This window comes from Pipistrellus kuhlii, unplaced genomic scaffold (genome assembly GCF_014108245.1).
Source record: "Pipistrellus kuhlii isolate mPipKuh1 unplaced genomic scaffold, mPipKuh1.p scaffold_m20_p_22, whole genome shotgun sequence".
In the NCBI taxonomy this organism is placed as follows: domain Eukaryota; kingdom Metazoa; phylum Chordata; class Mammalia; order Chiroptera; family Vespertilionidae; genus Pipistrellus; species Pipistrellus kuhlii.
In genome coordinates, this window is record NW_023425521.1 from 2184068 (window position 1) to 2305685 (window position 121618).

The 121618-nt window shown below is 39.7% G+C and overlaps 1 protein-coding gene and 1 pseudogene across 18 annotated transcripts; one reads left to right on the plus strand and one right to left on the minus strand.

Annotated features, from left to right (window-relative positions):
• Positions 1 to 5197: 5197 nt before the first annotated feature.
• Positions 5198 to 98475, minus strand: SPAG9 (sperm associated antigen 9). Of its 17 annotated transcripts, XM_045586124.1 has the most exons (33): positions 97994 to 98435; positions 77445 to 77565; positions 63695 to 63765; positions 56672 to 56766; positions 51048 to 51198; positions 42771 to 42972; positions 41983 to 42082; positions 40299 to 40420; positions 36177 to 36188; positions 34927 to 34941; positions 34417 to 34474; positions 33463 to 33615; positions 32916 to 32967; positions 31745 to 31875; positions 30920 to 30976; positions 30723 to 30734; positions 29702 to 29875; positions 27869 to 27998; positions 27186 to 27275; positions 26776 to 26943; positions 26180 to 26351; positions 24487 to 24705; positions 24017 to 24212; positions 22280 to 22405; positions 21044 to 21124; positions 20304 to 20371; positions 17867 to 18015; positions 16507 to 16678; positions 14563 to 14676; positions 12725 to 12763; positions 11637 to 11813; positions 8841 to 8990; positions 5198 to 8229 (listed from the first exon to the last, which is right to left on the minus strand). In XM_045586124.1, exons 1-33 carry the CDS (start codon positions 98294 to 98296, stop codon positions 8114 to 8116), a joined length of 3996 nt encoding a protein of 1331 aa, XP_045442080.1. In that variant the 5' UTR covers positions 98297 to 98435; the 3' UTR covers positions 5198 to 8113. The 17 variants fall into 17 exon arrangements, with proteins under 17 accessions (XP_045442080.1, XP_045442081.1, XP_045442082.1 ...); XM_045586125.1 differs by lacking the exon at positions 36177 to 36188; XM_045586126.1 differs by lacking the exon at positions 34927 to 34941.
• Positions 94482 to 95116, plus strand: LOC118726284 (annotated as a pseudogene). The gene has a single exon (XR_004990263.2). The product of XR_004990263.2 is annotated as a 60S ribosomal protein L13a-like (transcript).
• Positions 98476 to 121618: the final 23143 nt, after the last annotated feature.

Sequence of the window (121618 nt, forward strand, 5' to 3'; positions counted from 1 at the left end):
CCAACTAACTCTGGTGGGGGGTGAGGCAACAAGCCGCCATCCCCACTCTTTTGCTCCTAATGTTTAAGGGGACCCTAGAACTCTTCGTCCAACCTGTCATTTTACAGAACAGAAAAGTGAGGGCCAGCAAGAAAGCAGCCTGAAGCCGGAGGCTGCTCGGAGCCGCTGGGCCTCGGCAGCCCCCAGGATAAGCTGTGGGCCCGGAGACTGGGGTGGACGGATTTATTCCAGTCACATCGCTCTCTCCCTCTAATCCTCACCCCCTCCTTTTCCCCTTTCCAGCAGCAGTTATAAAATCCTGGAAATAAATGTGGATTGATGGCCTATAAAGGGCTTAGTTAGAGCTGTGACCTGCTGCGTTATGTAACTCATTTATTATCGGCCGTGGGTGACGTTTCCATTGAAGCCACTCACTAAGCCGATTCCGTGACATTTCCTCTCTCCTTGTTCAGAGGTGGGAGCCGCAGACACCCCTCCTCCACTGTAATCCCCCGGCTGACGGCGCCCTCACCCCCACCAGCCCCACCTCACAGAGGCCCGGCTCTGACCACCCGCCTTCCTTTCGGGCCCTGGGCTTCAGCAGCTTGGCGGGGAGGCTGAGCGCCATTCTCCCTGCTCCTGGGGAGTGGAAGGAGGACTCAGGGCGACGAGAACCGGGGGTGGCCTAGGAGAGCAAGCACAACCAAGAGGCACAAGTTCTAGTCCCACCGCAGCTGTTGAGCAGCTGCTCTGGGCCTCAGCCTGCTTGTTAGTCGAGTGAACTAGTTCACCCTGCAGTCAGGTCCCGGGGCCGCCTCCGATCTGGCCTGGCCTGTGCTGGGGTGACGGCCAGTGAGAATGAAGGGGAGGCTGAGGAGCTGGCCGACAAGGTGCTAACACCAGCACAGCATTCCCCCCCCCCGCCCCCACACACACACAGCACCACCTGTGTCCCAAGGGAGCCGGCCCCGCTTCTCAGCGAGGCATCTCCTGGTCCCCAGCCTTCTTTTCGCTCCGGGGAGGGGTGGTCTTGGGAGGCCTCGGAGCTCCCTGATGAGTGTCACCTCTCAGCTCCGCTCTCTTCCTCCCAAGGGATGTCACAGGGGCTCCGGGGAGAAGCTCTTAGCCTCCGCTGCCGTCCTAGATCTGCCTTTAGACGTTGGGACTTCTTCCCGGGTTCGAGAAGGAAAAGCTGGGCCCCCCAGGGAACTGCAGGGCGGAACTCCACAGCCCATCTCCTCATTAGGACATATTCCTTCCACTCACAGGAGGGGGCGCCAGGTGCCTCAGGGGCAAACTGGGCCATCGGACAAAGCAGCCGGTTTGTACCAAGTGGTTCGGGCTGCATGGATCTCCTCCCTGAAGGACCTGGCTGGGCAGGAGGTCACCAGTTCATACAACCCCCAGCCTATACCACGGGCCACCCCTAAAGAATGCGGCCCTAGAAGTGCCTGGGGCGCAGCTGAGCCCCGCCCACTTCCACCGATAAGGAAAGCTGGGGTCCTGGAGAGGACCGGATGTGGCAGGAGGGGCTAGAACCCACTTCTTTATCAAGACTGGGCATTTGAAATGCCGACTTCGGGCTCATCACAGGGTCTTTGGGAGAAAGGACAGTCCCGCGGAGGCCCTGGAAACAACCTTGCCGTGGGGCTCAGGAGGCGTGATAAACACCAGCTAAGACATCGCGCGGGGTCGCTCCTCCCAGCCAGGCTCCTCCAGGAAGGACAAGGCTTGAGATGCCTCCCAGGGTCAACACTGGAATCTTTCTGGGGAAGAACAAGCCCTACATTTGCTCCTCGTTTCTTACTTGCAGCTCCAGGTAAGCTCTCCAAGACAGGCTGCCTGCAAAGGCCTGTTCCCACAGCAGCCTAACAGGCTAGAATGCAAACAGCTGAAACTCACTCCAGGAGCCGTCACTTGGCTGGGCTGGCTGAAGGCAAGGGAAAGCAAGCTGGATGAAAAAGGGCAATAAGAGAAGAAATTGAGGCCCTAGCTGGTGTGGCTCAGTGGATAGAGTGAAGCCTGGGGACTGACGGGTCCTGGGTTCGATTCTGATCAAGGGACACATACCGGGTTGCAGGCTTGGTCTCCAGTAGGGGCGTTCAGGAGGCAGCCGATCAGTGATTCTCATCATTGATGTTTCTCTCTCTCTTCTGCTCCCTTCCTCTCTGAAATCAATAAAATAAAAAGAAAAGAAAAGAGAGGCCTCACTGGGGGAGGAAACAAACCTCTGTTGCTGTGAATAAGATGACGTTATCACAAATCTCCGAGGAACCGTTTCTGAGACACGGCTGCCCTCCGGGTGTCGGCACCTGGGCGGCCCTGCTCCATCTAACGGGGGGTGCACTCCTGCGTGGGCAGAGCAATGCCCAGTTTCTTAATCTTGTAGGAAGCCCATAACCTCTTTGCTACCATGCCACACCTTGCTGTGCATCTATGTTAATATTTTATTTAGTTCTGCATGTCTGTCCTGTTTGTAAGCAGTGACTAGGAGGGTATTTGTCATACATTTAGCAGTATGAGCCACAGATACTGAATGAATGTTTTGATGGCACCTAAACATGTTGACTTCATATTTTCATGCTTCGGTACATCCCTCTCTGTGCCTGCGGTCTTGTTCTTAAGTTAGGCTGTGGGGCAACAGAGAAAGGTATTCCCTGAGAGGTCTGAGGGGCGCGGCACCCCTGCTTCCTACGCAGACTTTTTCTGCTTTCACCCCGTTACAAAACAGCCAAAGCAGACGCCGTCCCACTCTCAGGGGTTCGGCTGCTGCTTCCGTGCACAGCTGTGCACCTGACTGCAGCTCACACTCCCGGGTCGCCTTCCCTGTCCCACTGAGGGTCTTACTCATCCTCACACCGGGCTCCTGGGAGCCTCTGCTCCAGCGGAGCGCCTACGAGGGGCAGGCGGCGTGCTGGCTACTCTCACACCACGGCCTCGCTCAGCCACCACAGGAACCAGGCTAGGGGCTCACTCCTTTCACAGCGAGGGAACAACCGTCTAAGGGACCGGTGAAGGGCCACAAAATCAGACAACAGCAGACCCAGGATTCAAACCAGGTCTCCTGACGTGAGATCTAATAGTAACTGGTTCTTCTCCCCAGTGAGGACCTTGGGCCTTGACTCATCTCAGCTGGACCTGTTTGCCCATGGGCGGGGCCCTCCTGTGCCCAGGCCTCCGGATCCCTGAGGATGGGCACACACTCCAAAGGGCAGCTCTGCAAATCACCTTTGAGTTTATGGAGTAAATACTTTGAGAAAAATTATTAGATGTTATGTAAATGCAAGCTAGTCATGATAACTGAAGGGTTATGGCTTTCTTGTATGAATGGGAGAGGGAATATTCTCTTTTAAGCTTTTAATGCAGCAATAAGTTCAAAGTACCATAAGCTTCAATTATCCAGGAATCAAAAAGGAAAGGACACTGGCTGAGGTGGGGAGAGCCTGCTGGCAGGTCACCATGGGCTGGCCATGGCAGCAGCTAAGAATGAATGAGGACCGTCTCCTGCAGAAACAGATGTGTGTGAATCCATTTGGGCTGCTCTTCAGTCCCCAGTGCAAGAATCAGAATTACCTGGGTAATTTATTCCAAATACACATCTGACAGTCCTCCGAGGGGAGAAAGGAGGAAATAATTTCATTCTGGAACTAGCTCCAGGTGCTGCACGCCATACCCCCCTCTCCTGGCCAGGCTGAGAACCGAGGCAGCCTCTCCCCTCCCCCTCTGCCTGGGACCTGGGGCTGGTTGGTCCACCTCTCCTTTGAAGCCTCAAATAAAATCGTAATTACTTCCCCCCTCCCCCACTGTGGGTGGGAGCCAATGTTCCGCTTGGCCATAAAAGAAAGGAGCTAACCGCCTGGCTCCTTTGCACAGTCATCCTGATAAATTGGAAATTCTAAGTAATCAAATCCCACCCACCCGATACCTGGGCCTCCTAGGGGACTGGGCAACCTGAATCTGCAAGCAGGTGTGGGTGGCAACTGAGCACACAACACCCGAGGCAAATCAGAGCCAGAGAGGACTAGAGCTAGGATGAATTAGATCATCTGGACGAGCCACACACTTCCCTCTGACACTCCCGAGAGAATCCCATCAGTAAGCAGGTCTGGGTGGGGTCTGATGACTTTCTGGGTGACCCTGGGGTGCTGTTAGTGACTTGTCTAGGGTCACTGCAGGGGCAGAGCCGGGACAGGCTTGCAGCCTTCTTTGCCTCCATTTCACTGTCTGCTCAGGAACTGACTTTAACACCGAACAGCAGTCATTACCAAATCTGACTGAAAGTTCCCTAACTGCAAAGCCTTTTCTAACTAGCTGGCCACTGCAGAGAGTTATGGTCCATGCCTTCTGTGACGGTCAGGGCTCTCAAGCCGACACGGACCAGGAGGCCTGGGTGGACCAGGAGAGCTTGGGGGCCTGGGCAGCTGCGTGAAAGACAACTGCGCCCCCAGGTGGGACTGCAGGCAGCCGTTCCGGTGGTGAGGACAGCACTGGTCCTGTTACCACCAAACCAGAATGAGCATTTCCTGTCCTGCGATGCCCCCCTAGCTGCTCCCCGGACACTGGCTGGATCAGGACGATGACTGAATGAGGCTGAGAAGAATTCACCTGTCTCCAAACAACTCAGCAGGCCCCAGAGGACTGACGGGCAGGTAGGTAAGGTCAGGAACGAGCCAGGCTATTAATTATATCCTAGAGCATCCAACCTCACTGGACAGATGGCTGTGATTTGTCTAGAGAGCTGTCCTCTTCACATGCCCATCAGGGCTACTTCTACTGTCACGTCAGAAACTCCCATTTCTCATACACAAATGCACTGATTACTCCCAATACCACTGCACGGAACAGGGAGTCACAGTGCGCTACCATGTGATTTGTTTTATAATCATCCTTCCTTCCAGAATAAGCACACTGCTCACTGCACCTGCTCATTACTACTGAGTGATCCGGCAAATGGCATGCCATAGCATCACGTGTGGGGTGTTACTCAGCACACCCACATTTCTAGAAAGCCCTAGTGTCTATTACTCACGTCTCATGTGAACACGTGAGCTAGCAGGCGTGTCCTTCATGTATTCCCCATGGCTCACTCCAGCTAGTGCCAAATGGCGGCAGTCCCCCAGAAAGGACACGTTTAGGGAAGATTATCAGACTTCCAAATAAAAACCGAGTTCAGTCTCCTATGAAAGGCAAAAACCAACAAAATACACTGGACCACATACATGTTTCATATACATATTTATATATTTTTCATGTACAAAGTTACATTCCGAACCCCAGGGATTCCATAATAGAAATAAATACTGAAATAACTACATTGCTAAGCGAGCTTTTTGCTCATAGAAATGAAGCCTCAGCCTCCAGAGACAAAGTAGGACAAACTAGAACCCATTGTTTCAGATGATAGAGGCAAGTAAAATTGTGGATAAAATATCTAGGACAAAAAACAAATTGAGAACATAAAATGGTTAAAATATATCTTCAAATATCGAGAAATGTATGACATTGATAATAACAACTTAATTTTTTAAAGAGAAAGAAAAAGACATTTTGTGTTATAAAACAGCATAACCCTGTTAGAAAAGCATTTATGATTTCCACATTTCATTCTCTCTGCTCTTCCCATGTTACAAACATGATCAATGACGAAGAGCCCTAAATCTGGCTGAGTCCTTTGGTAACGGTCATAATACTCACAAGGAAATAAATTATCAATTCCACAGCATTTGCAAGACACGCGCTCTTTAGTAGAGTTAATATCCTATGACAACTGTTTTGCTTTGTTGTGTTTCTAAGGCAGCCATTGCAGAGGGCCTGTTCTCAATGCAGGAAGACCTTTACAAGACAGGAACCGAGCAACCGAGAGAGACACGTTAGCCTCTTCTATGCAAACGCACGTCACTGGAAAAGTTATGTGCTGCGTGTGTTATGCTCAAAACCTTGTACACTCTCAGTAAGCCGAAGCTATTCAGATATTCATTCCTATTTTAAATTTTAGATCCACAGGAATTTGAGAAAAATGCTCTCAAAACTGAGTTCCTAGAGAATATCCTCCCTTAGCCTCAGGGAGTTGGGCCTGCCTTTGCAGTAACGGAAGTGCCAGGCTGATGGGTGTGATTCGGCCATTCTTGTAGATCAGCAAGGGGCGATGACCGCTGTTCTGCCTCACATATAATCGAAGTTCACGAAGTTCAGCCTCATATATAACCGAAGTGTAATAGCATGAGGAAATTCTCGGAATCCCTTATTTCTTCCAACGGGTAATTTCTCTTTTTTTACACAGAGACCAACCCCAGGTACTCAAGCTTTTCTGCCCTTGACATGCAAGCTACAGGCAGTTCACACCAACTGCTTTGCTGCTTGTAAGAAGCTTACTTGTTAGCATTTTCTCCCCCAGTTACCACCTTGACCAAAGTGAACGCTACAAGAATATAAACCTGTTATTGGGGAGAGGGGGAGTCCTGGAAAAGTGGCCTAAGTCTCGGGGCCCTGAAGAGAAGTATGTAACTTAAGCAAGAACATGATCCTTTTAATACTGTTTTTACCAAGTTTTTTCTAGTCACACACAGTAGCCACAACCACAACCTTACTGTGTACACCAAGTGCTCACAGACACATGTGGCCAGTGGACCCAAAGGCCTCCTCCAGATCACTAGATGTCTGTATTTTACACTCCACCCTAATCATGTAGCAGACACTGGCATACTTTTACAACCGCCTTTACATGTCAGTTCAGAAAACAGTCACTGGTGACGAGACGGGCCTGTGTCCGCTTTCTTCTCTTCGATAGTCCTGGTCAGAGGTCGCTACCAACAGGTTTATGTTTTAGAAATAGCACTTACATTCATATTTAGCTTTGCTTAAAATAATGAGTAAAAAATAGTAAATCACACATTTTTCAAGAAGCTTGAGAGAAAAAAAACTGTAGCATAATTGTTCTTAAAAAAAACATATTTAACAGGGTAGACTCTGCTTTTTAAGTGGGCATCAAGGGTGAAAAGATGTGTGTCAACGTTCACTCCACAGGATCTTGGTTTGTCGTCTTGCCCTTTATCGTTTTCCTCTTCGACGATGGCCTTCTAATCTTGCAAGGGCATACAAGCTCAGATGTGTCATTTACACACAAATATCAAGTGCAAGCGGTTCTGTAGTTTTATACAGAACAGAAAAACGATGTTTCTAATCAAGTGCCTCTCTCAGTCCGTTAGGTCACATTCCATCACAACACAACTTTACTCCTAGTAACTGTCAGGGCAGCCCGAGAACAATCAGTAAACAGGTTCATTTTTTACATGAAAAAAAACTCAACCAGCTACCACCATCCTCTGATACAAGGAATCCAAAACAATTTCCTTTTTAAAACATCCTCTCACTGCTGATGCCTATCTTGTAAGCCTTCTTTCTAAGTACAAACTTTCAGACATATTATTAGTATGAAATGAGTGAAACTAGCCTCAAAAAAATTAGCATATTCAGAGAAGCAGGCCTCATAAACTTTAGAGCTCTAATAAGTCAGAAATAGGAAACATTTATTTAAATAGTGTAGTCTTAATTTCTTTAATATAAAACCCCCCCATCTGATGAAAACAAAGTTTTTATATATCATATAAACAAGATTTTTCAGACTTGAAAGTGAAAGTTAAGTAATGTACAGTTAGCTTTTAGCCCTCGTGGGACTTTTAGATAAATCCTGATAATCCACCCGATATTAATTTGTGTCAGTTTTATAATACATTGCGGGAAAACTTTACCACTGTACTCAATGGTACAGTTTCACTTATCAAGTGTTTCCATTAATTCCATTATTAGTGACAGCTAAAAAGTGACCCCATCAATTAAAGTGAGTGACATTCGCTGTGGCAGAATAAGCCACATCTGGATTGCTTTCTAGAATTCACCAGTTTGTAGAAAGTAAACACTCTTTGATTTGTTCATAACATACTGACACTGCCTATAACACTGGCGCAGTAACACAGCTAGTTCCTGTGTTCTTACAGGAAGAGGTTTATAATGCGAAGTAACGGGGAGATGCTCACACGTCGTGTGGCCAATCTTTCTCACAAAGAGCGCAGGAAGAAAGAGGAGGGAAGAACCATGCAGAGGCGACGGCGTGCCCGTCTCCCCGTGGCCCACGGGCTCACTCGCTGCCATACATCACTTGCCACACTATCAAGTGACTCCTTTCTGCTCTGGCGACAGACGGTTCAAGTGGAAGATCCTCTCCCAGAAGCTCTGATTCTCCACCTTCATCACCTGGTGGGTGGGGGATACGGAGACTGGAGTTAGGCTGAGCATGGCGGTGCAGGCCGCTGTCCATCAGGCATGCTGCAGTGTCAGGTGACCAGATTTTAACATTGGTAAAGCGGACACCATTGACCGGGGGAGGGGAGGTTCCTGATTAAAAATTTGGTCTATATGGAACTGTTCCCTGGCTTGTCGCGCATTCTTTCCAAAAATCGGGACTTTAAAACGCCGCAGGACATGGGACAAATAATTAAAAATTGGGACTGTCCCGCCAAAAGCGGGACGTCTGGTCACCTTATACTAAGTGGCCAGATTATTATGAGTTCAGAGATCATAATAATCTGATCACTTAGTGTATATTAAAAAAACAAAAACGACACAATCCAATTTCTGAATATAATTATCGATAGGTTGTTCAAAGCAAATACACTTTAGTATTAAAAAAAGTACAAAAAGGAAGGAAAGAAGAGTGGATGGAAGGAAAGATATAAGGAAGTGCTTTTCCAAGTAAAAAGTTCAAAGAAAAGCTCTTAGAAACAATTTAAAGTGGTTTCTGGTTTACTATGAAAAGCCAAGTCCCAGAGCCCAGTGGGATGTGAGCGCCCAGAACACGGACTTACCCATTCGAAAGTCGATGTAGCCCTCTCCGCCACTCATGACAAGCATGGACTTCAAGGGCGTCTGGCTGCCAGGCTCCTGTGCAGAGGGCCCTGCTTTGTCACCTGCCAGATCTGTGCCACTACCGCCACTCTGTGGGCCGACAACCTGACCTGTGTATATGGAACAGTGAATATTACTTACCACAGGGTGGAGTGGGGAACATTTTTTCTGAATATTTTCAGAAACTTGAACCAAAAAAGCAAGTATATCGTAATACAACCAAAGTACTGGGGATGCTAGAAGCCTCTGCATGATCAGAAAACATCTGGAGAGGTCTTAAGAGCCCAATAAATGAAGCCATCATGTACCAAACCAGACATAGGCCCAAAATTCAGCATTAAGTCTGTGTATAGCCAGGCTGGTCTTAGCAGCCTGCTTCAGACTTTTACAATCTACATCTCTTGATCTGAGAGACAGTGGAAAGGCCTCTCTCCTGAGAGGGCACATGTGTGCTTGTGTAAAAGACTAAAGAAAGTCTTCACCTTAAGCCTTGTGAGTTTGGGTATTCCTAATTAATATTTACATCTATTTCAAATCCACAGTTTTCCTTTCATGCTTAAGAAAGTATATCTTATATTTTAGATTATGCAAATAAAATTATTGGTAAATGTGTCATTTGCTCTAAAGTTTAAGTTCTAAGGTAGAACCCTGGAGCATGCAATGTATGGAGAGAAACCTTAAAAAATTATTCACACTATAATCTCTCTGACATCCTCTTAGAAAGCTCTGACTGCGGGGCATGTTGTTTTCTTGGAGAATCAGCTGTCCTTTGTTCCAAACTGCACAGACCATGCCTCTAGGACATAGCAGGACACAATCCTATGGAGTAACACACTTTTAAAAAGAAATATATGGTGAAGGTGGATAGGATAGTTTGCTTTATTCCAACAGTGTCTCATTCATGCATTACTCCATGATGCTCTGGAAGAAATCAGGCCTGCTAGAGAAAACTACCACAGAATGGTTAGTTCTGACACAGAAGCAAGAGCACAGAGGTATGATACCAGGGCCAACCTGAAGGTTTAATCCTTAGGGCCAACTGGTCAACAATGTTGCCAATTCTACTTCCAGATTTATACCCAGCAGGAATAGGGGGGAGAGAGGCAGAAAAGATCTAGAGGCCCATCAATAGAAGAATGGAGCACATTTATTCAGATATCAGAACCATAAACATAACAAATCTCAAAATGAGAAGTTGCGAAAAGCATATATTAACATAATATTTAAGTTAATTTCAAAACCACAAAAATACTATATATTGTTTATAGATATGCCAAATATAGTAAAAATCTAAAAACATGGGCGGGATAATGGTTACAGATGAAGAAAAAAGGGAATGGGACTAGAGGAATATAAAAGAGACTCGAAGGGGACTCTAAGGCATATTTTTCTTTCTTTTAGAAAGCAAGAAAACACTATTTCCAGCAGTTCCATTTCTAGGAACTTATCCTAAGGAAATAACTATACAAATACGAGATGCTGCAGGAAGCTCATTACTATGTTGCTAAGGACACTGAGTAACCAGAGTACCATGTGCCAGCCCTGCACTATGTTCGCTAATCACCTAATCGTTGGAACACCTGGGGGGGAAAGTGTGATGGTTAATTTTATGTGCCAACCTGGCTATGCTATGGTGCCAAGATATTTGGTCAAACTCCGGTCTAGATACTGCTGTGAAGGTATAGTTAACATTTAAGACAGTGGCCTCTGAGTAAAGAGATTACTCTCCACAAGGTTGGTGAGCTTCCTCTTAAATTGCTGATCTTGAGAAAAAGATAGTACCCCAAGGAAGAGGGAATTCTGTCTCTAGAATGCTTTGTACTGAAGCTGTAACTTTAACGCTTTTCTGGGTCTCCAATATGCCAGCTGCCCTGCAGATTTCAAATATATCCACCTTCATAACCACGAGCCAATTTCTTAAAATAAATAAAAATATTTACACTTCTCCTCTCTCCCCCCTCTTGCTCTTCTTTCTCTCACACCCCCTGTTGGTTCTGTTTCTTTGAAGAACCCTAGTTAATACACTAAAGCATTATGTCCGATGTGACTCAGTGAGTTGGTGTGGTCAAGTCATATTTAAAATCTGTCTAACTCTTAAACTAGCCTCTGAAGGGGGGAAATTCAAAACATGGACCCTGCTTACAGGTGGCAGAACGCTTTCCACTGGGCATTACATTTTCACCTTTCTTATTCAGGTGCACTTTACCATTCCCAAGCACTTTCATTGGTTTTCACAGTAAATGAGGCCAGCAAGGAGCAGATACTAAAATCATGTCCGTGTAAGATGAGGAAGCTAGTCTCAGAGGGTAAGCAACTTGCTCAAAGTGACAGGTGAGTGGCGAGGCGGAGGGCCCCGATGAGCTCCTAGTCCTCTGCTCTTGGCTGCAGCACTGATAAAGGTGCCGGAGCCCCTCCTCCCCGTCTTCCTGCACCGAGCCTGGTGACAGGGGCCTCTTTCCAGCCATCTCCTTTATTAGGCCAAGCCACTTTTGGTATTCTGTTCTGACAAAATAATACAACTGCTTTAAAGAGTAAGCAGGTTGGTTGCTTAAATAAAAACCAAGCAGTCTTTTTTTGGGGGATGAAGGAGATTCCAAATAGCCCTGCAGTGCTTTCTTCTTACCTCCACTGTAGAACTGTTCATATACATTAGTGAAATGATCTGTGATTCTAGTACTTAGCGTCTGGTCAGGTAGTGGGACGAAGGGACAAAAGAGACACTGACATACGCCCTCTCAGCAGGATGGCGGCCTCACCTGGGACTGCCACGAAGAATTTCACGGCGTCCCGATGCCCATGGAAGCACAGCTGAGCGTGCGCCATGGAGCAGTACGGGATGAACGTCCCTGGGGTCACTTTATCGCTGTTCTCATCACCGTACACGCGGATCACACTTCCAGGGCGATTTCCTGGTGCTCCTGAGGTTTTATTTGCTGCAACAGAAAAGCCAAATACCAACTATTTTCCCTAGAAAACCGTAATGATGCAAAAGGTTACTGGTTAATCCTTGTGACAGATATTATCTAAAAGCTACAGCCAGCTGAGGTAAAACAAAGGCAGCAATGCCAAATCAAGAAAAGCTGGAAGAGGAGAGAGAGCATGCCAGTTATTTTTAAGAACCTCAGTAAATGGAGCAGGGGATTTTGCCAGTCTAGCAATAACTAAGCTCACTTTTTCAACACATCTAGTAATTTTTAAAAAATCATTTTAGTTAACAAAAGAAAACATATTTGAATCTTAGGAATATGTTTTGTTTTGTTTTTATCCCTCATTTTAGAAAACTAACCAGTACATAGTTAAAAGTAAATGGGCATGTTTTAAAATAAAATTTTTGTAGTTTGTCTTCTAATTTTTCTCCTCCGTGGTAAGAACATCTCCCTTGAGGGAGTGGCGAAAAGCTGTGCTTAGAGGACCCACCCACTACCACAGTCACCTTTGCTGACACCAGACCAGTGATCTGCTGGATTGCTTTAGAATGACCAGACTCACAAAACATCCCCATTCCATGGCCAGTCAGTGAATGAAAGAAACGTAACTGGTAACAAGAGTAAACAATGTAGATTAATGACAGATTTAAGAGATGTTTCGTGTTTTTATTGGAAAGGAAAAAGTCTAAAAAGAAAGTTCAGCTGCAACAAAAGATGGTAACAGACTAAGCTGCTGAGCAGTTTGGTGGCCATGTGACAGACGTCAAAAACAAAAACAAAACACCTGCCGCGATGCAGTGACTGCAGTGGGTGACATTGAGAACATTCAGGAGGCATCTAGAGGGTGAGACGGCCTCACAGTGGCTATGGGGAGCCAGGAGGGAGAGTGGGGGGAGGGGGTCAGGATCCGCACTTACCCCTCAGCCCCAGTAAACGTCCCTGGTGGAGGATTACAGCTACAGCGAGAGGAGGAACGGGGACATGGAGAGGTGCATGACAGGGGAGAAGAGTTACTATAAGCCACTACTCTTGGCATCTCCTATCTGGTAACTCGGTGCCCGAATCGCCAACCAAATCCAACTTGGTATTATACCAAGTAACACTCAAAAGTTCTTAACCAAAGCTTCGCTCTACAATTTCTCTGCCCAAAAAATACAATTTGATTCACTGTGATTTTGTTTTTCTAAATCATAAAGCAATTGCAGTGATTCATAAGAACTTATTTAATGGGGAACATTTCCTAAATGCTATTATTTCCCCATTCTCATCAAGAAAGACTGTTCAAAATAACAGTGCTAAAATGGAACTCTCTTTTATAAGAGCTGAAATGAAATATCCTAGGATCTCTTAGGATATACGTGGTCTAAGCATGTAGATTTTATAAGTAACTGATTAAGAACTTAGGTTCTGCCGAAACCGGTTTGGCTCGGTCTGTGGACTGAAAGGTCCCGGGTTCGATTCCGGTCAAGGGCATGCACGTTGGTTGCGGGCACATCCCCGGTGGGGGTTGTGCAGGAGGCAGCTGATGTATGATTCTCTCTCATCGATGTTTCTAGCTCTCTATCCTTCTCCCTTCCTCCCTGTAAAAAATCAATAAAATATATTAAATATATAGAAACGTCAATGATGAGAGAAACATCGACCAGCTGCCTCCTGCACAACCCCCACCGGGGATGTGCCCGCAACCAACGTACATGCCCTTGACCGGAATCGAATCCGGGACCTTTCAGTCCACAGACCGACGCTCTACCGCTGAGCCAAACCAGTTTTGGCTCAATAAAATGTATTTAAAAAAAAGAAAAAAAGAAAAGAACTTAGGTTCTTTAAGGCTACAGATATACCACCTCCCAGCCCTCCTTTCTTTCCCTGAAAAAAAGGTAGGACCATTCTGAAGTGTTTCCTTATTAATTTATCTTATGGACTTATGGCACGTGTTTCCAAACCATTCCCTGCCTGTGAATTTTGCACAAAAAAAACACCACTTATTTAATGAATGATCAATGTAATGGGACATAATGAGAGAAACACACAATGTACATTTTGTTCACAAAAATAATGGAACATAATATAAAAAAACATACAATGTACATTTTGTTCACATTCTTTTCAAATACAGGACAGATGACTGTCTCCAACATAAGGAAGGACTTGCTGACCTCCTGAGAAACTTCCCCCATTACTTTTTCTAAATCAAACAGAATCTCCTAAAGCAACTGCCAGGGAGACATGAAAAACTAGAATGAATACTAGTAGTGTTTCTGGATACTAGTATAAAAAGCAGAAAGAAAAATGGACCCTGTCCTTTATTTAAGAGGAAACAAGCGCTGGCTAGTGTGGTTCAGTGGTTGGAGCGTCAGCTCACACCCCAAAGGGTGGCGGGTTCGATTCCCAGTCAAGGGCATTTACCTGGATTGCAGGTTTGATGCCTGTCCCCAGTCAGGGCTCGTGACGGAGGCAGCTAATTGATGTGTCTCACATCTATGTTTCTGTCTCTCCCCCTTCCTCTGTCTCTCTCTCTAAAGAAACAGGACTGTTTTTCCTGAATTGAGAAAAAGTGCCTCTCAGAATGAATTGTTACTTGCTGCAGTTCATAAGTTTTCATGGATAGAGTGAAGGAACAATAGTTAGATCTTTGCCACCAGCTCGATTTTCTGAATTACCACTGAGCTGCCAATACCAGAGCAATTCCTTCTGCCTGAATTCTGGACAGGACCGACCTGCCCTGTGACAGTGTGGGGAGTGACAATATACTTACTTTCTGTCAGCGGGATGGAGATAATGACACCGTTCCCCGTGCCCACCCACAAGCGATTGCAGGACACCATGAGAGCTGTGATCCTCACAAAGGAGAAGCCCAGTTTTCCGGTACCTGCACAGAGCGGGGACACTTCATTAAGAAGCTGGAGCAGATGATGTCTGAGATGCTGGGTCCCTCAGCATGGTAGGTGAATAGGAGAGAAAACTCTCTTTTGGCTTTACCACCTCTCTCACAGCTCATGCCTAACGGGACAGAAAACTCTAAACGTGGCTGCCATCACGTTGTCATTTAGAAGGAAGATACAGTGGGGCAGGAAATATGACACAGGATTTAATGAGGGAGCTGCAAAACCAAACCAAAACAAAAACCCTCAATAAAAACAGTGTTTACTAAATTGGGAAATTAAATGTCCTTCAAATTTATAAGCCAAAAGAGTTCTGGTTTATAAGCCTTATATTTCTTCGTGTAAATGAAAACAATTTTTGCGAACAAAACCTACACTCTTCTCATTCAATGGCAGTTTAGAAATTTTAGGAAACCATAGGCATATAATTTAGGGAGAATCAATGCACTTTGTTATTTCAAGAGAGTTTTTACAACTGACTTTATTTTCTGGGACTTGAGGGGCAAAATTATTAAACAGATAATGCATTTAAAACAAACAGCATTTAGTCACTCATATTCTACTTGTAAGAACTGAAGAGTATGATTACAGAATCATGTTGGGAATCTTAACTTTACTCAGAAATAGTCTTAGAATCTTCACAATCTAACGCTATTGTCAAAGTCCACCCCTGAAATTAGTCTGTGTCTCTGTGGACATGGGCCTGGTAGCATCAGGCTTTCTGAGGGCAAAGGCCCTAAAAAGGTTAAAAACCACTGGTGCAGCTCAGCCTCTCTCCACGAAGGAATCTTTATGAACGACATCTCTAACAGTCCCCGCTCTGCATTAGGAGCTGAGGTGCAGCAGGAAGCCCGCCAGAGCGGTCCCTGCCCTTCATGGCAGTTAGGGTCTGTGGGAGAGAGAGAGGCAGGGGACAGGAATTACCTAATACCAGTGCAACACAAATAATGAGGAGCCCACGAAGAAAAAGTATAAGATGACCTAAACCCATGGTGGACAAACTGCTGCTCGAGAGCCACATGCGGCTCTTTGGCCCCTTGAGTGTGGCTCTTCCACAAAATACCATGGCCTGGGCGAGTCTATTTTGAAGAAGTGGCGTTAGAAGAAGTTTAAGTTTAAAAAATGTGCTCTCAAAAGAAATTTCAATCGTTGTGCTGTTGATATTTGGCACCGTTGACTAATGAGTTTGCTGACCACTGGCCTAAGCCAAAGTGGGAGACAAGAAAAGGTCTCTTCTGGGTGTGATACCTAAGCAACGGTGTGAAGATCAATAAAAAGGGACCAAGAAGGACTTCTCAGTCAGACAATACAGTGCATGTGAGGCCTTGTTGAGTTTGAGTCATTGTGGTAGAACAGAGTGAGTGAGGAGAGTGGTCCAGCCACTTAAATTCCTCTGCTCATGCACTTCACCTAAAGGCAGTAATATTCTAAAAGTACGTGGGAGTGGGGATAATGCGTCCTGGTTGCTATACAGGGCACAGACTGGAGTGGGAAGAGGGAGCCCAGTGAGGAGGCTCAGGTGATCCAGGCAGGGAAGGATGGCCCTGGCCCACAGGGACAGGAGTAGAGATTCGAAGTAATTGCTTGAAGATATTTTGGAGGCAGACACTCCATCTACCCTGTGGGAGCTGTCAAGTCTGCCCCCAAAATATCTTGACAGCTCCCACAGGGTAGATGGAGTGTCTGCCTGATACCTTCAGTAATAAGAGCTCACTAACCTCAGGCAACTTATTCACTGGTTCTACCCAGCATATGAGAACATTTAAAAATAAAACACTTTATTTAACTGACAGAAATAAAATACTTTGGAGGCTTACCTAACATTTTGCTGACATAAGGTTCAATGTCCACATCCTGTAGATGTTGGTAAGTATGTGCATGGTAGAGACGGAGTGTGGAATCCAAACGGATGGAGACCCACACACCGTCACCTACCCACGCGAGCTGCCGCACCTGGCTCTCCTTCCTGGGGTGAGCATCAAATGATTTCTAGGAAAGATTGTGCAATCACATGTTACTTTTAATATGTAGGAGTGTGTGTTTAAAAACTGTGCTAATTTGCACAAAATTTGGAAGAATATATATTAAAAGAGGAGCCTAAATAGTGTTCATGAAACATGATCTGAGCTTTTATCCCAGACTTCAAAAGAAAAAGAAAAACCAAGAACTAAAGGACGCTGGATTTTAACGCTGTACAGGTCATAGGCTTAGGGAAGTGATACTGGCACATCCACGTTATGTGTCAGTGTTCAACAATAAGACTGAATTTGATCTCAAGATTTTGTTGGATTGCAGAGAAATTACATGAAGATCCTATTTATATAACTAAACATAAAGGAGCCTGCGTTGCTGTGTGTGTGTGTGTGTGTGTGTGTGTGTGTATATATATATATATATATATATGCACACATATACATATATCTGCATGTAAGAAACAGATCTGAAAAATAAAACCAAATAGTTAACTTTAGGACTTTTAGGTAAAGGACAAAGGGAGAAGGACACCTTCCACCTTAAAATTTTCCAGCTTTAAGTTGTCTTAAAAAAAAAAAAAAAAAGTTTAGCCAGCACCGGTTTGGCTCAGTGGATAGAGCGTCAGCCTGCGGACTGACCGGGTTCGATTCCGGTCAAGGGCATGCACCTTGGTTGCGGGCACATCCCCACTAGGGGGTGTGCAAGAGGCAGCTGGTCGATGATTCTCTCTCATCGACGTTTCTAACTCTCTATCCCTCTCCCTTCCTCTCTGTGAAAAATCAATAAAATATATTTTAAAAATAAATAAAAAAATAAAATCTATAAAAATCTTTAAAAAAAAAGTTTATATCTAGTTACAAAACTTTTTTTTTTTTTGGTTGCAAAACTTTTTTAAAGAAAGCAATGCTACAGATCCTCCTTCCCCTCTACCTGTACATAATTAAACAAATCCAGAACCATATATCCAAACACATATGCACTTATGGATACTCAGACACATTATTTCAACATTTGTGTTAATCTTCTTCCTTCAAAAAGAACTCAATACTTGCCATTCTCAGTCAAAAGTGAAAAGATGTCATCAATATATCATCAAAACACACAGATTGAGAAAATAGTTTCTAAAGAAGCTGAAAATAATTAATCTTACGACTCTTTAGGAAATAGAAATTCAGTAAGCAGAGAAAACATAGGTTAACTTGCCTCGATTTTCATGGCCTTTGGCTGAACCACATAGATTTTGTTCCGATAGCCACACCAGACTTTGTCATGTACCACAGTCATGCATCGGATGGAATGGTGAGGCCGTCCAAGATCTAACAAGTGATAGTTTGACAAATCCCACTGCCCATCTTTAAAATAAGAAATAGAGTACTAGTTAATATATACCACCTTTTACTAAATTTTAACACAAGAAACATTCTATCAGGGAGTATAATTAATTTTATTCATGAAGCACCCACAAATACCATGTATTAGTATATCCTTTATTTGCAGAAGCTGGATTCTTTTATTTTATAAACTACAAAGTTGGAAAGAGACCTCAAAGCTCATCTGGTCCAACCTACCACTCAATACCTGGTCCTCCCTCCATGCTCTTAACAATAGTGATGTGATAAATCAGTTATATACCTGTTTATAATAATACCAGAGGCTTGGTGCATGAATTCATGCACGGGTAGGTCTCCTTGGCCTGGCTGCAATCGGGACCAATCAGCCAGCCGGGGAGGACTGGGGAAGGTAGGCTGGCCACAGGAGGTTGGCTGTGGGAGTACACTGACCACCAGGGAGCAACTCCTGCGTTGAGCGTCTGCCCCCTGGTGCTCAGTGCATGCCATAGCAACCAGTTGACTGGTCATAAGGATCACTTATGTTTTTATATACAGTATATAGATTTTAAGAATGAGAAAAGATTAAAATTATTAGGGGACAACATATCTCACTCACTTGCATTCTAATATATTTTCTTGTGTAGAAGTCAAGGGCAACTTTAGGAATCATGTGTCCTATAATTTTAGTGATGACAGAATACAATTGAGAGCCAATGCTGGAAGCTTGCTCTGCTTGAACAATTTCAGTGAAAGAAAACACTGCCTCACAAAGCAGCTGTTCCATTTTCAGAAAGCTGTAACTGTCAGCAAAATACTTCCCATACCTGGCTAAAGTCTGCCTCCTCATATGTAATCTACCATTAGTCTAGTTTTGCCCAATGGAAACAGAATAAATCCAGTGCAGCTTCTGTTACTGATCCATGTCTTCTCCTTTCAAAACCAAGCCTTCTTGGCATATGTCTTTGGACCCTTCAGCCTAATTCCTCTTTATCCATCTCTGTCCATTTCATACTGTCTAGCTACCAGAGTGGAACCCTATTCTAATGTATATGAGATTTATGACGTTAACTAACTCATACTGAATTGGTAGTCAACCTTTAAGGAATTCCCACTCTACAGACAGGCCTCCTCCATCTTATTCTTTTGAACCCAAATGCAGAACTTGTCATTTCTTTCTTTCTTTCTTTTTCATTTATTAAATGTACTTTGCTTGTGATGCTCTGTCAATATAATTTTGGATTCAGTACACTAAAGCATTTAGGTTTTTTCCATAGGCTCTTCCACTTACTGAGTGACAAACACTCTGCCTCAGTTTCATCATCTATAAAATGAGGATGACAACAGAATCTTCCTCATAAGCTCTGGTGACGATTGCACTCAAAATCTGTAAAGAACCCGAACAAGGTAAAATAGAGGCCTTTCCTTCTTTTTGTTATGTGACTACATAAACCAGCTATCTCTAGGTGCCACCTAAGTACTCCCATAGACCTCACATTTCTCCAAGAGATAGTGGAAACACTATTCTAAAGGGGAAAAATATAAGTAACGTAACATGAAAATCACTAAACCTTATATAATTAAAAATTATTTTAAACTAGAGACTGGTGCACAAAATTTGTGCACTGGAGGGGAGGGGCGGTAGGAGGAGAGTCTCCTCAGCCTGGCCTGCGCCCTCTCACAGTCCAGGACTCCTCGCTCCTTACTGCCCGCCTGCTCACTGCTCCTTCCTTAGCACTGCCACAGAGGTGGAGAGGCTCCCGCCATTGCCACTATGACTACGCTCACCAGCTGTGAGCCTGGCTTCCCCTATGGAGCACACTGACCACCAAGGGGCAGCTCCTGCATTGAGTGTCTGCCCCCTGGTGGTCAGTGCGCATCACAGTGACTGGCCGTTCAATGTAATGGTCACTTAGACTTTTACTATATAGATACTTATCAAATGTAAGTAGATGCAAATTATTTTTTAAATACTGGACAAAGGAAAATTATCTTCTCACTAAATTTCTCCCAATTGATTAAGTACATGAATGAAAAACCAGCACCTCTGTATCACACTGTATAAGAGGACCATAAAATGTTAAAACTGCTTGCTCAGTATAGTAAATCTATTTCCACTGAGTTATACTATAAATGTATACCTCCAACCAGGCACTACATATTTACTGCTGTCACACATTGTTAGTATTCGGTTTAAGCCTTTATTCTTTCTCCTATTAAGCAACACTTCTTTAAAGCATAAAAAACCAATCTGTTCAAAAATGCTCTTGCAATGCAATGAGTGCACTTATTATCTATTCATAACAACTCACCAACTCCTCTGTGAAAGATAGCAAGGGTGCCATCAGCCAGGGCCACTAACACAATTCCTTTCACGTGTCTGCAAACAGGAAAGAGGATTTCAGAGCTCTCCATGAGGGATACAGAAGGGACCACACGATACTGAACTAGTTCAGAGGCTCTCAGAGGGCCAGTACATGATAAATGAGGAGCTCACATCAGAAGCTAAATGAACACCCCCTCTTCTTCATTGAAAGAACTGTGCTCTAAAAATGTCACTGAACTAGATAAACAGCATATGTGGTGACCCAGATGTTCACGAGGGGGCACAAACGCCTCTTCTCATCACAGACTGTGGACAAAATGTCCAGACCAGATTCACACCTCGAGTAGAACTAACAGAGGCAGCTCTGTCACTAGAAACAAACTGATTTTTTATAGTCAACACATAGAAAGGACTAGCAAAAGCCTTACTCAACATATTCACAGAGTATAAACAATATTCTGAAACAAATCTATATTCATAGGTGTTAACTGGTTTCTCCCCCAGAGCACTAGAGAACTCATAGCATGGTGAGGATCAACCTGGCATGTTTTTCTATTTTATTTTCTAGTTTCATCTCATTCAACTTCTCTAATTCTATAAAGAAGGTAAAAATAATCTGGATATTGATTTAGTCATGAAATACATGTTAGCTTTAATAGCCTTATAATCTAGTTTAAACCAAGATACAGTATTTTTTAAAGAAAGAATTTCTAAAATAAAACTTACACAATACTGAGAATCGAATCTTTAAGTTTAATAGAATGGAGACATTTCCTCCACTGGGCTACAGATGAATGGACATACAAACTGCAAGAACAAAATCAAGACTGGTAAGGCATAGAGAACATCAAGTCATTGCTTACGTCTAATAATGACCACAGAGTTGCTTCAGGAGGAAAGAGGAGTAACATACACATTTTAGGGAAAAAATGAGAGAACGGGTAAGTCTAAGGCAGAGAAATAAGCTGCCTAAGCAAACAGAAACATATGAAGAATAAAAGCCAGAACTAGAATGCAGTGTCAGTTTCAGGCTACCCCACACTTCAGAATCCTTGGCAAAATCTTTTTAAAAAAACGATCATCCTTTTCTATGAGACTGAACTACAACTTGGTGACGACAGTAGTTTACATCCGGCAGAGGCACTCCAGAGCCTGCAGGACACACCAGCCCTCCATTTTACAAGGTTGGGAAAAATCAAAGAGTATTTCATAACATGAGATTTATATATGTGCAACTCACACTCTGTGTCCATAAGTTTTATTGGATCACAGTTCCACTAACCCACTTACATGTTGTCAAAGTAATTTCTGCTTTTGCACCACAAAGCAGAGCTGTGAAGTTGCAATGTAGATCATATGGCTACAAAGCCTAACATATTTCTTATCTAACCCGTCCTTCATCTTATAGTATTAGACCACTATGGAAAAGATGCACTAGTTACCTTGCTTAACCTTAGGAAAGTATAATTTTGTAAGACCCTCCACACCACTAGAAAGTGAACAGACCATGTAATAATGCTTATCACCCGCTAAGCTCTTAGACTGATCTGTCTGGTTTTCCTAGTAACTCTATTGAAAAGTTATGTTTGTATTTGGGTCTCCTGCAGCCAAATTCATTAGTTTAATCCTAAATAAATCACCTATATATGCATCAATAATTCTCTATCTCTGTGCTATTCAGGATCTTCTATTTCTGGATCACTCAGATTTTAAAATTTTATTAACCTCTTCTTCCAAGAATATTATATAAAGGGGGCACCATGACAGAGAAACATGTGATTTACCAATGCAAGTCCAGTTTATGAGAGTGTTACAATATAACCTTACAATTTATGTGTATGTAAAATTCTTTAACGTGTACTTTTTGTTTATACTCATGTGTACCACATTTTACATATCTTTAGTTTCTAAAGCAAAGGTAAAAGACTAAAGATACCCAACATTAAAAGAGTTGGCACTTACCAGCCATTCTGAGCGCCTAGCCACATCGTTGGTAAAAGGCTACTCATTTTCTGGGCTTCTTCTCTCGCCAGGTCTTGTTCATTTGGCAACACTGATATTTGATCTTTATATGCATCTGAGTCATTACTGGGAAAGGTGGGGCAAAAGGAAAAAAAGCTGAGTGTGCTCAGTTAGTTTTCAGGGATTGGTCATTTCTATACTTTAGTGTACGGTTAAAAATAAAAATCAAACACTAAAATTCCAGAAAAGCCAAAGTTAAATGCTTACGTTAAATATTTCAACAATTGTACCAGAAGAAAATTAACATATTAGGCCAAGACCGGTTTGTCTCAATGGATAGAGCGTCGGCTTGGGGACTGAAAGGTCCCGGGTTCGATTCCGGTCAAGGGCATGTACCTTGGTTGCGGGCATATCCCCAGTAGGGGGTGTGCAAGAGGCAACTGATCAATGTCTATCTCTCATCGATGTTTCTAACTCTCTCTCTCCCTTCCTCTCTGTACAAAATCAATAAAATATTTTTTTTAAAAATTAACATATTAGGAGGACCAAGTTGCAAACATGGAGTTAAGAAATGGTAATGAAATATAGCAGTTAATACCCAGACTATAATTATACCTATCCCTTATAGTTACTTTGAACTTTATCAGTTTCTTCTTAAAGGAGAAAAGAGGAAGGGATGATTTGTTTTAAAAACCACACACATACACAGAAAGGAGGGTAAAATATAAAGAATTTTCTAAAATAAATTAATAAGCTTGCATTTACTCCCAAGCCTTCTTTCTTTTAGATTGCCACATATATAATAAAGAGATATAACTGGATTATAAAATTCAACACAAATAAATGTACTAATTCTAAAAAGATGACTATTCTCTTTTTAAATTGACTTTTAGAGGGAGGGAAGGAGAGAGAGAGAGAGAAGCATTGATGTAAGCATCGATCTGCTGCCTCCCACATACTCACTACCAGGGAGAGATCAAGCCCACATCCCAGCATGTGTCCTGCCTGGAAGTCAAACTGGCAATCTTTCGGTGCACAGGTTGATGCCCAACCGAATCACCAGCCAGGGCATGACTTTATTCTTAAACTGACAATTAAATGTTAAGGTATTTAATTGTTCTATATACTAAGAGGAAAAATATTAAATTGCAAAAAAACATCCAGTTTAGTTAAAACCCTATCTGCAAGACCTAGAGTAGGCAAGAAAAAAAATTAAAGAATTCAAGAAATCGACCTAGATTAACCAACCTTTTACAGAAAGAGCCTAAAACAATTTGTCTTTTAATAAAATGTTTGCCAGAGAACTAAATTCAGAAAGGTCATCCAAGCCCACTTGGGAAATTGAAACAATGGCCAATTTCACTGCTGACTAGAGTGGGAGTGAGAATAGGGGTGGGGATGAAAATAGCAAGAATTATTAATAGAATGGAAGACAGTGAATACAATTTTTAAAAAATCATTCTGGAGGAGAAAATGACCAGAAAAGTTTTGACTAATATATTTTACAGATAAGATTTTTTTTCATAAACTGGAAGGAAAAGAAAGCAAATGGGGGTTGGGTGAGTATCCAGAGACAATGAAGAGGAAGGAATAAATGACAGAGTGGGAATAAGTTATAGCACCTAAGTCTGCCACAACAATACCAATTAGTGGGAATATTTTGGCTGTTTGAGGTTCTTTTGGTTCCTTTTGTGTATGCACTGATGTGGTTTCCTAAGTTATTGACCGTTTGAATACCTTGACTGATACACTGGTGAGAGGTCTTCTGGGATTTGCACTCCCAAAGGATCTGTAAAGACGTGCTCTGTGTACACGCCCGTTTGGGAGACATCCGTGTTGTCTTCAGCTGACCCTGCATTGCCTTCTGTGGCTTCAGTTGCTTCTTCTGCCGTTGGAACATTTTCATCAGTCTCACTACTTTCCGCTTCCTTTTCTAAAAAATAAATAAAACAGCTAACCATTCTGAGGTAAAACTTTTCTACCAATACCTTCCTTGTACAAACCCTTACTACAGAATTCCACTCCACCTACCCACTCTGCAATATATCCTGACACTGAGAATTAATAATTTCATTTAACAATCACTACAGCATCTTCTTCTATGTTCTTTCATTCTTGTTACTTTAAGATCTCCATTAAGTCCCTTGTGAGGCCTCCGGAGCAGGCTCCGGTGCTGTACAGATAGCAGGTGAGGAGAATGGCTTTACCTGGCGGTTTTTCTGTCACTGGAGAAGCACCGTTAGCACTGGGGGGAGTGGCACCTGTTGTCACACCTTCTGCAGAACAACCGACCACCGTGATGCCTCCCAGCAGGCTGTCTGTCTCTGCTGAGCTATTGCTTGTCATGCTGCCAGATAAAGACGCTTTGTCTACCTGGCCAGATTCTGAAAGCTCTTCTCCTGCTGGGTAGTCTGTTTCTCGTGCTCCTAAAACACAGGATAAACCTTCTTTTAATGCTAAGTAAACTCATAACTAGCTTTTTCTCCATAAAAGCAACTATGGGTTTTAAATAAGAGTGTATAGGTAAAGACAAATAGGTACTGCCAAGATAGTTTTAACATGTTTTTAAATTACCTTTAAAAACATGTTAAAACAAAATGGAAAGCAACTTAAAAATTTAAGATAATACTTCCAGTAATGCCAGCAAAAGAAAACATGAACATGTCAGAAATTATGCTTCTGCTCTTAATATGAGCTCCTAGGCAGCCAACTAATGAGGTTAAAACCAATGAAATCTAAATGTATGTAAATTATACTCATTATTTGAAATATGGACTTCTGCCTACCACTATTAAAAATTAATCAACCTAAATGTACACAGTGCCATATGTAAAAATAAATAAATTAATTAATTAAATAAAAAAATAAAAAAATAAAAAAATAAATGTACACAGTGCCTTAAGTATTAGTAACACATTTAAAAACTAAGCATTTGCAATATAAAGATAAACCTCTTCATTTTTTTAAATTTAGAAAGCTGTTTTTATTCGTGTCTCATTAACATTTTTTATTGTAGTCAAATACACACATATGCATAAAATTTGCCATCTTAAACTTATAAAAATTTTTTATTGATTTCAGAGAGGAAGGGAAAGAGATAGAAACATCAATGATGAGAGGGAATCATTGATTGGCTGTCTCCTGCACGCCCACCACTGGGGACCGAGCTTGCAACCCAGACATGTGCCCTTGACCAGAACTGAACTGGGGACCCTGGAGTTTGCCAGGCAATGCTCTATCCACTGAGCTAAACCACCTTCAGCATTTTTAAATGTACAATGTAAATGGGATTTATAATACTGTACAGTCATCAAAACTATCCATGTCTAAACCTCTCCCATCACCCCAAACAGAAAATCTGTACCAATTAAATAATAATTTGGTTCCCCAACACCACCCCTGCCTGCCCTTGGTAATCAACTTTGTTTTCTTGAATTTGCCTTGTCCAGATAGCTCACATAAGTGGGATCATATAATATTTCTCCTCTGTGTCCCATTTATTTTACTTAGCTTAATGTTTCTAAGGTTATCCATGTTGCAGCATGTATGAAAATTTCATTCCTTTTTATGTAATATTCCACTGGGTAGATATATCACAAACCTATTTCATTTTTAAACCAATGTATTTAACATCATATAAGATTTAATCTAAAACTTTAGAAAGCTTTCCCTTACGAGTAAATCTAAATAATCCCTTGGGTTCTGCCTTCCAGTCATCATCTAATATTAGCACTATTTTATTTTCTTCACACCGTCTGAAAATATCAGGTTTAGTCATTTGTTCCCAGCTTATTTTTGGTCTTCCTAAGTAGAACACAACTCCTTGAAGGGGTGAATGACTATATCTCCAGTCAAATCAGGGCCTGCAAAGGAGGCAGACGGGGCACAGCTCACTCTTACCTGGCACACTTGCTATACACAGGACATGCGAGTTGCAAACAGTGAAACTGTCTAAGATGTTGCCTGGTTGAACAGCATCAATAATAATCACTTTTGTAGCTGCATGAGTACTAGTACAGATCCAGACTAGACTAGATAATTCTTCTTGATTTTTTAACTCCTTCTGCTGTTCCTGCAGAAGCAAAGAAATTAATATTTAAAATTATATATGTGTGGAAACAGTCAGAAAGCTATGCCCTTGCAAACAGTCAAGGACAACACTATTTCAAGTTTATTTTCCGATTATTTGGAAGGCTGAAAATACAGCTGTCTTTCCACATTAATCAGCACATAAGAACTAATAGGTAAAGCAGATTAGTGATAAAATCTCGACTGTGACAGTTATTACATACTTGCGCACATCTGTCCAATCTCTGGACTATAAACATTTCAAATATATACTTTATTGAGTGTAACATATACCTCAAACTGATTGTGAAGAAGAAGCAAGGGCACAGTAATCCCAACTAGAAGTTAGACCCAGAAGTAAGTTTTGGACCAAAAGCTAAACTATTAGTCTCAGGCACCAGGAGACAGGTGTTTGTGCACACACTTACCTTCAGTTCCTGATCAAGCTTGTCTAAACTACTCTGAGATGCACTCCGCTGCTGACTGCCTTCTGCATCCAAACCAGCAACATCCTTGTAAAATACACTCGCTCCAACAACAGAACCGCCATCTCTGGTCTTCCCGCCAGATAAATTAACTCCAACAGCACACCACAGCTTTTGGAGTTCAAAAATAAAAGGAATTAAGTCACTTTTTCTCTAAAAATGTTTAGTATTTTTCACATTTTCTTTAAAATTCTAATGATTATAAATATAGGTCTTTAATATTCAAAGTATCCCAGTCTAAAATTACAAAATAAAAAATCTGATCAGCAAAAGTAGGATTTAACAATTTGGTTTAGAAAAAAAAAAATCCACCCAGATTTTAAGTAGCTCCTTTAAATTCAAAATTTATTTACCTTCATTGATGCATCTTTTTCATCTAGAGGCCTAAGGCAGACAGGCACAGGTAAATTTTTCATCTTATTTTCCCCTTGACCATTGGTTACCTAAGAATTTGGGAGGGGAGAGAAAGACAGGTGAATTAGCCTTATAATTCTTATTTGAAAGACAAAAAAAAATTAAGTGGCAATTAGGCAAAATAAATAAGATGCTATGAAATATCAGAAGACAGACTGATTCACGTATGTGGGGGAGGGAGGGAGGGTGAATGTGTGTGTGTGAGAGAGCATGTGCTGAGTTTTTGGGGGAATAGGCAATATGGAGTAGACAGGTAAAGTTCTGAACACCTGAACTGAGTTTTAAGTCAAGTGTTTGAAAGGCTCCATGCCAATGGCTTCTTAAAACGTTTAAACAATTGATGCTATTTTTCAAAAAATAAAATCTTCAAATATTAAAACATAGCTGGGTACGTAAGTTCATGCACTTGGCCACCTCTATTGACCTGTCTCCCTCCTTAGATTCAGAAACATTTCTTTTGAGCTCTAGGGTGGAAAACAGCCTGGAAACCACTACCTCCAATACTTCTCTCAATGGATGCCAAGTGCAAACAGTTTGAAATGAGTGGGTGGGGGTGTGGTTTTCGGTTCCTTCATGTCCCCGGCATTTCCCACTAGATGCCCTTACGGCGCTCCCACGTTACCTGTTTGTACTTCTGAGGCAGGCTCCAGCCGAAAGCCTGCACTCTTCCATCCTCCTTCTGAACGTGTGCCTTCACCTGACGATACTGCTCTCTCTTTTGTTCTCTGCGTGAGGCTAAACTAGCTTCAGTTCTAAAAAGAAAGGACATTCCTTTTAAAGTTAAGTGATTATATACAGCTCTCCTGCTAAAAAGAGTAAAAATAACAATACAAAATTTACATGATTTCAGATTGGTTTACTTCAGACTAAGATTTCTCCTTAAAAAGTGTTATACCATAGCTGGTTTTTTCAAGTTATTCAGTGAAAAAATTGTCCAAGTTTAACAGGTTAGTAAGCAGCCTACTGTGTTTCTCCGAAAATAAGACATCCTCCTAAAATAAGACCTAGCGCATGGAAAAATAAGATCCCCTGAAAATAAGATCTAGGACATCTTTGGGAGAAAAAATTAATATAAGACACTGTCTTATTTTCGGAGAAACGGGGTATTATATTGAACTAGTGGCCCGGTATACAAAATTCATGCATGGGGGGGAGGGGGTTCTCCCTCAGCCCAGCCTGCACCTTCTCCCATCAGGGACCTGGATGTCTGACTGCCAGTTTAGTCCTGATCTCGGGGATTGGGCCTAAATCAGCAGTTGGACATCCCTCTCACAACCTGGGACCACTGGCTCCTAACTGCTCATTTGTCTGCCTGCCTGATTACCGCTAAATACCCCTTCCTTCCCCCCCCCCCCCGCCCCCCCGCCAGCCTGATCACCCCTAACCACCTTGCCTGCAGGCCTAATTATCCCTAACTGCCCCCCCATACTGGCCTGGTGGTCCCCCAACTGATCTCCCACCCCCACGGGCTTGATCACCCCCAATTGTACCCCCCTGCTGGCCTGGTCTCCCTTCACTGCCCCTCTCTGCCGGCCTGGCTGCCGCCACCTGCCCCCCTGCCGGCCTAGTTGCCCCACACAGCCTTTTGTTCAGTGGTTACTGTGAGGGTGTCCTGACCAATATGCATATTACCCTTTTATTAGTATAGATCATTATTTCTGTCAGGTTTCAGGTTTTAGCTATATGAAAGGAAAAATTCTTAAATATTTTTGCTTCCTCATTTTTTTGGTTCATTCAACAAATATATACTGAGAATTTTCTAATGCAGGAAATGTGCTAGATAGGAGTGACTCAAGACCAATAAATCAATATCTTCTTAGAAAGATAACAGGTTAACTTCTGGATTCCATTTACTTGTTCCAGAGGACAAATATGCAAACTGATTTGGTAGGCTTTGGAGCTGTGCAGTAAAATACCATGAAAATAATTTATCTTTCTCTGGGCCACTTTAATTTTTGTGAGGAGACTTGCTTGGTTTCTTATAATTAACAAATCTCCCTGTGTATCAGACACTTTACTGATACTACAACCTATATAATTTAATCCTAACATGTCTGAGATAGGTTACCATACTCATTTCACTGACAGTGAAACTGGGGCTCTAAGAGGTTCGTGTACCAAGTTCACGTACACCTAATGAGAAGCAGAGTCAGGCTGAAAAACCAAGTCCTTCTGACACTAAAGGAAAGTAATATAAGCCTTTAGCATTTCAATTAGTATTTATCAATGCTGTCATACCAGAAAAAGGAGACATTAAAAATTTCCTTCACTTTATGAAAACAGATGCAATATTCCTAAAGTGTATTGACTATAAATAACTTACTTACAATAGCCAAGTTTCAGACATAGTTTATATATAGATTTATCTAAAACTTTACAGCTGGCTGTTAAGTGGTCAGAATATCAGAACTGATGACTTACTGAGGGCATAACCACTAGTCTGGAAAATACTTACTCTTCACTAAGGAAGTCAAAGGCTTTGGACTTATCCCCAGGAAGCTGAGATAAGGTGCTGCTTCTTTTCTTGACAGAAGGAGTAACGTGAGAGGTGGGTGCGTTATACTTCAGATTAACAGGTGGTTCGGGTTTCTTAGTAGTGTTACTTGAGGAGCTAAAAAGTCGGCTAAAACTAAAAAGAAAAAAGTGAGTATGTGTATGTCTATATATGTATTACATGTATTGTAAAAAACGATCCATCATTTCCACAAATTCCAGAGTGCCTTTACAAGGCAATGAGTTAAAAACTAGCAAAAAAAAATGTGGTCACACAGTGCAGCCTTAGCAGTAACTCACAGCCAAATGCAGACATTCAGGAAAGAGAAACTATGTTGAGCCTGGCAGATCCCTGCTCTTTAATTAACAATTTCCATAATGAAAGGAAGACGCTCTGAAGTACCAGGAACTGCTCGTAATGAAGACATAAAAGAAGATGGCCCCTTTAGCCAGTTCCTGCTTGGTGCCATGTGAGAGTGGCTGTTAAAGAGGAAGGTTATGGCATCATAGCTTAAACAGAAGCCAGTAACCAGTTCTAAAAACAGTCACAATAAAGTACTAGAACATACATTACCATTTTAAATACACATTTTCTTATTACACGCAACTTAAATAACTATTTTGACACCCACTCAGAAAGACTGATAATTCTATTAAATAGGAGATTCACCAAAAAGGGTTAAGTATTAAGCTCACTATTCACACAGTACTTCTAGCATGAACATAATTCAAGTCCAAAACCAACATACACTACTCAAACCCCACAAACACTGAACTTCTAATCTTCGCTTTGTAAAGTTTTGTACAATCACACAACCAGTGAAGCACCAGTGAAGCAGCCATTTATTAATGGAGATCCAGGTAATTATCCACTCTGAATAGTTCTGTTATTGAATTTAACTTAGCAGAGGATTCCATCAAATGCATAACCAAAATGATGCAGCTTACGATAGCAATATTTTTGTCCTCAAGAACAGCCTTACCGAGGTGGCACACTACATATCAAAAAGAAAAAGTTCAGTTTAGCTACATATCCTAAATTTAAGAAATATAGGCAGAAAGAAAGGGAAGGAGGAACTGAGGGAGGGAGGAGATACCAAATCATTCTTGAAAATAAATTTTGACTGTAATCTTGTCTCAAAGTGCTATCTAATATATTTATGTGTTTTTAGATACTTACAACTGCCAGATGCTTGACCTTTTTTTTTCCTGCATGGCTGGATTTTCTCTTGATGCTCTACATTAAAAAAGAGAGAAAAAAATGTGTTATCAGTAAAGTGTTCTAGCTGTCTAAGAACAAGGACCAAAGAACTACTAAATGCATGATATAATCATAGGACAATAAAAGTTGGAGACAAGAAAATATGTTCATAAACTTTAAAAGAACGTATATGTGTGTACTATTACTGGTAAATCTGATGTAATAGTCCAAACTCTAAAATGTGGGCAAATTAGGGGATGACTACAACTTTTCATGAGCTCCTCCTAAATTAAAGGAATACTGTAACTGCTAATCTGACCATTAGATGGCAGCATTAGAGGTGAGATTTAAGATCCAACTGACAAAGACATCAATAGAAGTCGGAAAGGGAAATAAAATTCAACAAGACCATTTTACAGGGAGACACTGAGTAAAAAATGACCGTTTCCTATTGGCATAAGAAATGATATTTCCTGACATTACTGCAAAAGTAGTGTCAATTTCTATATTCTCCTGAGAAATGAACCATTCCTAAGAAATAACAATTGTGTGCAAGAGGTTATAGGAACATTCTCGAAGAGCCCTTTACTGGCCCAAGAGACGCCCATTTTAATCACATGCTGTTGCCAATTCCAAGTGTTACTTTTGAAAGTCTCTCCTAGTAAAGAGAGCAAGGGACTTGGATCCTCAAAGGAAGAGCTCTTAATTCTGAATGAAGGAATTTCTAGGAAAAGCTAAAAACAAACAAAAAAACAAAACAAAAAACAAAACTAGAAAAACACCAGAGATACTTCTCATACAAACCGAATCATCTCTGTCCATCGAACGGCTTCCTGAAGCTCCATCAGTCTCTCTTTATACTGGTTTCTCTCCATTAGAACTCGGGCCATTTCTACTCTAGTAAACCGCTTCCTCTGGGCTGTGGGAATATCACTCTGGAATGAAAGGAAGACTACAGGTCACTCAGAGCCTGTACCTGTTTTGGTATTATCTCAGACATAAGGAAATCTTCAAGCTTTTAAACATTCCTTAATTTCTAATCTAATGGATCACTTAAAATGACCTTATAAAAATAAAACCAATAAAAAGATATAAATAATTACTTATTAACAAAAAAAGTAGACAATTTAATTTCCAAATATAAATACAGATGTTTGAACATAAAAGAAATAAAAAAGTGTAGATTTTCAACTGTAACCAAAAAAGTTAATTGTTGGCCCTGGCTGGGTAGCTCAGTTGGTTAGTATTGGGTGGGTTCATAATGTTAATTATAATGTTAAGTTACTATCCATAACTTATGTTACACATATATTTTATGTATCAAATATTGTATTTAAAAAACAAATAAGAGATTGAGGGGCACCAACTAACTATTCTGCCCAGGACACCCATATAGCTCAAGTCTGAAGCTCAAGTAGCAAGCACCTGTTACAGGAATGATAAAATAGCTACCAACAGATAGCCTAGTATGCTAATATTGGGAAGAAGCTCATATTTGTATTTTCGTATTAAGATATGTTGATGACATTTTGGGCTAGGGACCTAGTATTAAATGCTAGATTTCATTTTGTCCCCTCACCATTTACCACCCCCATCTCCACCCACTCTCTTCCCTTCATCTTTTTAATGTTTAATGCTATTAAACAATATTTATTATTAATTTTTCATATTTCTAAGTGAAAATTTGTAGCCAAACAAAACCAAAGACTCAAAATGTCCCTGTGGGTCATGAGCCTCAACATGCAGGTCAGAGCAGAGAGCAGCATGGGGAGAAGAAGCAAGTCACATGCAGCTAAGGATTGTGTATGGACACCGCATGGGAGCAGAAGCTACCCAACTCCTGACCACAGACATGCCTTCTGGCTTTTTTTTTTTTTTTAACTCTTTATAATACTCTATCCTAAGTTTAATTAGTAAGACTTCCCGCCAATACAAAACTGTGATAAGAAAAAAGGCCCCCAAAATGTAAACCTACATCATCGTCATCTTTTGCTTTTTGCCTTGCATCTTCAGCTTCTGCACGAGCTCTGGCAGGAAAACACAAAACATGTTATGTGAGCTGAGTTCACCTTTTTAAAGGATGAAAGAGTAGGCAACAAATTTTAACCACCACTAAATGATTATTTTTTGTTTCCAAACAGAGTCTTTATTTAGCTGCCTTTATTTAGGACAACATGACTAGAGCACTGGGGGGGGGGGGGGGGGGGTTGTGGAGAGGGAAATTACGTATTAAAAAAGGTGGGGTGAAAGAAAAGGATGTTTCTAATTTCCTATTAGCAATATTGGAATAGTTGTTTTAACTTTTTTTCACATCATGACAAATACAAAAATGCTAATATTCAGTAAATGGGGGACCTGCCCACAGCAGAGGCAATCAGTTGGCGCCTGACCCTGTCCCAGGCAGTTCCTGGTCCTTCCTGGTTTGAGAAGGGTGACGGCATCAGTCTCAGGGCTATCCTTATAACGGGTGGAGGCTCACTGGCTAAGACTGTTAGGTTTAGAGCAACACAGAGAAAACTTACTTCCTCAGCTCTTCCTCCAGTTCTTTGTTCTTTTCCTCCAGCTTTAATTTGGCTTGTTTCACAGCCTCCAACTCCCCTTGCAGCACATCTTTCTCACAGGTCAGCTCATCCACTTTTGCTATCAAATCATTCTTCACCACATTCAAAGCATTTCTGAGAAACACATTTCAAGTGCATCGTTACAAATAAATATTCTTCCCATCCTTCAGCTTATTCTTTTGCAGACTGAAGTATACACAATTGTAAAGCTGAATAACTGAGTACTTCAAAGGCATTCTACCTGATGTCGTTTGTGGATAAATGTAGCATCCATAAGAGTATTGTTGTTAATAAGTTCTGAAGATATTACCTAGTCAATAAAGTAAAATTAATTCTTATATCTACCTTTAATAATTAATGAGAAAAAAGTATGCACTAGAAAAAAAAAATCTGCGATCTATTTTCCTTTTGGGTTCAGTGGGCGTAGGAGTTCATTACATATTCCGTCTGTTTTGGATATACACAAATGTTCCAACGTTGCTGACACAAAAAATTAACAATGTAGCCCAATGTTTTTCACTTGACTCAGGACCCACCCTACTAAACAAGATGCCAATGTGCTTGAGGGCCTAAGACCCACAGACTGTACCTGAGAACCTACAACTATAGTGGAAACTCAAAATAGGTGAGCTGGGTATAGAGCAAAACATTTTTGCAGAAATATTAACAGGAAGCCTGGATAAACTGCACAGTGGAAAAATAAAAATCTCTGCAAACAAACTGAGCTACGAAAACTACCTATCCGTAAAATTAGGTCCCATGATGTGTGTGTATACACACACACCCATACACAGAGGAGAATAAGATGGGGTAGCAAGACTGCATTAGTGCTGTGTTAAAATGGAGAAATGTCATTGCCTTAGACAAGAACAAAATTCAACATCTTTCCCTTATTAAAATTCTATATATACTTACTTGGTTTCCAACAGTTGTGTATTTTCTAATATAAGATTCTCAACTTCACGACCCATTCCTAGGGGGGGGGAAAAAATAGGATAAAAACTTTGAAAATAAATTTATCAAATATTATGTAACTATAAGCTATTGTTCCAAATTTTGTAAATTTTATCTTTAGTAATCTCATTTTGCCTATAATTTATATTGATATATCTACTTGAGTGTATTATAAAACTATAATTTTCCATTACAAAATAATGCTAAAGACTTTGCTAGTTAATTCTTTATAAACATTAGTCTGTATTTTCTCAAAATATTTCAAAAGGATCAAGACTCTTCTGCCAAACATTACAAAATGTAGCAGCCTTTGGGGGGAGAAAAAGGAACAGCATTAACATGAATCAGAAGTCTTTTCCAAATCATAGGCTGGTATTTTAGGCTTTTGCTGAAAAATTAGACCTTATTCATAGAGAACAGGCAGAAACAAGGCCAAAGAAAGACGAAACCCCAATGCAGATGAAACCTTACCAAAGAAATTATGTTCTTAAAGCCCATGCATTCCATGTAAAGCAAAAACAAAGAACAAGAAACGTTTTGTATAAGAAACAACATGAAAATAGACGGTTATATGTAAAGTTTTATGCATGATATGAAAACCATCTGGAATCACAATGCCATGATTTAATGCATAATGATGTGCAAAAGAACAGAAATTACAATGATTTCCTTCATTCATAAGGATGCTCAGATAGTAGGATAGAATTAAAAATAAATGCTTTACCAATTCTGTTACATAATAAAATTGAGTATAATTAGATTGAAAACCTCAGATCAATAATATACGTTTGCTTCAAAGTGTTAATGTTAATGAGAACGTTCAGTTGTCACTTTACAGAACCGTGTTTAGTAATTTGGTGAGTCCTCTAAGTAGGCAGGTAGAGAGCACTCAATGCAAGATCCAATGTAGTTATCTTTAAGAAGAAGAAAACTAATTTATTACTCATAAGAAACAGAAGAAATAAAAGAACACAGTAGGGAATGTATCTCAAAGTCACAAAAACAAACAAATTAAAAAAGCAAAGAAAAATCCAAACTCAATGCTCACTTACCCTAAACTAACGTTAGAAAATTATATACAATGGGAGAAGCAATATTCATAACACAGCCAAAGAGGATGAAAATATATCTAAAGAAAACTATGTAAAAGAGTTAACATGTGTCCCCCCCCCCCCTTTTTTTTTAAGGTAATACTTCAAATGACTTAAAGATAATTTAATATAAAACCAACCTCGCAATGCTAAAAATTCAATGTTTATATATGGACTCATATTTTGTCCATATTATAATTATCTCAAGTATTCTTAAAGACCAAAATACTACCACCATGAAGAATTAAATATCAAAAATAGTGTTTAATTATCTATATATTTTCCAAAAACTGAAAATAAAGAAAACCTAAAAAAGTTTCTACATTCCAATCCAAAATGAATTTTGGCAAGATATGTGAAAATATTTAAACACTAATATTAACTTTTCAATAAATCTATAGAGTCAGGAGAAATAAAGTTTAGACTTATTTTAAGAAGTTTATATAATGACCTTGTTTGCTATAAACTCTCAAGCCTATAGGGAGATAAGCATAAAAGCTGAAATTATGTGTAGGGCACAAAAAAATAGCTGAGCAGAAAAAAAATGATGAGAAAGCATTAAATGAGAACAGCAGCCAAGAACACCTTGCTTAAAAAGCAGTGCATTAAAGTATTTAAAAGCATACACACCAGAATATTCTCCTGGGTAAGCAGCCCAAGAGAAAAATGAAAGAGAACTTCAATTAGATTGTTTTTCAGAAAGCAAGATCTCCACTCATTTACTTCAAAATAAGAGGAGACAATAAAATTGAAAAGATGTGTAGAAACCACTGACAAAACACAATAAAGTATAAATATTATAAATATGAAAAATCAAATTATGTATTATATGGGAATCAAGTCCTATAAGGTAGGCCCTAAAGTTTACACATTCCTAATGAAGAATTCTCTTAAAATCTAGTGTATAAATTTAATATAACATCAAAAAAATTGTTCAAGATTTTTATTTTGAAATATATCAATAAACAGTAACTCATAACCAAAAGAAAAATGTAACTCGAAGTGGCTCCATTTCTATTCAAGACTTCAACCAAGCATAAACTTAGGTCTAGCATATTTGGAAGCCTTACCTACTAAAACAAGCAAAAAACTCCCTGGTAGTTTTCAAAATCACAGACACCTCATTTGATTTTTACCTTTGAGTCTCAGGTTGAGTCCATAAATGGGTTTCCAGTTTATCTATTAACCTCTTGAGAAAGTGCACACAATTTTATTCAGTTCTGTACAGGCATTTCCCCAAAAGTACACTGATTTCTTCAGGAAAGGAGTTTTAACTCCAAAAGATGGAGACTCACAGAGTCAGACGTGAAACTAAACTGTTAGAACTGTTTAAGAATGCATTCACTTAGCTGCTGTGCAATGTAGGGAAGACTCGACAATGAGCAAAAGACACAGCTGTCTTGGCCACAGTGAGCTTATTGTCTACTCAAGAAGAAAAGTACCAGGTACATAAAAAAATTTACAGTAAAATATGAAGAGTGGCATAATAAATACAGTGCTATGAAAATATATTTCAAATTAAATTAAGTATTTAGTTTAAAACATTAAACATCTCTCTCTCTCTCTCTCTCTCTCTATATATATATATATATATATATATATATATATATATATATATTTCAGTGAGGACTAAGATTTAACATAGGATCAAGGTAGAATTCCTAGGGAGGATGTTCCATTTAAGCAGAGCCCAAATAGAGGCAGATAACAGTTGTGTGTTTTTTAAAGAAAGGAAACAAACAATCATTTGCGATTGGTTGTAAGATTGGGAGAGATCTAGAATGGAGACCTGAGTGGTGGTGAGGTGGCTCATTCACTGAGTTAGTACAAGTTGGTACAAGAAGAGCCTTGGGGGACAGGACAATAAAGATGAGATGAACTGGGCTGTAGGCATATCAAGTGTAAAGCTCTACAAATCACCTCCGCGGTTTGAAAGTAACAGTGTGGGCTCTACAGAAAGATCTTAGATGAAGATGAAAACTTTGGAACAATCAGCCATGAAAGCCAGGAAACAACAGCAATGGGACTTCCCAAACAAAGTAGCAGCCTGGGGCAGGCACACTGGCCGCTGAAAGATGGGCAGAGAAGGAGGGCCTGCAGAGAAGAGACTGAAGAGAGTGCAGGGCAGCCTGCTATTCCAGAAAGCCAGCAAAGACAGTTTTAAAGACAAATGCTGTGTGAGAAGTCATGTGAAATAACAGAGAAGGAACCATTGGACACAGCAAACAAGAGGCTGTCTAGGGCAAGGCAAGGCAAGGCTGGGGAGAAAACCATTCAGACTGCAGCCGACTGAGATGCAAGTGGGACTTCTGCTAAAAGCAGCCACACTTCTAAGAAGCCTTTTTTGTTCACTGATGTAGCATGGCATCCAGAGCTGTCCCAAGCACATAGCAGACACTTCATTGATATCGCTGTATAAAAGTGTGACTAAAAATGGGAAAAGAGTCAGTGGCAGTGGCGGTAGCAACTAAAGCTAGAGAGTCAGAGGAGGGCAGTGTTTTTATCTTTAATAGTCAAGAACTGAACATGTTTCAATAATAACATAAAGAAGTTAGTAAAGACGGAGAAGTAGAAAATACAGAAAATCCCAAAAGAAGGATGTATGAATGTGTAATTTCCAAGTTCTAGAGTGTGGCTATGGGAAATACGTGACTAGAGTGAATGGAGAAAGAGGTCAATAAAAATAGTCAGGGGATGAGATACCAATCAAGATAAAGGACAAAACGTGAGGGATGGTTATCTCTTTTAAATTATTAAAATCAGAAAAAAAGTAAATTAAGCACATATATGATTACAAAAAACTTTATAGCTTCAAACTAGAGAGTTTTATAATAATACAGTAACTAGACAAATGAATAATGAATTATATAAATGGGCCGAGTACTCACTTAACCCTGGGCCCATTAACGAACCTGGGAAACCATTTTTGTTAGTTTAGCTTTATTCCATTTAGCGAGTACTAGGCCTCAGCAGCTGTCACTGAACTGCACAGAAGAGAAGCCATGAACAAATATGTGCCTTGGAAATTTTACTTATCATTATTGATCAAAAAGTGTTCATGTAGGCACAAGTTGCTACACTTATGATAATATTTTTATATTTTATTTTATTAATATATTTTATTGAGTTTTTACAGAGAGGAAGAGAGTGATAGAGAGTTAGAAACATCGATGAGAGAGAAACATAAATCAGCTGCCTCTTGCACACCCCCTTACTGGGGATGTGCTCGCAATGTGCTCGCAACTAAGGTACATGCCCTTGACCGGAAAAGAACCTGGGACCTTTCAATCCGCAGGCTGATGCTCTATCCAATAAGCCAAACCGGTTTTGGCTTACGATAATATTTTTAAATCTCCTAATCTGAAGCTTTCTAGAAATATACCAATATCTGCAAAAGAGAGAAGATAGTTAATGGACTATTTCTCCTTTTTGAAGTGGAAAGGAAGCCACAGTGTCAGGATTTTGCTTTTAATCTATTTATTATGTTTTAATTATCTGACATAAAGATGAAAGCTTTCAGAAAATATTTGATTTAAAAGACCACAATTATTTCTAAGTATTACACAGCTTCTTAACTCTTAAAACAATTTTTAAAAAAAGTTCTCATTCTAGTTAAATTCAATGGGGCAGCAGAAGGACATTTTTGGGGTGATTTTTATGATTCTGGTAGTCATTACATAAATCTATGCATTTGTCAAAACTAAAAATATTCACCAAAAAGAATAAAATTTACTCTATATAAATTTAAATATAAATTTAAACATTCCAAAATTCTTCTTTCTAGCATTTTTTACGCCTTGAATTTTGCCAACGAGTCAGTTTCTTAAACCAATCAAATCTTAAAGAACTTTTCATGCATAATTTAATGTTAACTAAAATTAAACCATAAATTTAAATGTAAAAATGGAGTATTCTTTATGAATTAATCCTTTAGTCTTCCCTTGAGAAATGCAAACTCGTTCAATTACTCCCATTATTTTCCTTGGATTTTAACAGTGGGAGTCTATGTCTAACACAGAACACTTTTATTTTTATACTTTCAATCTCTCTTACTAGATAGACTGAGAGCTCTGTTTATACAGAACTTACGTTTCCTTCAGAAAATACTTCAAACTCTCAAGGATATAACTGGTAATCAATAATTTCACACAGAGGCATAGATTTTTAATACTATGAGGTTTTCAATTTCTGTCAGGTTTGAAGATATACACCAAAACTACTTCACATGGGTTATAATCATGTAATTATTACTGGAAGGGACTTTAAAGATCGCCTAGAGCAGGAGTTGGCAAACTTTTCTGTACAGGGCCAGATGGTGAATATTTTGGCGTTTAAGCCATATGATCTTGGTTGCAGACTACTTAGGTCCCCTATTGTAATGCAAAGGCAACTATAGACAATGAATAAACAAATGAGTGTGAAGGTGTTCCAAGAAAACTTTCTTCATACACATAGGTGAGCTGGCTTTGGCCAACCCCTGAAACGGAGTCCAACCTCCTCCTTTAATACCCAAAGAAACTAAGCCCCAGAGTGGCTGATCTATTTGGCAAAGGTCACCAATAAATAGTGAAAGAGCCAAAATACATTATATTCTTTTTCAAACCAGGAGTTCTTCAATGACAAATTCTAAAATGATTACATTTCCCATAGAGCTAAAACAGAAATCTCAGAAAAATCAAGTGTTAAAATTTCTTACTATAAAAAAATGTATTTTAAAAACAGTATGCTACTTCTTCAGATAAGCCATCATACCTAGTAAATCTGCTCCTTCGTCCACATCTCCGATTAGGCCTGAGCCAGCTGAAGACAGTTCTTCAAAGAGCGATTCCGTGTTGCGATCAAAAGCTTTGTTCTCTATGCCTTTGGTGGGAGTGCTATGCAATAAAAACAACAAAACCAAATCAACAAATACCATAAGGACTTTAACAGTCTAAATGAATACAATAGGCTAAGTTACATAGGATTTTTTTTTAACCTATAATTTACAAATAATACAAAATGTGATTTTTTAAAAATTTCTTGCCTGGCTGGTATGGCCCAGTGGTTGAGCATCGACCCATGTACCAAGAGGTTGTTGGATTGTTACCTGGTCATGGCACATGCCCAGGTTTCAGGCTACATCCCCAGCACGGGGTGTGAAGGAAGCAGCTGATTGATGATTCTCATCATTAATGTTTTTCTCTCTCCCTTACTCTCTGAAGTCAATAAAAAAAAAAATATTTTAAAAGCAAACAGCAAAACATTATGTATAATGTAACTCTTTTTTGCAGGAGTGGAGGGAAGAGGGGATATGCATGTATGTTTATACATTGATGTTATAGTAATAGGAAAACAAAGTTTTGCAGAATTTCCAATTAAACATGATGAGCTGAAAATAGTCATTTATCCCCTGGAACATAGTCATTTAATTCAAAAATCAATTAAAATGACAAGAAAGGAACTAAAAGACCCCACAAGGACATAAGGAATAAAAAAAGAAATTAGGGCAGATGAAATGTGAACAAAATTCTGTAAGATGGAAAACAGACTGGCAAAGAGTAGAAAATGACTTAACTGATAAGAGAAAGCTAACACTTAAGCCAATGGGGTTAGGGAGGGAGTCGGTATGCTGCCAGAATCCCTGAAAGGCCCGGGAATGGAAGGAACCAGCAATCTTTGGAGAGGAGCATCCATGGGGGACATATAACAGAAATTGGGCTGAAAATTGCCACAAAAACAGCATGAGGCCTAGGCCAATCCTCAAACTTCCCTTCTTGCAACATAGCTCCCTGAATAATGGAAACCAAGTTTAAATGTTACAGGCAGGACTCCGGAGAATAAATCATTTACTTCAGTCTGAGCAAAACAGCCACAAAGCAGACATTTCAAGGCCTCTCTCTACATGAAAGAACCAAAATAAATGGGTTATGACAGAGGCACTCAGAGCAAAAGAATACAATGCAGGCAGCAGCAGGCACTTGAAAACAAAAAAAATTGTTTTTCCAGGATAAGTATATTTTTAAAATACTTATTGTTGAAAGTATTACAGATGTCCTCTCTCTTCTTTTCCTCCTTCCCCCCCTAATTTAGCCCTGTTAGCCAGCACCTGCACCGAGCCCAAAATAAATATTGAAAACAAAAAACCTTTAGGGGGAGAAAATATCAATGAAGGTTAAAAGGTAAGGTTGGAATAAATCATCCAGAAATTAGAACATTAATAGGAGAGAACAGAAAAATGAGGGTCAGTCCAAGATGTTCAGTGTCCACTAACAGGTGTTCCAGAAAGAAAGAGGAAGAGGAAACAGTAAGAAGAAATAGAAAATTTCTCAGAACCAGGAGATATGATTTTTTTAAATATACATATTTTATTGATTTTTTTACAGAGAGGAAGGGAGAGTCATAGAGAATTAGAAACATTAATGAGAGAGCATAAATGTAAATCTGACATTTACAGCACCTTGAGCCTTTATATCCACTGAGATCTTTGTCCATATCCAACTCAGGAGTGGATTCGATGATTGCTTGAACCTCTGACTTCTCTTCATTTTCCGCAGAGCCTTACGGAAGGACAAAATGATTTAATGAATATATCCCTTATATAAAAATCTTGTCGTTTCTATGGTTGTACATACATAATTTGATTATTAAAAAAAAAACTTTTAAAGAATATATTCTAGGAAACATAGGGTTAGACAATATGTCATATACTTAATTAAGAGTTAATATCAGAAACTAATAAATAATAGAGGGAAGTTTTCATCTGTATTTCTTGGGACACAGTGCAATGTCTCCCAGGCCACAACTCAGACTAACGATCTGACCCTTCAGGCTCTCCAACCCTCCAGCTCCCAACATTTCTCTCTCCAGAACTTTAATCATCACTCTTAAAGTGTACGTATTATTGATTACTATGCATTACCTATCTATTTCAGAGGTCGCCTCATGGACCACGGGTTGATGACCGCTGTTCTATTTTATAAATGCAAAGCATCAACACAATGATGAATTTTCTCATACCCACATCATCTGGATTATCGAAAATGTTGTCAGTAAGTGATGAACTAGGATGGCTCAGCTGATTAGGGCACATACCCAGCTTGCGGATTTGATCCCTGGTCTGGGCGTGTGTGAGAAGAAACAATTGATGTTTCTCATATCAATGTTTCTTCTCTTTCTCTTTCCTCTACTTTTCCCCTCTTAAAGAAAAAAAAAAAAAAAAGAACAACAACAACTAGGGTCACATACCTGTTGATACATTTCTAGTTTCTTGGGCTACTTGAATTTCAATATGCTTGCTTATGTCTGCCTTATCTGGTGCGTCTTTCACAAGTCCTTCAGCGTCTTCCTTTAAGGGCGTGTCAGTAGGAAGTACCGCCACATCTGAAGCTGCTGTTGATGCTGGAGTGGTAGCTTTAGATCCTCCTTGGCTAACATCAGAAAGTTCATCCTACAAACAAAAATAATTGCCAAAAAATTTTAAATAAGTAATTTAAACCATTGTTTAAGTAGGTTAAGAAATAAACTTCCTGGGAGAAATTTATTCTAATCATTTTTTTAACATACTAAATATTCCCGTTTAGCATATATGGAAATGTTTACTACACCTACCTTTCTCCCCCACATTGCTGCTGGGGGAGAAAGTATTATATTTTTAAAAAATAAAATAAAATCCTTGTCTACTATTGTGGGAAAACAAGAATAAAACTTTAAAAAAAAAACTAAAAAAAACACTAAGCCATTGAGCCACATTGGCTGGGCTCATCAAAGACTTTTTGATAATTCTATCAAAAAGCCATAGATTAAGACATGATTCACTTTACAGAGAGCAGATTGCCTCTCCCTTAATGTTTATTCATGTGATCTTTGATTTTAGATTCTCATCATCCTTAACCCTCTCAATTATTCATATAATGAAAAGCTAGATTGGCTCTCTCTATATAAAAAATGAAAATATTATGAACATTCATTTTTAAATGAAAAAAATGAAATGTAATCTGCAGAAAAATACATAGAACATAAACTCATCATCTTCCAAAGACATTGTTAATATCATTGTTAATATCATTTTGTGGAAGATACACCAATGACTAGGGAGAAAGGGTAATTTAGGGTTGAAGAAACTTACCATTTTACTTTAGATTCTTCAGTACTATTTAAAATTGTGAAACTGTTAATATAATTTTAAAAATCATTAAACCTGTTTTTATAAAAGAACTCTGGTTACCTTAGCAGCATGTCTAGTATTTGACATTGTGCCTGACTCAGTGGGCATTAACAAATATTTTTAAATGCAAAAAGCAAGGTAATTTTTCTTCAACAGGAAATATATAAAGCTATTTTTCCCTATTCTAAAAGCTTGTTTAAACATTAAATGTCAATAAGTATGTAATAAAATTATGTGCCTATTACTTCAAAAGAAGCCACATTCAATATAGACGCTTTAAACACTATCATATTTGAATATATTGTTTAGTTTTACCAATTTTCATTCTCAATAAGCAATAGCATCTTTATCAACATATACAACCCAATAAATTCTTGCAAAAAGGAAATACTTACTTATAAACACCCACTAAGAAAGAACTAATTCTATTTCCCTTTCTCTAAGCATGAGCTTAAAGGGAGAAAAAGTATATATCTTACAGTTTTATTTGTCAATTATACTTAAATAAAACTGAATGAATGAGTGAATGGGTAGGTGAGTGAGTGAGTGAATGAATAGGGAAAAAGTACAAAAAATTAAAAGGAGTAAATCTTCACCTTTTTTTTCCTTTCAAAACCTAACAGTCATCTGTGTTTGGTTTCTAAAGTTACCAAATAAAGATATATATGAGGAAAGAAGTTAATATATAAAAATTGGTGTTATAGAAGAAATTTCTATAACAAGCAAAAGCAACATGAAATATTACAGCATATAATCCATTTTTCTTAAAATTGTATTTCTATTTTACCCTACCTTAAACACTAATGCAAAACTCCAAAAGGAGGTAATGTGTAATATATAAACAAACGAAAAACCAAACTTAGGCATTTAAAAAAAGTGCCTATAAGTTGGTTTCCAACCAACAAGCACACTTAGTGCCTAGATCTTGATTCCTAAATACCATTCTCCAATAGAAGGAACAAGGGCTCCTTGGAGAAGTACTAGTTCATTGTGGGGCTGGGACAGAGAAAATATAAGTCTTGGAGCATCTTATGGTGGAGGTGCGAGGAAGGGAGGACTAACTGGGGGGGGGGGGGAAAGGGGGGGGAAAGCATGTCAAAAGGTACAAGAGTCAATCTGAAAGAGCTCCTGATGCCTAAAGTTGGAACAATTTAAGCAACAAAATAAATGACAGTATTAGCTAACCTACATAATAAAATAAATGCCCATGAGTACAAACAAGAAGGAAGGAACGAACAAAACAAGGAAGGGAGTGTGGGAGGGGGTAGGGAAGGAGCACAGGTCTCCCTTACAAAAGAATTTTGGTTAATAAATGTAGAAGATGGAGAAAATAGAAAAATTGTTGTTGGAACACCACAGTAATGATTGTAGATAAGAGCCACTAATGGATACTAAAATCAGTGGATACAAAGTTTGACAAACAGGATATTTGCACAGTCCTCAAGTATATCCACCATGAATATTAATTATAAAAGGAAAAATAGTAACTTTACAATGGAGAGATATAACACACCCCAGATGAAATAAGTGATCAAGGTTAACATCAACCCTAAGGCATATTGCCTTTGCAGTATTCTTGCCAAAAATCTATAACCTCGATCTAATTATGAAAAAGAAAGAAAGAAAGAAAGAAAGAAAGAAAGAAAGAAAGAAAGAAAGAAAGAAAGAAAGAAAGAAAGAAAGGAAGGAAGAAAGCCCAAATTGAGAGACATTCTGTAATATAATTAACCAGTGCCCCACAAGCCTTAAGGGCATGAAAGACTGTGGAAATGTCACACAGTGGAAGAGACTGAGGAAACATTAATTCAATGTGGAAGACTGGAATAGGAAAAGGAAAGCCGTGGGAAAACCAACGAACTCCAAATGAAGTGTGTACTTTAGCTAGTGGTACTGTATCAATGTTAATTTCTTAGTGTTGATAACTGTACCATGGTCAGTAAATACTGGTGGGTGCTGGATGGTGGACAGATGAGAACTCCAGACTATTTCTGCCATTTTGCTCTAAGTCTAAAATATTTCAAAACAAAACCTGGAAGCTTTAACTGTTTGACCATTTAAAATTACTGATGCATTTTATAAGAGGAATATTTAATTATAAAATATATAGGAATAAGGTTCAATTGCTATAGAGATTCAAGTTTGGGCAGACTAAAGAAACAGGAACAATTTAAGAACTTAACCTCAAGTGGAGGAGGATGGAAAATTCTTCCCAACAAGAATGCTGGCTCTGCTCAGACATCCCCGTTCTGCATGCCAAGCACATCCCCTGAAGAAGGCAGCGCCCACTGACGACTGGCTTTCCATACCAAACCCTGCGAACCGAGTTTCTCACAACAGTCCCACTAAAAAACTTCACGTCATGTGGTTTAAAAGAATTCTTTAAAATTTTCACAAGTAGGTACCAAATACAATTGTTTTTTAATTAAAATTGCTTTTCTCAGTTCTAAAAGTCACATTCTAGTCTGGCCAGTGTGACTCTCTCAGTGTTTGAACACTGACCCCTGCACCAAAAAGTTACTGGTTAGATTTCTGGTCAGGGCACATACCTGGGTTGCAGGATCGATCCCCAGTGGGGCCATGCATGGGACAGCCAAACAATGATTCTCTCTCATCCATGCTTCTATCTCTCTCTCTTTCTCTCTTCCTTCCCCACTCTAAAAGTAAATAAACTTTTTTTTTAAGTCACATTCTAATAACAATTAACCCAGGAGACTCTTCAAAGGAAACAACATACATTTTTAGAGTATATACACACATGCAAACATTCACACATGTGTCTTTAGGCATATATAGGAACATATATATGTACAGGTACATATTCACACAGATGTGTACATATGAAACTGGATGGAACCTGTGAAATCATTGCTATGTTAAGTCATTGGCAAAGTGCCCTCATAGATGCTATTTGATTATCCTGAAACACTCATTCATCCAGACATTTCCATGTATGTACACATCCCTCAGGTCAATGTACCAGTCACCTCCTCCGAGGTGACTTCCCTCACCATCCTAAAATAAGCACCCTCCCTACTAATTACTCTCTATCCCTTTACCTTGCTTTCTTTTAATAGTATATAACAATTCTTAAAATCCTATTATTTCATTTATTTACTTATTTGTACATGATAAATGAAGGAATTAAGGACAATGTGGACATTTCTCTAGGTGTATTATTCCTGGCAGATTTTCCAATACCTGAAGCTATAACCTTATTGCTACAAATCTCTTACAGTGAGAAATTTTCGATATAGCAACAGATAAGGTCTATCACTTTACAATCACTGGCAAGTTCCTTTGTCTGCCACTCTTCTGCCACAAGGTTTCCCACAGTTCTGTTTTTTTACTTATAACCCATCATGTGGTTTTCTCACAAAGCATTTTCATCTTAACCTTAATTCACAGGGAAAAAATGTGCTGGTAAAATTAAGATTAATTATAATTCTTTTCTGGCATGCCCTAAATATACCTAGTCATTTCCCAGGTTCTCAGGGAGAAATGAAAGTCGGCAATTACTTCAGAGGTAGTCTAGTCTAGTTTCCGTCATGCACAGGAACCAAGACTAGTGGGCACATGCAACATAGTCCACAGGTGAACTCTGAACTGACTCCCAGCCTTTCCCAAAGTTAGAGAAAAAGACATCTGGTTAATAACAGGGTTGGGTAAATAATATAATATGTCCTAATAGACATACTTGACAAACTAGACTTGATATATATATATATATATATATCAAGTCTAGTTTCCAGTTTATAAGATGACCTTTGAAACGAAAAAGTGTCAACCGAAAACCGGAGGCAAAAGACCAAAATTGCACAAAAATTACCTGCAGATCTTGACGGCAAAGTAAGTCTTTTCTTTGAAGTGGGGGGTAGTCTTTTACAGTGAATATAGGCCTAAACCTATGTTTTAACTGTAAAATTAGGGGGTTGTCTTATACGCTGGAAAATACGGTATGTATATACGTATGCATATATAAATGTTTTTATTAATTATTAGAGAAAGAGGAAGGGACAGGGAGAGAGATATAAACATCAATAAGAGAGAATCATCATCAACTGCCTCCTGCAAGCCCCTTACTGAGGATTGATCCCACAACTCAGGCATGTGCCCTGACCAGGAATCGAACCAGTGACCTCCTGGTTCAGGTTGACATTCAACCATTGAGCCACACCACTCAGGTCCTGGAAATCCCCATCTGTTGAGGCTTTATCTCATTTAGTGGCTCAGAGTACAGTGAGACAGGACTTTAATTTAAAAACTCTCTGAGGAGTATTTGCCTTAGTACTTCTGGGTGGACACACAAAACACATATGCTTAAGTCCATATTAATAATCTGTTGATCAGCCGAAACCAGTTTGGCTCAATGGATAGAGCATCGGCTTGGGGACTGAAGGGTCCCTGGTTCAATTCCGGTCAAGGGCATGTATCTTGGTTGCGGGCATATCCCCAGTAAGCGGTGTGCAAGAGGCAGCTGATCAATGACTCTCTCTCATCGATGTTTCTAACTCTATCTCTCTCCCTTCCTCTCTGTACAAAATCAATAATATATATATATATTTTTAAATAATCTGTTGATCAGTTTATAACTTGCCAGTAAAATTCTGTTATGGCTTGTCACTGGGTTAAAACCAGAGAATTATAACAATCCTCTCTTAAGGTGCTATTTTGATAGTAATTAGAAAAATGCTACCATGTGACATACATTTTTTATGTACTAAAAGTATCCCTTCTACTTAATTTTGTTTTAGGAAAGGTACACAGCAAGTAGGCGATGGAGGGATGGGTGTTTGGAAAGATCTATTAATCCTATGCAGGCTAAAAAGCCGGTATGGCCATCGGAGTAAAAATGAGTTTCCTGCTGGCCTCACTGTGGACTGGCATCAAACAAGTGGGCTGATACTGAGTAGCTGCATGATCAGATGCTAATAATATGAACAATAAGCAAAAGAAAAGGGGAAAGATGTGGCCAGTCAATGTTAAAAATAGTTTTCAGGGGGAGAAAAGCTATCAAATATTGATTGGCTGCTTAAGTGTTTTGAGTACATTTCAAAGGTCAATGATATGATTCTAAATGCCTTCACCTTCTAGAACTGAGAAACAGGCCATTTGCATTATCCTACAAGTCTTTCTAGCAACTAAAAGAAATAATTCATTCAACAAATGTGCTCTAATTGGTCACTACGGGCCCGGAACTTTTCTAAGTGGTAGGAAGATAGCAGTAAATAAACTGCATGGGTTTTATGTTCTTAGTGGAGAGAAACAAAGTCAATAACTAAATGCCAACTTTAAGTACTTAAGAGTATAATATGTAATTTTAAAGAAAAGAAAGAGAGCAGGAAAAAGAGATAAGATGTAAATAACTCATATATGTTCGTTGTATGTGGCCTGTTTGCATTATGACAGAATAGATTTTATAATGTAACAATATTCTTTTATAACTAACATTCCATATACATATATATATATATATACACACACACACACATATATATATTCCACGTTATAAGATATAGATTATAGCTTTGATATTTTTAAAAACTAATTATTAGTATATCTCCACTCCTAGTGTACATTATTTGTATATTACACTATATAATATATACTATATATAAAATATATATGTAACTTATTGATGACAAGTTCTTGGTCAAGAATATAACCTATACCAAAAATGCTCAGGGCCTACTCAAGAAGGAAAATAATCCTTTCCACTAATATTTACACAGTAAAGTAAGATTGTTTTAGAGTAATAAATTTGACAGTAAAATAGTAGACAAGCTTTCAGGCTAATTTAAATTGGCTAATTGAAATAAGCAAATATTCTAGAAAAATTAATTGCGCTGGACAAAAAGCTGTTCCTAAAATGTTAACTAAAGTTTTTATTGATAGTTCATCTCATGATAAAATCTCACCAACAGGAAATGAACCTAAAGCAGTCATATTATAGTGCAAAACTTGAAATTTAAAGCTATCAAGACTACATTATAAAATTTTCAAAAGCCTCCTAATATTTAAATCAAAAAAGGGGGAAAGTAGAAGAATATCATGTAAGGAAAAATATCCTGTAAGTAAATTACATCTAGAAAATTTGTACTTTAGAAAATTAATTATAATGCTAACAGCAAGACACCCATGAAAAACACACATGGTGTCAAAACAAGCCAGAGAAAAATCATTTGGGCAAAAAATGAAAAAGCATCCCAAGTCAAATTTATAGAAAATATTCCTTTATTAACTTTTGATCTAGTATATGTTTATTTTCAGAAAACAACTCTGAGACCATATGGATTCTGGCAACAGAGAAGAATTGACAGGACCACTCCAATCATGAAGACAAAAGAGAAGCAGTCCAGAGATGGAATTCGCTGATGACGCCTTGCCAAACTAGCAGTCAGCAGCTGTGTGTCACTGCAGGTTGCCCAGGACCAAACCAGAGAGGGTCGGACCTGCATTACCACCAATTGTCCACCATCCAGAACTGAAATATCATTGCTGACATATACATATAAGGAACTGTTTGACATTGAAATTGGGTCTCAAAAGAACTGTTGGCCCAGAAAGAAACTCATTACAGACTGATTCATATCCCTTTTAGCATAACCATTATTGCTTGTCTCATTTTTTATTCTTATATTTCCAGTAGGACATCTCACTCACCTAGGGGAAATGGTGAACAATATAGACTGATAAATAAGAACAGACCCAGAGTTAAGGAGCCATGGGTCAGACTGTTGGACTTCAAAGGGAGGGTAGGGATAAAAGAGAGAGATCAACCAAAGGACTTGTGTGCATACATATGAGCCTAACCAATGGTCAAGAACAATAGGGGGGTGGGGGCATGAGGAGGGATGGGGGATTGAAATGGGGAGTTGAGGACAAATATGTGATACCTTAATCAATAAAAAAAGTTTTTTAAAAAAGTTTTTAAAAAATATAACCTATAATAAATTAACACCAGGCTTTTTAAGTGAAACACAATGTACTTTCGGATATTTCTTTATGAAGGGTTTTGAGGAAGGAGCCAGTTTTAAAAAGTGAAACCGCAAGGATTTCAGGTGGCAATGAATTTCAATTCTAAAAAACAAAATAAAGTTCACTAGACCCCCACCCTAAATTCATATAATGTAGCCTAAATCAAATAGAAATGTTGGTCATTAGTATCATTAACAACTTAAAAAAGAATAGTAAAAACTGAAACTCTTTGGGGGAAGAGCTCATTTAAAAAATAAAAAAAAAGACATTAGCTTTACAACTAAAATGTATAAACTATTTCATTTTATTATGTTTTGCTTGTCTAGTACTTCAATTTTTACTAATAAAATATAAACTGAAGTTTTCATCAGAACAAAGCTTACCTTCAGGCTGGTATGAGAACGTGGCTGACTTAATTCCTGGAATTTCCATTGCTCCGATCCAGGGGTCTCTCCACCTTTCTGGGTGTCGGGTGTAAGCAACCCGTCTCCCGCAGGTAGAGGGAAAAGCCCTAGTGATATAGGGCGTTCTTTTCTATATGGAGAGGGGAGAAAAAATTAAGCATTCGTTCATTTTTTAAAATTCTTTATTCATCATGCCTATAAGTAATACTTCTGGGCAGTTATTACTTTAGAATTATTACTCTTAAATAATATTGTCTGCCTATCTGAACAAGCAGACTTACCAAGAAATAATATAGGTCCACAGAAATTTAAATTAGCCTGAAGAAATCAATTAAGAAAAGCAGTAAGAAATGGTTCAGGAAATTTTATAAAGCACTGATGAGTTCCTGGCCCAGAAAGCAGTCGGGGGTCTGCTTTCACAGAGAGAGCAACTCATGCTTAGGTTCGCCCTAGAGAAACTTGTAACCTCCTCCTTTGGAAGTGATCCCAACCTCTGCTTCTAGACTTCCCAAGTCCTCACACTAACCCCAAGATGTTTGCCCAACCTTCTTCAGGGTATTCCTTTCCTGCCCAAAGGAAAATCAACATAGGATCCAAATGAGGGCTACTGATTAAACAGTAAGAAGAGTCAAGAGTTTTATCCCATAAAGGGAGAACAGAACGAATGTATGAGTTTCTTTCAATCACAGTACATATGAAAAAAACCATTGTCAGTTTTTCCAAACAAGGAGGCCAAAAAATTCTATGAAAGACTGTAGAGTTTCCATTGCTTTGTGGGAAATTTCAATGAACAAGGGTTACAATTTCAATAATAATAGAATTGCAACAAGAAACCTGTCCTTTGCTGATGCATAGAAGATTTGAAATCAAAGGGATTTGGAAACAACCCTACCACAAGGCTATCCTAGGTCACTAACTCCAAAGTGTGGAAACTGGCAAGAAATGAGACACTAAAAGTTTGGAGCTCTACCTCTACTATCATACTAACACTGAATATAACTTAGAATAGAAACACTGAGGTTATAAATAAAAGTGGCAAAATATTTGGTTTTGCTAAATAAGTATTTTATTCTGTAAATTCATTTTTATACAACTTAAGCCACTTTTGAAATGTGCCCTCACTTAACACAAAGGGTTTTGTTAATGACAATCAGAAAAAGATTTATAAAACTGTCAGGAAACTTTAAGAAAGTTTAAAATTTTTTAAGAAAGATTAAGTGAAGCAAATATATATATTTTATTGATTTTTTTACAGAGAGGAAGGGAGAGAAATAGAGATCATCAATCAGCTGCCTCCTGCACACCCCTTACTGGGGATGTGCCTGAAACCAAGGTACATGCCCTTGCAGGAATCAAACCTGGGACCCTTCAGTTCACAGGCTGATGCTCTAGTCACTGAACCAAACCGGTTAGGGTCAGATACTGCATTTTATTAAGGTTGAATACACAAGAAAATAAATTAGAACTTTATCAGTTAGAGTTAATTATTCATCACTTCTTCACACTCGGACTACTTTCCCTATTTAATTTGGGAGGAAAATTCAAATGCAGGTAATACACAATGAAATACTAGATAATAATTAATGCCAAACCCCACTTTGTGACAATGAGCCACCAATTTAACCAAATGACAAAAATTAAAGTAACTCGTCTACTATTCTGTTTATATACCAGTTATTCTCAAATGCTGGTTCAGCAATAAAGTTTTCATAATTTCACTGCAAAAATAGGCATTATTTATATCCTTAATGGATAACATAGTACATCCTTTACACATATCCATTTCCATATATCATAGAATTCTTGAGAATGACGATTTTCTACATCTCTGCTTCTTTGATTTTAAAATGCTCTTTCTTTCATCAAATGATAATGACAGTAATTGGAAAGTGATTTTTTTTTTTTAATGTCCGTATTTGGCAAAACAAAAAGTTGTTGGCTTGATGTTTTAAAGGGATAATTTAAAGTTCTAACAGCCACTAGATGACTTCTTCTTCTTCTTTTTTTTTTTTTTTTTTTAACATATCTTAATGACATAAAAACCTGACCGGGAATTTAATAGGTGGAATTTAATAGAAAGCTCTCTAACCCAAAATGCAAAGTCAACCAGGAAGATATTACAGACATCTTATAAACCCATCAAACTGCTAACAGAAATCAAAATCCAGGCCAGTCATCAGAATTATCTTCTATATGAATGACAGCATACTAATTTTCACACACATCAAATACTACTGAAAAGGTGTAAAACTACTGGGGGAAGGAGTCTGCTGTGCAAGAACTATTCACACCTCTTTATCTTGATTTTATTAATCATTCAGATACTCTTCTATAGGGAGGGAACTTCCTTCAGAGATCAGTAGCTATCTGTCACTATCTGTCAAGAGAGTCAATGATGCTCTGGGTTACATTGTGCCAACTCTTGAAAAATAATCTTACAACATATATCTTCCCTCCTTCTTTTACTGATACTCCTTCTTTTACTGATACTTTACATCAGAGTTAGAGGGAGGGAGAAGGCATGTAATTAATTATGCAAGCCAGTTAGAGTCCTACTTTAGAGAAGAAACCCCAAAAGGTGAACATTAGTTCTGTACTACGTTGGTATGCATGTTTAGTACTCTATGTATTAAATGCTTCAGTAAAATTCACAGAAGAAACTATAGAATGGAACACATGTGGGAAAGTATCAAAGAGGCACATTTAAACCTAAGATGTTTCAATGCCACTATTGTCTAAAAACAAAGTTATCATCAACTATCATAAATCCTTGTTACATTCTTTTTAAAACTGACTTAGATCAATATATCCATTTTTAGTTGTTTATTGAAATGTTACCTTACATGCATGAATCACAAATATTCTTCATTTATATTAACATTCAAAATAAATAATCATTATAAAATTTACTATATATATAATGGGCAGTAAAAAAAAGATTACATTTGGCAAGCACTGAAATGGATGATTTATTTACATTATCAATTAATCCTCACAAAGAAATAGGGATTATATTCCCAGTTTCCAGATCAGGGAAAGTGATGCTCAGAACCTTTAGACACTAGTAATTGGCAGAAATAGGATTCAAAGTTAGACCTGTTTGACTCCAAGGCCCATGTACTTTTTTTCTTAAACTGCCTGGTTCTTGACCATTTAATCTTCGTATTGAAGACTGATATTTTTGTTCAGATTAAAAGCAGCTTTTGTGTCAAGGAACTTTTCAATTTAATCACGCTACTTGGTCAATAAGATGGCTACAGCTAAAAAGTTCTGCTAGTAAGGGGGAACATATAAGTATAAATATTATTTTCTTATTTATTATATCTTGCAACTTATGAAGTATAAAATAATTATTTCACCTGATTTTTAAAAACACCCTAATGGGGTAAAAACCTCCAAGGAGGAAACTCTGGAACAAAGAAATTAAGCAATTTGCCAAAGGTCTACCAGCTAACAACACGTGACAGAACATGTGTATCCAACTCCAAAGCCTCTTACCCTCCGTTCAGCTCAGTACTTACTGCTCAGACAGAATGGAAACCAGAGACAGCCTTTAAAATCAATCTCATTTTAATATTCTAATATTCTTGAGTTGAAGTGTATTTAAGTTCCTAAAAGCCTATATATACACACACATACATCAGATCTTTTATATACTAAAATATACATAAGTAATGAGATTGCTTCTGATTTTTATAAAATCAAGAAAGGAAATAAATGACCAACCATAAAATTCAATTTCTGGGTCTTAAGCTAATGTTGAACATGAACTGACCTGTGAATTAAAAAAAACACATAGAAGGAATTTACTTCTTTAATTCTTCTTAATTTATCTAAATCCACAATTAGGAGTTAAGTGTTTTAAACATTTAAATAATAAAAGCTATGCACTATGAACATTCATTTAAAACCATAGGCAAAGTAGAAAGCTGAATAAGTCAGATAGTTTTAGTTTGATGAGTTAGAAACAAAAGAAATCAAAACCTTACACCTCTAAAACGTAGAAGATGGTTCTTATAGGGTGCAAGTAGAGTGAACAGCAGAAAAGCAAGAGATTAATGACTCCCCCCACAAGCAGGCAGGAATATTTGTCACCCAAGTCTACAAAGAAAGGGCAACCTCTGACTAAACAATAGTGAATGGGCTTTGTAAAGCTTTCACAACTCTGATGTGTAGATAATGGAGGAAAATGCATTTCTTGCCCTAAAAGCTTTATATCCTTTCATTTTAAAATACAATTTAGAAGGAAAATTAAATTGTCAGTTCTCATGAGTTGCTATCAAAATTTACAAAAATAATGACTAAACCTCTATCAGTTAAAGGAAAATTGAAACAAATAAACAACTATGGCCTGTGTCTAATACACCGCAAGTCCCAGCATGAAAGCTATTTGCCCCTAAATGCTCAGGTGCTAAACCAGAGGTTGTATGAACTTGGACCAGAACTCGACTTCTTATCTTCCCTGGCTCTTTCAACACTGCTTAAAGCAAAACCACATTGACCTTGCACTTGCAGGTTAAGTACAATATGAAAACCCTTTTCCTCTAAGTCCAACGTTTCCAAACACAAAGCAGCATCCCTCAGTGATGGCCTCCCAATGAACACAAATAAAAATAGAAATCCTCGCTTCAGGCCATTTTCCATTGTTTCAATCTGCAGCAGAAATGGTTACAAAGCAGACCCATGAAGCAAAAAAATTGAGAAAAACCAACCCAACAGGGGCTGCTGAGGAGACTGGAGTACCTGAGTATCCTTGGTAGGTTCTGCGTCAGAGCTGGCACGCCGGTAGAAATAGAAAAGTGCACAAGCAGCAAAACAGAGAGCGATACTAAGATAGCAGAATTAATGACCACCGCCCCGCCAACAAAGCCAAACACAAACAGCAGCATGCATCCAGGACTCATGGCGCTGCGCTGGCATGGTGAAACGCCCGAACCAGGAGGCCTACAGGGGGGCCAGAGGAGTATCTCTGTAGTGAGGATCTGTCATTCAGCTGCTGCCACGAAAACAATGCCATCAGCAGCAGCTTTCCACTCCATCCTGCAGCAGCTCCGGAGCGATGACGTCACCCGCTCTCCCCACCTCAAACCCGAGAGCGGCCGCTCCCGCCCGGCGTCTCTGCAGCTCTCCTGGGCGACAGGCCGCCTACTAACGACGTTCCTCTCCGCCAGTCCTGGCTCAGCTCATAGGCCACAATGCTTGGCGATCTCCATAATTTATTCACACTCCTACATCAAACAGAAGTCTCACTAGCTAACCCTTTCAAACGTGCCTCTCTAACAAAAAGGACCTTAATCCCGGAGGACTGGAAATTTTTCAGCGTCCCCACAAATCAGAAAATTTAAACCTTCTGTAATATACATTATTGGAAAGCAATCAAAATATCTCGACATGCTGCTTATATGGAATGGCTCACAATTTACCTCTGAAATCATGAAAGCTGTTTCTGTTTTTCGATGCTATTCTTTCCTATAGCATTCCAACCACGGTAGAGAGCTTTTGAAACAGCCTAACTATTGTTCCAGGGTTAAAGAACAGGGAGAAACAGTCACAGACAGGTTATTTCGCTTTTTTCTCAAGGCAAAACGTATAACACAGCTTACCTAATTCTACTATGAACTGCAGATTCTAGTTGTTCACTCCCTGAGAGTTGATGAAGTTTTGTCCTTTCTAAGTGTTCCATATAATTATGGATCATCTGTTTTGAAGAAAAAAAAATACACAAAAATTTAAAATACCTGGAATAAAACAAAAAGAACACTTTTTTATACATTCCTTATTTATCAGAAATCCATAATTCCCTATAAAAGAATATTAGGATGAAAAATTGGGGGGGGGGCCTCATGAAGGAGGTGGAAGAGGGAAACAGGGAATAAATGGGAGGAAAGAGTCTTCACTTTGGGCGATGGGCGCACGATGCAGTATACAGATGTCTGAGTTGTGCACTTGAAGCCTGTAGGGTGCGGTTAACCAATGTCACCTCTACAAAAATTTTTGAATGGCAAAGGAATATGCAAATTTAAGGATACTGGCATAAAAGTAGCCAACATATTGCTTAGCAAAAAGCTATTTTTAAAACTGTGGTGTTATTAAATGATATATTTTTGACATAAATAGCAGAAATTAGGACTATAGACACTGGGGAGAAGATGATATAAGAGGTAAAATAATAGAGGGCATCTGAGAAGTCCATTCAGCAAAATGGGAAACAACAAAGAAATTAACATAACACTTGAGAAGAAATTAACAAGGAGAAAATGTTAGATGTCCTCAGAAGAGCTTTTTGCTGTGAAAGTTTTTTGTTTAACAAAATCATACCCTTATGTGGTGATTCTCTTTTACACAGGATTCAGAGTATGGATCACTCCATTTAATTAGGTAATTAAATTAAATGCCAATGTTTTTATTTCTTATTTCTACATATTTAGTTGAAAGAATGCTAGTATATTTTCTCCTTTGATTGCTAATTTACTGGTATAATTATCTATAACAGCAGCACATTAAAACAAATAAAAAATCAGAGCACTGTGATTTTGTGTCTTGGATACATAGGCTGAATATGGAAGTGAAAGCTTCAAGAATATTAAGTATATAAGCTAACAAGAAATGCTATAGTCCTATTTAATTCTTGATAATCTATAGTTCCATCTTTAAGAACTCTAAATCTGGCATTAGAATATGTAAAATGCAACAATTTCAATAAAAAAATCAAAAAGGCTATTGTAGATACTATCATGACATAAATAAGAAAAATTATTTTTAAAAATAACAAAAGGTATGTCATCAATTTAAAGAAATGTAAATATTAAGAGTAGAGCATTAAAAAAATTGATATCTTTCTTGGGAATATTCCCCAAATTCTTAAAACTGTAGCATAAAATATCTTTGGAAATTTCTAAACTTTAGTGGTATGAAAGTGGTTTTCAACCTTAGTAATTTAAGTATTCATTGTAATATATTATAAAGAAAACGATTGAAAAAAAAGTTTTAACAAAATTTGTTTTTTAATTTTAAAACCTGCTTTTTGTTGTAAAAATTTTACTTTGTGTTCATGTACCTTCATTATATATAAATCAATTTGAAAACAGTAAACTCTGATGCATGAATTAAGATGAGTAATTCTATTGAATCAAACATAAAATAATTAATCAAGTTTTCCCCACTAACACTAACCCAAACAAAAAATCAGTCAGGCAAAGAAAAATTAATATAAAATTGCATGACTGTGGCATGTGAAAGTATTTTTCAACTTTTAAATTTATATATTTGTTTAAATTTAGATTTTCTCTTTACCACCACGTAAAGAACAGTTTTACAAAAATACAGATTTTTGTCTTTGTGTCAGCAAGCCAGAATAATAAGCTGTTTTCTTCTTGTATCTGAAAGAACTTTAAGGAAAAAATTTAAGTGAGACTAATATAACAAAGTGATGTTTGAAACAAATAGATAACAATTTACATCTTCAAATGATTTTTAAAAGCCTAAGTTGAATTCTTTTATAACTGGATAGTAATCATATAAAATTGATTAGTTCAAATGGAAGAATCTAAGTTTCATTAAGCAATTCAGATGCATTGCTAGCTATGATCAACTATGTTCTAACTGCCATTAGCTGGTTGGCTTTGGGGCCAAAATTCAGGTCCCTCTGACTCAGTCAACTGAGCAGGTAAGCATCATAGGACTCACGCTGTGTCTGGCCTTTTAGTCTATTCTGTAGGCGGGCAATACGCTCATTGTCCTTTCTTCCTCACACCCACAACAACCCCAACCCTTAAGCACTTCCTGACGTCTGAAACAAAATATGCACTAATTCTATAAATGCAGAAGAGTAGAAAAAACAAATTATACAATAAAAAATAAATTTTAATTATAGGGCTTTACAATGTAGCTCTGGTCTTTAAAAATCATGGTGGGAGGGCTAGATCAGTGGTGCTAGATAGAAGAGGTAAGAGGAAAATGGGATATGCGTAGGCAAGCTACTGCTGGGTCCACCAGCCCCATTCCTCCTGATCTCAGGTATGCTCATTTCAATTCCAAACCCAAAACTAGTCATGAAGAAAGAGTCCAAACACACTGTCTGGAAAATCTCAATCCTCCCACCTGGAAAAATCTTCACAGCAGAGGTGAACTATCAGCTTTAACTAAAATGGAAAAGCAAGGCAATAGTGAGGTTCTGGAAACAGTAGCATGGATCTCTGTCGTCATGTTGACCTTGAATCTTTCCATATGCAGCCTAAGAATTATATATCTATATCTGCAGTCACTCTTCTTAAAGTTGTTGAGGTATCATAAAGCAAAGAGTCACAGAAAAATTTCTAGTGCATTTAACATCCATACATTCCACAACCTAAAAATTACTAAAAATTCAGGCAATGGAATCAGACAGCCTAGGTTCAAATCCAGTCACATCCCAGCATGGGGTTTGGGACAAATCATATTCTCTTTCTAAACTTCAACGTGTAAATGGGTTTGGTCAGAAGATAAAATGAGAATGCATTTAAATACTCCCTGATATGCCGAAACCGGTTTGGCTCAGTGGATAGAGCGTCGGTCTGCGGACTGAAAGGTCCCAGGTTTGATTCCAGTCAAGGGCATGTACATTGGTTGCGGGCACATCCCGGTAGGGGGTGTGCAGGAGGCAGCTGGTCGATGTTTCTAGCTTTCTATCCCTCTCCCTTTCACTCTGTGGAAAATCAATAAAATATATTTTAAAAAATAAATAAATAAATAAACAAATAAACACTCCCTGATGTAAGACCAGGGTTCAAGTTTTTGGTGAATAATACTAACAGTACTAGGTGTACCGGTTAATAATGCGGATTTTATAATCAAAGAAAACATGATGATTTCAAGAGAAACATCAAAAGTGCTTTATTCACAGTTAATGTCCATTGCTAGCTACACATTTCCCCCATCTTTCAGGTAATTTGTGGATACCATCCCAATAGAACTTTCTTGTTTTGAGGCAAACCATTCAGAGACCCAATTTTCCACTTCTTCATATTTTTGAAGTGCTGCTCAGAAAGTGTGTGTGGAATTGATCGGACCAAGTGGTAATCTGAAGGAGCAAGGTCTGGGGAATTCAGTGCGTGGGTTAATACTTCCCAGGCAAGATCTTTTAACATGTCTTTAACTGGTTTTGAAGTGTGTGATGGTGCGTCATCGTGAAGCAAAATTACTTTGCCATATCTTTTGGTTCATTCTGGTTGTTTCATGATCAAAGCGTTGTTCAAATTGATTATTTGTTGTTGGTAGCGATCAGTATTATCGATTTCACCTGGTTTTAGAAGCTCATAATATACCACACTTTCCTGATTCCACCAAATGCAGAACACTGTCTTCTTCCTGAAGCAATTTGGCCTTGCAGTTGTTGTTGATGGTTGACCTGGATCAACTCATGATTTTGTGCGTTTGGAATTCTTAAAATAAATCATTTCTTATCGCCAGTCACAATTTGATGCAAAAAAGACTTTCTCTTGTGCAGTTGAAGCAACATTTTACTGATTGACTTAGTATTAGTTTTCCATTTGTCTTTCGATTAGTTGATGTGGCATCCATTTTCCTTCAAAATCTTTCCCATTGCTTGTAAATGATCAAAAATTATTTGCTGAGTGATGTTTAATCTTTCTGCAAGTTGTTTTTGAGTTTGACATGCATCTTCATCCAATAATGCTTGTAATTGTTGGTCTTCAAACTTTTCCGGTTGACCTGGATGTTCTTTTTCTTTCACATCAAAATTATCACTTTTAAAGTGTTTAAACCAGCTTTCACAAGTATCCTGAGATAAAGCATGTTCACCATAAGCTTCCCAAAATATATGATAACTTTTTCTTCAAAATAAAGTAATGAATTAAAACTTCCCGCAAATGCTCTTTTTAGGGCATGAAATTTGACATTTTCAAGCGTAAAAATATGTATGATGTTAATACCTTCAGAAAATTTGACATATGAAGTTTTGAAGCTTGCTGTCGATACAACAAAATAGCATAAATCAAAAATCACATATATATCAACAGATGTGTAACTTCATCTATTGAAAAAAAATCCGCATTATTACCGGTACAGCTGGTATGTACACGTGGTCAAGTGCCTCACAATTACCTGATGTTTATATTTCCTACACTGCCCTCTTCATTAAGCATGTGTTCTTTCAAACAAATTCATTAATGTGTACAAAATTTTGGATTTGACTAGAGAACAAGTTATTCACTCACCAAAAAAGCCATACATTTCCCCTAAGCAGCAAAAAGTGATACTTAAACATTTTTGTGCCTGTTTTGAAAGCTTACCTGTTGGTAATAATCATGAAAAAAAGGAGGCTAAGTCCTTTCTCTAAAAGTTTCCAGAATGGAAAAGGACACCTGGTTCGATAATATTGGGTAGCTATTTATAATTTTTAATTAGATATTTCTCCTTCAGATGTATCAACACAGAAAAATGGGGACTAGAGTGGAACAAGTCCACATTTCAAAGCAGCTACCTCTGTGTTACATAAAGCTTCCTAGAGGCAGAGCAGAATAAAGAGAGCTACTACAGGGTTTCCCCGAAAATAAGACATCCTCCGAAAATAAGACCTAGCGCATGGAAAGATAAGACATCCCCTGAAAATAAGACCTAGCGCAACTTTGGGAGAAAAAATTAATGTAAGTCTTATTTTTGGGGAAACAGGGTAGTATCAAGGCAGAGGACAGAAGCTTGTGCCAGAGGGAGGGGTCAGGGAAAAGTTGTCCTGCTTCATGAGAAATCAGCCTTGCTCACTGCCCAGGCCCAGCTCTGTGAATTGGTATTTAAGATTTCTCCTAGACCTTTTTTCTTCCTGGACTGTCCTTCCCTGAAGGAACAGGACAAAAAATTATTATTGAAATAAAAACAGCTTTTTATTTCAAGGTGTCAGGTTTTTCTATAGCAACATCACTTTTATTAAATAAATATGTGAGAAAAAATATGAAATTTCACTTTTCAGTGATTTTTCAAGAATGCATGTATTTTAAGCATGCTTCAATTTAATACATCCTAATTTAATAATCATCCATTATTACAAAGGTTAGAACTTCAATGAAAAATACCAAAAGGATTATTCATCACTATCAATTACTTCTGGTACATAAACATATTCCTGCTTATAATTATGGCATTGATAAGCACTACATACAGGCGTTGTTCAGTCACTGAAATGAATGATGTAAAAAGCACCAACAGCCCTAGCCGGTTTGGCTCAGTGATAGAGTGCCAGCCCATGGACTGAGGGGCCCCAGGTTCAATTCAGGTCAAGGGCACATACCTCATTTATAGGTTCCATCCAGGCCCTAGATGGGGTATGTGGGAAGCAACCAATCTATGTGTGTCTCTCACATCGATGTTTCTCTCTCTCTGTCTCTCCCCTTCCCTTCCACTCTCTCTAAAAATCAATGAAAAAATATTGTCAGGTGATGTTTAACAACATAAAATTTAAAAAGAACCAACAATAGGCCTTTACCAATCATTTATTTAACAGTCTTGATATCCATCAAGTGCCACCTCATGAAAATGTGGACATTTTTTTCAGACTGGGAAGCTGTTCTTGTCTTCCAGGAGCTCTAAGGTTCCAACCTCCTGTGGCCAGTCTTTTCCCTCTGCCACTGAATTCCAATTCTGTGACACTTCATGCTTTGTGTGTGGCTATATAAGCTAAGGTAGTAATAATCCAACCTTATGTGCCAGGAAGAAATTCAAACTCCAAAGTAAATGAAACTGAGTGCGGTGGATTTTATCTTCCTAAACAACAATCTATAGTCTCCACCAGAGGCAGGATTAGAGATTACACAAACTGGTGAAAGAAAAATAGAAGTGGAAGACTGGAACCATCTGTATCATGGGAGAGGTTGGATCAGAAAGGGAAAAAGAGAAATTCTTATTTTTTCCTTAAACAAATATAAAAATTCTATTTGTTTAGATATGTGACCTTCAGAATGATCATGATACACTAGAAATGATTTTCACATTAAGGAGATACAAACAAAAGCAACAAATAAAAGGCTGGCAATCATAAAAAGGTTATTTAAAAAAAAAAAAAAAACCTCAAGTACATTTCCTAATTTGCTTTGGAGAGATTATGTGCTGGGGTTGTTACTTTAAAATACTACAAGTTATTAAAATTGTAACTTTAAATATATAAGTGCTATATTTCATGCAGAGTTATTTCCATTTAATGCATTATAATTTGTGTTTGTTATTTGTTATAAGTTTAATGCAAATAAATCCTTTGTACTGGATTATAACTGTAGAGACTAATATACATAATTTACCAATCCATCATTTCTCAACTGTTAACAGAATAAATTAAATCAATTCTCTTATATTAGTAGCGTGTATACTTTTTGTTATGCACACAGAAGCTTTTACTTGGTCAGCCAAAGAAACAACTATTAGAGGTACACTTATTCATTAAATGAAAAGGTAATTTCAAACTTAAAAAAATGAAAAGTCAACATTTGGTAATTAGGTAAATGTTACATGAAATTTAATGTGTTCTTAAAGTAAATCTCCAAGAAATATACTAACTGATTTTCAAAGAAAAATTCAGACCTAATTTCTAAGGTTATTTTTTTATCCCAATATTAGCATATAAGAAAAACCCAGAAACCCACCTCAGTGTGTCTTTGATGTAATGCATTATATTCCTTCTTCAGTTCTGCTTCTCTTTCTTCAAGTCTGCTAACTGAAATTAAGATACATATACTTAATCAAAACAAAATAGAAGAAATTTACTTGAAAATTCCATCTGAAAATCTTGGTATGGGTTATCTATAATCCTTAGCAACTTTAGGGCTCGGTGTTCCATATGAAATTCTTCACAAAGCTAATAACCTCATTTTATCATCCCTAACAAATAAAACTTTCAGAGTGGGATAAATTGGGTTTTAAAAAATTAAACACCAGATTGCTTTTCCTAATATCCATGTTTATCAGATCATCCCCCTAAATAAGTTTTCAACAACACTTTACAAATCCCTCAAAAAAGTTGTAACCTGGGATCAGGGCCCAAATTGTTAATTTCTAACATTATTCAAGCTCTTTTTCCCGACTGAGCCATATGTGAAAAAGTAATTATTTGTAAGTACTTTTTCTCCTTCAGGTCTTAATTTCCGGGACTTATCTTCTTTTATTTAGCTCCCTCTGCTGATGGAGTTTGTGAGTGGCGCTGATTTGTAGTAGTATTCAGAGTACAACTTTTTGATATACATACTTACATATGTACAAATGTACATTTTTTACTAGAAAAAAGGTCTTTTTAAAAAGTTTTAGAATATTGGGACAGGATTTCACAGGAAAGAGTGGCAATAGAAAGGACTGACTCTGATAGGAGGTGGAGTTCAAGCAGGACCACAAAGAAACTACAGCACTAAAGACCGATGGTGATGAGAGAATGGGCACTGTCACCAGACACAGGAACATGAAATCATGCTGGTGGTGAGACAGAGGGGAGACTGGCCAGCCTGGTGGAGCCCATACTGACTAAGAAGCAGGGAGAAACAAAACTGGGGCTAGTGGAGCTTGTAAAGACAGATACTCAGCCCTCGCTGGTTTGGTCAGTAGACAGAACGTCGGCCTGGGGACTGAAGAGTTCAGGATTGGACTCTAGTCAAGGGCACATGCTGGGTTGCGGGATAGATCCTAAGAAGGGGGCGTGCAGCAGGCAGCCGATCAATGTTTCTCTCTCATCACTGATGTTTCTAGCTCTCTTTCTCTCCCCCTTCCTCTCTGAAAGCAAAAAAATAAAAAAATAAAAAAAAATGTATTTTAAAAAAAGATACGATACTCATGTAAGTCTGTTTGAAGGCCTAATATTAATTGGACATGCTCTCTTGGTGTAAGGGTCAGCCACCTGCAAACAGGCAAGACTGGAAGCAGCAGCCTGTGAGCGCATCAGAAGGCTGTAGAATTACCTGCTATGAACCATCATAGCACATATGTTTTCATATGCCTAATGCTAACACATCAGAGACCAAACAATACATAGCGTGTGCTGTCAGTAAACTTGTGTTGGTTTGTGTAGCTTTACTTGCCACCTTTGTTTGAATATTTTGAAAATATGTCACTAATTTAGAAAAGTGTAGTTCTAACTTTTGTTTCTAATGAAACCTCTACGTTGGCTCATTAAATTCACACCTGAGAATAAACACACCATAGTTCCCATGGTGCACACTTTATTGTGCCAGGCAAGAGCTGGGAGCAATAAAAAGCAAGCCTGTAATGCAGATGTGCTGTGATAGCACAATATGTACTGAAACCATTATTTTTAGTGCAACTTCTCCGCTTTTTATTTAAAAACAGGAAATCCAACAAATTGAAATATTCAGTAACAATTTCAAAATTAAACATTTTCTACTACCTGTCAATTAAATTGATCTGAAAGCTTAATCCAAAACCTACTGGGGAAACCTATCTATTTTTAATTGAGCATATTTAAGATTTTCTTGGTATTATGCAGAAACCAACAAACAAAAAAGTAACCCTGAAGGCTGAGGCTAAAATAAAACCACAACTATCACCTAAAACCCTCAATTTCAAATTTGTGTCCTACAGTAAACCTTAATTGTTCTTGTCAGTTAACTTCGTATCAAAATAAATTTGTCATCACTAACAGCTAACATTAGTACTCATTATATTATGTACCATGCACTGTTATATGTATTTTATATAAACTAACTTATTTGAGCCTGACATTAATCTTATGATGAAAGTATTACTACATTCGTTTTAGAAATGAGGTAACTGAAGCAAATAGGAGTTAAGTAACTTGCCTAAAATTACACAGCTAATAAGTGGCAAAACTAAATTTCCTAATGGAAGAGTCTGGGTCCAGACTATGTTTTTATTTACCAGGCTATATACTGCCTCTCAAGAAATACTCTTTTTCATCTGTTTTATATACTGGAGTATACCTTAAATTTTTACTTGTGAAACAACAAACACGTGTATAGAGTACTTATGGAAAGAACCAGTTACTAGTACTTCAACTCAAACGTATCAAAATGCCAAGTAAAATATGGGCCCAACTTTATTCATCGTGGAAATGCATTTTAAAACCAAGTGCAACACTATTACATACCCATAAGAATAGTTCAAAGGAAAAACACACATCAGATAAGGGTGTGGGGCAATTGGAATGTGAATATACTGCTGGTGTGAGCAAAAAATTGATACACCCAATTTGAAAACTGGCAAGATTTCAAAAAGTTAAATATATGCAAGCCTCTGGCAAAACAAGTTCATTTGCTAAGAAATGCATACATGTGTCCACCAAAGGACATTTAAAACAATGCTCAAAGTAGTACTATTTGTAATAATCCAAACCTGTATTATTCAATAGCAGAATGGATAAATATTCAAGTACCAGAATACTACACAACAAAGATGAATAAATTATTGCTAAACACAACATCATGAACTAATCTCACAAACAGGACATTAAGGGAAAGAAACAAGCAAACAAAATGTAAATCTAAAACGAATGTGTTAGAAGTCAGGATACTGGTTACCTTTGGGGAGGAGTCAGTGACCTGAATGTACTGTGTGCACAATCCCACTCCACCCCAGTCCAAACACAGTGTGTTCCCATTCACACTTTCCTCCGGCAACTGCTATAAGTTCAACATAAGCACAGGATTTAATCAGACTACTTAGAACTATTACAAACAACGTGTACTGATTCATCATTAAAATGTATAGGGAAATGAGGAAAAATGTTACTAGATTAGAGATTTAAAATAAGAAAAAAAAGATAAGCATCCTGGGAGGATAAATTGATACTCGTTTGAGGATTGTTTGTGATATGTTAAAATAATCAATGTATATATCCTTTGACACAATACTACCATTCTTATTTATCCTACAGAAACACACCAATGCCCAAAGATAGGAAAAAGGATGTTCTTATATAATAACTCCCAAATTGGAACTAGCCCTAAATTTTGTCAATAGTTGGTTGGTGAAGTGAATTATGATAGTCATACAATGGACCACAATACATTGAGTTTGCTACTTCCAAGTTATATTACCTCAGGTATATTAACCTCTCTGGGCCTCAGTTATTTATAACTGACAAATAATGGCAGCATATCAGAGATGATGTTAGGATTAAGTGAGTTATTACTTGTGAAGAGTATAAAATAGTGCCTGAACACAGTAATGTTAAAAGGAAATGTATTATATCTATATGTACTGACATGGGATAGTGCCTAGAACTCAATGGAAGAGTGCGGAATATTGCTGTATCTGAAAATACAAAATACAAAACCATTTACAATGTGATGCCACTAACATGTCAACAAAGCCAAAACTGAACTAATTGTCTCTCCCAAACCTGTACTTTCCCATAATCTTCTTATTCAGGCAAAAATCTTCAGCTATCCTTTAGCTCATCTCTTTCTCCCACATAACATATCCAGTCTATGAGCAAATTGTCTGTTTTACCTTCAAAATAAACCTGAAGTCTAACCACTCTTTTCCACCCCCATCACATCCAACTCTTGCCTGAATTATTACACTTATATCCTGAGCAGTGTCTCTGCTATAGTCTTTGCTCCTTTATATTCTCAAAATAGTAACCGGGTAAAGTCAGATAGTGATTGCACAAAAGCTTGTCACATTAAAAAAAAACAAAAAACTATATATATAGAGAGAGAGATAGATCGATCAATTGATCGAACCTGGGACCCTTCCTGGCCTAGCCCATTCCTGGCTTATGTGTGGATGATTTTACTGGGCTAGGTACCATTCCTGGCCTAGCCCAGTAAAATCATCCACACATAATCCTTCCTCCATTTCCTTTCCCCTTTCCTCCAACGTTGCTGTAAGCTGAAAAGAACCTGTGCCTCCAAAAGAACCACTCATCTACGGGAAACATCCATTCTAAAAGTCTGAATAAAAAATGACATATAACATTTGAGTCATTATATATGTTTTTGTAGTTTGTGTCTGTTATTCTAGATGACTTTCTGACGATTATTTTTATCTCCAATCTAACACCTCCAGCAAGTACCTTGTCAAAAAACTGTCTATGTTGTAACATATCTCATGTGTTTTGTTTTGTTTTTATCTGTACTGTGGCTCTAAATACTAGTATTTAGTCTTTTAAACTGTGATTTACCCATCAAGATAAATTGTGATCTTGTATTTCTGACAATATTTGCATTACTCAGCACGACGAAGTTGTCAAAGAACTCCATTTTTTCAAGGCCTAACTCACATGAGATGCTATCCTATCTAATAAAAGTAATATGCAAATTAACCATCACTCCGCTATACCCACGCACCACACCCACTAGTCAATCAGGAGCGAGTATAAAAACTAACCCAAGCAAGATGGCTGCAGCCACAGAGCGAGCAGGAGGCTTGGGTTTCCCTGGCAATGGAGGAAGCCAAGCTTTCCGCACACCCTGGCCAGCCCAGGCCTCCACTCAAGGCTAGAAAGTTTCAATTATAGATGATAAATAAATTCCAACAAGAATGGCTACAGACACAGAGCTGGAGAGAGCAGGAGGCTTGAGTTGCCCCCCAGCGATGGAGGAAGCCAAGCTTTCTGCACACCCTGGCCTGCACTGGCCTCTACTCAAGGCTACAAAGTTTCAATTATAGAAGATAAGTAAATCCAGATACCAGGGCCTCTGCTTGGGTCTCCAGGGGGTGTGGCCAACCTGCAAACCACCACAGGCCCCTTGCCCAGGCTGCCCCATGCCCCAAGGGAACCTCCACCTGATCCGGTACACCCTTCGGGGCAATCCAGCTGGCCCACACCTGCACAAGGCCTCTATCTTATCCTAGCTAATAAAAGATTAATATGCAAATTGACCTCCACTCCAACATACAAGATGGTTTCCCCCATGTGGTCAAAGATGGCTGCCCCCATGTGGACACAAGATGGCCGCCACAAGATGGCCAACAGGGGAGAGCAGTTGGGAGGGACCAGGCCTGCAAGGGAGGGCAGTTGGGAGGGACCAGGCCTGCATGGGAGCACAGTTGGGAGCAATTAAGGCTGCAGGGGAGGGCAGTTAGGGGTGATGAGGCTGGCAGAAGAGGGAAGTTGGGGGCAACTGGGCCTGCAGGGAAGGGCAGTTGGAGGGGGATCCAGGCCTGCAGGGGAGAACAGTTGGGGGGGACCAGGCCTGCAGGGAAGGGCAGTTAGGGACAAACAGGCTGGCAGGGGAGCAGTTAGGCATCAATCTGGCTGGCAGGTGAGTGGCTAGGGGGTGATCAGGCTGGCAGGCAGAAGTGGTTAGGGGCATGCCAAAACCGGTTTGGCTCAGTAGATAGAGCATCGGTCTGCAGACTGAAGGGTCCCAGGTTCGATTCCTGCCGGGGGTATGTACATTGGTTGTGGGCACATCCCAAGAAGGGGGGTGTGCAGGAGGCAGCTGGTCAATGTTTCTCTCTCATCGATGTTTCTAGCTCTCTATCCCTCTCTCCCTTCCTCTCTGTAAAAAATCAATAAAATATATATTTTTAAAAAAAGAAGTGGTTAGGGGCAATCAGGAAGGAAGGCAGGCGAGCAGTTGGGAGCCAGCAATCCTAGATTGTGAGAGGGATATCCAACTGCCCATGTAGGCCCAATCCCAGTAGAACTGGATTGGAGAGTGTACAGACTGGGTTGAGGGAATTTCGTGCACTGGGCCTCTAGTAGTGTTATAACGCTATGAGAAGTACTTTTAAATGCTGGGAAGAGCGGTCTCTTTAAAGTCCTGCATGCCACTAAGTAAATGGAAATGCGAAGGAAAGAAGAAAAGAGGAAAAAACATCCCATCTGAGCAAGAATGGTACACATCCCTAAAAACCTCAAGTACTATAAAATTCACCTATACCTCTGTTGCATTACATGTGAAGTGCAGTAAAAGACAAGTTTCTTGTTTAATAGTTCCCATGTGAACCCAAACTTCAAAATGATCTCAGGACAAAGCCAAAAAAAAAAACTTTATCATTTTACTCATCAAAATAGCTACAACATGAGATTAACTAGAAATAAACAAAATTCTCTTCAACCTTCCTATCCCAAAACAACAGATAACTAATCGGCCATATTTTTAAACTGCAAATATTCTGTGGAGAAAATTTTTTAAAAATCAAGGAATCTTAAAAAGGGGGGAGGGACTAAGAAAAAAATAAGAATCAAAAGACTAATAAAAATGTCCCCCTATAATAGCTAATGAAGATACTTCAGCCTCCTTTTAAATGCTCTTTCTCTCTCTTTCCAAAGAGCAAGAGGATATGATTAAGGCAGGAAGAGCTGCCTGCTCTACCTGCTCAAAATCAAAGCTTACCTCCTTAGAATGATGGCCTTTGCCAAGTTTGGAACACCTTCCATCTCTGATGTCTTCTGCCCCATCAGACTGCTGATAGGCCTACGGGGGGAAGAAAGAGAAACAGACCTGCTAGATCGCCATATCCAACTCATTATTTGCCTTCTCAAAAGGAATCTTCAGTTCTTACTAGTCATGGAAGGCAGACAATCCAACTGTTACTTGGCCTCAGGAGACTGACATTGGTCTTTCCTTGAAGCTTTTCCTTGAATAATTTAGCATCAAAAGTCTCAACAGGTAAGCAAGAATCAAGTGCTGACTTACAAGCAAACATCTCAGACAACCACATCAAAACAGTCATAAAACCCTCTCTTCTGCCAACTAAGTTCTTCCGCTATCTCTAAACTTCAAGAGATTTTCACAGATATTATGTTATTAACCAATGGCACAATGTGAAATTCTATGGTATCCTCATGAATCAAAACAGAGTAGAATATCTTCACAGAATCCCAGTGGTAGGGGTTTCTAGCAATCTGATCTAGTCACTGTCTTGAAGATGCTACCTTGCCATACATGACAAAAAGGTGATTTCTCTCCTCCCAAGCCTCTGTGTAAGGGGAGCACACAGATTCCTCTGTATCACTTCCATGGTCAAGAAATACTTCCTCATGATCAACCAAACCAACCATTTTCTCTAAATTAATCTGCCAAGATTACAGAAAAACAACTTGGTATCTTCCTTTAGGTATTTGAGGGGGTAGTCAAATCATACTTATTTTATTCTCTAAGTTAAATCAGCATAAATTCTTTAACCTTTACTTATAAAATCACTTTTTATGAAATCTTTTGTTCTAGATAGTATAAATTACAACCTTAAGGTTCTCCATAGATAACACAAGACTACAGAAAAGAGTCTAAATACAGATAATAAAACATAAAGCACATCTGAAGACCACATGGAATATTACCTAATGAAATAGTAATAAAATATTAGGGTTTGTATAAATTATCTTATGCCTAATTTTCTTTTTCTCTCATATATAGGCTCTGGAAAAAGAAAAAAAAAGAAACAACACTTAAATGAAGTGTTTTAAATATACAGATATTCTTTATAGTATATTGCAAAGAACTAGATTAAAGTTAAATGGACTAAAGTAATTTTCTATATAATGAATTTTATTTTTATCATTTTTTAAATCAGAAGATATAAATCTAGAACTCCTAAAGCTGCCTTTCAATGAGAATATAATCAGTTATCTACATTAATCATCCAAAAATAATATAGATTGCCTATGAGCAATATAAAATTTTAAATTCTCAAATTCTAAGAATATTAACATGAATTGTCAACTGCAAAGAATAGTAAAAAGGCTGATAAAGCCTTTTACTGGTCTGGAGGTTTCGGGTTTTGTTTTTGTTTTTGTTTTTGTTTTTTAGTGATTTGAAAATTAGTGACAAATATTTAAGCCCTTTCAACTATTAACTTTGATATAAAGTATACCTAAAGATGGATTTTCTTCTGTGTTGTGAAAGATCTCAGTGTATCAGTCAGATAGAACTTTGCTTGTAAATAATCCCCAAATGTACCGTCTATTTTAAGCCATTTACTCCTTTAAAATAAAAAATATGTTGATTATATGACTTCCCTATATTTTCCATCTAGTAGTGTTTAAGTTCTTATAACCAAGAAATAGTAAGTGTCTCTCTTACAATAATAAGTGTTTCAAGCTAAAGGCTTGAAGTTATCTTATTAGACTGAGATCTAACACCAAATTTAAAAAGCAAATTGATGTTGCATGGGAAATGTAAAGGGTAGAAAGATCAAAATACAAGGCTCTGCCCCAAATGTCTTCAGCTGTCAAAAACATTCTTCCATTTAATTTTTTTAAGTGGAATTTTTTATTCAAAGGAAGGACAGAATTAGAGAAGAATTTATAAATAGTCCAAAATCACTGCCATCTAAATGTTATCATCTTCTCCCACAATTCAAGGGGAAAGACATCTAGTAGAAACTTAAGAAGCTTGAGGGAAAAATATTTTTACCCAAAGAATCAATAAGTGGTTTTATATCAGCTCTGGGTGCTAATGTTATAAATAATGATTCAAATTCATGTTACAATAAAGAAATAAGATATGCTACTAAATCTTACTTCTCCACTTCTGTTCATGTTAAAAAATGATCATACACTACTAACTACAGTACTAAGAATCACTAAACTATTCCATAATTCCTTGACCTACTTCCTTAAATGTATTCTACGAAAATTTTATTAGAGAGGGAAATTTATGTGTAAAAAATATGATTCATTACACTGGAAAAATGTCCAACCACCAACGGAAGTTTTTTGTATGTTTGTAATTTACCAATATTTATTTTTACTCTGACTCCACAAAGAATTTGAGATAGCTTACAAGAACATATATGAATTCATATATGAATTCATATAATGTGGATCAAGGAAAAAACAATTAAATACACTAATTGGATAAGATCCAAACAAGGCATTATGGTTGCACTTCTAAGTTTGTTCTGAGTTGAGTAGCCAAGAACAGAATAAAACAAAGTGGCCATTAAATAATTCTCATTAGAGGAAAGACATAGCCCCTCGGGAAAACAGAATTGTTAATAGATGGCACAGCTTCTGAATGATAGGTATAATCAGACATTTTAAAAGATTAATTATTGACTACATAGTCAATACTGTAATAACTATAAATGGTGTCAGATGGGTACAAGATTTATTGGTGCGATCACTTAAGTTATATAAATGTCTACTATGTTAAACACCTTTAACTAATATAATATTGTAAGTCAACTGTAATTGAAAAATAAATTTAAAAAATAATAGTAATAAAGATTATACAACAAAGAAAATAGGATAATGTTAAGGAAAAGATACAAAATTATATGTACACTCACTCCAACTGCATGGTGATATTGGTACATTTGGAAAAAAAGACTAGAAGGTCATAAACATCACCCCAGAACCCCCACCAAAAACATACACACAAACTATACTTCTTTGACTGCAATGATCATATCCTGTTTCTTCTATACCACAACCATACCTAGGCTGTCAGGCACACAGTAATAGTTTAATATTTTTAACTGTATCAAAATGTCTATATTTATATATTTACTTGATTCATTTAAAAAAGTTGGCTTATAAGATAGAAATACTCAATATACAACAACAGAACTAATGAACATAAAGTAGTTTCTGATAAAGAACTTATTATTGCCACACTATGAATGGCAAGGCTGAATGTAGACTCCTTACAGAGTTGAAAAGTACCAACAGGTCTTTCTCAATCCACAACTTCCTTCTTCTATTCCATATATAGTTCAGATTCTTCCTCTAGGCTCACAAGATATTAACTACCAAGAAATGTTATTGCTACTTCCAGATAAGAAATAATACAAGCCTTTTTTTTTTTTTTTTGCAAAAAACAAAAGTATTTCTTACGTAGTTCAAATTTTGAAAAGACAGAAACCAGAAATCTCCAAAATCAAATGTGACCACAAAAACATCAACTTCTCAACACTGTGAAATCATGACAACCGGATATGACAGATTCCATATTATCAAATGCTATAAAGTGTGTCCTTTAATTCAGTTCCTATTTCTTGACATTCCCTTGCTTCTCAAATAGCACGTAACTACAACCAAAATTTCCCCTTTTAACATAGAAGTGGTCTTCAAAGCAGAAGTTGGACTTTTATTGTGGCTATTTTCTAAAAGGGATATGTGCCCTACACACATAAGCCAGACTTGATAGTTTTTAAAATTCAAGACTCTTAAATGTTTCTATTATATAAATACTAGAGGCCTGTACATGGATTCATGCACCATTGGGGTCTCTCGGCCTAGCCTGCAGGAATCAGCCAAAACTGGCTCTCTGACATCCCCCGAGGGGTCCCGGATTGCAAGAAGGTGGACCCCAGAAGCAAGCTAACTACTGGCTGGAGCATCTGTTCCCTGGTGGTCAATGCGCGTCATAAGCAGCTAGTCGAATGGTCTAATGGTTGGACATTTAACATGGAAAATTGGTAAGATACCATTATATGGTACTAAAAATAAGGCACTAATCAGAAAATCTACCCCTCCTTTACTACAGTTATCATCATCAGTTATTTCTGTGCCCTTAAGTGCTTATTTATTTTTATTTATTTCTTTTTTAAAGAATAATTTTAATTGATTTTTAACTGATAGGGAGGAGGGGGAGGAGGGAGATACCATGTTGTGAAAGTACACTATGGATCAGCTGCCTCGTGCCCGCCCCTACAGAGGATCGAGCCCAAAACCTGGACACATGCCCTTGACCAGAATTGAACTGACAACCTTAGAGTGCATTGGACAAAGCCTAAGCAACTGAGCCACACAGGCCAGGGCTTATTTAATTAGGGAGGGAATCAACCAAGACCTTGTGAGGGGGGAGGGGTGTTGGCGGGCAGGCTGGAGGAGGTCAATGGGAGGGAAATGGGCTGATGTATAATTCAACAATAAAGAATTTAAAAAATATATGAAAAATAAAAAATAAAACCACGTTAGGCACACTAAAAAAATACATTTAGCCCTTGCCAGTTTGGCTCAGTGGGTAGTGTTGGCCTCCAGACCAAAAAGTCTTGGGTTCGATTCCGGTCAAGGGTACATACCTTGGTTGCAGGCTCACCAGGCCCTACCGGGTCAGGATGTGTGCAGACTCCAAGGTATCAATGGAGAAGGGAATAAATCCCAAAGCAGTCATACAAGAAGGCTCCTCATAGCTTCAGCTCATGAACCAAAACATTTAGTGTTGTCAGTTTTGGACAGCTGAAGGGTCTGTTTATATTAACCACAGTTGTTAAGTTCTTTAACTGTTATTTAGACACCAAGATTTACTTCAAAATGAGATATCAGATTCCCAGAGGGATATATTAATAACAAAAATGTTTTCAGAAAAATTTTAGTTCGAGACCATATCCAATACTTGATGAAGAATTTCCTCACCCCTTCCCTAGAAAACTATCAATTAATTTAAAAAGATATTTTTTTAAATTATTTTGAATTAAAATAGGAAACAAATCTTTATCTTAGAGAGAAATGAGAGATTGGATACCATAGAATATGTCAGTTCAAAAAAAGGTAGCTGGATTCACTGCAATGGGTAACCAATCTTAATTGAGACTACTACATTTTATTTACATTGACTAAAAAGGAACAGAAAGTAGGTTTTTAAATGTTTAGTAATAAAAAAGATAAAAGTATATGTGAAAAAAATTACTAGCCATTACATTTGGTTACTTTTGTGAAAAAAGCAGCAGTTCCTTTGAACAGAAGAGAGAGATTTTAACATACTTTCACCAAAATCAGAATTTCAAATGCAAAATAATTCTTCCTTTAGAACTCCCTAATCATAGAATCTGATTAATTAAAGTATAAAAGAATTCTAGATAAGGGGTGCCTTCCTTTCTAATTAAACATTTCCCTATCCAAAACTTGGTAAACTTCAGAAACCAAGAGGAAAATGTAATGGGTCAAATGAGAGGTTGGTTCTGTTGACTGAGCCAGTAGTGTTTGGTTCTAAAATACTACGTAATTCCTGCTATGAAAACACAATCAAGGTAGGATTAAAGTATCTCCAATATCTCCAATAGCTGATTATTTTTCTTCTTTGAATTGAAAACGCTCAATTCTTAAAATATCCCAAAAGCTTATAATTGCCACTAGATGAGTGGTACTCACAGTAAAGTGATTCCAGGAGTGTGTTAGTTAGTGTGTGCATTGTGCAGTCCATCATACAGCTCTCTACCACCTCAAATTTCTATAGTAAAATTATAGAAGTCATTCGATGTATTCAGTGTTAACAAAGGAAGGGTACAGCAGTTTAGGTATCTATAAGCCTAAAAATACAAAGACATGACACATGGCTTATTCTCTGTCACTCTAGTTGGCTTCTGTTACCAAATATCCTTTGGCTCTCTTCTATGACATCTGCTTGACAGCCATGTGAGTTCTCCTTCAATTCTAAATGCCTGAACGCCAGATTCCCAGCGATTCTTGGATTTCCTATTGGGCTCTTCCAGAATCCTAGAGGGAGCCGTCAGTTATCACACCGTTATCCAAGCCTGCTAGCGACAATTACCATCCTGAATGCCAGTCCCCTAACAGCAGGTGTCACTATGCATCTTTAATGGTGAAGTGGGAAGGGTAACTGCTGGCCATCTCTTGTTGAGAAGGAAAACTGGAGAGCACTCTGCCTGCCTGAATCAACCTGAAAACAGGCCATGAAGCCTCTCTCCATTTCTTTCTAATTTTGTTTCAATTAGGACCACTTTGATTAACCAAAAAGGGAAAATCATCCTTGGGATTTGAAACAGTAATTATTTTAAAATCAAGAATAATATATAGCCCTAACTATAATAGTTTGGCTCAGTGGATAGAGAATCGAACTGCGAACTGAACCAGGGTTCGATTCTGGTCAAGGGCATCTGCCCAGGCTGTAGTCTGGATTCCCAGTAGCAGGTATGCATGAGGCAGCATGAATCATTGATGTTTCTATCTCTCTTTCCCTCTACTTTTCTCTCTGAAAGTCAATAAAAATATATTTTTAAAAATAATAAAATATAAAATTACATTAAAAATAAAGTGATTGTGAGAAATGACAATCTGTTCCTCTAAATGCCCTCAATTTTCCACTACAAAGGAACAAAAAAAACACAAAAGAATTCAGTAATTTTTTATACATATTTCAAAGCTAGAATTTGTCTTACATTTTTAAATTCCAAAACAACACAGAAAACAATGAAACTCTGTGTAGCTGATCATTAGGAGATCCGCACGCACACGCCACAGAATTAGTGGGTCTAGCATAATATTAACTACGACAAAGGCTGAGAGCTAGATTGAAGAAAGAGTAATACAGGTATTTTTATTTTAGTCATTTCTGCAGATATGGGTGCCACATGAAAATGTGAACAAAAGAAACTAAAATCTAGTCCCAGCTCTCACTCTTGAGTCTGGGATAACAATCTCAAGCATGTATTTGGAACCTTAATCAAATGTCAGGATGAGTCATTCTCTATTACAACCCACTTATGAAGAGAGGTATTTTTACTTACTCTGGTCAGCATAGTTTTTTGCTTTGAGTTCAAGTTGTCTTGTTTGAGATTCTAAAGATTCCACTCGGGTCTGTAAATCCTTTTTTTCCTGTTCTTGAGAGTCTTCAAATTCTATGAATTTCTAATAAAAGAAATATTTTCATTAGAGAAATGAAAATTTTTTAACATTATCAACTCCTGTGTTTCTTGATATCAAGTAGCACAGTTAGGCATTAACTACTCAAAAAGATACCAGAATCATGAACTTAGGTTGATTTTTTTTTTTTTTAGATTCTCTATTTAAAAAAAAAAGTTTTAAAACCTCCAAATATAGAAAAGCTAACAAAATAATCTGAGTGTTTTCACATCAGATAATAGACATTCAAGAGAAAATTCATAAATCTTACCCCCCACATATATAAATGGCTTTACTAGTATATTTGCATATTCATCTGAATTCAAGATAAAATTTTTACATAATTTTGCACGTAAGGTGTACAACAAGTAGAGAACCAAAGGATGATGAAATAGCAATAAATACTTGTTAAATGCTAATTTGATTAATGGACAGTCTTCTAGATTCTTGAACCATAGAATTTATATTTTTTGAATAGAGAAAGAGGAAGAGGCAGTTTGTTTCTTGTTTTTATGCTAGGTGTTTTTGTTTTGTTTTAATATATTTTTATTGATTTCAGAGAGGAAGGGAGAGGGAGACAGAAACATCAATGATAAGTGAGGATTGCTGACTGGCTGCCTCCTGCATGCCCCCCACGGGGCATGTGCCCTGACCGGAATCAAAGTGTGAACGCTCAACCACTGGGCCATGCCAGCTGGGTAAGAGAGAGTTTTTTATTGACTTTAGAGAAAGATGAAGGAAGAGGGAGTGGCAGAGAGTAACACTGATTGGCTGTCTCCTACATGCCCCATACTGTGGATGGAGCTGGCAACTCTGGCAGGGAATTGACCTGGAGACCTCTTGGAGCATGGGACAATGTTCAAACAACTGAGCCACACTGGCCAGGGCTGAACCATGGAATTTAAATTTCTAAGAAAAAGAGCATGTTCTAGAAATATCTCTACCAAATTTAATTTACTAAAACTGTTCACACCAAGGAGATTATCATTGAATATAAGAATCAAATCTCAATCCTCATCTTAAAAACAGCATCATTTGACAGCTCATCACTGATTACTCTTTAAAATACTTTTTTTAAATTTTACTTCCAGGACTTTCCTTTCTTCTCTTCTACTTTACTGGCTGTCATTCTTGATTTTCTTTGTTGGTTCTTCCTCTTCTCCTCAACTTCTTAACATTGGCAAGCTCAGTCTTGACCAACTTTTTCTACGTGCTGTTTACTCTTTGTAGTCAGCTTGACTTTTCTCTTTCTCTAACACCTTATATCCATTCCATCAGCAAATCTACCTTTAGATCCAACCAGTTTCTCTCTCTCACTCCCTCTCCTTTCCTTTCTCTTTAAAGTACACCAGATGGCCCAGCTGTTGTTGCTCAGAGGCTAAGATGATTTTAGCCTATGAACCAGGAGGTCATGGTCCCATTCCCAGCATGCTCAGGTTGCAGATGTGATTCCCAGCAGGGAGCACACAGGAAGCAGCCAATCAATGATTCTCTCTCATCATTAATGATTCATTCTCTCTCTCTTTCTCACCCTTCTTCCCTCCTTTCCTCCCTCCTCCCTCTTTGAAATCAATAAAAGAAAAAAGGTTATATGAACAGAAAAGCAGCTACTAATAAAGTATGGATAAGTTATTTCAACATTTTTACCTGGGAATATAAGCAAAGATAAAGTATTAATAAGAAAATGTAACTATTTCTGGCATGCTTTGAATGAATGCTCCCTTAACTAACTAAACTGCTTCATCTTGGTAACTATAAATTCTTATTTTATGTTTCTTTTGTGCTATTAATAAAATGTTGTTTGAAAGAACATAGAGATATTTACAACACTTAAAATGCTATGCTATTAAACTCCTGATTAAAAAAAAAAAACTTTACCACTAATAGGGTTAGAAAGTGGGGGTGGGAGAAATGGGTAAATGTGGTCAAAGGGTACAAATTTCCAATTAGAATATGAGTAGGTCTGGGGATATAGTGTATAGCAGCACCAAGACTATAATTAACAATCCTATTGTATATAATAAAAGCCTAATATGCAAATTAACCAAACAGTGGAATGACTGGTTGCTATCATGTGCACTGACCACCAGGAGGCATACGCTCAATGCAAGATCTGCCCCCAGCCCGCAGGCCCAAGGCCAGCCAAAGCAGGTACCAGCAGGGCCTCCCTCCACCCCCACCCAATTATCCCACTGGTCACTCTGCAGAAGGAGGCAACTGGCGGTGCGGGTAAGAGCGGGTCTCCCCCCGATCGCCCAGCTGACCACCCCACAGATCGACCCTGATCACCAGCCAGGCCTAGCTGTGCATGAATTTCATATGTTAAAGTTGCTAAGAAAGTAGACATAAAAGATATCACCACACAAAAAAGTCTGTAACTATGGGAAGTGATGAATGTGTTAACTAACCTTATTGTGGTAATCATTTTACTATATATGTAATCAAATTATTACATTGTACACTGTATACCCTAAATTTATACAATGTTATATGTCAATTATTTCTCAAAAAAGCTGGGGGGGGGGGGACAATTTTACCACTCTTCTGCCTAGTCAGACTTTTCTGACAGAGAGAAGAAACATCATTTGGACACAGCTTTGTATCTGCTTTGTTTCTTGGCGACCCAGTTTGGCTACAGAAGGTCATGAATAATCCATAACTGTGAAACAGTCACTACTATACGTTTACTCTACAAGAATTACTTAAACCTATCTAGATGATTCAAGCTTCAAAAATTTTTGCATTTTATTACAACTATATAATATAGATATGCCTCATATCTATATTGACTACCTTAAGTAAATATGGCAAAAGGAAGAGAGATTTTTTTTTTCTTCAAAATTGTGAGACAATTCTTGGACAGGCAGAGCTATTTATCACCAAATGGAAATCTTTGCTTCTGCGGTTTCCCTTCACAGGAAAGAACTATCAATAACGAAAATATTCCATGGCAAATGCATAATACCAGGACTTTCCTTTCAGCAAATTAAAACAAACTTAGAGACTATCAAACAAATTGCTACTTCTCATAAGGATATGTTTTTTCCTTTCTTATTCTAAATAGTGGATTTTCAGTTTTTTGGCATCATAACCTCCTTTGAGAATCATTCTTTTCCCAGGCATGTAAATATATAAAACCCAAATGGAAAACAAAGCATTTCATTTCAATGCATCTTCAAGTTCTACAAGAAATAAAGAATGATTCCCCACATTTATAAAAACTGTAAATTTTGGTTTTTTCCAATATATTCTTAAAATTCTCCCTGCTCTTAAAAAAAATCGCAATTTTAAATGTACACTACATCTTGGTTTAAAATGTACAGCTGAGAGCTAATCACTATTACACAACAAAATCGCGGGCCGAATGGTTTACTGAACAGTCATAAACTGTCATTGTGATGGAAACGCAGCGGAGTGCAGTGATGACAGCGCGGTGCGGGCCACATTGCAAGGCCTGGCGGGACGGATTTGGCCCGAGGGCCTTGTGTTTGACACATGTGCCTTATAGCCTTCAAAGAATAATCACGAAAAAGTAATGAATATCTGACATTTTCTAAATTGTTATTCAAGAAAAATACCCACTAAAAAGACTACTTTGGGGGCATTGTTTTGAGAAATATCCCTGATAATATAATCACCTTGGGAAGAAGTTGCTATAGGATGGACCAGCTCAGGAAACAGAAAACTGATAAGTACAAAAAACTTCAGAAAATGGCCTAGCTCTATCTGGTACTTAACAATAATGTGAAAGTAAAAAATGTGATATAAGGATTTAGGAAAAAAATAAAAATAAAAATAGAAAAGGTGCCATGAAATTCAATCAGACACCAAAATAAGGTTCTCGGCAGGAAAAAGGTTTGGATCCATGGCCCTAACAGGAGAGTCCCTTTTCCTGGGTGGGGGACAGACTATAGGGAGGTAATAAGAACTGTGTTTTGTTTTCTTTCTTTTTAAAAAATGATCTATTATTTTATTATTGTTCTGAGTCCTGTGCTGTTTCCAATAGTTTGGAATATTTATATTATTATTTTGAGGAGATTTATAGCAGAAGTATCTGTTCATAGGAAATGTAATTAGGCCTGTAGGGTAAATAAATTCATAGTACTATGCTGGTCTTTGTCAGATGATCTTTTATGATACATATGAACCTTGCTTAAGTAAAAATGCAGGTTTACACATAAGACAGATTAATAGGTTATTTATTTTCTAAATATAATTATTTTTAAAGGAAATGTTCCTATAAGGTCGATTTGAATGAAAAATTCCTGTGGTGCCTTTAAAGTATGATTAGTATACAAAAATAAGTTTATATGAAACTTTTCAGAGATATATTTATTATACAAATGAAAAAGTTCATTTGCCTCGCTCTTTTTTGTTGTTGGAATGATTTAAAAAATTATTTTTTGTTGTTGAATGTTTTAAATTATTATTGATGTTTTTTAGAGAGTGGAAGGGAAAGAGAAACATAATCATTGATCAGCTGCCTCTCGCACGCACCCTGACAAAGGCTTGAACCCCAAACTTAGGTAGGGCCCTGACCAGAAGTCAAACCCACCACCTTTTGGTGAACAGGGCACTCCAACCAACCGAGCCATACCAGTCAGGGCTGCTTCTTTTTTCTATGCCTAACTCTCTCATAACTCCAGATAAAATAATTAGACAATAGGTGTCAACAGTTACACTAAAAATTTCTCCAATAAGGCTTTCCACTTCTATTGCAGGTGGGTTAGTAGGACATGTGAGTACTGCTGAACCTCATTACTAGCTTTGTAGACTACAGATATGAGTGGCTCTTGTTTTAAAGTCTTCTTAATTTACCTCAAAGAAACACATCTGCTTCTGCTCCTATAATTTCACCTTAACATACAAACTAACATAACATAAAAATAGGAACATATCCCATTCTGTCACTTTCTAGTCAAAGAAAAAATTATTGTCACACTTAAATAAAGCCACATACCTATTTACAATGACTGTTCTCCAGATGTCAGCGGAAGTACAGAATAGGCAGTTAGGCAATGTAAAAACATTTATTACAAACTACTAAGGAATATCATTCATAGATTTACTGTTAAGTTAAATAACATATTAAATATAAAACTGAGACTCTTTATCCACCATCTACCTAATCCAAGCACTTATTTCATGATAGACATTAAAAAAACACAGTAAACAGTCAACAATATACCAAGCTAAAAGTACTATAATGGAAGTATAAGAGGCAATAGAAATAGAATAAGTGACTAAATCTACTTTTCAGAACAGAAGCCAGGCCCTAACCAGTCTGGTTCAGTGGATAGCGTGTTGGCCTGCAGACTGAAAGATCCCGGGTTTGATTCCCATCAAGGGCACATGCCTCAGTTGCAGGCTCCTCCCTGGCCTAGGCCCAAGTCAGAGTGAGTACAATATTTCTGTCTTTCTCTCTTGTAAAACTCAATGGAAAAATATCCTCAAATGAGGATTTTTTTTTTTAAAAAAAGAAGAAGCCATTTCAGGAAGAAGTAACAGTATACGCAAAGGGACAGGCATAAAAGTCATGGCATGCAGGGGTACATATAATTCAAGATTAAAATTTTCATAGTTGATGCAAAGGGTAAATTATTAGCTCAAGAATAAGTTGGGAATCTCTCCTCTGATTCACAAAGGGAGTTAAGTGGGGAAATAAGATTCCATTCATCCATTCTTTCTGCACACAACTTAAGTCCCTACTGTTCTAAGTACCCTAAGGTGGTGGGAACGTAGTAAGCTATAAAAGATAGCTTTGGTCCTATGCTTCATTGCTTGAAATTTAGCAGAAGAAAACAGACATTAAATACGGGTGATAGATAAAAGATGGATTGCAAAGATCTCAATCAAGTTACCTAATTTGAGATGAATACTAATACAGGATGGCTAGTATTTCTATTATTACCTAAATGACTCCAACCTGGGACAGCAGCACAACCTTGGTTTATAACTCAGTCTCAGGCTTGTATATGACACGATTCTTGCAAGGCATTATGAAATAAAGACTTAGCATTTTAAACTCTGAATACAAAATATGATTTTTAAAAACCATGTTGTTGCCTAGCTGGTTTGGCTCAGTGGATAGCGTCAGCCAGCAGACTAAAGGGTCCCAGGTTTGATTCCCATCAAGCGCACATGCCTAGATTGCAGGCTCAATCCGCAATAGGGAGCATGCAGTAAGCAGCTGATCAATGATTCTCATGATTGATGTTTCCATCTCTCTTTCCCTCTACCTTCCTCTCTGAAATCAGTAAAAATATTTTAATAGGTTCATTTTATAATATATTTTAAAGGTACTTATAAAAGAGTTTTCAATACAAATGAGGTTTCCTTTGGTTACTATAATTTGCATATAACAGTATTTTTGGGCAAAGGCAATAGGATTTTGGAGGCTTTGCCCTAGCCAGAGACATTTTGAAGAAGAAAAAAAAGTAAATGAATACCTATAAGCAGCCTATTCATAATTGATTTAATGTGTTTTAACTTCTTGCTAGTAGCTTAACTTTATTAAGTTGGACACCCTCTATTACACTTGGCAAATGATGAGATTAGTGTACTATAAAAATCGAGGCTGGAAAGGGACAGTTTTTCAAACTTTAAAGCCATCCTTCCTCTGGAAATTTCTGGTTCCTGCCCCCAGCATGGGAGTTTGTCAGATCCCTCTGGTATGTGGGTGTAAGGTGCACATCTCCTCCAGCCTCCAGCCCTCTGTCTCTCTCTCACATGGCACACTTTTTAAAAAAGTATTGGGCTGGGAGTGAGCCCATCAATGGACTTATTAGCATGTATGATAAACAGATCTTAACTCGATACCCCTTTTTCCTCTCAATAACTAATCAGCCAGCAACAACAGTGACGTAACTTCAGAGAGAACTCTCCTGGGAGCAACCAGACACTACTTAAAGAAGAAGAAAAAAAAAGCAGTAGACAATACAGACTTATGTCAGGATCTAAAAAGAATAAGCTTTGTGATGAAGCAAAATGGTTTCAAGTCCAGATGGCTTATAGGGCCTGCTTTGCCCCACTGTTCTGGAGAAAAACAAACAAATACTTTGAAAAGGCAAGTTCCCAAAGTTTAACAAAAAGATCCCTAGAGGTTGTTGCTTATTGGAGTAAAGATGCAAGAGACAAAAAAAGAAGAAAAGCCCTTTAAAGTAGAAACTTTGACTATAATAGCTGTCTAAAAACTAATACCACCAAATAAAAGGCTGATTTATTGCTATGTATCCACCAAGACAGAATCCTCCTCTCATTTCCTCTGCAGAGTTGGGGAAGAAAAATATTTAATAATTATTGTTCAATTTAGTTAAGTTCAGTTCAATTTAATTGCTTATCAGTGTAGCATCTTTTAAGAAACTAAAGGACAGACCATATTAATCATGCCCAAGGGATGTAGTTTCCCCGCTACTCCAAATCCAAAATGTGGAAAATTTCCTAATACAAATGATTGTTTCTTCAAAACTAAAGAGCAAGGGAGGGGAAAAAGGAGAACTGCTACAGATTAAGAGACACATTTGACCATGTTTAAATCCTGATTAAAACAACAAACTATAAAACTATATTTATAAGGCTTAGTCAGAGCATTGTCCTGCTATGCCAAGATTGTGGGTTTGATTCCCGGTCAGGGCACATATAAGAATCAAACAATGAGTGCATAAACAACAAATCAATACTCTTTCTCTCTCTCTCTCTCTCTCTCTCTCTCTCTCTCTCTCTCTCTCTCTCTCTCTCTCTCTCTCTCTCTCTCATATCTCCCATTTTCTTCCTAAAATAAATAAATAAAAATTTAAAACAAGCTATATTTATGAGACAATTGGGGAAATGCAAATACTGATTACATGTTATTAAGGAATAATCATTTATAACTTTTAGGTGTGATTTTTTTAACTATCTTTTGGATATTCACTGGTAGTCTATGATCTACTTTAAAATTATGGTGTAAATGCTGAAAGTAGCAGAGACAGATAAAATAATATTGGCTTGATGGTGTTAACTGTTGAAGTTGAGTGATGGATACATGGGAATTCATTATACTATTCTCTCTACTTTAATACTTGGATATTTCCATCATAAAAAGATAATGTATGAGTTGGAATAGACTTATTAGTGGCATCTACAGTATATGTATAAAAGGCTAATATGCTAAGTGTCTTGACTGTCTGACTGGTCGCTATGATGTGCATTGATCACCAACGGGCAGACGCGGTTCTCGGGCGATGCACCTAGAAACCAGAGACGAGGGAGCCCGGTTCCTCACGGGGTCATGCGATTCTACCTTCGGTTGTGGGTTATCTTGTTGCTGGGGCACTGTCGGCCCAAATCTGGTTTACTGCACACTTGTGTTTGTGTTCCACACCCTGTATGACAGCGACTTTGCAGTGTCTTCTTGTACTCCAGGACACCTTGGGGGATGTCAGAGAGCTGGTTTTCGCCCAATCCCCACAGGCCAGGCTGAGGAACTCCGCCTACCAGAAGGACCCAGCTCACTTTGTAGAAGCCCTCCGAGCCCCAGTGCCATGCAGCCGGACAGGATGGACTGTGGGAGGTTGGCTCCAGGGCATGTCTAGCCATCTTGCCCAGTCCCACCCCACCAGCTACCTTCTACAATAATTAATTTCCTTTCAATGTGTACAAATCTGTGCACTGGGTCACTAGTTTAAAAATAAATGTTGAGCCCTAACTGGTTTGGCTCAGCTGGTTTGGCTCAGTGGATAGTGATGGCTTGTGAACTAAAGGGTCCCAGGTTCTATTCTATTGTAGTTAAGGGTTCATACCTGGGTTGTGGACTTGAGCCCCAGTGGGCGTTGTACAGAAGGCAGCCAATCAATGATTCTCTCTCATCCCTTTTCCCTTCCTCTCTGAAATTACTAAAAAATATATTTAAAAGAGAAAAAGCTTTGTCTTTGAAAATATATATATATATATGATAAAAAGTTACCTTTAAAAAATAAAAATAATAATAAACATTGACTTGTGCATGCACAATACATCTAAAGCTCTCGCTGGCGCCCATCACATGCCATTGTCATTGTCAATCATGAATTTGGTTGTTTTTGTTGACATTCTGAAGCTGAAAGTGGCATCATTGACAGAATATCTGAAGAACAGTCATCAACAAGTACTACCAATACTGCTAGGAACTGCCTTCATAGCGAAAATGAAATAAGAATGCAATTATCAAATGTGGCTGTGGTGGAACGACTGTTTTTATGTCAATTTTGCCTATCACTAAATTTATCTGATGAAAAACCATCTGATGGAAATTTTACTCAATGTTGTAGCAAAGGCAAATTCTGTCCAAACGATACAAATTTTCCAGAATACCCAGCATATTTAAAAAAATTAATGATTAAACAAAGATTCTGACAGTAAAAATTTCATGGAAAATATTCATTCGATAAATAATTCTTTTGCTTTTGCTTCAATGAGTGCAAATATCACATCACCACCAGGATATGGGCCATACTGTTTCAGAATACACGGTCAAGTTTATCACTGTACTGAACCTTTACATCCTTCGGATAGTCTTTCTTGGAGGCTTGCTCAACTCTAAATTTTAGATATGGCTGAAGCCATGAGTAAAAGCCAGGAAACCAAGCTTGCTCAGAAAGACTCATGATCAATATCAACAACCTCATGAATGAAATAAATGAGTTGACAAAATCATACAAGATGCACATAAGGTAGAAAAGGAAGCCCAGCCGAAACTGGTTTGGCTCAGTGAATAGAGCGTCGGCTTGCGGACTGAAAGGTCCCGGGTTCGATTCCGGTCAAGGGCATGTATCTTGGTTGCAGGCACATCCCCAGTAGGGGGTGTGCAAGAGGCAGCTGGTCAATGTTTCTCTCTCATCGATGTTTCTAACTCTCTACCCCTCTCTGTAAAAAATCAATAAAATATATTAAAAAAAAAAAAAAAAGAAAGAAAGAAAAGAAAAGGAAGCCCAATCTGAAGCAGCAGCGAAAGGTATTGCTCCCATAGAAGTAACAATGGCAAAAAAAAAAAAAAAAAAAAAAAAAAAAAAAAAAAAAAAGTAACAATGGCGATTAAATATGATCTTAATAGTGATCTGGTAGATATCGCGTGTAACCGAAGTTGCTGTCATATTGAGAAATATGTCATATTGAGAACGTCCTTTTGAAAGGAGTTTGCTCATTCATCGTAAACCAGATCCCAATAATCTGAATACCACTAAAATAAAACAAATCAGTATCTTGTTTCCTACATTAGATGCAATGACATATCCTATTCTTTTTTCACATGGTGAAAAAGGCTAGGGAATGGAGATTGCATTAAAACTCAGACCTGACAGTGTAATCGACAATAATACTAGATGAAATGTAAAGACGTCAGTCACACAAATGCAATATTATGGATTTCATTTGTCCATCTGGGACATGTTCAATCCTACTTTAAGTACAGGAAAATTAACTCAACAGTATATTGTCAATTCATATTAAAAAAAATGGAAGCCAATTGGGTAGATTTCATTAAAGCAAACCAATCTAAGTTGAGAGTTGAAAAATATAGTGGTTTGATGGATTATCTCACATCTAGATCTGAAAGTGACAATGTGCCAATTGGTAAAATGATAATACTTCCATCGTCTTTTGAGAGTAGGCCCAGAAATATGCAGCAGCAATATCAGAAGGCTACGGCAATTGTAATAAAGTATGGCAAGCCCGGTTTATTTGTAACCATAATGTACAACCCAAAATGGGCAGATAATGTAAATAATTTAAAGCGCTGGCAAAAAAGTTAAAAACAGACCTGATTTGGTAGCCAGGGTTTTTAATATTAAGAGAATGCTCTTTTAAATAATATATGTAAATTCGATTTGGCAAAGTAATAGCTAAAATTCATGTCATCAAATTTCAGAAATGCGAACTGCCTCATGCTCACATTGATATTAGACAGTGAATCCAAATTACAAATGGAAGATGACATTGACCAGTTTCCCGTGATGCCAGCATTTGCAATGACTATTAATAAATCACAAGGACAAAATCTAGACAGAGTAGGACTATTCCTACCTGAACCAGTTTTCGGACATGGTCAGTTATATGTTGCTTTCTCTCCAGTTCGAAGAGCATGTGACATTAAAGTTAAAGTTGTAAATACTTCATCACAAGGGAAATTTGTCAAGCACTCTGAAAGTGTTTTCACTCTTAATGTGGTATACAGGGAGATATTAAAATACAGTGTTTAATCAATTTATCATTGTTTTATATCAATATTGTTTTTATATCATGTTTTTTTGTTTGTCTATATCATGTCTTTGTTGTTATATCATGCAATTATTGTTTATTAATCAATTTATATATTATTTTCATATACATTTTAATAATTTTCTTTCATTTCTGACACTTCTATTATAGAGAAAGGGCGAACAGCAATACTAAAATATATCTTCTAATTAAATTCCTTTCAATGTGCATGAATCCATGCACCGGGCCACTAGTCTACTAGTATATATATAAAAGGTAAAGTGACTGACCGTACATATATCTGACCTACCGGCCGGTACATATGACACGCACTGGCAATTTAAAAATAAATGCTGACTCGCACATGTGCAATACATATAAAGCACTCGCTGGCACCAACCGCATGCGTGTTTTGATCTGAGATTGCCAATCGTGAATTTGGTTGACACTTCTATTACAGAGAAAAGGTGAATAGCAATATTAAAATATTTCTTCTAATTAATTTCCTTTCAATGTGCAGGAATCCGTGCACCAGGCCACTAGTTGAAAATAAAATGACAAATCCCATGCACCATAAAGTCACTGATTAGGTTCCTGGTCAGGGCTCTAAACATGATTGGGTTTCTGGCTCAATCCCCAGTCAGGAGTGGGGGGGTGTACAGGAGGCAGCCAATAGATGTTTCTCTCCCATGTCAATATTTTTATCTCTCCCTTTCCCTTCCTCTTTCTCTCTTAAAAAAAAAATCAATAAAAACATATTTTAAAAATGACAAAATATTGTAATACAAGTTTCCAAACATTACAAGTCAAATATACATGCACAAAGTGGCATGTACAGGGATATTCACTGAAGGGCTATTTGTAACAGTTTATACTGTAAGATAACTTAAATGTCCATCAATAGACATTGAATAAGTAAATACGATTGATACATATCTTGAAAACTAATTAATTAGGGAATTGAGGTGAGGGTAGGCTGAAAACAGGGGGGATGAATGCAAGTCTAAATGCACTAGTTAGTAATATCCCTGGTAGGTCCCCAGAGCAGCCAGGTAGCCCTCTTTGCCTACCCCCACAAAAAATAGGAAATTTGTTTCCTGAAGAAACGCAAAAAGAGAGACTCTAACGGATACCAGGCACAGCCAAATACCTATATACCAAACATAATACTGACAGTCCCCTTCCGTCCGTTACCCAGATTCCTCTGATAACTAGGCTTACCTACCACTCCCTCCCCCATCTCCAAAGAAGCTATCTTTATTTGGAAAAACTCAAATGTCTGGGGTACAAAATCTGGGTTCCCAACAGGCAATAAGCTGCATCCAGCCTCACAAAGCTTAAGCCTTCTTTTTTTAGTACCGCACTCTTAAAAAACGTGAAGGGATAATTAAGGGTGATCTGGTATTTGAAGCTCCAACCTGGAAGAGAGAGACCAGAAATAAAAGGGGAAAGGGGCTCTGAGGAAACAGATAAAACAGGAAACAAATGAAAGCTATAATTAATATACTCAGAGGCCAAAGAAAAGTCATTTCATCCATGGTATGCTATTTTTTAAAACTGGGGATTTGGAGGGAGAGTAAGAACAAGGAAGAGCTCTTGGAACATAAAAGTATGGAAATTAAAGAATCCAGCACTTACTGTTTTTCTTGTACAAACTATACTTTGGGAGTAAACCAGTTTATAAAGGAAGCTCTCCTTTATAAGAAAATTTAGCTAATAAACGCTGAAGGATTGAGTTAGACTAGGACCATTTCCCAATCCTTAATGAAATAACAGGGAATATCCAGTCACTGCTCAGGTTTTCCTGGCTGTCTCATAAACACTTTCATAGTCAGGTTCCAAAGTCCATATGTTGCATTTGGATGACACATCTCTCAGGTCTCTTTTAAACTACTGATTCCAAGTCCTGTTCACAGAGAGGCTGAAGCAGCCATTGATGATCATTAGGGAATACTACAAAGCCATTGTAAAGTATAATTTAGATCTAGCCAGGCATAGGTTGTTGCCAGTTATGAGTAAATGAAACTCAACAGGCAATTCACATAAAAAAGAAAAGGAGAATCATCAAGAAAATATGCTCAATCATACCAGTGATTTGAGAAAGGAAATTAAAATGAAAGGTTGCCAGTCCTGTGGGTTCCATCCCCAGTAGGGGGCATGCAGGAGGCAGCCAATCTATGATTCTCTCTCATCATTGATGTCTGTCTGTCTGTCTCTCTCTCTCTCTCCCCTCTCCCCTCCCTTACTTCCTCAAAAAGAAAAGTTACCCTTCGGGTCCTGACCGGTTTGGCTCAGTGGATAGAGCATCGGCCTGCGGACTGAAAGGTCCCGGGTTCGATTCTGGTCAAGGGCATGTACCTTGGTTGCAGGAGGCAGCTGATCAATGTTTCTCTCTCATCCATGTTTCTAGCTCTCTATCCCTCTCCCTTCCTCTCTATAAAAAAAATCAATAAAATATATATTAAAAAAAAGAAAGAAAGAAAAGTTACCCTTCAGGTATTACAAAAGTCTGTTTATTTGATTCCACACTTCTGAGTAAACTGCTTAATTTTTACAAATGTATTTGTTTTTTAATAGGCAGCAGTAACCAGATGATGATGATGATGATGATGATAAAACAAGTAACTAAAATTAAATTTAAATTGAGAATTTGATTATTAAAATTAGAAATTTTAGCCCTAGCTGGGTAACTCAGTTGATTATAGCTTCAATCCCTGGTGAGGGCATAGATAAGAATTATCCAATGAATGCATAAATAAATGGAACAACAAATCAATATTTCTCTCTCTTCTTTTCTCTCTCTCTATAAATCAATCAATCAATAAAATTATACCATAATAGCCTAGTAGAGAAATTTTTTAAATGCATATTTTATTGATTTTTTACAGAGAGGAAGGGAAAGGGAGAGTTAGAAACATCAATCGGAGAGAAACATCGATCAGCTGCCTTCTGCACACCTCCTACTGGGGATGGGCCCGCAACCAAGGTACATGTCCTTAACCCAAATCAAACCTAGGACCTTTCAGTCCGCAGGCTGACGCTCTATCCACTGAGCCAAACTAGTTAGGGCCTAGAAGAAGCTTTTAACCAATATAGATTTCAGTGCCCAAGAAATAAATGTTTATTATTCTTCAGAGTAAATTTTTCTTCAAATATAAATGCTGTTTTAATAACCATTTTATTTATTACTGTAGGGTTCTACTTTTGTATCCAATTAGAAATGCCTGTCAAAAGATTCTAAATAGCCCTGGCTGGTGTGGCTCAGTTGGTTGAGCATCATCCCATGCACCAAAAGGTAGCCAGTTTGATTCTGTCAGGGCACATGCCCAGGTTTCAGGTTTGGTCCCAGTTGTGGTGCATGGGAGGGTCAGGGGGGAGGGTTAACCGATCAATGTTGCTCTCTTCCTCTCTCTACAATCAATAAAAATATACATTAAAAAACATTATAAGGCCTTAGCTGGTTTGGCTCAGTGGATAGAGCACTGGCCTGGAGACTGAAGGGTCCTGGGTTCAATTCCGGTCAAGGGCACATGCCCAGGCTCCATCCCCAGTGGGAGGCGTGCAGCAGGCAGCCAATCAATGATTCTCTCTCATCATTGATGTTTCAATCTCTCTCTCCCTCTCCCTTCCTCTCTGAAATCAATAAAAATATATCTTTTTAAAAGATTGTAAGCAAATAGTTAAAATTAAGTCTTGGCACTTAATCTTCATTTCTATGAAAAATTTATTCAGACAGACCAACTTATTTCTCAACCAGTAACTTAGAAGAAAATATCTGTGACTAAAATGAATAAGAATACAACAGAAAGCCACAATTAAGTTTAAAATATTACAAGAATCATGGTGTTAGATCACCTACCCCAGTGGTCGGCAAACTCATTTAGTCCACAGAGCCAAATGTCGATAGTACAATGATTGAAATCTCTTTTGAGAGCCAAATTTTTTAAACTTAAACTTCTTCTAACGTCACTTCTTCAAAATAGACTCGCCCAGGCCGTGGTGTTTTGTGGAAGAGCCACACTCAAGGGGCCAAAGAGCCGCATGGGCTCTCGAGCCGCAGTTTGCCAACCACGGACCTAGCCCAACCTTTACAAATGAGAGAGAAGAAATCCCTACAATATTTACGACAGTAGTTTAATAATCTTCATATTTCAATTTTTATTTTATATTTTTAAATAAATTTGTATGGATTTCAGAGAGGAAGGGAGAGGAAGAGAGAGAGATAGAAACATCAATGATGAGAATCATTGATCAGCTGCCTCCTGCATGCCCACACCAGGGATCAAGCCCGAAACATGGACATATGCCCTGATCAGGAATCAAACAATTGTGTGAATTGCCTGTTGAGTTTCGTTTACTCCTGGTTCATAGGTCAACACTCAACTACTGAGCCACACCAGTGTGGGCCATATTTTAGTTTTTAAAAAGAGTAAATATTTATAGAATATCTACTATGCATAGGACAATGTAGGTGAAGTGTCTGCAGTAACTACATTCAGAAGTCATGGTTTTTCTGTATATGTGAAAGTCAAAGGACTTATTGATTGAAGAACTTTTTGGAAGTTTTTGCATAACTTGGCACCAACAGTAAGGACAACATCTTGAGTGCACAAAAGAGAACTTTAAATAGTTAGGCTTAGCAATTTGACCTTTAGTATAATTATCCATTCAGCCAACAAACCAAAAAATAGTATCTACTGGATCCCAGTAGTTTAGTAAGGGATTAAAGCAATAGGTTAGTTTGATGTAACACTGGAAGTTCTTTTTTTTTTTTTTTAATATATTTTATTGATTTTGTACAGAGAGGAAGGGAGAGAGATAGAGTTAGAAACATCGATGAGAGAGTCATCGATCAGTTGCCTCTTGCACACCCCCTACTGGGGATATGCCCACAACCAAGGCACATGCCCTTGACCGGAATCGAACCCGGGTCTCTTCAGTCCCCAAGCCGACGCTCTATCCACTGAGCCAAACCGGTCCTGGCAACACTGGAAGTTCTATGAGAGGGAAAGAACGTATGCTGTGGGAAAATAGGAGATGGGCACAATCCGCACCTGGTGTTCATAAAAAGCACCCAGAATAAAATCTGAAAGATGAATGATGTTAGCAAGGCAACAGAAGAAAAAGAGCGCCAAGCATACAGGCAGCTTGTAAGAAGGCTTGGAAAGAACACATTCGCAAAACAAACGCAGTGTCCAGTATGGCTCCAAAGGAAAAGATGAGGCTTGTAAGAAAAGGAGCAGCGGATCACAGGCCTTGTGAGTTAGATACTTCAGTCATCTTAGGAACTTTAGATCGAGTTCTTAAAGGCTATAAGTATGGAAATGATCTGATCAGATTTCCATTTTGGAAAGATGTGGGTACTGTGTGATGGCCAATTTATAGGTTGACAATACTGAAAGCAGATAGATCAGTTATGGGACAGTTTAGTTGTCCATTCATTTATTCAGAAATATTCATTGGGCCGAAACCAGTTTGGCTCAGTGGATAGAGCGTCGGTGTGCAGACTAAAATATTCCAGGTTCGATTCCGGTCAAGGGCATGTACATTGGTTGCGGGCACATCCCCAGTAGGGGCTGTGCAGGAGGCAGCTGGTCGATGTTTCTCTCTCATTGATGTTTCTAGCTCTCTATCCCTCTCCCTTCCTCTCTGTAAAAAAATCAATAAAATATATATTTTTAAAAATATTCATTGGGCTTTCCCAGGCTGCCAAAGATGGCGGAGGGGCAGGTCCTAGTGCTAGATGGCCTCGGCCATCGTGGCCAAGCAGGTGCTGCTGGGCCGCAAGGTGGTGGTTGTGCGCTGTGAGGGCATCAACATTTCTGGCAATTTCTACAGAAACAAGTTGAAGTACCTGGCCTTCCTCCGCAAACGGATGAACACCAACCTGTCCCGCGGCCCCTACCACTTCAGAGCCCCCAGCCGCATCTTCTGGCGCACGGTGCGAGGCATGCTGCCCCACAAGACCAAGCGCGGCCAGGCCACCCTGGACCGCCTCAAGGTTTTTGACAGGATCCCACCGCCCTATGACAAGAAAAAGCAGACAGTGGTTCCTGCCGCCCTCAAGGTTGTGCGTCTGAAGCTTACCCGCAAGTTTGCCTACCTCGGGCGCCTGGCCCATGAGGTTGGCTGGAAGTACCAGGCCGTCACAGCCACCCTGGAGGAGAAGAGGAAGGAGAAGGCCAAGATCCACTACCGCAAGAAAAAGCAGCTCATGAGGCTACGGAAACAGGCCGAAAAGAACATGGAGAAGAAAACTGACCAATTCACAGAGGTCCTCAAGACCCATGGACTCCTGGTCTGAGCCCAATAAAATTGACTGTTATTCCTAAAAAAAAAAAAAATTCATTGGGTACTTCCTATGTATCAGACATTGATACACAGTCAGAATGACGCAAACTTCCAACTCTATGGAGTTTGGATTCAGGGTAACAGATGTGGATGGCCTGAAACAGAGTAGAAGAAATGGATTAGGAAAGATAAAGAGATTCCAGAGATATTTAAAAGATGGAAACAAAAGAAAGTACAATAGGGATGAAGGAGAAAAAGGAGTTAAGGATGGTGACCAGGTATCTAGCCAGGGGATAATGGTACCCCTCAGGAAGATAGAGAGCAGAAAAGGAGCAGGCTTGAGAGATAAGTCTCTTATCAGACTTTCATGTCCAATAAACAATATGAATCAGAAACTCAAGAAAGAGATCTAATCTTAAAGTTCTTAAGCTGTCAATCAGCTGCATGAAGAATCTTGTGTGTTTACTCACCACTATATCCCAAACATACACTGGACATAGTTGACAATAAATACCACCCAGCCTGTGCTGCTAAGTGGCTGAGCCTTGACCTATGAACCAGGAGGTCACAGTTCAATTCCCAGCCAGGGCACATGCCCAGGTTGTCTCTCTCCCCCTCTCCCTTACCCTCTGAAATCAATAAAAAAAATATAGATATATATATTTTTTAAATAAATAACTGTTGAATGAATGAGATATACATTTTGGAACAGTCAACAAATGGTAACTGAACTTACTAGAATGGATAATATAAGCTAGGCAGTGTGCAGAATGAGAACTAAAGTGACTCTTAGAAAGAATGCCAAGTAACACCAAAAGTAATGTAAGAGAAATCCAGAGAAGTCAGAAAAGAGGAAAATCAAGAGATGCCAAAGTCACAGAACCAGAATATAATGTTTCTTAAAGAAGCAGTTACTGAAAGAGTCAAATGTTACTGAGGATTCAAGTATGAGAAGGAATATAACAGAAAATAGAAGAAATGCATTTATGAGGGCACTCACAGAAAATTAAACACACAATTCTCTTCTACACCCGGACCAAAAAGAGACTGAATTTCTGAATACCCAGTAATACTTGATTTATGATCTTACAGAGACTGATAACAAGGTGGTTTTATGTTTGTGGTCTGGGAGTTGGCTCATCTAGCATTTCATCAATGTTCTCTATTCTCAGGTCATGGCCCTTTGCCCAAAGGTTTCATAGAGAATTTACACATGTGTTTGAAAAAATATAAATTACCAAAAAAAATCATCGGATAAGGAAATTTTAAAAAGCCATTTACTTAAAAAAAAAAAAAAAATACACAATCTAGAGCCTAGCAGTTAGTTTTATTTTCTGATTCTGCAACCTGTGGCAGATGGTTTTCTTGGCCCGTGTGACCCTGGCATTTTGTCTGTGTTTGCATGGACTGACAAGAGTTGAAGGCTGAAGAAAGCATTTCTTTCATCCAAGGTTATAGGTCATGCTGAGCTTGCTCCTCACCTGTGTCTATATAGTTAACTTCCCAGTCTCTTCCAAGTACATCCACACACAGGCAATGGCCTGTCTGAGCATGAAGACATGGCATGCATTTCAGAAGTAGTACATGACCTCTGTTGCATAAACAGTGCTAATAAACTAGTGGAAGTTGTGATCCCATCCTCAGATTTTTTTGCAACCCTCCTTCCCTATAAGATTGAAAATGCTCCTGAAATAAAGTCAATTTTGTTTGGCAAATTCAATGGCCTCCCTTTGAGGCAAATGGAGCACAACATCAGAACTAAAAATCATCACTAAAATAAAGCTTAAAAAAGAAAAAGAACTATTTGATCTGGCACCAAGGTATCCATGACAAAACAAAAGTTTAAATCATGGTACTACTTTAAACAAGTCTCATATCCTAAAAACTTTTCAAGTAGTTTTTGAAAGATAACATGTAATTCCTTCAATAATGAGTTACTTAGTAGCTTCCTTTTCCATCACCATGTATTTAGCCAGGTGTTGCTAACACCCCCCCCCCCCCCCCAGGGAACAAAGATGACTAGGACACTTGGCCTGCATGAGACAGTTCCACAGAAATAATGCCAACACAGCCTGAAAGCTAAAATCCTTGCCTGTCTCAAAAAGCCAAAGACCTGTCCCTGCCCTCCAAAGCGCCACAGGATTCGCAGCCCTCGCTGCGGCTGCTGAGGTCACTGCTGAGGTGTGAGCGCCAGTTAACAATCGACCCGGGACACCTGGAAACTGCAGTCTGAAAAGGTTGTCAACAGTCACACCTCCTCAGCCCCGCCCCCACAAGTCCTCGGTATAAACTGAGGTTTTTAAAGGGAACTGTCCAAGGTTACCACCTGATGGGGAGGATCGCTTCGGTGTGGGATGCCCATAAAACAAAGCTGCACTCTCTACACTCACAGAGCAGTGCCGTACAACATCCAAGTGTTGACAGAGTGTCAGCCAAAGCACGTAAAATATAAACGAAACCTCCTCCCCAGCAGGGTTAAAGCGTCAAGAAGAAACTGACCGAAAGAGGGAGATCTCCAGCTTCCCAAAGCTGGAACCCCCTGGAAGGTGCCGGACCAGCCAAAGTTCCACATCCAGGAGAGAAGTGTGTAAACGTCTGCACCGCCACCTGACTCTCCCGCGGTGGTCGGAAACTTCCCCAAAGTACAGCCGGCAGCCAGACACCCTAAAACCTCCGCCCTCCCGGAGCCCAGGTGCCCTCCAGCCAGGCTGCTTCCTCCCCACCCCACTCCCTCCTCCCAGACACTCCCTGGCCTGCCTCGGTTTCCCCCGCCCGCCGGGGGTCCCGGGCACCGCGCGCCGCCGGGCCGGGTCCCGGGGCCGCGGCCTCAGAGCCGCCCCAGAGGCCGGACGCGGCGCCCCCGCTCCCGGGCCGGGCGGGCGGCGACCCCCGGGGCCCGGCCCCGCCCTCGCCGCGCCGGCGGCGGCCTCACCTCCTCGGCGTGCTTGCGCAGCGCCTTCTCCCGCTCGTACTGGGTGATGAGCTGCTCGTTGTCGTCCCGCAGCAGCTCCAGCTCCACCTGGTGCTCCTGGTCCTGCGCGAACACCGAGTCCAGGTTCTCCAGCACCGCCACCACCAGCGGCATCAGCTCCTTCACCACCTCCTCGTCGTAGCGCCCGATCAGCCGCTCGAACTCGCGGTAGATGGAGCCGGCCAGGCCGGACACCCGCTCCGACATGACGGCGCCGGAGCCGCCGGGCTCCTCCTGGTACACCACCCCGTCCTCCAGCTCCATGGTGGCGGGCGGGCGGGCGGCCCGGCGTGGCCGACTGAGGGCCGGCAGGGCCCGCACACCGCCGGGCGCGGACGAGGGCCGGGGCTGGGGCTGGGGCTGGGGCTGGGGCTGGGCCCGGCGCGGCGGGGGCCCGGGCCGGAGGGGTGGGGTGAGCGCACTCAGTCCAACCGCCGCTGCACCAACTGCCGGGGCGGCGGGGCCGCGCGCACCTCACGTCACCCGGGGGCGGGACCGCGCCGCGTCGGCCTGAGGGGGCGGGGCCCCGCGGGAGGCCGGGCGCGGCCGGGGGCGGGGCCTACGCGTCTCCGTGCGGGGGCGGGGCCGGCGTCGCCAGTGGGTGGGAAAGGGACTGGGACTGGGTCCGACGGGCCGGGGGCTCAGGCCGGAGCAAGGGGTGCGGGCAGTGGGCACCCTCATCCCAGCCGTCGCTGCACCAACAGCCAGAGCGGCGGGACCCCCGCCGCGGCGGCCCGGAGGGCGGGGCCCCGTGGGAGGCCGAGCGAGGCCTGGGCGGGGCTCTGCGTCCTCGTGCGCCGGAGGGGGCGGGGCCAGGCGTCAGCACCCGGCGCCGCGGCCCGTGCGCTCGCCAATGGGACGGGCTGCGCGGGGAGGAGGGGAGGTCTGCCCGCGCCGGGCGGGCGGGGTTTGCTGGGCGGGTCCCGGAGGAAAGGGAGGGGTCCTGGCGGCGTAGCTGGCTGTGCAGGATTCACATAGCTAACATTCCTGTTGCTTTTCAGCTCCTGCAGGGCGTTCTCGTGTGTTCCTCACCTCCGGCGTGGCGAGGTACACGTCTCGCCTCCGTTTTACACCAGGAAAACAGGCCCAGAAAAGTTGGGGTTCACTCAAGGTCACGCAGCTAGAACGGGAAGGAGGCTGATCGGAGACTGAAATCCAGTTAGTTCTGATTGAGAATCCCAGGCTCAGAGAAAAGTGGGAAACGGAGGGAGAGGGAAAGCAACCTTAAGTAGGACGAGGTCTGAGTGATAATGGGGTCTCGAATAGGATAGATCAATAATAGATCCCGTATGGGGTAGTGAGAGTAAGGACAGCCTAAAACTGAGGAAGTGCAAAGCATTCTGGACAAGGGTAATATTATAACGTCACATCTTGGCACTTTCCCAAACACTGAGTTTCTTGGCTTCTCCGGGCATTTCCTGGCTCCACTACCCTCCTTTCCTCTAGTCTGAAGAGGGGGCGGGGCGGGGAAGTGAGAGGGTTTAGGGGTAAAGAAAAGGGGGGGAGTCACTGGGGTGAAAAAGTCCCATGATACGCGAATCTCCATCGCCTGGGAGAGTATCACGTGCGGGGAGTGACACAACACTTAAGCCTTAGGCGGGCTGAGTCAAGGGTCGCTTCCTGGTGTTCTTTAGTTTCTGCAAATGGAACGGAAGGCACTCCCAAAAACCCCTTCTTTCCAAGCAGGTGACTCAGGAGTTCTGCGGTCCGGTCGGCCTGTAATTATTGTAGAACGGGGGCTGGGAGAGGCAGGACTTGGATAAACAAGGATTTAGTGGGGGAAGCAGCCATCTCCCAGGGTCATAAATATCCTCAACTTGCTATTTACAAGTTCAAGTTTTTCCTACCAAGCACGCACTAGTCCCCCAAAGTCTCTCAATCTGGACTTTTCTAACATATGGAGGTTATACGAGGGTCAATCTATAAACACAGAAGGACAAAAACAAACATACTAAACCTTGTGAGGTCAGACTGGGCTGAACTTGTGGTCTGTACCGCCCCCTTTCTCACCTGCACCCACATCATCCATATGTTATTTCTATGTCTGCGTCTTGGTAAGGCTGGTCAGATTGCTGGGTGTGAGCCCCAAATGCCCTTTTTCTTCTAACTCTCACATTTGAAATCACAGTCTTGCTCTGGATCTTTTGTCTATTTTTCTCTTCCAGAGGTTATCACCTCTGCCATCTACATAGCCTCTATTTTCCTGGGAGTCAGAGGAGCAGGCAAACAGGGCAAGACTTTACTTAATGTGATCATACGCATCAGAAAATTTAGAGAAAAGCAATGGAAAGATATGTACACATATAATACTTTAATAAAAAAAAAGAAAATTTAGAGAAAAGAAAATGTTGGTTTTCAGATATGCAGTTATAATAAAACTAGAAGCCCAATGCACGAAATTTGTGCAAGGGGTTCGCCCTGCGCGGCCGCTTCTGCCTCGCCCCCACCGCAGCAGCTTGGTCCAGAAGGATGTCAGGTCTAATTAGCATATTACTCTTTTATTGTTAGAGATCTTCATACTAAATATGCTTTTTTAGTATAAATTCAATATAGAAAGATATGAGATATATACTTATTTCTAGATTTTAAGCTCCTGCTGGCTATCAGAGTTCACATTGTTTCTTCTTTTTATGTTTTTGTTTTTATTTCAGAGAGAGGAAAGGAGAGAGAGATAAAAATATCAATGATGAGAGAGAATCATCAATGGGCTGGGGATGGAACTGGCAACCCAGGCATGTGCCCTAGCGGAAATTGAACTGTGATCTCTTGGTTAATGGGTTGATGCTCAACCATTAAGCAACACCAGCCACGCAGATCACATTTGTTTTAAAATAAAATTCAGCTCTGGCTGGTGTGGCTCAGTTGTTTGAAGTGTCGTCCTGTGCACAGAAGTTTGTGGCCACTATTCCCAGTCAGGGCACATACCTAAGTTGCAGTCTGATCCTGGTCGGGTGATATAGGAGGCAGCTGATCAGCTTCTCACACCAATGTTTCTGTCTCTCTCCCATCCCCTTTCTCCCTCTCTAAAATCATTACAAAAATAAAAGTTTAGCCCTAACTGGTTTGGTTCAGTGGATAGAGCGAGCCTGCAAAATGAAGGGTCCCAGGTTCAATTCTGGTTACTGGCACATGCCCAGTAGGGGATGTGGAGGCAGCTGATTGATGTTTCTCTCTCATCTATGTTTCTAACTCTCTATCCCTCTTCCTTCCTCTCTGTAAAAAATCAATAAAATATATTTGAAAAAATAAAAAATAAAAGTTTAGCTAAATACCCATTAACTGTTGAATAGATAAAATACGGTTTATGCATATAATGGAATATTCATTATTCAACAATAAGAAATGACATACATGCTACCAACATGTATGAACCTTGAAAATATTATGCTAAGTAACAAACTAGTCACATAGGACCACATATGAAAGAGTAGTGGTTGCCTAGGACCAGGGGAATGAGAGAAAATAAGAGTGGCTGTTAATGGGTATGGTATTTCTTTTGTGGGTAATGAAAATGTTCTAAAATTGATTGTGTGATGGATTCATGGCTCTGAATAAACTAAAAGCCATTGAATTGTATACTTTAAATAGGTGAACTGTATGGTATGTAAATTATATCTCAATAAAGATTTTACAATTAAATTTATGTCTCTAATGACTTTATAGTAAACTAAATAGAAGTATATAACTCAATGTGATAGAGTGGAAAGAAAACAGTTTTTAAATTGGTAACCTCATATTTTAATGTACTGATTTTTTAAACAACTTAGGTCAGAAAAATAAAGCAATAGTGACTGAGCATTGTACCTCCTGGGTGCCAGCCTCAGCTTCATCTGTATAATGGTGAGGTGGGTTGCAGAATCCTTAAAGGCTTCTTGTCACTCTATAATCCTATGATTCTCCTTTGTAGGTGGGAGTAAAAGGCGGGAGACAAGGCCTTGGGATAGAGTCCCGTTAGTCAACTCCTGATTATATAGGCGGTAATATTACCTCCTTTACTCGCAGCTTTGATAAATTCCCAGCACCCACTTCTAGCTGCAAGGGCTGAGATTATTGTTTGAGACTGAGAGTTATTTAGGAAAAAAAGGTCATGTTATGGACTTCAGAGTAAATGTTTACACTTGATTCCTAAAAGGAAGGAAACTCCATTTTAAGATATTCTTTGGCCTTGCAGGAATTGAGGACAGTAATGGAGCAGCAGAGGGGAGGAGCTGTTGAGGGCAGGAAGGGAGGGGTTTCTGCCTAAACACAATAACTGTAATCACTGGAAGACTGAAATTACTAGTCCTGTTTGTCTAGCCTTCTGGAGCTTTTACAATTATTTCAGTGCGAATCAGCTTCTCTGGCTTCACAGACTACATTTTCCCACATGAGATGAGAGGGTCTCACTGCTGAGAGGAACAGGAAGACTCCTGTGTACAAAGCTCTCCACCTAAGTGTGAAATGGTCATTGATTCACCCTTTGCAAACTAGAATGTGTTTGGTATTAAGAAGAAGCAGTAACCCACCCCAAAATATGCCTCTTTGGGATAATTATTATTTTAAGCTGGTTATTTTTTAAATCTTCACCTGAGGATATGTTTTTCATTGATTTTAGAGAGGACATCGATGTGAGAGAGAAACAAATCGGTTGCCTTCTGAATGTGCCCTGACTGGGGAATGAACCAAACCTGGATATGTGTCCTGACCGGAACTGAACCCCAAGACCTTTAGGTACAGGGAACAATGCTCCAACCGAGCCACACCAGCCAGGGCTTACACTGATTATTTTTAAGAAACAAAAGACTCAATCTTTGACCTTACCCCTTCCTGCCTAAAAGATTTAGATAATGGACCTGCTCTACGAAGGGAGTTATCATCATAGATTACTATAGTTTAATCTTTAGGACCTAACCAGCCCTCCCCTCTGACCCCCCAACCCCCCCACCCCCCACATCTTTTTTTCTTTAATTTTATTTATTTTATTTTTTTTAAGAGAGAGAGAGAAACAGAGAAACATCCTTATTCATTTGCCTCTCAGCATAACCATTATGGCTTGTCTCAGTTTCCATTCTTACAAGGGTATTTCTTGGATCACATGATCTCACACATCGAGAGGAACTAATGAACAACATAAACTGATGAACAAAAACAGACCCAGAGAAAGAGAAGCAGCAATCAGACTTTCAAACCTCAGATGGAAAGTAGGGAAGGGTAGGGGTAAGGGGAACAGATCAACCAAAGGAATTGTGTACATGCATATGGGCCTAGCCAGTGGCCATGGACAACAGGGGTGTGAGGACATATGTGGGGAAGGGTTTGGGATGGGAATGGGGGGCTGAGGATAATTATGTGATACCATAATCAATAAAATTAAAAATTTTTAAAAAAGAAACATCATTGATTGTTGTCTTCTGCACATGCCCCGACCAGAGATCGAATCCAAACCTGGGCATATACCCTGACCAGAAATCGGCTATTCGGTGCAAAGGACTACGATGCTCAACCTACTGAGCCACACTGGCCTGGCTCTTTTGACCAAAGTCTTGTCTGTGCCCCGTTGTTAAAAATGGCCCAGCAAGCATTCATTTACCAAACATTTGCTTTTCCGTTTCCATGTAAATTGCTTTCCTGCCCTTTGTAGTCCCAAACCACAACTCCCCCTTTTTAGTTCAAGATGGCATGAAAGCCTTAACTTCCCACGCTGTCCTCAGATCCCACCTCCTTTAGACTTGCACTGAGTGGAAGAGGAGGATGCCCATCACCCACCTCGGTATCCTCATTACACATAAGGCTGAAGTTCATGCCTGAGTTGTGGGCTCCATCCCTCCGTAGGGGGCGTGCAGGATGCAGCTGATTGAGAAACATCAATGTTTCTCTACTATTCTCTCTTTTTAAAAAATTTGGTAAATATAGAAAATAATTAAAATCACTGACATAATCCTATCTCCCAGGTAGCACCTGGTTAAACATTTAACAACCTGTAAGGTGATCCAGGAAGTCATCATTGTCCTTGTGGGAGAAGCTTCAGGCGCAAAGGGATTTGCTTTCTCTGGAGCGTAAGCATCCAAAAAAATTGAATTTGTCCCTCCATTTGAGTCTTCTACGTGAATAGATAAGAAAGATGTAGGTTTGAATTTTAGGAAACATCAGACAACCTTGAGCCCATTTCTAAAAAAGTCTTTAAATAGATTTCATCGTGGATAACATTGCAAATTCATTCTAGTTTAGAAATTAATTTGACACACTTAACAGTCATTCTGGGAAAGGAATAGAGATAAGATGAAACTGATTTTCCTAAATGCCAATTAATTTGTGTACACAATTTTGGGAGATGGTCTCAATGACCCAAAGCATCACTTCTGAAATCCACCACCTTTAAGAACTCTAATTCAGCCAACACTTGTCACTTCCTCCCCCCCTCCCTATTTAAAAAAATACATTTTTCTTGATTTTAGAGAAAGGAAGGAAGAGTGAGAGAGAAACATCAGTGTGATAGAGAAACAATGATTGGTTGTCTCCTATATGCACCCCCACTGGGGACTGAGCCTACAACCTGGATATGTGTCCTGACTAGGAATCAAACTCGAGACCTTCCAGTGCATAGGACGACTCTCCAACCAACAGAGCCATAACGGCCAGGGCAGGGCCACTTGTTACTTATTAAGTGCTATGCCCTGTGCTAGGTTCAAGATGAAGGTGCTAGCCCAAGGTCAAATGAATCATGCATCATATTTGCCCTTAAGATGAGCAGTCTAATAAGGGAGGCAGACCTGGGAAGTATAAATTGTGTGAAAGTGCATCTAAATATGTACAAGGATGCCCAGCCCATGTGGCTCAGGAGTTGAGTGTCAACCTATGAACCAGGAGATCACAGTTAGATTCTCGGTCAGGGCACATGCCCAGATTGTGGGGTACACAGGAGGCAGCCAATCGATGATTCTCTCTCATCATTGATGTTGCTCTTCCTTCCTCTTTCTGAAATCAATAAAAACATTTAAAAATAATAATAAAATATATTTTAAAAAATAAAATAAAATAAAATAAAAATAATAATAAATAAGTATGTACAAGCCGAAACCGGTTTGGCTCAGTGGCTAGAGCGCGGCCTGTGGACTGAAGGGTCCCAGGTTCGATTCCAGTCAAGGGCATGTCCCTTGGTTGCAGGCACATTCCCAGTGGGGAGTGTGCAGGAGGCAGCTAATCGATGTTTCTAACTCTCTTTCCCTCTCTCTTCCTCTCTATAAAAAAAATCAATAAAATATATTTAAAAAAATAAATATGTACAAGGTGAAACTGATAAAGAGGAAAGAATGGTTGATTCTGTTTGGAGGTCATTTAGGAGCGCCTCCTGAAGGATTTTGCCAAGGGGAAAGTAATCTAGGCAGAGGCTTGACTGAGAGGTTAACTGACAGGTTCAGAAAAGCAGATAATTTTTTTTTACAAACCTTCACCCATGGATATTTTTCCACTGATTTTCAGACAGAGTGAAAGGGAAGGAGGAGGAAAGGAGGGTGAGGGGAGAAAAATAGTGAGGTGTGAGACACATCAATTGGTTGCCTCCCACACCTGCAACCAAGGTGCATGCCCTTGATCAGGAATCAAACTCAAGACCCTAGGTCCACATGGCAACACTAACCACTGAGCCAAATTGGCAAGGGCAAAACAGAGAATTTTTATTTAATTTGTCTAAACCTATTCTGGCCTACTTTTAGAGACCTCGGTCACAGAGCAGACCTAATTGAAAGGAAAGCTTGGACTAAAGGGGATATTGAAACAGTGCCTTTGGGCCACAGGAGCGGTCTCTAGAATGCTGGGTGTTTGAGCTTACTTCTCCCCCTCCTGCTACTCCCTCAAGAGTATTCAGCACATGGGAGAGAAATGTGTCTCTGCCATTTGATTGAGGTGGATACGGTGAATGGGGTCTTTGGAAACATGCAGTGATCTTTGCTCTCTGTCTTCTGGCCTCTCTCTATGCAGTGTTCCTTGCTTTCCTGATCTCTGTATATCTAGCTGGCGTTGAAATTTTGAGCTACTGGAACTCAGGGTCCATTCTTTTGGTATCACTCTATGTCAACTTGTCCTCCGTTGACTCTAATGTTACATGAGACATCTCTGAAGCCTGGCAGGCTGTGCTGGTAGCCTTCCCTGCAGTTCTCACTTCAGAGTTACCAGCTGCCTACCATCCACCCCTGTTAGCAAAGGCAGGCAGGAGTTAACAAGAGAAGGGAGCTAGACTGACTGGGCTTGATTGAGTGTGGAAGTTACACTTAATTAGACTTAAATCTGGCACTTACAGCTTCACATAACCCGGGAATCACCATCCTTCATTCCCCACAAGGAGACTTAATCCCCGAAGTGGGCTCCCAGGAGGACAACCAGGCCATTAACCAGGATTACTGAGGAAGAGATAAAAACAATAAAGGGGAAATTCCTTTGCTGGGGGCACATGTAGTAGGAGCCAACATGGCAACCATAAAGGGACGGTGCCTAGCCTGGGAAAAGGATTGGATTGGATAAAGAACACAGAACTGCCGAACCCGGTGTGGCTCAGTGGATAGAGTGTTGGCCTGCAGACTCAAGGGTCCCAGGTTTGATTCTGGTCAAGGACATGTACTTTGGTTGCAGGCACATCCCCAGTGGGGGGTGTGCAGGAGGCAGCTGATCAATGTTTCTCTCTCATCGATGTTTCTAGCTCTCTATCACTCTCCCTTCCTCTCTGTAAAAAATCAATAAAATATATTAAAACAAAACAAAACAAAACAAAAAAAACACAGAACCCTGGAAGATCTAGAAAGGGGATTGGTTAGGAGGAGGACCCACCCCAAACCCACAAAGAATGAGGAAAGAGATTTTTTTTTTTAATATATTTTATTGATTTTTTTTTTTTTTTTTTTTTTTTTTTTTTTTACAGAGAGGAAGGGAGAGAGATAGAGAGCTAGAAACGTCGATGAGAGAGACACATCGACCAGTTGCCTCTTGCACACCCCCCTACTGGGGATGTGCCCACAACCAGTGTACACGCCCTTGACCGGATCGAACCTGGGACCTTTCAGTCCGCAGACCGATGCTCTACCACTGAGCCAAACCGGTTTTGGCGAGAGTACTTCATTTGAAAGAGAGTGGGCTCTTTCCCAAGCCCAAGGTGATATAATCAAAGCTTAATCAAGGCCTCTCTGAGCAGCATGCATTTGCCCTTTTCTTTCTCTGTTCACTTGCCTTCAATCTCGGTAGCACCCTGTGGTACCAGCTGCCGAGGGGCTGGCAGACATTGGGCCCAGGTGTGGGCTTGGTAATGCAGCACTGGCTGGAGGGCAGCCAGGAACGGAGACCAAGCTCACCAGGTGTGGACAGAAAGCTGGACTAAGCTTTGGCATGGATTGAACTGAATTATACCCCACAGATGCTGAGCCAATGGCACAGGATTTTTGGACCCTGCCCCTTCTTTTGGGCTTGGTGAAGACAAGGCTGAACTTCTTCCACGGCAGCACAGAGCTGAGCCACCTGTCGAGGATGAAACACCAGGAACCTGGGGCAGTCTTTTATTCCTACTCCAACAAATCTTACACTACACCTCATCCTCCTTTGCTGGGTCACTCACATGCTTTTCTCATGATTCTGTGGAAGAGCCCTATTTCCACTAGCAATGCCCCCACTCTAAATTCCCAGGCTAGCCCAGCCAAGGTGGCTGAGTGGTTGAGTATCGACTTATGAACCAGGAGTTTACAGTTTGATTCCTGGTCAGGGCACATGCCTGGGTTTCAGGCTCGATCTCCAGTAGGGGGTGTGCAGGAGGCAGATGATCAATGATTCTTTCTCATCATTGATGTTTCTATCTCTCTCCTTCTCCCTTCCTCTCTGAAATAAGTAAAAATATATTTTAAAAAATAAAAAATAAATAAATTCTCAGGCTAAGCTTATGTACCTGACTGAAGGGGTCCATTTGCCTGTCTGCATCAAAGCCCAGTAAGACATGAATAGGAGTTTGCAGCCAGGAAGGTAAGGACTTATTAAGAAGATGGTATCATGCCTGGAGTCATAGGTTGCTCACGTTTAAAAACCTGTCTCCCCGATGGCTTCCAGAGGATGGATTATATGGGGGTCGGGGTGGGTGTGGGGATCATTAATCATGGTAACTAATAGAGTTAAAGTTGTGGTCACTACTAATTGGTGGTAGGGGGAGGGGTAATTGATCACAACAACTTGATGTTAGCCATGGAGTTGACTTGTTCAGTTTCCCAAGGATTTGCTCTGTGGGATCATTCCACTTTCTTGGGTCAGGAGCTAAAACACAACTGAGGCCAAGATATTATGCTTTGTTTGATTGAAACCTCTGTTTCAATAGTCAATAGACCCAGGACCTTGTTTCTAAGACTATTGGATGCTGACTAGACCTCACTGTTCTCCAGAGTTAGATACACTGTCAGATCCTTTGGCATTAGGAGAAATGAAAAGTCAACTGCACTGTCCGTGGGGCTGAGGCAGAAGAAATCTTGGCGAAAGTTCTGAAGGTGAGACAGTATGATTTACTAAAAAATAACTCCTCAGATACTGGAAGCTTGGGTTTTGGGGCCCAGGAATACATGAATCTGGAGATCAGATATGTCCCAAGCATTGGCATCTATGGCTTGGATTTCTGTGTGGTGCTGGGTAGGCCAGGTTTTACAGACAGACCAGAAATGCAGGACAGGCTGCACAGGGGCCAAACTCAGAATCAGCAAAGAGGCAGCCATGTGCTGGTTCCAGCATAAGTGTGATGGGATCTTCCTTCCTGGCAAGTAAATTCCCATTTCTATCCAAAAGGCCAATAAAATATTTTCAGTGAAATGTTAAGGGGGAAAAAAAAAATCTAAACTGTTTCAATTAAAGCTACTGAAGCATTATTAGGTATTGCTTTGATGCTGGGTTTTAAATTTTTTTTAATGTTGTTAGCAAGCATGCTAACCTATTTTAATGCCAAAAGCAAATTGTTTGCTATTCGCCCATAGTTTATTTAAGAACTCTTCAGAAAGGATTTGTTTGCCCTAATGAATACTGCTGGGTAAGAACACAGCATAATGAGTGAAATGCAGAAGCAAGCACTCCTAAACCTAAGCAACTCCAAGAAGAATGAATGTCCACTTTCAGTTGGTGCATTATGAGGACTCTAACTTTTCCTTACATACAATAATGTTTTCTTTTTCTTTTATTCACAAGATTTCTAAATATATTTTTCATGCAGGACAGTTTTTCAACCATGATGTACAGTGACTGTGTAAAATTTTCCTTTCATTGGCAACCTATAATCTTTAAGATATGGTAAGCATTTTATCTGTTTTGAAGGGACTATGTCAATAAATCTACCAGATGAAAAATCCTGCTAAAAAGTAGAAAAGCTTTTGTAATTTACTCATTGTGGTGGTTTTATCTTTCTTCTTTTTTCCCTTTCTCCCTTGGTCTATAATGAAATTATTACAGCAGTGCAAAATAAAATCCTATGTATGGAAGAAAAAAAAAAAGATTGAGAAGCTTTGGATAGAAAGCAGAATGGGGGCACTGACCACACAGATGGGAGAGGGGAATGGAGATCCCCAGAAGGTGGGAAAGAATATCCAAAAACTAAATAGAAAAACCATCTTAAAACTGGGCAGAATTACTTTACAATTTTCTCTAGGATGGGAGCTTCAGTGAAGATATGGTAAAATCCAAGAGCCACACCTTGAACAAACTATCCTGAAAATGACACCAAAATGACCTCAAGCAATCCCAATCACAGCCCTGGCTGGTGTGTTTCAGTGGATAGAGCATCAGCCTACACACCGAAGGGTCATGGATTCCATTCTTAGTCAAGGGTATGTATGTACTTGGGTTTCAAGTTCGACCTCCAGTTGCGGCACATGTGGAAGGCAACCAATCGATGTGTCAATCATCAATGCTTCTCTTTCTCTGTCTTTCTCCCTCCCTCCTTCCTTCTCTTCCTTTCTCTCTAAAAATAATCAATGTGGAAAAATATCCTCTGGTGAGAATTAACAAAAAGAAGGAAAGAAAGGAAGGAAGGAAGGAAGGAAGGAAGGAAGGAAGGAAGGAAGGGGAAAGAGAGAGAAAAATCCTGATTACTAAGATATGAATCTCTTAAGGGGATAGACCCCAAGTTCTTTGCCAAGAAGCACAAGAAGGCTAAACACACCAAGAAGAAGCAGGACAACACCAAGGCCGTGAGTGCATGTGCCATGGCTATCGAGGTCCTCGTTAAACCCAAGGAGGTCAAGTCCAAGATCCCAAAGGGCAGCGGTCACCTTGCCTACATAGCTCACCCAAGTTTGGGAAGCAGGCTGGTACGCATCACCAAGGATCTTGGGCTCTGTCAGCCGAAGTCCAAGGCAAAGGCTCAAACCAAGCCCCAGGCTGTAGCTGTGGCTGCAGCTCAGGCTCAGGCTCCCAAAGGTGCCCAGATGCCCACAAAGGCTCTGTCTGCTGATGTGAAGAAGGAATGGTGTGATCCCTGGGCTGGTGTCTTCCTATGCTATTTGTACAAATAAATCTGAGGCAGAATCTATCCCAACAACAAAGAAACAGACCAAAAAGCCCATTCCAACTTCTATTCCTGAGAAAAATACAAAAACACAATTCTAAGGACAAGGCCAATCCACCCAGAGAGAAAAGGATATAAACAAATTAAAACATAGTAACATACTGTTGAATATGTTTGTTTATTTTTATTTTTAAAATATATTTTATTGATTTTTTACAGAGAGGAAGGGAGAGAGATAGAAAGCTAGAAACGTCGATGAGAGAGAAACATCGACCAGCTGCCTCTTGTGCACCCCCCCTCAGGGATGTGCCCGCAACCAACGTACATACCCTTGACCGGAATCGAACCCGGGACCTTTCAGTCCGCAGACCGACGCTCTACCGCTGAGCCAAACCGGTTTTGGCTTGTTTTGTTTTTAATTGTTATCTATTTAAGATATGCAGCTTATGTAAAATAAAACAGAAAAAGAGGGGCTGGCTGAGAGCAAGTTGTAGTGTCTGGTCAGAAGGTAAATAATCCACAGAGCCTCTGACCTTTGCCACTTTTTCCTCCACATATTCATGTATGAAAATGACTCAGCCCTAACGCTGGTGTCTTATTTTTAGAAAGGGCAATAGAGCCAGGTGAAAACTTAAGCGGAGTAACCAATGCCAATCAACAGCCTCACACGTCAGAAGCGGGGAACAGACACTAGTGTGTTCTTTTCAATTTTATATGTGTGACTTAAAGGGAAATGGAGAGCCTGTTTCTTTCAAGCTGTGTATTTGCTCTCTCCTTCCACCACAGTGTTGGAAATTCCTGGCAGGAGAGTTTCTCTCTGGCCACGAGATTTCAGCATCAGGAGGTCCCTTAGTGTGAAAATGAGTCCAGTTCCCTCCTTTTCTAACTGAGGAATCACCCACAGTTACATGTCAAGCTATGGCTTTGTTGGAGCTATGAACTCTCAGCTCAGTGTCCCATTTGACCTCCCTTTTTTCAAATTAGTAAGTCAGAAGCCAAATAAGCCCGAACGGGTTTGGCTCAGTGGCTAGAGTGTCGGCCTGCAGACTGAAGGGTCCCAGGTTCGATTCCATTCAAGGGCATGTATCTTGGTTATGGGCACATCCCCAGTGGGGGGGTGTGCAGGAGGCATCTGGTAGATGTCTCTCTCTCACTGATGTTTTTAGCGCTCTATCCCTCTCCCTTCCTCTGTAAAAAATCAATTTTATATATATATATATTTTTTTTTTTTTTTAAAGAAGCCAAATAACACATCTGACATAAGGCCATCGGTTTGGAAGAAGAAGACATAGCCTGGGCTGATGTCCCATTCTAATGTAATGTAAATGTTGCATGCAGAAGAATAACATTCTGTTGTCCATGATCAGATGACCAAAAATCAGGGTTTAAAGGGAAGTGGTAAAATGTTAAAATTCAAAATCTCAGCCAAGCAGGAAGCAATAAATAACAGTGAGGAAGTACAAAGGTGTCTAGTTAGCTGCAAGGGCCTTAACTGTGCTTCTGCCCCTTATTTGCTATGATGTCTCCAACAAGTTACTCTCTGTGCCTCTGTTCTCATCTGTAAAATGAGGTTGAGAATAAGAGTTCACATTTCATAGGGTTGTTCTAAAGGTTCAGAGAATTAATGCACATAAAGCACTTAGGAAGTGTCCACCACATGCGTGTTTAATAAATGTAAGGGAGAGAGTGGACCAGCAGTGGCCTCGGACCTGCCTTCCAGAGGATTAGTTCAACCTGCTTTTATCCCTTCAGTATTTCCCTTTTTGCATCTCCTGTGAAAGAATGTTTCTTGCTCTTAATAACTCCAGTTTTAGGGGGTCTTTCCAGATCACTCTCAGCTGGGCAGCTCTTGGAAAATGACTGGGTGTAAAACTAAGCACGTGGCTAAGGAAGAAAACATTCCAACCTTGAGGCATGCCCGTGAAAGGGCAGAGGCAGGGTCACCTGGCAGGAGATTAAACATTCCAAACAAGAATCAGATTAAACTATAATTTGTGGATTTAGAGGTAGAAGGGTAAAGTCTAAGGTAAAAATGGATGCGCTGGGACTAGACTGGGAAAGGAAGAAAGAGTACAGGGTAGAATACATTCGAGAGAAGAAGGCAAAGAAATTCCTGCTCATAGAATGCCACCTGATCCTCCATACTTCCTAGGTCCCTTAGAGTTACAAGGCCATTTGAATGGGTCTGGTCAACGGGCTGGAAGGAGCAGGGATAGGTGTCATCTCCAGGTCAAATCAACCATTTAGGAACTTCCTGGCCCTTCAGCTCTCTGCCCTGTTCTGCTACACATAGGCTTTATACTGAGATGCCAGAGCCATACACTGGGAGAACTGTGCTCCCAGAATCAGGGTAGGGTGAACTAACTGCAGTGCTAACCCTGCAGCAGATTTGGGGTAAGTATGCTTTTGTTCAGGGCAATGGATTGAATGTTTATGTGTCTCCCCTCCCTCCACCCAATTAATATGTTGAAATACTCAAGGATATGCTTATTGATTTTAGAGAGAGGGGAAGGGGGTGACAGAGACAGAGAGAGAGAGAGAGAGAGAGAGAGAGAGAGAGAGAGAGAGAGAAACATCCATCAATTGGTTGCCTCTTCTACATGCCCTGACCAGGAATCAAACCCAAAACCTTTGGTGTAGGGACAAAGAAAGCTTCAACCCAGTGAACCACACTGGCCAGGGCTCATATGTTGAAATCTTATCTCCCCGGGGTGGAGGGAAGGGCGGTGGGTGGAGATGGAAAAGGGTATATGGGGGATAAATGATGATGGAAATAAAATAAAATAAAATAAAATAATAAAATTTTAAATTAAAAAAAAAAAGAGAGAGAGAGGGAGGGAGAAATCTTAACTCCCCAGATGATGGTATTAGGAAGCAGGGCTGTGGGAAGATGATTAGGTCACTAGAGTGGAGCTCTCATGAATGGGATTAGTGTGCTGCTAAAATAACCACCAAAAAAAAAAAAAAAAGACCTGGGAAATTCCAATGAGAAGACTATATGAATGAGGAAGGAGATTCTCACCAGACAAAATCTGTCATCACCATGACCTTGGACTTCTCCAGAACTGTGGGAAATCAATGTCTGTTATTTGAAAAAGGGGTTCTAGCACTGGTGGGGTGACCCAGTTGGTTTGAGTGTCATACACCAAAAGGTGGCAGTTCAATTCCAGGCTGGGGCACATACCTAGGTTGCAGATTTGATCCCTGGTGGACGCAGGTACTGGAGGCAACCGATCCTTGTTTCTCTCTCTCCTTCCCTCCAGCCATCCCTCTCCCTTCCCTCTCTCCCCCTTCATTTCCTAAACATATTCTAGGGTGAGGATTAAAAAAAAGGGAGAGAGAGGATTTGCCCTGACCAGTGTGACTCAGTTGGGTGAGCCTCCTCCCAGGCACCAGGAGGTTGCCTGATTCCCAGTCAGGGCACACATTCAGACCCAATTTGGAGAGGCTGAAAGGAGGAAGGAGAAACTTGCTGAACCAGTCTAGTATCATAATCATCATCAGTAAAGACAAAAGATACCAGTCCCATGTCAAAGATCCAGTAGCGGTCCTGGGTCTGGAGAGTCAAACCACATGAAAGCAAGAGGGAGATTAATGCTAAATCACTGCTCTGTGCCTCTTCAGTCACATAATCCTTCCCCCCTGAGAGTTTTAGTCTGAAAGACTAGACCAGGGTCAAGGCAAGTGGAGATTCTGTTACAGGCAAAGAGCCCATATTTTTGCTCAAGGCTTTATTATATTTAAGCTTAGAAAGTGGAAACAAGAGGAGGCTTGTAAGAGAATGTAAAAATAAATGGGACTGAGGAGTTTAAGGAGAAAAGATAAGTGGTATTAGTGTCACTGTTCTTAGGCCAGAAAATGCAGGGGAGTCAAAGGCAACGTTGTTGGAATAGGAAGAAAAAAGATGAATGATATGACTTGGATTGGATTGTGACCCTTAAGGTCTCACTGGGCCAAGGAAATCTATGATTTCTGGGGACATCATAGTCTATGGTGCATAGTATGGTAGTTAAGCAGGTAAACTCTAAGCACAAATCAGATGGATTCACAGTTGGGCTCTGCCACTTACTAGTTTTGTGGCCTTGGCTAAATTGCTTAATCTTTCTTTCTTTCTTTTTTTTTAATTGCTTAATCTTTCTGTGTCTCAGTTTTCCCACCTATAAAGTAGGAACTAGAATAGTGCCCAGATTGTATGGTTGTTGCACCAGACTATGTGAGTGTCTAAGGACTTCCTTCCCCAATCAGCAAATAACTCAGATTTCCAAAAAACACTCTCCCTCTCCCTCCCTCCTTGAGGATTAGTGCTTCACCCAGAAGACTGAAGAGGCAGTCTCCAGGGACATAGTTTGGAGCCAGAAGCAGACTGATGAGCTGTGTGTAGTTTTTGTGAAACACAGGCAATTCCTTCACCCAAAGGTCCTGCTATTTGATTTGTTGTTTGACTCCGGAGTCAAAGGTGGGAGGGTTCATACTTCATTCTTGATTATGGGCCATGACGATCCCCTGGGGGCTCATTCCCAATTACGATTATGAATGTTCTCTCTTTGCCTTGCATCCCAAGATGCCTTTCTGTTTCTCACATGAGTGCATATTGCATTAGTTGCTCTGACTCCTTAAATCATTAATAACAGGACAGTCATGACCTGGATCAATTCTATTCTTTGCAGGGTATGCGAGCTAGCCGTCTTGTTGGTCTCCCATTATAATTTCCCTGCACTCATGGTGTCCCTCACAGAAGTGAGGCCTAGGAATAAAGCTTTACACACAGTCAAGCAGCACATGGGGTGTAGAGCTCAGGCTGTCTGAACTTGGGCAAGTCACTCACTCTTCATGAATCTCAGTTTCCCCAACTAAACATGTGGATTATAGTAGGATTTACCTCATTAAGTAGTTGTGCAGCTTAAATAAGTTATTATAGGTAAAGGACTTACATTTTTAAAAATTGATTTTAGAGAAAGTAAGGGAGAGAGGGAGAAACATTGATCTATTGTTCTACTTAGTTATGCATTCATTGGTTGCCTCTCGTATGTACCCTGACCAGAGATCAAACCCGCAACCTTGCTATATTGGATGACGCTCTATCCAACTGAGCTTCCGGCCAGGGCTAAGTAAAGTACTTTTTGCCTGGCACAAACCAATCTTTCCATAAACTTTAGCTATTATTATTAATTTATGTGTAACAAATGAATGGTAATTATTGCTCCTTTTAAAATATTGTTTAGGTGACCTACAGATCATGTTTTATGTAGATAATTCCCACTTCTCTCTACATAGGCCTAGCATATCATCTAACTCTAAAATAAGTATCTTTAATTGATTACTATACATTTTTTCCCTTTTTTTATTAAGGTATTATATGTATAAGGTATTAAATATCTTTCCATTGCCCCTCTACCCCATGATTACTATACATTTTCTCTCTTGTATCACCCACCAGCAGATTCAACATGACACCAAATTCATCTTCTTCTGGCTGGCACTCTCTGGTCTCCCCTATTTCTGTTAACATTGTTATTGTTACAGTTTATTAGGTATAAAATTTGGTTACCAAAATAAAAAAAAATACCCAAACAGCTGACACTTATTGTTTACTATGTGCCAGACAACGTTAAATTTTTAATGGGTTCCCTGGCTTGGTAGCTCAGTTGGTTAGAGCATCATCCTGACATGCTCACATTGTGGTTGGATTCTTAGTCAGGGCATGTACAGGAAGCAACCAATGAATGCATCAATAAGTGGAACAACAAACTGATGTTTCTCTTGTCCTTCCTCTCTCTCTCTAAAATCAATTTTAAAAATTAAAACATTTTAATTGGATTACTTTATATAATCTTCACAATAACCTTTTAAAAATATTTTTATTGATTTCAGAGGGGAAGAGAGATATACTAGTAGAAACATCAATGATGTTAATCATTGATTGGCTGCCCCCTGCATGCTCCATGCTGAGGATTGAGCCCAAAACCTGGGAATGTGCTCTGACTGGAAATAGAACCATGACTTCCTGGTTCATAGGTCAATACTCAACTACTGAGTGAGCCAGCCGATACATAACAATCGTAGTGACAATTATTACTCCCATTTAGCAAATACAGAAACTGGGGTTTAGTGATGGCTGAGTAACTTGTTCAAGGTTACATAATTAATAAGTAACTGAGCCTAGAATCAACCTCCATCCTTTGAAAACAGAGCCATGTTCTTACTATTGCTATGATATAGGTCCTCTCTATCCCTTGTTCATTATATCTAATCAACTCCCAAATCTTGTCATTCATCCTAGGAATCTATATATATATAAACCTAATATGCAAATAGACCAAAAGGCAGAACAACTGAACCACTGGTCGGTATGCCATGCACTGACCACCAGGGGTTGTACATGGAACACAGTGGGCATCAGCAGTAGGTGGCAGAGTGCAAAACATGGTGGGCATTGGCCACGGGGGAATGTTGGAGAGGTGAGTGGTGGTGCCAGACCAAGGCAGGGCGCCAGTCACTGTCATTGGAACGAGCCTCAGATGGTTACTGAAAATTCTTTGCTCTCACACACCGTGGTCCTGCCAGCACTCGCACCTGCTGCTGATGCCAGCACTGCTCGCCCCGCTGCCAGTACTGGAGCCACTGCTTGCACCTGCTGCTGGTGCCTGGTGCTGGTCCTGATTGCTCAGCGCTATTAGCAGATTCGAGCTGCGGCTGCTGGCCCCGATCACCCCTGAGGGCTTCTCCACCTCCCCTGCTCCTGAGGGGCTATTGGGGCAGCAGCCACCGTTTGCACCTGTTGCTGGTGCCAGCCCAATTGCTCTGCACCATTAGTGGGTGCAAGCAGGGTCAGCACTGTCAGCGCATGGAAGCAGTGGCAGCAGGAGCAGGGCTGCTGGCAGATAGGAGACCGGGAGCCATGCCGGAAGGAGCAAGGGAGGCACATAGAGGATGAGCTGAGACCCTCCCCTGTGCCCAAGCAGCCTCATGGCCCACAGTTCCTTTCATGGTGCATGAATATGTGCACTGGGCCCTTAGTCTATATATATAAAAGCCTAAGCAACCATTAGGATGGAATGACCAGAACAATTGGAATGACTAGTCACTAAGATGTGCACTGACCATCAGAGGGCAGATGCTCAACACAGGAGCTTCCCCCTGGTGGTCAGTGTGCTCTCACAGAGGGAGCACTGCTCAGCCAGAACCCAGGCTCATGGCTGGTGAATACAGTTGTGGTGGTAGGAGCCTCTCTTGCCTCTGTGGCAGCACTAAGGATTGGTGAGAGTGGAGAGAGAGAGAGAGAGAGAGAGAGAGAGAGAGAGAGAGAGAGAGAGAGAGAGAGAGAGAGAGAGAGAGAGAGAGAGAGAGAGAGAGAGAGAGAGAGAGAACACGAGCAGGGAGAGCACTGAGCTCCAGGCCAGGCAGCACCTGGCCCACCCTGGGCTCCTCCCTGGCCTCCTGCCACTTCACACACTGCTACATCCCCTGAGGGGTCCCAGATTTCAAGAGGGTGCAGGCCAGGCTGAGGTTCCCCTCCCCCCGATGCAGGAATCCATGCACTGGGCCTTTAGTTCTACCGTATTATAAACATTCCTTTGACCACTTTAATCAGAAGAACTGTTACCTGTTACCCTCATACCTTGATTATTGATGATGTCAACACCCTTCTAATCGGTGTCTGCTTCCAGCCTCTCCTTGTGCAATTATCTACCCTTTGGAATACAACTTGATTTCCTACTGTCTAAAACAAAGCTCTCCATACCAGGGTCACCTTAAAGAAATCGGGTCATCTCTTTTGGTCTGTTTGTATCTCTGTAAAGTGAGGGAATTTAATGGCTTTGAGGCAGGAGAGAAAGAAGTTAGGGAAAAATCCCGAGGAGTTGAATGAGGAAGTAGGGGCTGACATCCTCCCGCCAGAGCCCCCCACATCCCAGCAGGATCAAAGATAAAACAGTTAACGGAAGGAAAGCCCTTCTATAATCTTGGAAGTCACAACAAGTTCTCTCCCAATCAGAAAGTGGAGTCAGAATTTAGTGCCACAAACTAGGAGACAACTCCTTACCCTTGGAAATGCATAAAATCCCACCGACTAATTGACCACACCCACAACTTTCCCTGGAGTCGGCCCTAGTTCACTGGGACAGGTACTTTTGTATTTTTAGCTTCTTTCACAGAGGCGCCGGAGCCCTGCCCTCTTTGTTTTTCTCTACCTGAATAAAACCTGCTTTATTCTTACTCCAATTCTTCCTTAAGTCTTTTCTGGGTGAGTCAATGCCCTGGCGGTCGCCTCATATGGAAAGGTCCCAGACACTGCGTAGACAGGACCAGCACCCAGGAAGGAAGCAGTCGGTAAATAGTTTCAACAGTTTTTTTTTTTTTTTTTTTTTTTTTTTTTTTAATAAGTTTTTATTGTTCATATTATTACAAATGTTCCCCCCCACCATTGCTCTCCCCCGCCCTCTGCCCTTTCCCCTCTCCCAATTGTCCTCATCCATAGGTGCACAGTTTATGTTCAGTCTCTTCCCACGCCCCCCTTCCCTTTTCCCCAAGAATCGTCAGTTCACTCCCCTTCTATACCTCTGATTCTATTATGTTCAACAGTTAATATTGTTCATCAGATTTTTTTAATTTCCTTGGTTTTTAGATTCACTTGTTGATAGTTACGTATTTGTTGTTCATAATTTTTATCTTTGTTTACTTTCTCTTCTGAAAGAACCCCCTTCAGCAATTCATATAATTCTGATTTAGTGGTGATGAACTCCTTTAGCTTTTTTTTATTAGTGAAGCTCTTTATCTGGCCTTCGATTCTGAGTGATAGCTTTGCTGGGTAGATTATTTTTGGCTGTAGGTTCTTGCTATTCATCACCTTGAATATTTCTTGCCATTCCCTTCTGGCTTGCATGGTTTCTGTTGAGAAGTCAGCTGACAATCGTATAGGTGCTCCTTTATAGGTTACTACCTTCTTTGCTCTTGCTTCTTTTAATATTCTCTCTTTGTCTTTTGCTCTTGGAATTTTAATAATGATGTGTCTCGGTGTGGTCCTCTTTGGATTCCTTTTGTTTGGAGTTCTGTGTGCTTCCTGGGCTTGTAAGTCTAACTCTTTCACCAGATGGGGGAAGTTTTCTGTCACTATTTCTTTCAGTATGTTTTCGATATCTTGCTCTCTCTCATCTTCTGGGACCCCCATAATTCTGATGTTGGTTCGCTTGAAGTTGTCCCAGAGGTTTCTTACATTATCTTCAATTTTCTGGATTCTCTTGCCTTCTAGCTTCTGTGGAGGAGTGTCTTCTGGCTCTTTATGTTCCAAATCTTTGACTTGATTCTTGCGATCTTCCCTTCTGTTTTTAGGACTCTGTAAAATATTTTTTATTTCAGACAATGTATTCTTTATTTCTTGTTGATCTCTTATCATTTCTTGTTGACTCCTTATTAATTCTAGTTGATCTCTTTTCATATCCTCATAGGCCTTATCCATCTTTTCTTGGAAATTCTTGAAAAACCTTATAAGCGTAGATTTGAACTCTATATCCAGACGCTTTTTGTCCTCCATTTCTTTCGTTTGTGATCTATTTTGTTGTCGCATTTCGCAGTTGCAGATGGGACGGGGTTTCAGGGTGGAGCCTGCAGCTTTGGCTTCTCTCAACAGTTTTTTTTGAGCTCTAGAATTTTAAGATGTTTCTCATGTCACTTTCCTATCCCCCAAATTCAGTGACTTGCCATTAACTACAGTCCAGGGTCTCAACTTTTTAGACTAGCACTCAAAGTTTGTCACTAATCTGGTGGTTTTATCCCTCAAGGGTTGTACGCTTTTAGGAGTGTCTAATCAGTTTCTCAGACATTTCCTACTTTTCCATGCTTGCTTTCCCTCCTTTGCTCTTAGCTATTTTTCTGGTCCTGTGATACCTACAGACTTATCTATTTACATCTTATTTTTGTATGTTGAAATCCTACTCCTCTATACTATAATAGTAAAATCTTCTCCACACTCTATCCAGGCAGCCCAATGACCACTCTCCCTCTCTTTAAAACAGTCGATATCTTAGAGCAGTTCACTAAACATTTCTCATTATTGGCCTCGGCTGGGTAGCTCGGTTGGTTACAGCATCGTCCCAATATGCCAAGCTTGGAAGTTCGATCTCCAGCCGAGCACATACAAAAAGCAACCAATGAATGCATAAATAAGAGGAACAACAAATCCAAGTTTCTCTCTTTCCCTTCCTCTCTCTCTAAAAAAAAAAAAAAAGAATTTAAACATTATTATTATTTTTGAAGATGAATACATTTGATTAACAGTTTGCTTGATTATGTTTTAGCAAGGGATGGGTGGAAGGCCAGTGTGATCTGATGTTTGAGGGAATAAATGTCCTTTCTTGGAGCTTTCAAGCAGAGGTGGAACCCCCTTCCTAGGATTTCCAGAGAAAGGACTGGTCCATATGCCCATTAAGATCACTTTTAGTTCTGGCCCTAGCTGAGTAGTTCAGTTGGTTAGAGTGTAGTTCCTATAAGTCAAGGTTGTGGATTCCATCCAAGGTCAGGGCACAAACAAGGGTCAACCAATGAATGCATAAATAAGAGGAACAACAAATTGATGTTTCTCCCCCCTCTCTCTCCTTCTCTCTCTCTCTCTCTCTCCTCCAATCTCCTATTTCTCTCTTTTTGTTTCCCTTCTTCTCTCTCTAAAATCAATAAATAAAAAATTTTAAGACGATTACTTTTAGCTCTAAATTCTTAAGTTGTCTGATTTAGTTTGCAGAAACATTTAGTACCAGTGGAAGCCTGGAGGGCTGGGTTGGGAAAGGAAGGTTAGGGTGGAGTCATCTAATCAGGAAGGCTTCCAGGAAGAGATGAGACCTTCCTGTTTTCTACTGCTCACCCCCTTCTCCAATCTGCCTGGGCAAGACCTTCCTCACCCGGATCAGCCATTTAAAAGAACCTGCCCCCCCGCCCCCCCCAAGGTGGGTGTGGCTCAGTGGGTTCGGCATGGCCTGTGTACTAAAAGGTTTCTGGCTCCATGTTAACCTCTCTCAATCAATCCCTGTTAACCTTTCTCACTTGGATGTGCCTCTCTCTAAAAATCAATAAACTATTCTTTTTAAAAATATATATTTTATTGATTTTTT

Excerpts from the sequence above, each read along its gene's own strand:
- SPAG9 (XM_045586124.1), bottom strand. The coding sequence starts at position 98,296 with ATGGAGCTGGAGGACGGGGTGGTGTACCAGGAGGAGCCCGGCGGCTCC. Across the intron at positions 20,372-21,043 it reads GATTCGATTCTCAGTATTGT|ACACGTGAAAGGAATTGTGT; the intron begins GTAAGTTTTATT and ends TCCTGTTTGCAG. Across the intron at positions 12,764-14,562 it reads CTCCATCCCGCTGACAGAAA|CTGTAATCCTCCACCAGGGA; the intron begins GTAAGTATATTG and ends CTCTCGCTGTAG.